We start from the raw sequence: 144,179 nt of genomic DNA, 5'->3' as shown, positions 1-144,179 counted from the left end.
AGTGTGCAACAATAAATATAGATTCACAACCAGTGTTACTTTTGTGCTCAAATAAGATTTTTTGGTTTTGACATTTTGAAAATTAAAAACTGGGTAGATGTGAAAATAGCAAAAGATAAATTAAAATGTAAAGGAAAGGACAAAATCAAAATACAACTAAAATTTTAATTAAATAAATAACCATAATTTGTTTATAATTTTGGAGTACATGTCAATATAGTTCAATACATATAATCCTGTATTCTGAGATCATATTTGGTTTAGTGTCAGCGTAGAGTTACCATAAAATTAGTGCCTTGTTGATTGTTAAATTAACTGAGATTCGATATGGCCTAATACTCTTGGTAAATTCTTCTCTGATCACTCGTTCTGAAACTGTAACAGGAAAACATGGATTTATTGTGGCCAAAATAACAGAAAACATTGATATTGTTTTATAACTGTAATTGAAGTTACCGTTTTATACTGAGGCCTTTACTACTTTCTTTACCTTGCTTGTTTTTATCAGTACTGGAAGACAGGGTAGCCTGGTAACAAAAAATACTGCAACAAGGAGAGTTAAAACCCCTTCTCCCTCATTAATATGTGCATTTCATGTCTTATTTAATCTACTTTAAGTACTCATTTACCAGATATTTTTTGTCTGTACTTGGTTAATAACTAGCAAGCAGCACTGAAATATGTGCTTAAAATACATACATTGACTTTTCTTTGCAAACAACAAATATGATTATTAGAATCTTTCTTGGCAATAGAGATATTTCCCTAATTAAATACCCACAATAAATTTCATTGATGTCAAACAAACACCTAAGGCCTAATTTTTTTTTCTACTTGGAGATCTGAAAGTCTGTTAAAGGCTTTTAGATAAAACAGTCTTTAGGTAGAATTCTGTTAATTTTGTACAGTTTTTGTCACTTCCTTTTGTATTTAAATTTATTTGTATTTAAATAACAGCAGCTGTCAAGATTTATGGCTTAAGATATTGGCACAAATATAATAGAAAGGTACTGAAAAGTCTATTGCAATTGAATGAGGTTGGGTAAAAATTGTACTTGCCTCTTAAAGATTTTAGTTCCACTGGTGAGCTTACTTGTTATTTATAAAGGAAACAGAAACAATTTCTCTTCACAAACTTTGTTCTCACATTTGTAATGGCAGCTGCAGATACTGTCCCAGCTGAGACAGAACAGGGTAATTCTTTTTGTTCACTCTGATTCTGTGATTCAGTGAAACTTAGAGAAGTTGGGAAAGAAGGGAAAAGAGAGCTATAGAACAAGAAAAGTAAATGTGATTCTAAAGAAAACAAAGTCTTAAAAAGAAAGTGATGACAGCAAGCAACTGAAAAAGCAATTATACTGTGATATGCCAGAAAACTTCAAAAAATAATATTTTTTATTTTGTTTCAATGTTTTCAAAGTGAGTTTGTTCTTTTTCTAGGTGATCATTAATAAACAGATCTCATAATGTTGCAATCTCTATTGAAAATAAGTATCTAAAATATAATTTTTCTAGTAATTTTCTATTAATAAGCAGTTTCTTAAATCTACATTTGCTCTTCATCCAGCTTTTAAGAAGTGATTTACTTTTATATGAAATTAATATTTTCTTAGTATTCACTGAATTGCCAAAAATATTTTGATGTTAAAAAATATTTTATTTTTATAGTTTGTGTTCTGTTGCACAAAATAATGCAAACTATGAAAAGTTTAAATTAATATATTTTACCAACTAATACAATTGAGCTATAAAAATAGCCATTTTAGTGGAAAGACCAAATAGTTTTGCCATGTAGCCTTATAAAGTACAGAGTATAATAGATATACATTTTGCACAGAATAAAAGTATTGCAATAGCTGAAAATAACTAGCAATAAAAAATTCAGTAACATAATATATTTATACCACAGCATTTAGGTAAGTGGTCAGGAGACATCTCACCTAACTTTAGAGGTCTACAAGACATCTGTGTATTTACTAGTGACTTACAAATTTTTTTATATCCGATGGAGATCAATAGGCAGTAGAGGATGGAATTTATGTGACTAACTATAGGTATCTACTTGAGAACTATACAAATCACAGACTGAGTGCCTATTTCTCTCCACTAATAATAAAAGAAGCCTACACAAATAGCTCAGTTGTAGGGATCTGTTTAATACAGATGTAAAGGTAAATTAAAAGAATCATTCCTGTTTACTATTTTCTTTACCCTATATGGCTCAGATGACTAGTTTTCCTCTACAATAAATTCAGATGGTGGATTATTTACAGGGATTATAATTGAAAGTACATATTCCATCTTTATGTGGCAATAGAAATCAAATTGTCCTATATGAACTTTTGCTACAGAGAAAATATATGTCATACAACACTTAATTACTAAGAAATATAAAATTCACAGCAGTTGCGGTCTCAATGTACAGTCATTCTCCACGTCAGTCTGAACCTCTTTTATGGGAAAATTCACACAAGAACATCTAAATTATATTACGACTTGACAGTAATGCCAAGTGCTTTTGGAAAGTTACTTGTCTCTACATTTGCAATAAAAGCTTGATTGTGTTAGGTAATATACAGGATTTTATACACAACATGCCATATCCAGATATGGTAATTTAACAAACATTGTTCATGAAAAAGTACACTCTTCAATGTATCAGAAAGTTTAGCAAGTTTAGAATTGGAATTTTAATGAAGATTATCTTCCAACTGCAATTATGGCAAACACAATAAATAGTAACACTTAAACACAGGCATAAATGCTGCCATTACTAGAAATGTAGTGTTGTCTTTTCTGATTAGCAGTGAGAAGGGTAAGGCAAATCAGGTGAAAGAGTAAAAGCAAAAAAGAAATCAGTAAATATGAAGAGCTGATATGAAACAGAATGGAAAAGGAATAGAATAAGTTAATTCAAACAATGTAGTGGTGGATGTGGGGAAGACTTCATTATATAAAAAAAACATTGCTAATCATTGAGAAAACTAACTGGATTAAGCAGTTCAACACTTAGCAGCAATGTATGACAACTAGTCATATGGAATTATCTATGGAATCATACAGTTTCCCTTAGAAAATTGTCCAGGGATAAGTTCCTATGCAGTGAGATGATATGCATGGCCAAAGGAAACGAAAAGCTTCTGCTCATATTTTTCAACTACAGATGCTCATCAATAACTTTTGGGGTTTATAAAGCAAAAAATACTAAAAGGCACAAGAAAAAAGTCAAATATTTACCACTGATGTGACAAAACTTAACAAAGAAGTCATCAAATCCCAGACGGATTTTTTTTTTTTTGTAAACTTGTATTAGTTCAACATTAATTAGAATTAAAAGCTGTTTTAAATTAAGATTTCCTTATAAAAAAAGGACAAATGTTTTTATCATCTAGATTTCTTTTTCATAGCAGCTCTAATAATGAGTGGGAAAGACATTTAAGCAAGCTGAAATATTAATAATTTAATGGTAATTTTTTATATTTTGTATCACAAAAGATAATAATTGAAACACTGTTCTTTAACGAGTACTTTACATCGTTTGTGTAGTTTCTGTTTAGCAATACTATTTGTCAGTGCGCAATGTTTATGTTTAGAACTTCAAACATATCTCATAAATTCTCATGTTCAACTATTGTGATTGATCTTGCCATTACCTTCAGTTTTAGAAATCCCAGTAATTTAAACTCAAGTATTTGCTGCTAGTTAGCCTAGTAAATTTAGTCTGCCTCTGAAAAGATCAAGCTATTACAATCTTATCTTTCTAAAAAGAGCTACTTATTTGCTGTGAAAAGATTAAGGAACCTGTTACACCATCTGTAACTGTATATAGAATCTACAGCAAAGAAGTCTAACAAATCTGGGGAAACGGGCTGGTTGCTCAAACAGCTGACTGAGTGAACCATTAAAATGGTTCATGGAAGCTCCAGGGTTTCAACTTCTCTTTTTGCTACATATTGTCTCAACGTGTTCTAGAAAAATGTAAAGCTCCTCTGTCTCAGGGCCCAAATTGGGAAAACGCGTCAATAAATGTTTTCTATGGCACTCTTCATCTCAGGAATTTTGCGTAACTTGGAAGTAATTAAAAAAATATGTGCCGCAAAACTGAATGTTAGATTAAATATTTTACAAGTTCAGAAGGTAGAACAGAGGAAAAGAGAACAAAATTTTCTAAGGTGGATTCTTTAATACGCTTTCTGAAAAGATGTATTCTTAATTTTTCCATATAATGTAGAGGACAAAATATTTTGGACCAGAGTATGGTTCTGTATCCAAGTGTCTAGCACGTTCGGCTTTGCGTTGAGAAGTCCCAGACAGTTCCAGACATGATGTTTGTATCTCATATTCAGCACTAATTGGAGAATAACTGGACAATACCAGTATATAAGTGTCAACTTACCGAGGCTGATACTAGGGTATACTGTCATTTTCTCTCCTCTTGATTGAGACTCTAAAAGGATTTTGCATGAAAAACATCTTGCTTCTGGATCAAAACCACAATCACAAGCAAGTTCAGCCCCGACCTCAGTGTCAGTAAGTTCAGTGCTGGACAGCCAGAGTATACATATCTCCAGCTACTCAAAGAACCTGAGAAGCAGCTTTGTGGAGATTTAAAGAACTGTGAATATGGGCTAAGGCACCTACATATCGCGGAATATTTTTAAATACCCTCCTCCTTTTTGCTATCAAGTTTCTCCTTCCTGCTCTCCCCAAGCAGACCGTTGTTTCTGACTGGTAATCTGTGAAAGAAAAGATCTGGGCCAGAACTCAGTGAGGAAGACTAATAGGAAAATGCACAGCAAAATCAACAGACCATCAGCCTGCTTAAATTAGTTATCTTCTTATTGTAATTTAGTCTTATGTGGAAAAAGTAACTGTAAAAGCATTACTTCTTTATATATCTAAATACTAATATAAAAATATCATTAAAAAAATCTTTTAGTGACTTTCTATTATGTGTCATAATTGAAATAATGGTTACTCTACAATACATCTACTGTGCTAGTACACATTAAGCAAATATTAGCAAAACCAGAGAAATTTCAATGGGATGGAACAGTGTTATAAGCTGATCATTGTTTTTTGCTGCAGTGTGTCTTTCAGGCCAATAACAGCATTGAATGTGCTTCAAATTCCCACTGGTCCTGAAAGATGTCACAAGAATTTTCCAACCTGGTGAAAATCTCACACCACTTCATCCCCCAGCACCATACCTCAGCAGCCTTGCCCTCAATTTTGGTGACCCATTGGTGCATGAGAAAAACTCCAAACGCCTTTTCAAAAAAATCCCATTGCTGACCTTAACAACATCTCTTCAGTACACCAGTTTCTGCTCATGCATTTCACCTATCACAGGCAACTTTTCCCTGATGGAGCTTCTTTCCCAGCATACAATCTTCTCCAATTTACTCTCATGAGAACTTTTCTCCGTACTGTAACCTCCCTATAGCCTGGGAATACATCAATGTTGCCAAAATGTTTTGGATGCACTGGCTGCTTCCATGTGTGGTATTAGCTCCATCTCACCCCTGCTGGTACTCCTTCTGTCTGTGCAGATTATCCTGTAATGATCATTTGTTCCTTTCCTCCTTCCCATTTTTCATCCACCTGATAACAATAAGTGTCCATTAGTAGTGCTGAAATTACATTTAGATAAAGGTGTCTTTTTTATTAAATAAGCTTCAGTTGGAGTAGAGAGCTAAGCATGTATCTAACTTCATCTTTTGAAATGGACTCATTAGGCTCATGAGATTATTTACATGTGCAAATTTTATTCATTGCTACTTAAGAATGGTTCATCAGGTTGCACTTGAAAAGCATCTGACATACCAATGTGAACTGCTCTAGTAAAATAATACATCCAGTTTGGGGCGGTTGTTGTAGTCTCTCCCTTCCACACTCATTTTCAGGCTAACAAATACTGCTGTACTACTCTTAAATGTTTTGCTTACAGAAATAGTTCAGAAGCTTAGCATTAGCAGCTTCTTATTCTTTGCTTCTCTTGTCTCCCTTGAGAAAAAGTGTGCAGAGAAGAGCATTTGGTAAAGAAGTCATTTCCAATATCTTTCCAGTGTGTTTTATACTAAGGAGAGTCAGGCTGGTGAAATAATACAATCATAGAATCATAGAAAAATTTAGGTTGAAAAAGTCCAACCATAAACCTAATACTGCCAAGTCCACCACTAAACCATATCCCTAGCAACACATCTACATGTCTCTTAAATACCTCCAGGGATGAGGATTCAACCACTTCCCTGGGAAGCCTGGCTACCCTTTCAGTGAAGAAGTTTTTCCTAATATCTAATCTAAACCTCCCCTGATGCAACTTCAGGCTGTTTCGTCTCATCCTATAACTTGCTACTTGGGAAAAGAGACCAACACCCACCTCACTACAACCTCCCTTCAGGTAGCTGTAGAGAGCAATAACGTCTCCCCTCAGCCTCCTTTTCTCCAGGCTAAACAACCCCAGCTTCTCGTAAGACTTGTTCTCTAGACCCTTCACCAGCTTCGTTGCCCTTCTTTGGACACGGTCCAGCACCTCAATGTCTTTCTTGTAGTGAGGGGCCCAAAACTGAACACAGGATTCGAGATGCAGCCTCACCAGTGACAAGTACAGGGGGACGATCACTTCCCTAGTCCTGCTGGCCACATGATTTCTGATACAAGACAGGATGCTGTTGGCCTTCTTGGCCACCTGGGCACACTGCTGGCTCATATTCAGCTGGCTGTCGACCAATACTCCCAGGTTCTTTTCCATCAGGCAGCTTTCCAGCCACTCTTCCTCAAGCCTGTAGCGTTGCATGGGGTTGTTGTGACCCAAGTGCAGGACCCGGCACTTAGCCTTACTGAATCTCATATGATTGGCCTCAGTCCAAAGACCATAGCTGCTCTTTTATCTCTGAAGACAAAGAGCAAATGGAAAAGATTTTTTTTTTTAATTTTCAGCCTTTGAAATGGCATATAGAAAGACCGCTGAAATTAGAAGACTGGAGATGTGATTCTCTGCCCTCTAACTTGAAGAAGTCAACAGAGGTCTGAAACCAGATTTAAGCTCCCCAAGTGCAGGCACATGGGTAATTGCATAACAGGCTGTTTAGAGAAGACTGAAGAAAAGACATTCAGAAAAAAAGAAAAAAAAAAAAAAGAGGCTGATTTGGCTTTTACCTTCTATGACAAAATTTAAAGAAAAGATTTTATTTAAGTAAAGAACAAAACTCAGATTTTATTAGCACTCATGAAAATGTCTCCAGAAAATTTCATGGTACAAATCCCCAAACATTCTTTTAGACAAAAATGTTAAGCTTCATTGTGGTGGTTTGACCTTGGCCAGCTGTCAGGTGCCCACCCAGCTGCTCTCTGGCTTTCCCTCCTCAGCAGGATGGGGGAGAGAATTAGATGAAAAAGCTCAGGGGTTGAGATGAAGACAAGGAGATGACTCATTAGTGACCATCACAGACAAAACAGACTCAACTTGGGCATGCTTAATTTAATTTATTGTCAATTAAAAATAGACTAGGATAGTCAGAAACAAAAACAAATCTAAAACCCCTTCCCGCCACCCCCCTTTTTCCTCAGGCTCAACTTCACTACTTCGTTCCTGACTCCTCTACCTTCTCCCCACACTGAGCAGTGCAGGAGGATGGGGAATGGGGGGTTGGGGTCAGTCCATAACAGCTCCTCTCTGCTGCTCCTTCCTCCTTACACTTTTCCCCTGTTCCAGCATGGGCTCTCCACTGGCTGCAGCTTCCTTCAGGGCACATTCACCTGCTCTGGTGTGGAGTTCTCCATTGGCTGCAGTGTGGATGTCTGCTCTGATGTGGTCCTCCATGGGCTACAGGGTGACAATCTGCTTCACTATGGTCTTCACCACAGGCTGCAGGGGAATCTCTGCTCTAGCACCTGGAACACCTCCTCTCCCTCCTTCTTCACTGACCTGGGTGTCTGCAAGGCTGTTTCTCTCACATTTTTTTCAATCCTCTCTCACACGGATGCTGTGCAGTGTTTTTTACCCTGTCTTGAACTTGTTTTCCCCAAGGTGCCACCACCTTGGCTCAGCTGTGCCCTGCGGTGGGTCTGTTGGTGCTGACTGCAATTGGCTGTGTCTGGCATGGGGCAGCCCCAGCCTCTCCTCATAGAGGCCACCCCTGCAGCCCCTTCACTGATAACACCTTGCCATGGACACCCAATACATTAATTAGTATAGAAAATAATTTTGTTTTAATTTGGTTTAGTTATAAAACAAAGCAAATAAATCTTGAGACTAGCTTTATCCTGCTGTATGCTGTGATCATGAAATCTAATCAATTTAATTAAAATAGACATTTTCTTACAAATTCTATTGATTTGGATGCACTCCCATTTCTCTATGAAATACTTTTCTTGTCAAAAAATATCAACCAGCCAATTATTATTAATGTTTTAAGCCAACCTCAGCAGGCTAACTAAGCTTCTTTAATAACAGAAAAGGTTTAGAAAACAATCTGCCATGGAAATTTTAAAATTCAAATCAACCCCTAAAATTTCATGTGAATTTTAATATTTAAATGCAATTGAGAAAGACACTTAGCAACTTTAGTCTCTCCCATAGCATATTCAGTGATTATATCCTACCTAACACATGAAATTACACGTGAAAGTAGATGAGAACATTTTCTCCACTGTTCAGAGAGAGCTGAGTGCTAAAAGATGTCCATTTTGATGATAGAGGAAGGCAAAAATGAGAAATGCTCTGGATTTGGGGTTCTGAAGGTAAAAATAACTGAGCTTTTTGTGCAACAGTATTTCCCACTGTGTCCCCTGTCTCAGTAAATGACATCCTTATGAGCAGACCTTGAAGAGGCAGATGGAGAATGGGGTCCTTGTGCCTCTGTGTAAGTGGACTCCTTTAAGGAGGAGGATAACCAGTTCTTTGCCTTTTAGAAAATAAAGATGAAATAACAGTAATGCCAATTATAATTAATAATGATCATTTTCAGAATACCTTACAGCTTCAAAGCACTATGAAACCATCAAGTAATTAATGTTTACTTAATGAAATTAACATAATTCAATATGCAAAGACACTGAAACAACAGAAGCGTTTTAGAACTCACAAGCCAAATCCCCAAACCCACCTGAGAAGATGCACAACTTTATAGTCAGGTTCTACACAAACCCTTGATGCGCCATGTATGTGCAGTGTCCAACGGCAGCAGAATAGATCAGCAGAATAAATCATTTGGAAAGCAATAAAGTCTCAAAGGAGATCCAGGCTTTTAAATGGCTCTCCAGAGGGTCAAAATCACATACCTTGATGTTCAAGCTACTCATGCTACTAATAGACAGGAAAGAATTGACCAGATAAAGGTTTTTTTTTTTTCTTGTAAACAGTGTAAGATTTTATTGCTAATTGATTCTTACAGCTTGTTCATGGTATGATTCTGCATTTTTATATACTTAGAAGTTCCATTGACTTAAATAAGAGCAGTGAGTGCACAAGGACTGGAGAATAAGGCCTTTGAAGTTCAGTATCATTATTTAGATTTCAGGCATGCCTGGAGACAGCACTCTAGATTAATAAAATGCTTTGCTTCAATTAGCTCTGTGTCTCCTGCATCCCTCCCCAATTCCCTCTGCCCTTGTTTAACATACTCCCTTATCCCTTCGCATTATCCAGACAGGTGCTCTCTGCTACTACAGACTGCTGGAAGTTTCACGGAGGAGATTCAGTGTGGGGAGGAGAAGGAGGGTGTGTGTTGGTTTCTTGGCTCTGATGCAGGAAAGGAGAATGTGTGAGTCTGTATATGAGTCTGATTTGTTCTCCCTGAGTATTGTTTCAGAGATCTTTTAAAAATATCTCTGAAAAAAAAAATCTTAAACGATCTCTTAAACAGATATGCTAACTTCTATGTATGGCAAACACATTTTCACAATCTAGCACAGAAAATGTCAATCAAAGGAGTATTACTTCTAGCTGATTAATTTTGGGGGAGAGGGAAGACAATATAAAAGAAAAAAATATGTATTCTTTTGCATATATGAAAGAAATCTTTATTGTAGCAGAACTCAGATTTCTGCCATGATTTTCTCTGTTTCTCCACTGTAATAAGCCTCCTCATTTCAGATTTCCTTGAAAGAGGCTTAGGAGCATAATGAAATGGCCACTGAAAACTGACGCATCCTGCAAAGTCGGAGCAGGAAATTATAAGTTTCACACTGAGTTCAATGGCAAAGTCATAAGGCCCTGCTCCTTCTCCCTTGGGGTATTTCCCTATTTTATTGTCAGTACTATAATGGGCAATCAGTTCCTGAAATGGTGCCCTGCTGTCTAGATGAAGCATTTATAGTTTTTTAAGCAGTCCATTTGAACACTGCAGAATAAAAAAGTCAGCCCTTGTAAGTTCAGATTTTAGGGCTCTGATCCTGCACGGAACTACATGCCGGCAAACCTCCTGCCCACTTGGAATTCAGTGCAGGATCAGGGTCTCAATTTCTACATGTTCTGCTGTAATTCAGACCTTTATTTATCATAGCTGGAAACAATATCACAAATAAAAACCAAAGCATCTGTCCCTTTTAAAAGTTAACTTTCCTAGATTTATGCACATATATTTATTTACATAGTAATCCTCTGAATGGAGATACTGCTTGTAATGAATTAGGGGATTACTACAAAAATGTATAAATCATCACAGATGTTTTCCATGCAGAAACACTTTCTTTGAAAAAAAATCTGTTCAAAACTCAAAGTAAAAAAGTCTTTTTGAGGGCCTACCATCACAAAGCAGATCCAAGAAAGACCTTACGGACCTGATCCAATATAAGATTTAGGCCTGAAATGAAACTAAGAGAATTTAGGGATCACTTAAGGTCAGTCTAAATTGGGATTTAGAAGTCCAAACTTGACTACAGCCCAGACCATTATCTAGGTCATCTCTTTTCAGCACTGCCTAATCCTTACAATACCTAAATCTATGAAATGCCTTCCTGTGTGGCTTAAAGTTTGCTACCACTGAAAGTGGCCATACTTGTTCACACTTGGCTACTGAAGATATATGCCCATTGCCCAGATAAATTCCAAGTTTAATCAGAGGATAGTAAGTCAGTGAGCTATCTACTCCAGAAAAATCTGAAAATATTGCTGTGTCTTTTTTCACATCTGCTTAATGTTCAGAACTCTTCTTCACAGAAGCTAGAGGCCCATTACCAGCCCTGAGACAGCATTGGCCATAACCTTAATGGCAGCTACAGAAAAGGGCATGTTTCACCCGCCTGCTGGGGTGGGACCTTTATGAAACAGGAGTCATGGTATTAGAAGAGATAGCAAGTTTATGAGTGACTCTCTTCTAGTTGCTGTGGCATTTAGTAGGAAAGAGGTAAATCTGATATTTTTGTCAGGTCTTTACTCCCAGGGCTATTGTCCTTGTAACCAAATGGTATAGGAAGTACATAACTTTTCTGAGATAGAGCAAGAATGCAATTTCTGTCCCACTGGAAGGACAGTTGGAGAACCCTTTCTGTGGTCACTTGAGTTTTCTGGATACAATGGCTTAATTACAAGAGCAAAGGCAAACATTTATCAGCAGCTCCCCTCACCAACTTGCTGCTTATGTCTCAGGAGGTCACAGAGCTTGGTGATTAAGGTCACTGCTGTATGGGGGAACAGGAGATATCAATTGCTCCAGGATTTGAAAATCTGCTTACTGGATGAATGGTTTAACTGCCAGCCTACAGTTCAAAAGACAGGGAGTGCAATTTATCACCATTTTTCAAACTCATTCCCTTTGGTGCCTATTCTCCCAAGGTGCGTAGACTCTCAAAATCAGCATCTTACTCTTTTAATCTGAATTTTTTCACATCAGAGCAAGAATTTATTGATCGGAACTAGCGACTTTCAGCTCAGTGACGTATATCTGAGTTTACCATACCATTTTCATTCTTGGGATCAATTAACCTTGTCTCATGTAAAATAAAAAAAGGATGATAGCTTGAGCAGGACTGAATTTTCCATGAAGAATTTTTTTTTTTTTTAGATACATTGAAATACTGAGGACATGGCTCCATAGACAGATGTGAAGATTCATATGGCAACCTATCCCAAATTTCAGCTGGCCAGCTACAGGCTGAGTCCAGTTCCAAGGCTGGGTGGTGGTGTTAACACAGCACTAAGCCCAAGTTAACCAAGCATCAGGAGGTTCCTGAAAAAATGAAAGCATTGGCAACTTTGCACTTTTGAAAGGCTTGAGTCTGTGTTGTAGTCACTCCCCCAGCTTCAATGAATAGTTCTATTCAGTAGCAGGTGATTATCCTTAAGAGCAGGACCTATATGCACTCTGATAGAGAGCTAGTAGAGACACCCTGCTGTGACTGTTTTTTTGGCAAGCCTCACCAGAGACTTTGGCAGCCTCTCTTCCTCTAAAGTGCTACTGTGCTTTTGCATGGTTGCATTCTTCATGCAAACAAATATCAATGCCAACCCTAAGAACATGAAGAACTGATAATAATTATTGTTTTCACTGCTGGATAGCAGAGAACAACTGCAACATCGAGAAATATCATGCTTTCTGAGCATTTTTTTAGAAAATGTATCTATTTCCTTTAGCTTAAGTAATAAAATCCAGTTATCTGGCAACATATTTGAATTGTGTTTTCATTATATGCATGTACATTTTGCAATGGATTACAATTTTTAATTAAGGCCCCATGTGGTTATCAGAATAGAGTAATTAGTAACTTCCAATAACAATTTTATGTTAATGTTTTGAAATAATGTATTAGACAGTTTTAGAATAAAATAAATTAAAATGTGGAATGTCTCAAAGATCGCACCGTTTGAGCCCAAATAAAATGTTTCTTCTATTCAGTTTTTTTACTCTATTCCATGTTTGACAAAGTATTGTTCATAAATATATGTTCATATAATTTCAAAGCTGGAAAACGTTTACTTGCTTGGACTGAAAATATCTCTTTACAGTATTTCTAATGCTTGCTTAACCTGGCCTCCTCTGGACTACTTTGTGAAGTTTTAATTCTGGGAAGAAGGGCAAAACAAGGTCCACAAAAACTGTTATGAAGAAAAAAGATGAAAGGGAAAGAAATGCAAATGGAAAGAGACATAAAAGGGCAAGTGTTTTTAGAAATGGAATAGGAGCAATACATCATCTATTCACAATGTTAGCAGTGAAAATTATTTCCAACTTTTGTATCAATAGTCTGTCGTTTGCATGAAAGATAATAGTCTAAAAAATCACTTAGGGAAGGTGTCTGCCTAACTTCTACTAGTGTTAACAGCTGTTGGGGTGGGAATAAGCAGTTTTATTGCTTGTCCACTTGCCTACAGGCTGCAACTCTTTGCAACACATTCCCTTCATGAACCTTGTTGGCCAAAATCAAGGAACTGTAAGACCTGTTCACAAGAGGGAAAGTCCTCTGTCTCTAAAAAAGATAAAATGTTCTTGGCAAGATGACTCCAAAGGTTTCACTGAGACACTGAAAATTTGTGCTGGCCTTAAGGCTTTGCTCTGCCAAGCAAGCACAATTTATTCTGTCTTATGAGGAATGCCACAGTGAGTATGCAGGAAGCAGTGAAGTTTCTGCTAGGCAGGGTTAGAGTTCCCATCTCCTAGAGCTTTGGGTTGTGATTCAGGAACACTTTAGACTGCCAACAATATGTGTGTTAATGAGTGTTCTTACTTCCAAGATCTCAGCAGCAAATGACTCATCTCATGCATCAGAGTACCTCCTAACCTCTTGATACTGGCTAGATGCTAGACTGACTAGAGACCTATTGGAGAAAAATGTTATTACAGAGCTCTGAATTATGCCATATTCTAAATGCACCAAGGCTGACAAGGCCGTGTAGGTGGAAGATGTCACTACTGCTATATGCATCTTCATTACTGAAATCCCCACACTAGCTCTTTTTGACTCCAAGTCTTTTGTTTACAAATGAAAAATGAGATCTCTAATTTGATAATTAATTCTCACACCAGGTATTTTTGACTGTGTCTTTTGTTTACTCATAGTTGGCATGCAGGGGTTTTCTGGTCTAAGGGCCAAAACACAATATAAGTAAATAATGATATAAGACCTAACCACTATTTATGTTCATTTTTGGTAGCTGTCTCCTACATGTAACTAGCATATATATGTTTATTTTTTATTACATTTTAAAATTATTCGGGCCAGCAGCTAGAATGCAAAGGAGGGTACTGATAATTTCTATCAGCGGTTCTCTTGTCATGCCTTTGACTCCAGCATAAGGTCTGTGGTTTTTATTTCGACAATCTACTCATCAAACATTTATCCTTCTAGTTCTCTTACCCTGATGGAGGAATGCCATTGTATGTCCATGGGAAATTCTACTTCTTCAAAAGAAATAGAAGACAAAACTTTTCATTATCCCAATGATGGGATGTATGATCTTAAAACTTCCCATTTGTTAACACCTTCTCCCCCACAATCTCTCAAATACCTTTTCTCTCAGATGTTGTAAATGAATAATGTCACCAAACTAAACTCAGTGCTGCTGTCTTCAAATTAATTTAAATTTGAATGTTGATATTTCTATTTCAACATTGTAGAAGGCTTACATATGTGCCTTTAAGTTTACTGGTTATGAGTTAATCTGTTGTAAGGCATTACCTCCTTCATATCTAATCTCAGCAAGAATTCCTGTGTTTTTCATATCAGCAGGAGCTTTGCAGGAGACACTATCTAATACTGGCAAAAAAATTAGAAGTAAAGGGATAGAAATGAACCAGACCCGAAAAATTTTGTCTGACAAGTCTCCCAAGACTCCATGTCACCTGCTTCTCAGAAAAAGGAATCCTACAAAATGTGTATGTCTTAGAATAGAGGAATATTTTCAGCAGTTTGGAAGATTTCAACACAAACTAAAATTTCAAACTTAGAGTTCCTTGTATGGAGACACTATTATTTCTCTGTTTCTACTGTTTCTGCTGAGGTAATTTTACCTGATACATTCTAGGTTTGCAATTGCCTTTTGAGGGAGCTGCTTCATGAGGGAATGTTGTTCCCTGATAGACTGTTACAGCTAGTTCTTACTTCTTTTTTTCACTCCCATCTGATTTAGCTCCCAGGTTATTGCTCTCTTAAGATAATGATACTGCACTTGACACAAGTATGTTTCATTCTCCTTCTACACTACAGTCATCCATGTCATCCATTTTTTCTTGTATCATGATCTCCCATTGAACTGGTGATCCCTCCCAATGCTCTGTAGTTCATGACATTTATGCCAAGGTCATCAATGGAATATCAATAAATTCCCATCAATAATGTTGCTGGGTCTTAATATTTTTCCTTCTAACATAAAACCTTTCTTCTAAGGAATGAACCCTTGTTGGTTTTATTCACAGAAGTATTTTCAGATGTTATCAGACAATGATCCAAATTGCAGTAGAGATTATTTTGAGGAAAAAAACCCTCTTCAGACATGCAAACAGGTGGCAGCTTTAAATGACTGATAGTCAAATCAACTGCTGTTCTTTCTAAGTCAGATTCTCAGACTTAATACAGCCTAACTTTAGGAAAAAACTGAGAACATACTTAAATCAAACTTTTGCTTCAGAAGAGCTTGGACTGAATTCAAAGAGTGGGTGCCGAGCAGGAATTCTGCATTCACATACAACAGCTGCAAAACAATACAGTACAGTGCTACTCAATAGCAGGGGGGAACTGGGCACTGGCTTCCCTGCCCAGTTTACATTAAAATGCCATTAGGTAAAAAAACTTGTGATATCAGCAAGTGTATGAAGCAGAATGTAAAACTGGCTCTTCTCTACTCAGTGCAGTAACTTCTGAAATAGGAGAAATAGGTTTTATTCCAAATCTTCAGCTTCTGTAGCAATTGCTCTAACCACCAACCTACGGTGTGAAAGGCAGACTTCTAATGAGGTCCAGCCTCATCCAGACCTCATTGCGTCTCAGGGTTAGGTTCTCAAATTGGAAGGGAAAGGATATTTTAGACACCTATTTTTATCATTTCTGGTTGACTGAACTTGAAATCACCCTGCTCAGTACTCCAACATTTGTATATTCTGTTCTTAGGTGCTTAATTCAGCAAAATTCAGTTCCTGGGGTACAGAAAATAACCTACAGTAGCATACAAGCTTTCCTTTGGAGCTGGTCATTAGGCTACAACTACTGCTTTAGGTGTCTACATCTGAAGGTTTTGTACCAGTGACATTTGCAAATCTCTGATATCACTTAGGAAGTGACTTAAGATTTCCACTGGTAATATCCCCACTATAACTAAGCTATTGCCAGAGGCCATGCATATTAACACCGAACTTCTGACAGCATTAACTTGGTAAGTGTCTAGATCATTAGATTCAAAATTCATAAAATAGACATTACTGAGTGTACTACATAGCAAAGCCTGAAACACATTCTGGAATATCTACAAGAGCTTTGGCAGGACCCCAAATCAGCCAAATATTTGAGGCGGACCAGTCTAGATCTTTCCCCTAGAGTGACCTCTCTAAAGGAGACTGAAAACACAGAAAATCCAGGCTTTAACAATCTTTCAACTAGGAAAGCTAATTTTTTTAGACAGAAAAACCCAAAGTGACTAGGACAGATAAATAAATAAACAATTAATTAGTTTATAAACTATTTTCCCCACCCCAGTTTCTCCATGATCTTAAAAGTAGGTCCTTGTCTCTACACTTTATTTTAGTCAACCTGGCAGCTTCCCAACTGGAGCAAATGGCACAGTCCTCTGCAGCTAGCAGGGACCTTGCTTCTGTCTTCCCTGAAGCCTCTAACAAGGCTTTCAGTTTGCCCAAGACCTGCAGGATCCCAGTTCATTGCGGTACCTGTCACTACCTCCTACTCCACTTCTCTCACCCTTGGCAATCCCCAGAACTTCCTGTCTCTGTGCTTGCTCAGATGCTCTTCAGAAAAGGTCTAAACTCCCCTACAGAAGGAATCCACACGGCCTGCTCCTTCTGAAGGAATATAAACATAATTTTCAACAATGAATTAAAAGAAATTAAAGGAAAAAGAAAAGAAACTTTCTCTGAAGGATTTACAGTTGCGAACCTTACCCTAAGAAAGTGATCTTTGCAATAGTCAAGTAAACACCTAGGTCATCCCATTTGTTCATGGCGCTCTCATTTACCATCTCCTTGTTCAATGTGTTGGCAGTTTTGTATCCCAGGCCTATCAGCCCAACACACCCTTACACTGCAGAGCAAGGATAGCATCTAATTCTGCAACACTGCAGCAGCAGTCAAGGGGTGCAATATTAATTTGTAACACTGCTGCTCTCTTAAGAATGATGCCCAAAAACCTAGAGTGCCTGAAGAAAAACTGACATCATGGCTATGGAAATTGTTTGAGACACAGATTAAGCAAAGCTCAAATTTGAACCTATATTCAAACTGGTTTGGTTATCTTGGTTTTTTTTTTTTTGTTTGTTTCAAAATTAGTGCTGCCAACAACATTTACAGGATGGGTTTCATAAAGGGAGTTTGAAGCCGTTGATTTCATATGGGCATTACTAGATCTCATAGGAGCAATGAAAAAAAGAAAAGATTCCATGCAGAAATGTTTATCCATTGGTATTCACCTCTTAAAGCTTTCTGTACTCTGTGATAATGTGACCTTTGTATTTTCTATTGACCACCAGACTTGTATTCAATATAATACTGTATTTAAATATTAATGCATTAAAGCATATAACTGTACCATATGTTACCTTTTTGTTCCATTTCTACCTTAACTTATACTAGAGAGTTTAGATTTGAAAAAAATGGGAAATATGTCCTTGAAAACTTGTAACTAAATCTTTATAAATATTACAAAAACAATAATTTTGCATCAGTATGGTGAACAAGTAGCAAAGTGCCTGAAGAATATAAATTGAATGTTCTCTAGAAGAATCGGTAAAGGTTAAAATTCATCATTTTAACTGATAGGCTTTCTTTGGGAAATAACTGATGCGGTGAATACAAAATGCTATGATAATTTTGTGTTTCTCCTCACTGTTTTTTTTTTTTTCTTGAAAACCAATATCTCTTCAATAATAAAGCATACCTTTTTCCATTCATCCTAGAATTCCTACAATGCTTGTCTTCATACACAATTGATAGGTTTTTTTCACTTTAAATGGGTACTTTTTATCTGAATGGAGTGAACATTTCTATCCATTTCAGGAGGGGCTGCAATCCTATAGGAAATACACTGTGACTTAGATCTTTTTAGGAAAAGATTTAACCTAGACATGGTATGAAGACTGGTTGCTAAATACTACAGTTACTACAACAGTTTCCATAGTGATTTTCAGACTGTAGCAGGCTGGAGGCTAAACTAGAAAAATAAGCATAAGTACAATTTATGCTAGAAATAACAGCAACATTTAGAAGTACCTGTTTGTCCCAGGTACTGCACCAATGTAGGTAACAGATATCTTTTCTTTGCAAAGTTTTACTGTCTACTAAGTGAAGTAGAAAGGTACTGACATCTTTCTATAGTTAGGAAATTGAATTACAGAGAAATTGAACGACATTTTTTCCACAGTCATACAGGAAGACTGTCACAGAAATGAACCCAGATCTGTTGAGTTTCAGTCCAGGTTATAAACCGGACTTCAGTTTTCCATCAAGTAACTTTACTCCCTTTAACTATTATTCAGACTGTGGATTAACGTGCTGTGCTGATGGTCTGAAGCAGCTGTCTTGCATGTAAATCAGATACCAATTTGTGGAGATTAGCTAATTCCAAGTAATATTATTTCTTCCTACCATGTCAATACCTCTGCCCACAGAAGACTCTCAGTACAATGCGCTTTGTTAATTTGGGGTGCGAAACAAGTTTTTAATTGCTTTGCTGATTTAAAGCTTACTAGTATGATCAGACTGTGGTAAAACAGGGCCATACAGGGTCCAGATTTGTACTTAGCATTGCTGGCAATCTGACTATCACTAGTTCAAACATTTCCAAACTTTCTCCTTGAGATAATCATTGCCCACTTTGAGTGTCAGGCATCCTGTGATCCCCAGAAATAAGCTCTGTGGCAGACAGGCCCAGTAGCTTGGCACAGAGCACCATTTCAGTAGGCTAAGAAAGGAGCTGCGGGTACATGTTCCCAAGCCCCATGTGCAGAAACTGCACTGTAGTGCTGCAGGTTAGGGACGGATTTTGTTTTCTTAATTCACCTTCAGACAGACATATCTCCCACGCTTAAATCTCTCTAAAAGTTCACCACAAAAGGCACAATGACTCCAAGTGTGTGTTTGTGTGAAGTTCACCCCTAAGCTTTACACAAGCTAAGAATTATTCCTGCTCCCTTTATATCCTTCTCTTTTTTTTCCTTTTCTTTCTGCAAGCTATTCAGATAAGGATTTTCATTGTCACTGTTCCCACTTTACTCTGAATAAGTGGAGTGTATGAAAAAGCAAAACTCACAAAAGAAGGACTTGCAAACACTGATGCCACCATTGGACTTGAAATTAAAGCTATCACACAAGGACACTGTTAACATTTATCCTCCTCTCTGCAGGCTGACAAATTAAAATATTACTTGAAGTCTCAGATCAGTTTCTGCTACAGCGTTTCATTTTGATTGATGTCCTCTATTAATATCAGTGATGCTAGTTAGCTTTAAGACACCCCAAAGGGTAGTCAACTAGTTAAAACTCCAAATGAACCTCATGCCAGCTGTTTAGCCCCTTGAAAGTTTTGCTGAGCATTGACAGGAAACCTTATCAATCATTACAATTAAGTGCTTTCAGACTGTCCCTTCTAAGGGAAGTCAGTTGAAGTACCATCTGCTATTTTGGTTTTAAAACTCACTGATCTCCTTCTCTTAGGCAGCCGTTTCACTTTTGAAATTATGTTTCTTTTGCAGGAGAGTGATGGGCTGATGAAGAAAACTTTTTGTTTTAATAATCAGCAGTTTCTACGACATGACATAATTTTTGCAATGCTCAGGGCCTTTTACAAATCAAAAGGAATCCAACTAAAACAGTAATTAATGTCAAATGACTAGTCACATATGGCCCTATTTAATTAAAAAGTTCTAATCTTTGATTAAAACTCACACGTTCTTGTGACTGCAAACTGTTGTCTGAAAAGAGAAAGTAATTGGGTACATAATCTATTGTGTCTTCTAACTGACACCTGCTAATTGTCTCAGCAGCAAATAGCAACAATTTAATTTAGAAAGTTAAAAAGTGTATCTTAAATATTCAACAGTTTTTTTTCTGTATTATGTATTCCTTTACTACACTGGGAAGATCTCTTCACGAATTTATCCCTCTAAGGGTTTTCTGCTCTCTAAGAAAATTATTCCATTGTTTTTCAACATGTGCTTTCCTGTAGTAAACACAAAATATATGATTTACTGGTCCATTCTTTTAATGTTAAATGCCACTATTCATCTCTATTTTTTTTTTTCTAAATATTGACTAATTTGCACAGCAGCAATTGCAAACACGTTTCTATATCCATAGCTTACAGGAAGAAAACCAGGAGGAATGAGCCACAGAAATTACCTCCACAGGAATTCTGACTAACTCAGAATTTCAGCTGGGGAAAAGCTGGTAGCTATAACCACCTTCAGCACTCCCTCCTCTTCCTCATCCTCTTGGGATCTTAGTTTCAGCACTAGCGGTACAAAAAAGACTGTTAAGGTAAGAGTGCCTCAAGGGAAAGAATATCCTTTACCAGCTTCCACCTTTTTTTTTTTTTTACTCATCAGTGCAGAGTTTAACTCCGTGATTTAGCAAAAATTATAGTCACTATTATGTCTGTGTTTATTGCTGAGGTGCTCTTGCTTCCTAGGCTTATGGCTAATTTACCAGCTAGATTTTTTTTCTCTCTTCTATGGCATGATCATTTGTTGTTTGCAGCTTTTCTGAACGAGAATTGTGACACTCCAAATATATTGGTACTCCCAGCTAAAATTCCCAAGAAGTATTTTGTCTGCTTTATGTCTTATTTTACCAATATTTTAAAAAGTCCTTTGGAACGTTGAATGAGGCATTCTCAGGGAAGAATACCATCACTGTCTTTTGACAGCACGTGTTTCAAAGCCACGCATAATCCCCCAAACCAACTGGTAGGTGAAGTGTGTCTGCAAATGTCTTTTGTTTATGATGGCTTCAGATACAGCTGAGATCTTACACCTCCAGTCAAAACTACCTACTTGGGCAGAGTCTTTTTCAACTTTCTTGCAACCCCAAACACATCCAGACCCACCCCAATATCTGGAATTGGTATGCTGACACTATAAAGGGACCATCGCATCCCAGTGATGGTTGTGAAGGTGTCCATGTGGGATGGCCCAGGGGCATCTTCTAACCGAGCTTTACAGAGAATTCTAAGTCCACTGAACTGTACCTATCCTTTTTCATCTATAAATGTACAAAGAAAGGAAAGAACTGCTTTCACTGTTTTACAGACAGAGAAACTGTAGAACAGCAAACAGAACCTGTCCAAGATCAAAGGGCCAATCAGTGGTAGAGTGAGAAAAATAAACCTGTGTCACCTGATTTCCATATTGCTGCTCTACAGTCAAAATATAAAAATAGCTATCAATACATGTGAATGTGTAGAGACAGCTAAAGATATAGATGATCTAGATAGCTTTGTGACTTTTACTACAGCAAGTTGGCTGCAGCATGCAAGCAGAACAGTAAATAAACACAGCAGAAACCTTGAATACTTTTTTTTTCTTCACATAATCATTGACTTTCAAATGTCCAAATATGGGCTTCTTGGCCAAATCATATCTTTTCTTCATCTACAGTATCTTCCATTATTCCTCTTTTTTTTCTCCCTTCTTCATGCCTTCATTATCTCTCACCTGCTGTGACCTCTTACCCACTGTAACCTTCTTCCCTCTAATCTCTCTCCTCCAGTCCATTCCAAACACTGCGGCCAAGGTTATCTTTCTTGTTCACCACTCTGATCATGTCAAGTCATGTCTCAGTCCCTCAGGTGGTTTTCTGTCTCATTACACTACAAGGTCAAATATCTCCTCTGCAATTTCAAGGCTTTGCAAGAGTCTGCCTTAGCCTACAACTGGACTGAGTCCTTACTCTTTCCTGGCTCAGAGACAGTCCTGCCTACTGTGTGTATCCATATTTCATGCATGACTTCCTATTTCTATTCCCAAAACTGTTTTCAGTGCCTAAAATATCCTCTCTGCTCTATCGTGCTAACCAACCTCACTTTTCTCTTTCAGGTATCTTTATGCATTCTGTGTAAATTTGGTTATGAGTGCTTTGGGGCAAGAGTCTTGTTTTTGAAAATACGAGGCATTTGTGAAGTTGCAGGTATAACAATGACATTGAAGAAATAATACTTATGAAATTTACTCTGTTATCTTGCACCACACTGTAAATAAACATACAGAGTAGCATTTAAATATATTCAGACTAAATAAACAACAGAAATGTCTCCAGTTCTCTTTTCCTCCAGTTTTATACTCAAGCAAAGGAAAAGGAATAGTGGTTATTACGTGTGAGTCAGATATACTTGACAATTTTGATTCCCTCACCAGATTGCCTTTCCTTTGAAGGCTGACCACAACCAGCTGATGCACATTTAAACTACAGCTTGGACTTTATCATGGACTAAAGCATACTTTTGTTTCTTATTAAGACAAGACCCCTGACAGCATGCTATGAGCTCTGTGACTTTGTCAAAAGAGGCTTGAGCCATAGTTAATTCTGAAATAAATATGCTGCCTTTCAACCAAACAACTCCTACTGCAAAAAGGCAGGTACACTTAAATCTGTAAAACAAAAAAGAATAAAGTGGATCATGGAAAGAAATCACAGGCAAGGCTTATATCAATTTAAAATGTTGGGAAAAAGTTTATGTCAGCAGTTTGATCTCTTCTCTCAAAAAAAATAAAAAGCCACAGACAGAACAGAACCTTTTATTCCAAGGAGTTCCCTCAGGCAAGGGGGATTTCAGCTTGTTTATCATACAAATCTTTCCCATAATTCAGCTATTAGGCAACGAGATTGCATAATCTATTGTCAGTTAAATTAATGTCTGTAAATCTTTACCGCTGATGATATTATAATATCAGAAGCATCTAAGGACAACTGCTTTCAGTTTTATTGACAGAAGCAGTGGGAAATGGAAGCAAAAACTTGCAGCAGCAAATCAGTAACTCTTTCTAAAGCAAATGTCATGTATGTGATCCATTTCTTTTAGCTTAGCTATGAAAAGCACTAACAGAACAAGTAATACAAAAAAAAGCCTGGCCACACAAGGTTTGCATCTTGATATGTAATTAACTTGATTAATTAGCAGCATGCTTCTTAAACTGTAACACGTAGATGAGTTAAGTGAGAAAAAAAAATCCACTAAAAATTTCTGTATCTGATGCTACTGTGGGAAAACAATCCCCCTCCCCAATTTATCAAAGTAATTGAAACAGCAAAAGAGATAAAAAAGTGTCATCATAAAGTGATATAGAAATTAATCTGCTTGAGAGCTCAACATGTTACGCTGATCACTAGCTGCCTAAATTCAAACATGCATTCACATTATTTGTGACATATACTCCACATATCTGGAGATGTAGACTATAATGCATGCCAACTCTTCATCTGTCTGCTCTAACATTGTTGATAGAAGTTTGCTTATTATTCTTTCTTTGAAATACAGCAACAATGCTAGAAACATTGACCTCTAGAACTAAAACACATCTTTTTACCTGTTAAATCCAATCACACCTGTTAATGTCAGGTGTGATTGCACTGGTCCTAGTAAAAATGTACCAGAGACTCTACTCTCCACTTTGTGGTGCAACTGAGTCAGTGTTGATAATAAGTAAGTCTAAATATTTTGATTGAAAGTATCTTATCTGAAAAAAAAAAATATCTAAATCCACTGGAACAGACTACTTCTTCTTTTTCAGCATATCTCTGAACTAAATTAGAGCAATATTTCAGTGTGGCAGCCTAGTATATTTCCATACTTAATTTCAAATAATTTACATTACCTTTTACTGGGAGAATTTTACTCTGGCTGGTATAGTAGAAATCTTATAAATTATTGATTGCAAATGAAATCATTGTTGTGCTCACCTATATTAAGATAAAAAAAACTATTTTCAGTATCACAGTGTGTACTTTTGCTGCCATGGTAATTAATGGCAAGATTCTATCTGATTTCAGAAGGATGAAGAATATTCCCCATGTTTAAATCTGGCTATCTGTCTCCTAGACTTTCCTTTCTAATGAATTGAACACATTTATTCAATGCAAATTACTCAAAGTTGTTTATTTGACTGCAAATAAACAACGTATAATTGGAAGAGAATTCTCATTTATGCTTTTGCAAAGAGCGTTGTATGGACAGAAGCAATGATGTAAAGAGATTCTGATATTTTCACTTAAAAAAAGAAAGAAAGAAAGAAAGAAAGAAAGAAAGAAAGAAAGAAAGAAAGAAAGAAAGAAAGAAAGAAAGAAAGAAAGAAAGAAAGAAAAAAGGTGTATGCCTTTGTTTAGGATCTGGCAAAAGTAGTCACTGGTTTTTAGCTCATGGGTCTCAGTTTCCTTGTTGTTTCCTTGGAACACAGCATCTTTCCAATTAACATTCCAATTTTGTCCCTGTGTGATTTTCAGTGCTGTGGTATTTAGAAAGGATGGCAAAACCTCAATACTTGTTTATTCTGCAGGTCAATATTCCAAATAATTGTCCTTATACATTAGAAATTTTAGCTGCATTACTGTTAGACTTGACATCTTCTATTTACCCCACAGAAGGAAAAAAGCACATGTTTTTATCACCTTTTTCTTCCTAATTAATTGCATACATATGCTTAATACCAGACAAGACCTGTTAAACCCAATGAGAATTTGTTCTTCTATTCAGTAGGGTAAGAGTTAGGTCTTCGTTATACTATAGCCAACTATGAAGTAATTTAATAATTTTAAATTCATGCCAGTCATACAGAACAGAAAGTCCCCCAAAGTATTAGTATTTGTGTAACTCTATTTATTAATCATCTCTGTTCCCTTTATGTGATCAGATGTGAACATCATTAACTATTGTCATTTTTCTTTTTGTTCTGCTGACTGGAAAGAGAACATGTGTATTAGAATCTGCCAGAGAGCATCCACAGCTTCAGCTCTAAATGAACATACTGAAAAAGAATACTTTCACCAAACAGAATAAAGAGATTAAATGTTAATCTGCAAATAAACTTTGTTTCTTAGTAGAAGCTATATACTTCGTGCAGGTGGACTTTTAGTGATATATTGCTTAGGTCTGCCAGCTGTAACTTGGTATTATTTCTTATTTTAAACTCTTTGAGATAGGCAGCATAGACAATTTGGTCTCTTTGAGGTCTTTCAAAAATCTCCTGTGAATCTACTCCGTATTTTTTGCTCTTTTTTTTAATGCACTTACTATATGATAAGTGGCTTTTCAGAGGTTTGAGCCCAATTCCCAGGGTACGGTAGCCAGTTGTGTCAGACAGTTGCTGTTTACTACAAGACAATAAACAATGGCCCTTGTTTGTGAACTCTTTCCCATAAAGTTTGTAAATGGAAGAGCTTGCTATATGAAACACTTAATAGTCAAAAGCTAAAATTTAGAATTCTCCTCACTCATTGGTTAAAAAAGAAACAAAAAAACTGAAAGAAGTTGTGATTCAGAGTTCATTAATTAACTAAATGTGCTTCTCTATAACTCCAGTTGCTTGGGGACTTCTTTGATTTTTGCATCACACGGGCCAAATGATAACAAGATAATCATGTAGGTGAAGGCTTAAATCTGGCTGTGCTTTGATGAGCCTTTAGTAAGAAAACTCAACAAGTAGTTACTTGGTAAAGTTCTGCAAGAGAGCAGAATCAGGATTACAGCTATAATACCATAAAAGCAATTTATGTCTGCTGAAGAAGTGAATACTATACGAACATGACTACAGCCTTTAAAGATCAGAGGCAATGATCAGGAATGCCACTTTCTCTTAGAGAAGAAAATAGCAAAGCAATTTAAAATGCACTTCTTCAGCAGTTTTCTATATGATTATGTCTTGTAATAAGAGCTCAATAATGTCTAAATTCAGACATTTTGGTGACCTAATATATTTCATACAACTTAGGTCCCTGACACCACCTGTTAGCAATGATTTTACCTTTCTTTTGGTCATATGTGGTCTTCTTTTCTCCAATAAACAGGTTTTTGATAGACATGCATCACTGTAGCACAAGAATATCTAATATTAATGTATCAAGCAGTACAAATCAATCTATTTTAATTTTGTTCTGCTATCCTTGCTTCAAAGAGAAAAGTGTGAGCTGTTTTGTCTTAATAATTTAAAGTTACCTACGTATAAATTTATATATTTCCACTAAAGCAAGCTAAGTAAAGAGAAAAGCCTTGTACCTAAAGCAGAAACTTGCTGAGGTGTAAAATGGTCATTGCTTCTTGTGGGATTTCATTCCACTCTACTGGGTCTGTCCACCAAAGGTGTCAGGTCCTTCTCCAGATAAATTATATTTATGGCAGACTGCTCTACTGGGACAAAAAAAGCAAAATTGTCAACCAGCCTTCATGAAGGATTCGATCTCTTTGATACCCTGAATCATTAAGCACACTCAGATAAGGGTGAGATATTGAACTTGACTGATACACCCTGAGACAGGCTTCATGCTCTCACATGTCAGGTGGCAGCCAGTGTTACGGAGGAGCTGCACTGCAGCACCCTGTCAGATGGAGTTTCCCATGCAATGAGGGTGTATGGCCTCGTCACTGCAGAAATAAGGATATAACTGATGCCGGGTCATCATTCACCATAACAAAATGGCATCTTCTAGTGCCCCAGAGGTGTTTACATGCTCTTAATCTGCCATGTAAATTAAGTAGTTAATTAGGAAGTAAATTTTACTTCTTCAATAAAACTTTAAATAGCAATCTTCCAAAAAGCATTTAATTTAGGTTTAATAGGAGTTACTACACGTTAAACAGGAACTAATTATTAAGAGATACAGAAGTAAAAAAAGGATAAAAAACAATTACATAGTCCCTACATCTGAATAAATATATTACAAATAACTGTCCTGTTTTAGTAACATGACTGACTCATTAGATCCAAATTAAACACCTGTAGTGTAAAACAAATCCTAATTTAAAATATTACTCATCTTAATATGGTACACTCCCCTTTACACACTACAGTGGACACATTTAGTGGAACAGGTGAATGGCAGAAGTTAGCCATTCAAATACTTAATGATGGTGCACATTAAATAAAAACTGTCTGCAACATATATTTTGTAGTGATTTATTTGCAATTCAGATGTTATCTCTAAATGTATGTAAAGCCATTAAGTCTGCTAACAGTTTAAGATATTATAATAAACCAGAAAATTGTAGCAATTTTTTAATGTTAATTTATTGACACTATAAATTCCTCAGGGCAGCAGCCATGAATACACCTTCCTGTATAAAACTAAAAACTATTTTGGTGTCTAACAGATAAAACCTAACAGTAGAAATACAAACTAGGATTTGTATTTGCATGATTTTTTTTCCCTGATTTTCTTTCTTTCTCTTTCTATTTTGATATAGGTATTCCAACAATATGTGGGGTTTTTTTAAAGAGTAATAAGTGATTTTATGTACTCATCAATAAGATGCCTTAAAGGACCTAATTTGCAGGACATGGAAACTTTGCAATTTTACAAAATCAAGCCTCTTTAAATCGTCTTTCATAAAGACAGATAAATTCACTATCAGTTTTTGTGGTCTCAAGGATACAGTATTTCATGTTTTAATTTTAGGATCTATTTGTATTTTTGCAGCATGTTATAGGAATTTTTAAACATTAATTTTGCACCTTGGTTTTTCCATTTGGTTCTGGGTTTTTTATAGCACTGGATTCTGACTAATCTCTTATGACAAGACTGTAAGACAACAGTTTGCCTGCAGAAAAGGGGATGCATAGCAGCACCATCCCAGGAGCAAATGGAGAAGGGAATTATGACTTTTAGAAACATAATTTTCTCTCTTGCTTGCCCCTGGCTCTAAGGGGGGCACAAACTCCTACTGCTCTGTGCTGGCAGCCAACTGTCAGGTCAGCTCATCTCAGATGGCCAATGTGCTGAGGGGATGAAGCCAAAGCCCTGCATGTCCCTGAGCGCCGGCTGCCAATGCCGCATCAGGACAAGGACCAGTGGCCCCACACAGGCTGCTGTCATCACTCTCAAGCTTCTGCTGTGACCTGCAGTCCCACTACCCCATGCCAGGAAGCAAGGCCTCAAGTCTCCCTTATTTTCCTGCACACTGGGGATAAGAGCATTTGACAACCCTGTTTGATGATTATGCCACTGAAGCAAGTATTGAGGCCTCAATTTTGTAGGCAAACAAGGCGAAGCAATCATCTGCTATCCCGTTATCCAGCTGTAGCTATACTGGACACACCAGGCAAAGAGCCTCATCTTGTAAGTCCTGTGAACACCTGAAAATTCTTTGGAACTCAGGCCCTCCCCGGATCCTCACTCACCATCAGAAAATGAAAGGGAGCTTCATACAAATAAATGGGTTGTGTTGCATCTACAGACGTGTCAAACTTTGAAAACCTCATGCTCTAGACAGCCTTGCCTTGCTGCTAATTGGTATGTTTTTCTTTAAAAAGTGAAGATTCTAACCTTTTGCTTGACAGATATGTGGGTAAAATGCCACATAACATTTTGAAAGCTTATCTATAGTCTGCTGTTTACGAGTCTTGTTTATGTTGGAGCTCACACAAGAGTATACAAATGAAAAAAGGTTAGCAGGAACAAAACGGAATGGTTGGTTTCAAATAGATGTGTAAACTAGTGAAGAAAGGTTTTCACCTACAGAAAGTCTAAAGATGTTGCTGCCTTTTAAAAGCAAGCACACAAATGTGACACTTGACTCAACAGATTTTTTTATTATCATTATTTATTCCTAGTTGTGTCCCTGGGCTTTTGGGGTGGAGAGTAAAGACAGTTTCATTACCTGTTTTTTTCTTTTGTGGTTTTTTTTTTCTTTCTTTCTAATCTTATGAAATTGCAGCTAGGAGAGAGTAAATGGGATTCCATTTCACTGTGAGATTTAGCAATAGAATTGTTTACAGTGTTGCAATCAGTCATGTTTAAAGTAAAGCTACTAACTGCATAACTGAATAAGGGAATACTTTGGAAACAAAAGGGTTGCATAACAGGCAAATTTAGGTTGTAGAATCTTTAGTATGCAACATATAAGAAATTTCATAAACCCTAGGGAGAGTTTGCAATTTTGTTGGTGGGTGCAAAATGCTAAGTTAGAAAAACTAAAATGACAAAAATATGGAAATAACTGACAATCAGAAAGCTGGCTTAATTCCTTTTCTTTATATTTTTGGTTTTGTTTCCAGTAAGAACTTTACCTCCTGCAAATTTATACACACAGATTAGTTTGCACTTACAGTTCAGGCTTATTCTCTTCAGGAAACTAACCACTGCACTTGGAAACCAGAAGTTCAAAGACCATGATACCTTCATCCCACTTGAGGAGTAACTGTAAGAATACTGGCAGAGGTGAATTTATGTGACTCAGGAATATGTAGTGTTTTACAGCTAAATTATTTTGGTCTTCCTCAGTCCTCTGCTTCCTGCACCTACTTGGAGGTGGCAGCACCAGCTCTGAATTTCCACAAAGACATTGGTCTTGCCTTCACAAGCAAATTGGTGACGTGTCTGACTGATGTTACGGCCTTCAACCTCTAAGTAGTGCTTTGAGAGGAGAAAGTGATGCCTTGAACTCTACCACAATTCTTTGGCTACTGCCAGTAAACATTAGTTCTGAAGCAATTGTAATACTGAAATATTAGAAGAGAGTGAACAATAAAAACCTACCATTCCATAAGAAGCAATACCCTGATGCTTAAAATTTAGGAAAATGTTTTGAATAAGTGACTCAAACCTCCTGCAGCTCGAAGGTGTGAAATGTGGGAAGCCTGCGATGTTCCAGTTAAAAAACTTATTCACTCTGCTGTGTTAGCCAGAGATTCAACTTGACTCAACAACAATATCAGCCTGCTCTCGATAATATTGTAACTTAGAAGGTGCAGTTATTTTCTTCTTAAAGGAGGTCTAGGACACACTATATTGAGATTTCAGTGAATTCTAAATTATTATTGTTCATTATTATTATTATTATTATTATTATTATTATTATTATTATTATTATTATTATTATTATTATAACATCTTAATATTATTAGGGACATTCCTGAATAAGAAACATGAGAAATATCCAGCAGCTTTCTCACACTCTGTTGGGTCAGTAATCTTGTTTGTTTAGTCTTTTTGTTTGGTTGGTTTTTTAATGAAGAGAAAGAAAAAGATTTGTTCCATACCTAACCTCACTAAGCACAACCTTAAAGTCTACTTGTTAGAGCATCTTTCTTACAGTTCCATGCAGCACATGCTTTTGCCCTTAGACTGCTCTCATGAAATACATTTGTCAAGACTTTCATCAGGGCCCAGACTGCATTCCCATTTTCTTTGACTTTCCTGACCTTTCATATCATCAGATATGGTCTTCTTGAAATGTTACTTTAATTTCAGCTTCTCCAACTTTGTCCTCTATTGGTACTTTACCAGTACTTCCATCTGCACAAGGTATGTCACTTAGCCAGATCTTTGAACTGGATCTGCTTCTACCTTTTCCTTGAAGCAAGCACTACCAGCATTCCCAGAAAAGTTTTAAACCCCAAAGATCAGATTTAGTACAAAACAAAGCTTCATAAAACATCCAAAGTGAGACAGAATAGTAAAGGTGTAGATGATTATCCTGTGATTTGCACTGTCATGACACAGCAGGTCCGCTCATCCATGTATGGTCTCAGTCCAGCAGCTCCACAGGTTTGTAGAGAATTACTCACTGTGCCCTCACCAAGCCAAAGACAATATTTTCTTTTCTTCCCCTCTGATACTTGAATGTTCCCTGCTTTTCTCAGCTCTTTCTGGAGTTTCTGCTCACTCTTGTCTTTTTTTCTCCTCCTTTTTTATCCTGCACTTCCATAAGTTTCTTCACTTGTGCAATCTCTGGGAAGGCACAATCTCCCCCCTTTCCAGAGTGCAGCCTCACCCAGAGGGAAATAAGAAGACAGATGTCCTGTCCTGCCATATAATCTTTAAAGGATGTAGGAGACATTAACTTACAATAACTGCAGACAAACTAACCACCATCTACTAAACCAAATATTTAATGAATTTTAATGACATTTGTAAATTTCTAAACAAATATTTAAACCATTATAATAATAAAGGTTGCATGTGTTCTAATCTCTAACAAACTTGTCACAAATAATTCACAAAACAGATTTTCATCAGTAAAGTACTTCATTATTCAGTGAAACAAAACATATTGCTGAAGTCTATAGGTTTTAATACAATTTACCATGAAAACAAAAGTTGCCAGGTTTAAGAAAAATCCATAAAATATTTACTTCAGAAAAGTTTCTAAATGCTTCAGAGCATATCCTGTATTTGAAAATGCAAATATTTTCTATTCTGTGTTACAAAATCTAATGCCTGTATTTACACAGTATATTCCTAACTCACTGGTAATATCAGTGCATGTTATTATGACAACATGCCAAGTGATATCATATGATGATATTACTGTGCCATATCATACCCCCAGGATTAGCATCATGTTATAATAAAATGGCTAAAACGTTCTAATTTTTAATGTTCTAGTTTTATTTAAAGAAGGCTATGTAAGTAAACAAACAGCCCACTTGACCATTACCTGAGTGTCTCTCTGTATCTCTGCCATTCTGCCCAGCAACTTGTGACCTACTGGCCAATTTCAATCAAATTTGCCAGTGGGACAGACATTTCAAAGGTGATCATAATTTAAATTTCATTCCAGTTGGTGGGTATGTATGGGAGATAAATTGATACTCTAACTGAGAGAAGGAAAAGTAGCCATTGTAGCTTTCCAGGCAGCTGCTGCCTGGCTCAGCAGCACGTCCCTCTCAGCCAGCCACTCGCATCTGCAGGGTAACTGTCACTGAAGACACAGGAGGAAGCTGGTAGTAGTGGCAGTGGGAAAATTAAAAGACACACTTGTAGGAAACTGGTTTTCATTAGTTTGATTGCTCTTAAATAAATTGCTTTCTTTTTTTAAATCATTAAGATAACTTCTACTTAGTCTGTTTGAAACACACTGTGTTTGATCTCAAAGTGTGTCCTGTTTTCACTGTAATAAATAAGAAAATGTTTCTATATTCTGTGCTAAACAGTCATTAGATAACATGCCTGAAAAGAGGCATGAGAATCCAAGTCATAAGCCACTTACTTGTAGCCTAACAAGTCACCCTTTCTGTAAGCCTAATGAATCTTTTGTGTTTGTTTATTTCCAAAATGACACAGGTACAACTGTAAATGTAATATTTCCCAGCTAGGTAGACGACGTAGGTATCAACTGTTTCAGTGACAATCTCAGGCTTATGTCCTACTTGCTAATTCCCTTTCCCTGGACTCTTTTTAAATAGCCCTATGCTTCACTTCAGCACCCTCTTCCTGTTTCTCTCTCTTCTTTGCTCCCACCCCTCCATTAGTCCAGTAACATCATTTGCAGTCATTTACTTTCTCTTGCCTTTACCTACCTGTCATTTCTTGTTCCCTTTCTGAGCAACTGTCCTCTCTTCTACATGTCTTGCTGGTGTGGACTCACATTTAAATTGACATAAAACTGCTTACATATAAAGCAACAGAAATAATTTTATCTATTGTTCTGTTGCTACTTTGAAACAACACTAATAAACAGAAGAAATGTCCTTTTAATCTATGTAAGTTATACTACTTCGCTATTATGGGATGAATCAAATCAGTGGAAAGGTTTCTATTGATTTCATTGAGTTTCTGGACAGTACTTCACTTACATTTCTCTAGATAACATATAATTTCTATTTTTAATTGTCATTTTAACTAATCTTCCTAGTACTAAAAGTAAAGCTTGCCACACCATAATTCCTCAATCACCCTTTTAGTCCTTTTAAAAAAGAAACAGATTTTGTACCTTTTAATCCTCACACATAGTAACTGATCTTAATGACTGCATATCTTTAACAGTTCATTTACTTCATTTTCAGATTCTGTAAGAACGCTTGATGACTACCATTTAGTTAGATGCTTTTTGCTCTTTAAGAATCTCTCTGTTGACACCTCAGTACACACCCATATCTTGTCTTTTTTACTAAAAAAAAAGTTGACCTGAGGAAATGTCTTCATTTGCTATGAGTACTAGAGTACAGAAATTTAATTTCTCTGCAATACTTTTTCTGTTATAGCTGGCCAACTAACAGGCCCGCCAGTTCTGTCATGGCTTCCTCATATTGATAAAGCATATGTTTGGTTTTTAGCAGGTAATTAATTCTCTTATATATGGATTCTTTGTTCCTCAAATTCCCTCCTTGGCCTTTCTAATTTTACTTCTTTCTATTGTTTTCAAGATGATTGGATTTGGGCTTTCCCAATGATACATTTTAGGCTCAGTTAACTTAAATATTGAACCTTGACATTTAACTATATTGATCTTTTCCTTGCCTTCCTATTTTCTTTTATTTGTTTAGGGATATTTGTTCTGAGACTTTTGTGCTATGCTTAAGTACCCTCCACTCTGAGACTAAAGATTTTCATTTCAACACTTCTGATTGAGGATATTTCTTATTTATTTCCTTTTTTTTTGAAAGTAGAAAGCTTTACCTGTCTTTGCTGAAGACAGAATAATAAACTACTAGATTTTGTTATGAAAATTTCCCCAAAAAAGTGTGACTATTGTTGTACTATGTTCATGATTAATCAGCATTTTTTAAAAAGTTGGTTTTGAGATATGTCCTGTTACTATCTGTTGTTTTAGTTGATGTCAGACTACAGCTTCCAATGAACAAACATTTCAACTATCAAAAAGTAGTTTTCCAAAGCATAATTTAACCCCTCCATATTATGGGTTACTGTTAGGGCTGTTATACTGGACATTGCTCCTTTGTTGAGCTTGTCCTATACAGTGTATTTAATGTGTTTTCTTGTTCTGTCAGATATTGTAAGCCATCTATATGTGTATTCCTATTATTAAGGATTTGAATTTTGACTATGCATTAGCCTCTCCACAGTACAGCTTTCTCACCAAGCTGTTAATAAGCATTTTAATTTTGTTTTTATTTTGTTTTACTTTTTTCCCAATAAATATACAGTATATATTCAATAAACAGTGACATGACACAGCATATAGGTATTATTGGCACTCATTGGCGTTACCTTCATACATTTTATTTCTGACTTTTCTATGTGAAAAATACAGCAATTTCCTGATGAATGTATAGAAAATTATGATGGCAGTCTAAGCTATCAAATATGCAGTGTGTGCTACAAATTTGACAGAAAAAGCATTTTAGATATATGGTAAAATCATCGAAGAAATAAAATATTCATTACTTGCACAGGTGGATTAAAATCAATAAATGCCATTTTGTTGTTATAAACTGTCTGATGTAACAAACATCAGCCTGGCAGAGGCATATATTCATATGCAGGCATAATTTTTTATCTGGCTTTTTCCAGTTAGGCACCTAAGTCTCTATTGGGTTTAAGAACCACAATTTTTAAAGATGTCAAGATGATATGATTTCCAATAAATCATTAGAAATTGCTAATAATCAGCCATACCTGAAAACGGGTATTAAAAAGTAGCTCTGTTGAAGTTAACACTAAAAACCATAGTAACTTGTAGGGCAGGGGATAAGCGTTCCATTTATGATAATCACCTGGTAGTCAGTCATAGGTTTGAGGATCTAGTGCTAGTGATTCAGACTTTATTTTTCCTCTAAGTATTCCAGGCATGTCGTTGTTATCAATGGGATGTTATAAGCTGCAAGATGTTTGATAAAAAAAAGGCAGATTTTACAAGCAAAGACTCCAGGTACTTGCATAGAGGGTTATATAGTTTTCCCCTTAATTCAGAGTCCCGAGTACCTGTTTTACAAACTGCAGAGTGCCCTCAAGTGTATTGACTTCATTGTGGAGTCAGAGTATTTATTGTGTAATGCTGAGTCATATAAAAAAAGAAAGGCATTCACGAGGCTGGAGAAAAAAAGTGGTGGCGACACTAGCCTCCTCCAAAAAAAAAGTCAAATTCATCTTGGGTTTTGTGGCTTTTTTTAACATAAGTGAACCATAAGAAACGTTGTCATAAATATAACAGTTTATGCCACTGTAATAGTGAAATTATTGTTTTATTCTGCTGGTGCTCTCCTGCTCCCTCAGAAAGGAAACTAGAGTTAGCTAGCGTATGTGTACACACTTAGGCACACATACACAGTATATACCCCAAATGCAGCAGTATCTCTAGCACGCTAGAGGGAGCCATTACATAATTGCAATGACCCTTATTTTTCCCCAATTAGCAGAACTTGCATAGAAAATCTCTGGACATCCTGCAGGTTTGACGTAGGCTACGGCACAAGGAAAGGAAAGCACAGGACTCAAGTTACAGCGAAACGAGGTCTCCTGATAGCTCAGGGGCTTAGTCTGGTGTTTGTTCCATTTTTAAAATTGTGATGCTTTTATAGGGGACTTCTCCAAATAAGTGACTTAGCCGAATATGCCAAGTTTCATCAGCCAATCTGAAGCCCTCATTCAGAAAGCAAAGCCCATTTTGTAAACATATCCTTTATTTTGTCTGTCTGTCACTCTCACACAGAAAGTTGGCACATCTGAGAGTAGTGATTTTACGCTGCCACTAAGGTATGTATAGTTTATTTAAATACTGCATTTTAACACAGCATTACTTTTAGAATGGTTACTAGCAGACTCGTTCTGCATGGCAAACTATCCGTTGCAAAGCTACAAAGAGGTCTTCAGGACGGGAAGGTGGGTCTAGAAAGAACACTTATTTGAATTTATAAATTTGTAAGACTTTCTCCAAGTCAAATGATTTTTATGGATATAATAACTCATAAAGGACTGAAGGTTATCCTATTGAGCAAGGCGAAAGAGAAGCTTCCTTAACTGAATCTTTTAAGAGCCGCTCCTAGAATAATTGTCAGAAGCGTCTTATAATTGCTCCACAGTTGATTTTCCTTTTTTTTTTTTTTCTTTTTTCCTTTTCCCCCTAAATGATTCATGCTACTTACACGCTCGTCACTCACAGCTCACAAATGGCAGCTTCATTTCGGTACGCACGGGTCGAGACCGGCGCTCCGGCAATCCGAGCACTCACCTTTCCAGCCTCAGTCCTCCCCCCGCCCCCGGCGCCCGCCGCCCCCGGCCGAGAACCTCCCGCCGCGGCGGGGGCGGAGGCGGGCGCCGCGCCGCGCCGGGCGGGGCGGGGAGGGGAGGCGAGGGCGCTGCCGCGGCCCCGAGCCCCGCACCGCGGGGCCGCCGCCGCGCCCGGCCCCCGCTCCCCCGCGCCGCGGCCCCGCGGGCAGGGGGGATGCTCCCGCCCTCACGATCTGCCCCTCGGCGAGGGCGAGACCCGCTCGGGGCGGCTCCCGCAAGGCCGGGGCGGCGGTGGCGGGGGAGGTCCCCATCCACCCACCCACCCCCCCCCCGCCATGCCGCCCCGGGGCGGCGACGGGGTGCGCCGGGCCCCCGGCGGACTCGGGGACCGCGCCGCGGAGTCAGGTCCTCGCCCTCGCAGTGCTTTGGTGGAGCGCGGGGGTGTCGCGTCCCCCGTCCTTTCCCACCCGTCATCACGGAAGACTTGTTAATATGTCCTAAAAATAAATAAATAAGAGGGAGGGGGAGATATACGTAAATAAATAACGCGAAGCCGGGAGCAGCCGGGGGGCCGGGGGCGCGGCGCTGCGGTGCGCGGCAACGAGTCACGGCACCTCGCTCGCCCGCCCGACCCCTTCGCACCTTGCGCGTCTCCCACCGAGCCGATCTAATCAATGACACCCAGCGCCCGCCGCGGCTCCGCCCCCCCCCGCCCGCCCGCCTCTTTCCATTGGCGGGTGGGCGTCGGGGCCGGTCGCCGCCGCCGCCGCCGATTGGCTGGCGGGGAATCCGTATCAATGTTTAAGCCGCGGCGTGAGGTGAATAGAGGCAGTCGGCGAGCGGCGCTGGGCGAGCGCGGCGCGGCGCGGCGGCCCCGTGAGTGCTGCAGTGAGGGAGGCGAGGCGGAGAGAAGGGGGGGGAGAGAGTGAGAGAGAGGCAGAGAGCGGCTCCAACTGTTGAATTTTCGCTGAATTCTCCACTTACCTGCGGGCGGCTGGTGAAATGGATCTGGTTTATCGGGAATCGGCGTTGCTTTCGCGTGCTGCCTGGCTAAGACTGGCGACCGTCTGTTTGAAAGGGGCCACCCATCAATGAGGCAGAGAAGAATATTTGTTTTTTCTTCTTTTTCTTTTGAAAGCCTCTCTACCACAGGTTGCAGAATTAACTGTGTACTTTGGGTCCGGACTCAAATAAAGGAGAAAAAAACAGTGCAGAACTGAGACTCGGAACTAGATCTGTGAGCTATGTATTGGGAACCTATGTTTTTGTTGTTTGTTTTTTTTCTTTTAATATGAAAGATCTCTGATTTGTTTCACACATAACACTGAGGAAAGGTGGTTAAAAACACTCAGCAAAGCAAGAGACAGACGCGCCTCTGTGCCAGTGAGTGGATAACAGCCTTGTTTTCCTGATCCTCAGTCTCCCGGAGAAAGAGGTATAGTAAAAGTGTAGCTGGATCCGACACTCCCCCCCCCCCCATTCTCTCTCTTTTTTTTTTTTTCCTCCCCCCACCCCCCTCCAAAATATAAATCTGATTTTTTTTTTTTTCCTGTTTATAGAGTGAGTCAGAGTAGCGTTAGGAAGAAGCTGCAACTAATGTCTGTGAAGGGAGGAACATGAGGCGATAGTGAATGTGATTTGTTCCGCTGGATCTGACTCATCCAGCAGATTGAAACACCTGCATTTCTGGATGTGCCATTCATTTATTTCTGGTTGTTAAAAGAACCTGAAATAAAATTTAGTTACCCTTCCCCAATATTTACCTATACACTGTATCGCTGGGAAAGGTATATCACAGAGGGGGGGAACGCATCTGGCATTGCCGCTGCTCTTTTCCCCTGTACCAAGATGCCCAGAGAGACTGTTACAGCTTGAAAGGACTGCAAAAAATGCATCACACCAATCGCAGAACTGCATAGGTTTTAATATAAGCGAATTAGTAGATTAAAAGATCTCCCACTGTATTCATCGTCAGGATTGTTTTTCCTCTTTTTCTCTCCTCCCCTAAATGAAGAGGACTAGGCGGCAGTGTCATTGGAAGGAGATGCTGAATAGAAAGAAAAGAGAGGCACTTGACAGCGCAGCCCTGTGAATACAGAGACTGTTTCCCTTTTAGCGAGACTAAGAGAGAGAGAGAGAGTGTGTGTGTGTGTGGTGGCTTTTCTTTCTTTCTCTCTACGCAACCCCCCCCCTTCCTTGCTCTCTCTCTTTTTTTTAATCTATGCGTTCAGCCATGGGTTGCCTGTTGATTTCCTCTCGGCTGGAGAGAAAAGCAAACTGGAATTAAACTGCATCGAGAAAAGTGCAGCTCCTCAGACACGCATACGCACACACGCATAGATACACGGAGAGAAAGGATGTGGTGGTGGCGGCGGCTACTGGCCTGTCTTAAAGAAACCCAAGTATGCATCTGATTGAGCACAGCCTGTGATTTCTCTCAAAATATATATTTACTGCTAATGATGACGGTCAGCTGGTGGGTTTCTTAAATTTTTTCCCCACGAAAGGACGAGTGGGAGGCTGGTAGTAGAGGGAGAGAAAGGAAACTACAAATCCTGACACTAGTTTTTGGTGGGGGTTTTTTGTCTGTTTTGTTTTCCCCTCTTGCCCTGCAGTTCTCATTCCCTCTCCTTCTGATTCGGGCAGGAAAGAGTGAGGGTGTACGAGACAGAGAGGGGGGAAATACCGATGGCAGCGAGATGCAGCTCTCCGCTGCAAGCAATGCAAGATTAGATCTCTAAATGCAGCAAAACACTCCCTGAAAACCAACAACCCCGCGGTGCAATCAGACATTTCACTGCCTCTCACTGCACACGAAGAGGGCTTCAACAACAAGCTGAGACTTTTTTTCCCCTTCTGTCTCTCTCCCACCCCTCCACTCCACTCCATCAATCGCATTACAAGCGATGAGTAGCAAATAACCTTTTCTACCCCTGCCTACAGACCTGTGGCCACCCCCTTTTCCTATGTATATATAAATACACATATTTAAAAAAAATCTTTTTGATCGTTTTTAGAAAAACAACCACTGCCGCGATTTTTTATTATTGTTATTATTTTTATTATCCTTCGTACATCTGCGGGGATTCAAGGATCGGGAACGCTTCGCCTGCCCGGAGGAGAAGATCTTTTGCAAATTTTCTGATTTTTGAAATCCTCCCACTGCCGAAGTTGGACAGCCGAAGTAACTGCGAGGGGACTGCAAGCACGGCAAGCACTTGCTGAAACGCTGCCGAAGCTGCTCCCCCTGCTTCCAGCCCCCTGATTGCTCCCTCCCTCTGAGCTACATGGTCCATTTGCTGCCTCTCATCCTGTGTCTCTGCAGATGTTTTAGAGCAACAGGTTCAGAAACTTGAAACATAGGGGTGGGGAGAGAGAAGGAAAAAAAAAAAAGAGAAAAAAAGAGAGAGAGCCGACGGAGGAGGAGAAGGAACAAACCCAGCACAGGAGGCAGAGAAGACGGGGACAAACCCTGCTCGCCGCTGCAGCTGCTGCCACCCCCACCCCTGCTCGGGGATGTACCTTTCCATTTGTTGCTTCTTCCTCTGCTGGGCTCCTGCCCTGTCGCTGAAGAACCTGAATTACTCAGTGCCGGAGGAGCAGGGAGCAGGCACAGTCATCGGCAACATTGGCCGCGATGCACGGCTGGCGACGGGCGCGGCAGGAGGCGGGATGCTGCCTGCGGAGCGAGGCGCTCCCGGCGGTGGCCGCGGCCCCAAGTCCACATTTCGGGTGCTGGAGAACTCGGCCCCACACCTCCTGGACGTGGACGGGGAGAGCGGGCTGCTCTACACCAAGCAGCGCATCGACCGTGAGGCGCTGTGCCGGCGCAGCGCCAAGTGCCAGCTGTCCCTCGAGGTGTTTGCCAACGACCAGGAGATCTGCATGATCAAGGTGGAGATCCAGGACTTGAACGACAACGCACCGGCGTTCCCCTCTGACCAAGTGGACATGGACATCTCAGAAAATGCTGCGCCGGGCACACGCTTTCCCCTCACCAGCGCCCATGACCCGGATGCTGGGGACAATGGGCTGCGCACCTACCTGCTCACCCGTGACGACTACGGCCTCTTCTCCCTTGATGTGAAGTCCCGCGGTGATGGCACAAAGTTTCCAGAGCTGGTCATCCAGAAGCCATTAGACCGTGAGGAGCAGAGTCACCATACCCTGGTGCTGACGGCACTGGACGGCGGTGACCCACCCCGCTCAGGCACGGTGCAGATCAACGTGCGCCTCATTGACTCCAATGACAACAGCCCCGTCTTTGAGGCAGCCTCCTATGTGGTAGAGCTGCCGGAGAATGCACCACTGGGCACTGCCGTCATCGACCTTAATGCCACCGATGCCGACGAGGGTACCAATGGAGAGGTGCTCTACTCCTTCAGTGGCTACGCACCCGAGCGCGTCCGCGACCTGTTTAGCATTGACCCGCAGAGTGGCCTCATCCGTGTCAAGGGCAACCTGGACTATGAGGAAAGTGGCCTCATTGAGATCGATGTCCAGGCTCGGGACCTGGGGCCCAATCCCATCCCTGCTCACTGCAAGGTCACCGTCCGCCTCGTTGACCGCAACGACAATGCGCCTACCATTGGCTTTGTCTCTGTTCGCCAGGGAGCACTGAGTGAGGCTGCCCCACCGGGCACTGTCATTGCCCTGGTGCGAGTCACCGACCGTGACTCGGGCAAGAACGGGCAGCTCCAGTGCCGGGTGCTGGGCGGTGGGGGCGGGCCTGGAGCCATCCCTTTCACCCTGGAGGAGAACTATGACAATTTCTACACTGTGGTCACTGACCGGCCCCTGGACCGTGAGGCACAGGATGAGTACAATGTGACCATAGTGGCACGTGATGAAGGCAACCCCCCACTCAACTCCACCAAGTCATTTTCTGTCCGGATCCTCGATGAGAATGACAATCCACCCCGCTTCAGCAAGAACCTCTATGTGTTACAGGTGCCTGAGAACAACATCCCTGGAGAGTACCTGGGCTCCGTCTTGGCCCAGGACCCCGACCTGGGCCAAAATGGGACAGTCTCTTACTCCATTCTGCCTGGGCATGTGGGCGACGTCTCCATCTACACCTATGTCTCCGTCAACCCCACCAATGGTGCTATCTATGCCCTGAGGAGCTTCAACTACGAGCAGACAAAGCACTTTGAGTTTCGTGTGCTGGCCAAAGACTCGGGTTCACCCCACCGCGAAAGCAACGCCACGGTGCGCGTCACTGTGCTCGATGTCAACGACAATGCACCCCTCATTGTCCTCCCTGCCCTCATCAACGACACCGCCGAGCTGCAGGTGCCACGCAATGCTGGGGTAGGCTACCCTGTGGGCACCGTCCGTGCCCTGGACAGTGACTTTGGGGAGAGCGGGCGCCTCACATATGAGATTGTGGAAGGCAATGAGGAGCACCTCTTTGAGATGGACCCCACTAGTGGTGAGATACGCACCTTGCACCCCTACTGGGAGGAGCTCAGCCCTGTGGCTGAACTGGTGGTAAAAGTCAGTGACCATGGCAAGCCCAGCCTCTCTGCAGTGGCCAAGCTCATTGTCAGGGCCTTGGCGGGGCCCCTGCCCGAGGCTGGCGAGCCACAGATGAATGGTGAGCAGCATCGGCGACCACACTGGGACTTGTCGCTGCCCCTGATCGTGACGCTGAGCACTGTCTCCATCATCTTGCTGGCTGCCATGATCACTATTGCCGTGAAGTGCAAGCGAGAGAACAAGGAGATCCGCACCTATAATTGTCGCATTGCCGAGTATAGCCACCCTCAGCTGGGAGGAGGGGGAGGAAGTGGCGGGGGAGGAGGAGGCAGTGGCAGTGGAGGGAGCAAGGGCAAGAAGAAGAAGATCAGCAAGAATGACATTATGCTGGTGCCCAGTGAGGGTGAGGACAGCCGGGGCCCCCTCAATGTCATGAACGTGGTGAGCAGCCCATCCCTGGCCACCTCACCCATGTACTTTGACTACCAGACCCGCCTGCCCCTCAGCTCTCCCAGGTCTGAGGTGATGTACCTGAAGCCCGCCTCCAACAACCTGACTGTACCCCAGGGACATGTGGGCTGCCACACCAGCTTCACAGGGCAAGGGACTAACGCCAGCGAGGCTCCCCCGAGCCGGATGTCCATAATTCAGGTAGGAGACTTTTAGAATACCCTGGACCTCACTTTAGACGCTGGTTTAACTTCACCTTTTGTCTGCAGTGAAATCTGCTGTAAGGCACCACTGAAGGGACCAACACAAGTCACTAAAGAGAGGTGGACTTCATGAAAGTGGAACCAGACCACACCTGGTGGGTCTGGTGCTGCTGTCACACTGGTGTTTCCTGTGTGATTCTAAAGTAAATGCCCACTGAAACAGACAGAGTTACGGCAGTGCAAAAGAGGTGCATGTGAGAGTGCAGACAGGCATTTAGTACGTTTGGGGCACGCTGGGGTATTTTCCCAGAAGATCATCAGACAGAGGTGGGTGCTTCCACAGGTTTCACTTTGCTTTGGTGGAGAAGCAAAGTGGGGTGGAGAAGGGGGTGGGCATTTCTGAAGCAGTCATGTCATCTGCAGTAAGTAACAGGACGTGGGAGAAACTCTACACACTGAGGACATCTATTGCAACAGTGTATTATAGCCCTCCAATCCTGTATGTAAATATGAGCTATCTTTCCAAGATGTGTGTTTTTAATTTTTTTAATTTCCTTCTTTAGAATATATATACATAAATATTTATTTTTTTTGACGCAGAACAGTATCATTGGGGCCCCATTGCCTCCTCCTCTCCCCATAAACAACTAAACCTTCAATGCTGAAAATTTTGCTTAGTCAAATAGAAAGAAAATGTATGTGGTGATTCCCTCCTACCCCCAAATGTTAACAAAACTCACATCCTCTCATAAAACAGCAAAGCAACTAGTCAGATTTCCAGTAGCCTGAGTCAATATTGATGATTGCTTTATAGTGAAAGACTTACATGCTCTTTCTTCCACCAAAGCTCATTTAGAAATTACAGCTGGGCTGCATTCTGCTGCCAGTTATAACCATGCTGTCCTTTACCGGCTTTTGTGAATGTGAGAAATGGCAGAATTTGGACCATTGGATATAGGGTGCTAATCAAAGAAGACTTCCTTTTTAGCAGGTAGTTTAAAGTCTAAACTCAGAAGATGTATTCCAGAGCAGTGAACTCGCAGAATGAAGCTGAGGGCAGAATTTGGCTCCAGTTGATTTAATTTAAAGTATTACTTCATGATTAATGCAGCTTAATGTTCAAATACTACAGGTATGTTCCAAAGTGATTTTTAACGTTTGAATTGAAAGCAGGCTCTGGATAATGACTATTAAATATATTTTAAATGTCATATCTGTTTTATCCTGTGGTTCTCCTAATATGCTGTTCTGAGTCATAGGGGAATGAGCTGAGTGTATCAGAAGTGACACAGACTCATTTTGTGTATGCAGCTAGTGGGAAAGAAGTTGCACTGTAGACACTTGATGTACCAAAAGAAAATTCATAATACCTTTGAGTGATCATACCCTGTGGTCTGTGAACACCGAATGTTTTAGTTGCCAGCTGCATCTAGTGTTTTAAACTAAATAGAAGTGGCCATCGGTAACTGGCAGGTTAAGTAACCAAAATTCCAGTAACTGACGGCCTGTAAATTGAATATTTATAACTGGGGAAAAAAAAAAAAGAAAAAAAAAGAATAAAAAGTTGTCTGTACAAGGTCACTGTGAACTAATCCTCAACCCACTATTGAGTTGTGTCACAGAAACAATTTCATTTTATGCCTATCATGAATTTGTGTTGCCATCAATTAGGTGAGTGGAGCAATACTTAAAATCTGAAATTGATTTTAACAAAAAGTGACACTTCAGGAAAGAATTTAGGTTAGGGCACAACTGGAGATAATTTGATTTATAATTCATGCTTTAAGAAACAAATAACTTTCAATGACACTTGTTTAAGTAATGTCAACTTTTTTACTGTAAAATGGAGTTGTCAGAATGCTAAAAAAAAAGAACACATTTTTTTTCTTACTGACAAGTGTAATAGTTACTAAAAGACAGAAGATTATACTTTCCTACAAACCATGTAATGTCTATATAAAGCAATTAATTAATGTATTGATGCTACTGAGTAGTAAAGATTCAATTGTAGTGTAAAATCCCTATGGAAAATATGATTCCTTTTTTTACAGTGTTCACTGTATAATATCAATCATGATTTTTTTTTTCCTGAGATCTATATAAAGCTAAAAGAGGAATTTCCTCCCTTAAAAAGGTGTGTTGTGGTTTCTATAACAGTTTTTATTATGACAACTGTGGGAAATGTTAACCATAACTCCTCATAGCACATACTGGTATATCTAATATTGTTTTTACTGTCCCTGAACATCTACACAGAGTGTTTTAGATGTTTAGATGGTCCAGACAGTAGATTAGGAAACATTAATTTTTCCCTAGTGAACAACCTGTTCAAACATACTTATTGATAGTATATTTTATAGGTGTATTGACAAAACAAATACACAATATGAAACAGAGTAGTTGATTTCTATTTAGGAAAGGTACAGACTTAAAGTAGCTAGATGAGAAAATCTGATCCTCTTCACTATAATTTTGCACTACTAAAATACATTTTGTATTCTCCATCTCCACATCCCTGAAGTAAATTTTATATAAAATTTGCATTTAGAATGTAGATACTACTTTGTGTCTGGTCCTGTACTTCTGCCTCATGTAAAATTCAAACTGCAAACTTAGGAAGAAATAGTAAAGGATCAGCGCTCTCTCTGGATCTACTATACCCTTAATCACTCCGGGAAACCTGTGTCTGGAAAAGTAAATTGCACAGTTAGGAATCAAAGGTATAGCCAGTGGAAAAAAGATACAGAATCCAAACAGCTACTTTATAATCTCCTTTCATTAGTCAATTCAGAAAAGCAGTTTTCTTCATTACCTCAGTAAGGGAAAGGTAAATGATTGTGTAAGTGTTCTCTAGTGAATATTCACTTTAGTTTTTCCAGATATATTACTGAGCCACGATAATCTCACACTATATAATTCATACAATGGAACTGCTTTTCCTCACTCTCATTTTCTTAGCAAGTGTTTAATGACATAATTCTCTAGCAGGAGCCTGTTATTAAAACTTTATGTATCTATGTACATATTTATATATCCATGGATATATATACACATACTAAATATTATATTTTTACTTAGTACATCCAATTGAGTCTATAAATATTTAAAATCAAATAAATAATTTCTTTCTTGGAAAGATCCAAATTTTCTCTTATTAGGAGTGCATAACACTTTTTTTGCTTCACAGTAAGAGCTAGTAAAGTCAATACGCTTTACGATTCCCTTATTTCTCCTGAAGAGTATTTTATTCTACAGATAGCCCAATTTATATCAATGAACACCTGTGGAGTAAAGCGTTACTTAGTGAATACGGGTGTCAGATTGACCCAAAATGACCAGCAGTTGAAGAAAATATTGCCTGATATGTGTAAGAGCAGTGTAATCTTACCTCTCTTTAAATGACTTCTGTTATACATTAGTCACACAGTTTAACAAATTGTGTGTTTACTCACTACTTTGTAACATCCACCTATGTGCCATGGTTGCATATGTTACTTACGTGAATCAATGAACTTCTTCAGTACCATAAAAATGAAATAATTTAAACATGTATACATATACATATGTATAAAATTTTGGAGGGATAGCCAAGGATGCAGTATACCTCCAGCTTTTATTGGCACAAGAGACTTGCAAGAGCTTAGGGCCTCTGAAAATAGACCATTTGTGATTTGATGTGCACATGAGGTTGATGTGGATGAAGAGCAGTGTTTAGTAATGTACTGGAAAGTCAGAACAGCTAAACTTTAGCATGTTTCATTGCTTTTAACTTCAGCAATCATATTCTAAACATACTTTAGAAACACTGCTTTCAAACACAAGTCAGTTAAAAATGTATAAATATAGTCCAGTGCTATACAATTCTCATTGCCAGATTCAAAATTCCATGTGACCTTTGAATCACTTAAGGTTCAAACTATTCATTTTTATTGGGGAGAAAAAAGAGGAAAGCAGGAGAAAATGGAAACTCTATGTGGGTGAAAGAAGATTTCTGTCTACTCTAGACCTTAAAGACTACTGGGCAAATTCTGTTCATCTCATTTTGGTGAGTAAATCAAGCTGACCTACTCACGTGACTAAGATAAACAGGATTTTGCTTTATTTTGAAGAGCAGACAGAAAAAGAAATATCATGTAGAAACATACACATATATCTCTCCTACCAAAAAGTTCTGAGTTAATCAGTTCGCCTTTCCCTGGGTCAACAAGTTGCAATTTCTTCTTGCAGGTTTCCAATAGATAAAAGAATGGATGGATAAAGGGAAACAAATAGTTTCTTTAAACAAATAGGTGCTACAAATAGGTTCCTCAAAGTGACATAACAGTAGTGTAGAAAATTATCTACACATGCAAGGAGTGTTGATAATCCTAGAGATATTATTACACTTCTGGTGCAATTTGGAGAGGTTTGTAAATATATCAGGAATGAGATGGGAGTGAATAAAGAAAACCGTGCTCACAGCTTTTGCTAAACAGCAGCTAATAAAGAATGACTATGTTGCAAGTAGCTCTCAAGCTGGGAATCACTGTTGCTGCTGTACTAGGCAGTCCTGTAGCATTTTAAGATAAAGTACTATCATTCTTAATACTTCAGGCACCTGATGTTCGTGATGTGTCAATGCATTACTGTCAAGTCCCAGTGCAGCTTCTTCGCCAGGTGTCTAGTAGTACCTAAGAAGACAGAGTCTTCAGGGGGAAATAAAAAACATAAGCTATATTAGTGCTGCTCTGTCTTTAGATATGCTATTCTATGCTTTACTTTGAGAAACTTCAGCACAGAAATTTCAAGATTGCGAAAAGAAGTCTGCAGCTGCTGCAGTATAAGGAGAAGCAGCTTTCCTCATAGAAGTTGCATTTGTTCTCAGTGGTTTAAATTCCTATCTGAAAACTGAGGTATTAATTTTTTATTTCTGTATCTTCCGCTGCAAATGAGGAATATTATTCTCTCTCACTAGAGCTAGTAGAAGTTAACATTTTGCACCAAGAGGATACTGGGGCTGTTCTACACATTTGCAAGTTTGCAGGTTTGTACTCTATAATTCCCAAAATTTTGCAGCTGCATGTTCTAGGGCTGTATCTAAGGACACTAAATAGTCATCAGATGAAATGTCAGAACTACCTGGCTAAGATGCATTATGGTAGTTTTTACAGTGTTTTACAAGGTTAGACGCCTTGCAAAATAACTCCTGTGAATGTTTGCATTGTGTAATACAGTCTGCAGTTAGTATGATTTTTTGTTACGTCATTCTGTAGCTTTAGTTTTACTTATTCAATGAAGTCAATACTGAAGTTGGCTGTGTAAGAATTTCAGGACAGGATCTTTTCTATATTTTTGTGAAGCATTATTTCATTTTTGTCAAGATACACTGCATAGTACTGTGACACAAAGTACTTATATTTTCGGACCAGATCTGGCAACATACTGCTCACTATGGCATCCGCCCTGGCTGCTGAAATAGGCAGAGAAAGCAGAATTGGGCTCCTATTTTGTGTTACATCTGCTCTGGTCTTGATCGTAAGCTCCTTGCTGGTATTGTTTATAGCAATATTATTTCAAAAGGATCGTTCCTGATGTATAGGTCCATATGAGATCTAAAGAACTTTCCAAAATGAAATGCTATAATATAGAACAATGAACATAATAGAGAAAAACACAGTTTAAGAGTCTGAAGTAGAATATTGTTATTATAACAAAAAAATGATATTGACAGAACATAAGTTCTCATTAACCAATAAATTAAGAATAATAATGTTTCTGGAGAACTTGCTGTTTTATAAAGTATAAAAGTTGAAGAAAGTTAGTGCAGTTAAAATAAAAAACATGAAGCAAGTCATGCAGGATATACTGGATCACAGCTCTCAGTGGCTCTTAAAGTTGTCTGAGCTTTCCTCATCTTGGTGCTCACTGTCACTGCCTCGTCCTAAACGGGAAAATCCACACAAATTTGTGATTACCAGTGCAATTTTGATGACTGATCCTTTGAAGAGTTATCTTTTAACAATAGATGTGGTTTCTGTTATCCTTGCCCACACTGATGAAAAGGCCTGTTCTTACTCATATTTCAGTCAATAGCATAATTTTGACTTCATCAATGATTTCAGTGGTTCAAGAGTAAATTGTGACTAAAAGAGCCTTACAGAGTGCAGCTAAGAATAGTATGATTGGGCCTTTTATTTTCAGATTTCAGCTTTTTGTGATGTTTTCTTACAGCTTCTTTACAAATGTTTAAGGAGACTGGAATTTAGAAGATTTTGTAACTATGATGTGAACTGTAACATAATCAGGTGTGCAACTGAAAGAAGAAATCAAGGACTCCTTTGAATATATTGCTGAATACATACTTTCACATTTTCATGTTTTTGAAAGTGTGCAAAATACAGCATTATTCTTAAAGTTCAGCAAATATTGTTACATGGAAAATTATCATTAGGTACATGTAAAATATTTACAAATATCACTTGGTATTAAGAAAGTATAGATACAAGCTGGCTTCACTGAGGCAAAAATGTCATTAAAAAAATAATTTCTTCATGACCCACAACGTTTGACCAGTTGGGATTTTGTTTTCAAATGAAAAAAAAAATTTTTTTTCTTTCCTCTGCAGCATTTTTTCTTCGTTTTCACTACCTTCCTCCCCAGGAAACATTAACATGCTGGGTAATGCTTACACATATGTTTGTAAAGATCCTGTTTAATTTCTCTTTCTTTCATTGTTTCTACGAAAGTTAAAATGCCTTTTCAAATTAGTTTTAGGTTTCACTATGCAAGATACTCATTCTACATATAAAAAGTGTATGTGTATGGGTGGTTGTTTTCTTTCTGAAGAAAACATATAGGATGCATGGCAGAGGTCTTGAGATACCTCTTCAAGACTGAGGAGTGCTGGCACGTAGAAAGAAAAGACATTTTGACACTAGTATTAGTATTTTCCAACAGGTAAGAATTTTCTGTGAAAAGAACTTAAACAATGATTTGTTGACTGGAGCAGAAACAGAGCTCTGTTTTTATCTTTAAAAGTATAGAAGCAATCCTTTCATGTCAAAAGGTCAAAGTAGAGCAGTTGGGACGAATTTTTGCAGCAGATAGCCTGAGAGCTTTATACTTTCAATTGTATCTCTACTTCAGCTGTAAGAAAAGAAATGGTGAAATTAATGCTAAAGGGTTCAAAAATATAGGAAACAAGTGAAACTCTCAGGGGACTGCAGGCTCTTACCTAAATAGAAAAAAAAAAAAAAAGGAAAAAGAAAGAGAGTGGCAAAATTATTTTGGGGAAAAGTTCCTTGAGTTTAAGTGTTTCATTTGTTATGTTTTTAAGGGGACAACAGGGAGATTAACTAGTTGTTGCTGCTGTTGCTGATATGATGAGATGAAATGGGGTAGTGTACAGCCTGCCATAAATCTTAGCCAGGGTGTGTTCTAAGCCCTAGTAATATATTTGTCGTGGTCTTTTTAGTGCAACCTTTGTTTTTTAGCCTGCTGTAGACCTTTTTTTTTTTTTTTAACAGAAGAAGATTTTAGATTAATTACTGTAAATCCTATGAGAAAGAAAAAACAGATAAATTATTAAGCATTTTAGATAAAATACTCAGTATTAAGTACTACATTCAAAACAAGAAAATTCATATGAATGTCCCTGTTAATTAGGATATTGGGCAGTGCTTTAAATAACTTCCTTGAGCAGTCATATATTTTCTAGCTAAATCCCAAAGGCTACTGATACAATTCCTACTTATTAAGGTCACACAAGAAGCATCTCTTTTTTCTACTGAATGGCTTCCACTAGTTAGTGTTGTTACCTATACAGAAAAGATAGCATACGATCAATTCATCTCTCACTTGCTTGAGATGAGAAGATAGCTCCTTTTTTGGTGATGTGTCCTCAAAATTGAGGAGTCCCTCTACATATAAAGATATTACTGCACAGTTTCAGCCACTTATTAGTGTTACTTGTACAGGACAGCATAAAGATCTATTTGCATCTCACTTTCGTGCAGTGAGAGTATATCTCATCTTTCAGCCCTCAAGACAATCAGTCCCATGCTGATCTATTTTCAATTTAGTATGCTATAAGCGATCTAGGCAAGTAAAATCTTTCAAGGGAACAGTATTTTATTTTAGCCATGGACCTTTCTACCGACTTTGTGATGTATGTATCAGATCAGAGTTCCTCTGGTTCATAAAATACTTTTACCTGTAATTGAAAAGTTTCTAATCGTATCCTGTTACCTGCTGGGTGGTTGCGTGCTGCAGTCTCCATGGCATGCCAAAGGAGGACTCTAAAGGGGAAAGGAAAAGCCTTGTTACAAGATACAAATGCACAGTTTCAGCTGTGTGGGTGGGACCTCTGATCGATGCATTGTAAGTTCTTGCAGTGACAGACATGTGAAATTAGTTTTAGGCAGTGTTTCAGACCATCTATTGATATATGTGTGACACGCTTGTATTTGCCTGTACTAGTTCTAGTGACACTATGATTACTGGTATTTGCAGTCCTTGCCCTGGAACACTTCCAGGCAGTTTTATTGTATTGAAATGGCTCTTACAGTTCATTGAGCATCCAGCATAACACTGCTGAATATGATCGGCGCGTTTGCATATATTTATTCAAAAAAAAATCAGGCAGTTAAACTGCATAATTATGGGAAAACGAATCATAACAATAAAAGACCATTTAAGTTAACAAGCTTTGTGATCAAAGGATAAATACAGGTTGGATAAATGAGACTCTAGATGTAACTAATCTACATAAATAGGCTTTGGTCTGATTAGAGGAAAGGAATATATTAAAATAACCTAAAGGTATTAAAAAAGCATTTTCCTTCAGTACTTTTATAATGTCTAGTTTTATTTCATCATATTCTTAACATTTCTACTCAATAAAAATAGCTGTGTTCAGTGATAAACTACTTTTATATGTTTTCATTTCTTGATTAACAATGTTTACAGTGCAAAGAAAGTCTGACACAAGTAAACAAAAGTAACATAAGTTTTCATTCTGGTTTGAATGCGTCGTGTGTCAAAAACCTTAAACATTTTTTAATGTCTTAATTTTAAAATTTTTAATGTTGCAATGTTTTTTGATTGATTTTTAATTAAAGAAAAACATTAAAGGGAACATTTAAAGGACAATTTCTTGTTTACTGTCTTTATCAGCAGAAAGCAGCCTTTGTAGTGTTTGAAAGCTGGTGCATTAAAAATCAATTTCAAGTCTTCAAAGCTATAAACTCTTGCTTGCTTTGTAGATATATACTGTTTTTAAAATCATTGGAAGCACACTTGACAATTGAATTAAAAACAAAAGGTAAATAATGGCTTCATCAAAATTTGAAGGATTTTAATGTTTTTTTAATAATAACTAAAGGATTTTTTATAGAGAGCAGACATGTGAATCACAATTTGTAGCTTTTAAATGCATAATTTGTTCCTTAAGACAGTTATATGTATTCTTTTATTAATAGAATTTTGTTTCAAACTTCTGTTGGTGTTATTCTGCTGGTTTTAATGAATACCATGATTCAAACAGAACATGTCAGTCAGTTTCTTTACTTACTATATTTCTGTCTCGTTCTTTGCTGATTGCTAAGCAACCACTTATGGTTAAGATTGTTTAGCTACAATTTAGTTTAAAAAAAAGTGAGCTGAAGTGGGCTAAACAAATTTTCATTAATTCTTAATGAAAATATTTAAATTCTTTAAAATTTTAAAGGTGACAAGAAAAATATTGTTTTAATAACACACCTCAGATTCAGCACTTAGGCTTTGTTCCTACTGGTATTGAGGAAAAGACTGCTTTTCCATAAATCTAGAAAGAGCAGGATCGTGTCCTTAGTGCATAAGTAATTTCGAGGCCTATGGAAACTAACATATATGTATAATTGCATTAGTATTATGTCTTTCAAGGCACGATCCTTAAAACACTTATTCAGTGAATATTTTAATTTAGGCCAATAACACTACTGAATTAAATAGATCACCTACAGGAACGGAGTTGCTGATGTGTGTAAGCATGTGCAGAATTCAGCCCAGAATATGTGAGTCTGTGTTAGCTGAACTGCTCCCTGTTGCTTCTCTCCTTTGCTTTAAAAACACTGCAAAGCTGCAGAAGTTGTTCATTTCACTTAGCCTCCAACTGCATTCTCTAGTACTCTATTGAGATAGTCCTGATGTCTGAATATTTGATATTTTTGTTTTTTCGCGTAGACTTGCATAATTTGATATGCAGATTTGAAGATCATAAAAACAATCCTGCTTTGATGATCATGAGCAAGATTATCCAGCCACAGCTGTAAAGTACCAAAAGTACCAAATGTGTTCTTTTCTAATCTCTTCATCTTTTCAGTGGATCAAATGACAATAAGAATATACTGGAATTTAGAGTGCTTGGAAAATAATGAATTTAAAAGCCTTTTAAAAATGGCAGCCATGAAAACTTAAAAACTAGATTTCTAGACTATACGTCAGATAATATAACTGTATGTATGAATGCTTATGTAGAGGTACATAGACAAGAGAGCAGCATGGATTCAGAAGAACTATCTAGCTGTATAAAAGACATTATTAATGACCAATGTGCATCTAATTTTTTTTTACATTATGTATGATCTGTACATAGCTGTGTAACAGTGTTTTGGAAGATGCTGTTAATCTGCACCTTTTGCTGCAGCCTAGAAAACACCAAGTTTAGAGACAAATGCTATTGTCATTTTTCTCCTGAGACAAGAGTATAGGTAAGGAAGGACCTCATTTTCCACCTCATTGTGGAAGTTAGATATCTTGCTTAAAATTGTTTATCCTGCTATCAGACTTCAGGATTGAGAGTAATGTTGAAAAGGAGGTATAAGTCATATGACATGTGAGAATAATCAGCATTCAATTGCTTCCATCAACTGTGTTAGGTATTAAAAAGCACATGATAATTTGCATCTCATAGCTCTGAGGCAAGGAACGGATCAGTCAGCTTTGTAGCCATCGGGTGAAAAAGAGGGGGAAAAAAATGTTTTATGTTATTTCTTTCAATGCATAGTATTCATTTTATCTAAATCTGTAAATGTATTTTGTCTGTTTAAACCACCTGTAGCTTCTTTTCAGGGCTAACAGAGTATAGTACTGCAAGGGGCAGAAGTAACTGGATGAATTTATTTTATTATTTATTCATTGACCACCACATATATGACCTTTCCCAACAGTATGTCTTATTATCGTGATAATGTGATGGTAATGAAATAATAATTCCTTCAAGCATGAAATAACTCATTTTAAGTACTTTCCTGTGCTCATTATTTTCAAACAGGCTTCCAGAATCTTGAAGAAAACTTTAATTTCAGTTCATTTAAAATATATGTAGACCACACACACTCTTCTCTTCATCCCTTGATACTGGCAAAGGAACCTTTGGAACAAGCAGCTAGATTTCCAGATTTTGACCTACTTGTTAGTCTACTTTACTTGCATGAAAGTAAAGAAAGATAAAGCTGTTTCTATTAAGCAAATGTAAGCTTCAGGAATTTTGGTTAGTATTGGCAAAGATCTTTAGATAAAGATAAATTGCTTGCAGTCATACTGGTCTTGCTGATAACAGTAAAAGAAGAAAGAGGCATACATGTTGAATAGCCGTGGGAGGAGAAGAGTTTATTTAAAGGAAAGGTTTTGTTCTGATTTAAATTTTGAGCCATAGGTTTTCTATAGTATTTTATAATAAAGACAATTACATAGTAGAATGCATGCCCCGTTCCCCATCTCAAAACCCGATTTCTTACTACCTGTGGCTATTTCTATTAAAAAAGAAACATAATTACTGTGAGTCTCAGCAGTCTAGGAGTAAATTTTTGCAATTACAATACCTCCCTTGGGCAGATGTGTGAAAATGGCAGATTAATTCCTACCAGTATCCGTCTATTTCTTGCACATTCTTAAGGTTGCTCGTAGCTTGGATTATCATTATATTGGTGCTGTTTGGTATGCTGTGATTAAGATTAAAGCAGCAATCCTATTATAAATCTTTAGGAATAGGGCTCTATGCCATTACCTTGGAAAGCCTCTGCGCTGAAGTTTGATACACAAGGTCCTAGGAGTAAGACCCTAATTCTATGTTCATGGAAAATGAATGAGTTTTCTCTTGATCTTAGCATATTTTAGAAGGACATTTTGTACTTTATTACTTTATGCCTGAGAAGATTTAAACAAAAACAATCAACAAACCCAAGTTTGCTCATTCTTAGGAATTTACAGTGAAGTTAATAAAGTTGGATGTGAACTGTAGGCCATATAGTGGTCCTGTAGTATTGTATGGCTTTTGTTTTATTCCCAATGGCAGAACGATGTGTTTATTTAGAAAGAAGCAACAGTAAGTTAAGGTGGCCTTGAAATTATGTAAATTAATAACTTTCCATGGAAATACTCTAATTTATCTCCTAATGAGCTTTTCTACCCAAAAACAAGTTTTGAGGGCATATGTGTAGAAGAATTGCATGCAAGGCTCCACTCCTGGAGATTACTCTCTGCAGCTAAGCACCTAACTCCATGTTGAGTTCCAGTGAAGTTGGAAGTTGGTATGGCTTCATGTGGGCTCATGGTCCACCTGTAGGGAGCAGCATTAGTCTGTGTTACACATTATCCGTTTTGAATAGTCAGGAAGAGCAGTGTGAACGATCTTAACAAGTTATTTTTTTCCCCTTTGCATAGTTTTTGTTTGGAATTTCTTGTGCTGTACCTGTTGTATTTTCATTTCTTTTCCCATTTTGAAAAAGACTTGCCCGACACACACTTCTGAATGTTGGCTTGGGGACTTTTGTAATGTGGACATTATTTAGAGTAGGTTGCATTAACTATTTTCTTTGAAAGTTAATGACAAAAAAAAAAATTAATATATATATGCATCCTTCAGTTGCCATTGCATGCATTCTCTTTGAAAAAGGTGATCACATGCTGGGTGAGCATCCTGCTAATTAGATACAGAGGCAAACGCATAATTTAATCACTGTATTCTAACTAGCCCCTCAGTCAAATATTAGCATTCATGTTCAGTCTCTCTACCCCTGGTGAAACTTGCAGCAGTGTCCTAGATGTTGACAAACTAACACTGGTTAGTTCTCTTTGCAGAGAACATTTCTTAGGTAGATCTTCCTTATCTTAACAGCAAAACCTGATTTCAGACTCTCAATACAGCAAGCTGTAATGAGAGGGGTAATCCAGAACTCTTTTTTTCCTAGGCTGTTAAGAATTTACAGGTCAAAGTCAGCCCCTAAATACCTATGAGTTTATAGATTACCTGTGGAGATCCCTAGGTAAGTGGGTGTTGTGTTCAAGATGAGGTGATCCTATCGAGAAAGATAACTTTTTTTCACTTGTTCTGAATCAAATTAATATAAAGTCCTTTATGAAGACATTGCAGTAGTTTAACACTGAAGTGACAGAGCTATGGACAGTTATGCAAAGCCCTATAACCAAAAGGCCTTATTTTTTCTGTCCAAGCCTACTTGACTACTGCTACTATGTTCATGGTGTATTCGATCAAACTTTCCATTTTATGAGGTACCTCATCACAGGCACATGACTGTTATGGCTTTAAAATATATTTAGGGACAGAACCTCTTGCTAAATTTGTGCAAGCCTAAATTATTTATCTTATGTCACAAATAATAAATCAACTCATCACCATTTTACAGTTGAAAATCTCCTTGCACAGGCATGTGAGGCTGTAAAGTTTTATGATCTACTATTTTGTCATAAATTCAGACATTATTTTGGCACCATATTTAGTGGTGTGTCTTTTTCTAGTGCTTGGAGGAAATAATTATGCCAAGGTATTTTTGTGAAAGTAGGGCTTTGTATCCTGTCACAAAATGTTTATAGAATACCTTGTTGGGGATTTTTAACAAAATGTTGAAATAAATAGTTGCCTGACTGAAATAAGAAATTAGACAAAAGGTAATAATGTAAGTTAATTTAAGGAATTTAAGTGAATCATTGCTTTTCTGGGGAAGGATTTTAGGAAGAGGAAGGGGATAAGGTTGCAGCTTTAAAAGAACGGAGTTGATCTAGATTTACCTCTGTTCTTCTGATTGTCACCTAGGAAGAAAACTTCAGAGTTCCTCTTTATGTGTGTTTTCTGTGCAGGCAGTGTGGCTTCAGAATGAAGTCCTGCTTTATCTTCATTGCTATTTTTTTTCACTCTGTAATGAAGAAACATAGAACTGGAGTCTTGTGCCACATACAGTGTTTGCTGCCTAGCTAGTCACCTTTCCCTGTCACTGCCATTACAAATCTGTTTAAATGCTGTCCACAGAGAAGACCATATGCTGGGATAAAGGAATATTACATTTTGAGAATACATTACATATGGGAAGTTTCTTCTCATTTTCTATCACTATTGTAATCTTCTTCCTGCTCCTTTGCAGCTTTCTTCAGCATACAACGTACGTATCTGTGGGAATGTAGCACGCTATGTAAAGACTTACTTATCCCATAATTGAAGTAAGCAGACTGATCCAAGGGCTATTGAAACCAATTTGAAAACATCCATTGATTTCAGCGGACCTCAGGTCATGGCTTGTGGGAGTTTTATTGTTGCCTTTAGTGAGAGTATGGGTTGGACAGAAGAAGGTGAACATAGTGGATAGATGTTAACACAAACTTAACAGATTTAAAATATCCAGTGTCTCCGTTTCCCCTTAGTAAATATTATGACTACAAAACAGTTTGTCAGTGTTAAAAGGCCATAATTTGTTCCCCTTCTCCACCATATAGTATTGCAGTCTTTATAAGCTTTTATCTGTTCTGAAAACATTTGTGATATGTTGCTCTCAGAAACAGAAAAGCAGCAGTGGTAAGAATAGGACAAATTCTACACTTACTGGCTTCACTGGGAATTCCTGCTGAGTAAGAGCTTTCAGATATGTCTCAAAATTTAAAATAAAATGCCAGGAGCTCAAAATTGCACTGTAGTATCTGTGTGCATGAAAGACAGAAAGAAAAGATAAGGTTGTTTCCACACAGAAAAAAGGGTTCTAAACACAAGGAGAGAAAAATATTTTTGAAATTATAACAAATATTATGATCATCTCCTTAAATTTCAAGGCATTATTTTTTTAAGTTTCCATCTAATTTTAATGTCTTAATTTCCAGACTTCATATTTAGCATGTAGATTGGAATGAAAAATAATAAAAAAAACCCCACTAATGGTAACAAAGATACACTCCCAAATGTATTGTTATTTTGAGTTCATGGTATGATATTCTTAGAATAAGCTAGATATTGTGATAAGTGCAGATTTCATTCTAGTTAGCTGATTGTAGTTGAGTCTGTTATGCAGTAAACATAATATCTGTTAGGAATACTAAGGTAGACTCAACATGGTGGAAGCCATAGATAAAAGGTGCATTAAAGCGTTTCAAATTCAATCATTAGGTTTCATTGCACCCATCTGCTACCAGAAAATATAATTGGCAACTTGATTCATTGACCTTTAACTGTCATTTTGGACCATGGTTTTCAAATCCATGTTTTCAAGTTAGACCTAGAGAGTTAATTTGATAAGAGAATGCCCAGTACATTTTAATGCAATTTCTTCTTTCTTTTTTTTTAAGCAAAAGGTTTTTTTAATATAATCAGGTTTAATGGTCTGTTGTATATTCTGCTAATCCAGTCAAAGTAGTTATTTAATATTGAATGTGGTTAAAAGCAACTAATGTTCAACTTCATTAAGGCTTCTATTAAATAGAAGACTTGCTGAACTTCTACTGTTTTTTTATGCACGAACTACTACCTCTTATTAATTATTTCCAGGGGTTTCTGTTACACTAGAATTATACTTACAAGCCTCGGTTCCACCAAGATTATACAGCACAGTACAAGGGCTAAATAAGCATTGAAATTGTAGAGTGCTTCATATTTTGTTCCTAAGAAGTGTTTTATCTCTTTCCTTTTATTTTCTGGAGCGATATTATCTTGTGCATGTGGGGTGAAGTGCATGCATCTCTTAGCAGTTCTGTATGTGTGGCATACAACTAGACTGTCTTATAAAGTAACAGTGTTACTTAGAGCAAGCGGGAAACATAATGTGATAAATGAGGATGATTTAATGTTTTCTCAGCAATGGTAAACAATTATACTATCCTGTCATCTGAAGTTTATGTAATGGAAAAACGTGATTACATGTGTTTCTTTACACAACAGGATACAATTCCTGAAATACTTATGTAACATAGAGACAGATGTATGTAACCTAACCTTATAATCCCATTTCACAGCTTTCCCAAATACTGGGGAGCTCGACAAATAGGAAGCCGATTATATTGGCAGTATAACTCCATTAATAGGATTCGGATTTGCCTTATTGACAAGCCAGTACTGTTAATATGATCCAGTTTATTAAATTGACAGGAAAACTGGAGCGATAGAATGTATCTGCAGCCTAATTGACAGGGAAGCTCTTTCAAAAGGTTCTTAATGTGTTTTTTATTGACAGAGTAGCTTCAGTAAGTACATATCATTGGTGAAGAGTGTAAATATATTGGATGCAACTGTACTAGCAGATTCAGGTGTAGTAGTTATTGTTCTGTTTTCCCATGCTTCCATCTTTACTTTGATATAAGTCGTATCAAGCTCTCTCATAAGATCTTCACGAATGACTCTTAAAGCACCAGTCTAACTACACTGCTCACAGGCGTCTGACAAGCTGTGAATTATTTTAAATGTGTTCATCATTTTTAAATGAATAGAGGCAATACAGAGCAATGCAATAATGTGTCATGAATTTCATTATGTTTATTTATTGACATTGTGATAGCAGAAACAGAGCTATTGTACTTTCAGCTCAAGCTCTTTATGTGGTGTGATGTTTGGCATCTCTTCCTACATTTTGATCTTGCACCTTCTCCAAGAAGTAGTTTATCATAAGAGCTCATATTACAATTATATTTTCCTAGTCCCATTTGACAACTTTCCACATTCTTTCCCCAGACCATGTTAATTTCATCAGATGCTTACATTTCATGTTTCTCCAGTGCAAAATAAAATGAGGATCAGAAACCTGAAACCATTGTGAAACAAACAGCAATTCGAGTTTGGTTCAGAAAAACTCCCTGATTCCCTTTCCAGTAGAAGGAAGTTTTGGGTTCAGCTTCCACACTTCTTCCTAGTCCTGTCTTTCTTAGAGATAGAAGTCCGCATTTAAATATATACCCTGCATCTGTTCTGTCAGAGGAGTTGAAGGCTTTTGTTAAACTGGCTTCTCCACTGAAGAAGAGGCAAATTTGTTCCTGAAAGGCTTAAATCTTTCATTTCTTATTAAAAAAATATGATCAGGGTCTGGTCTCACCCCATCTTTTGGGTGTCTTTTAAGTCTACTTTTTTACCAGGGTCACTTAAAAATATGTCTCTCTATAGTGACCTTTTTAGCTTCTTCAGCCTTCAGGCTTGGTGCAATCAATGAGGTGAGAGGAAGCTTGCTTGGGCCTTGTGACTTCTAATCCTTGCACTGTATTAAATCCCTACAGTCCAGGCTTCTGTCTTTTGTGCCTTGTACATTGCAGAGTAAACCCTTGTAAAAATTTAAGACATAATTATTTTCTGTAAGCCAGTAGTACAAACACAACTGAAATATCTACAATACCTTAATATGAATGCTTAAGCAATAAATCAGTATTTTTTTTTTCAACAAATATGGTACTTGCTAAGAGAAAATAGTACATGGACCAGGCATTTATATGGGGAGAATCTTCATTCCTTTATTTACAGAAAGGGATGGTAGTCTCTGTCCCCAGAGTTTCAGTTTTCAGAAGTCATGGTGCATTTGCCTAAATAGCTCAGGACTTTTCTCTCATAGTTTTGCTTTTCTCATTCAAGAGAAAGAGAAAAAATGAGCCACCAACATTCTTCAGTAAAGAGTACAGCAGCCTAGTGAATGATATTGCCTTCTGGATCTGACTGTTTTTGTTGCCCTGTGGTTTTAGTGTGCTTTTGAAAAATGTTGCATATGTCAGAAATTCACATAAACACACTGTAGGTGTTGTAACACCAAAATACACATTTTGCAGCAAGTGTGAAACTTCCCAAATATGTACATGTCATATAAATTATGTCTCAAAAATATTTTCAAAAGAATGAGAGTGACGAGCACGTATTAGGACAAGATTTGTTAAAGCAGCCTATTTAATTTTGTCCTTCAAAAAGGTAGAATAACTTATTAGAAGTTTATGCCCAGTTTGTTGGGTTTTTTTGTTTGTTTTTTTTTTTTTTTTTGCTGTTGGGCTATTACATTTTCTTAATGAAGGAAGTCTGGTGAAATCAAAAACTACTACTTCAGGCTAATATATACACGCACTGGCAGTCTTACACTAAGGAGTCTTTGTAAAAAATTGTACTATGTTGAACACAAACTGTTCCTAACAAAATGAAGACAATTGTCTGCTCTTTCAAAACTAGAGTTGGCAGAATACAATTCTTTTGTCTTGAAAAGTGATTGCCGTTATATAAGATCTTTGTTTCGTGGGGGAAGAGTGAATATTCAGAATTAAGCTTTTCAAGAAGAGACACAGAAGATGCTTGAGTTAGATATTAAGTGACAGTCTGATAATAGAAGAGATGTTTCATTTCATTTTTGCATTTAATGTTTAATTAAAAAGAAGTTAGAGTCAGCAAAGACATTTTGCTTTATTATAGTTCCAGGTACGAACACCTACATAAAATGGAGTTGCATTGAATCATTTCTGAAAATGTGATACTTGTTCTTGTAATTCTGAGAAAAAATTATGAATATTCTAGTAGCCTAATATTCATAAATCTGATTAATGTTTAAGTCTTTTTTTTTTTTTTTTTTACATTTCAGAATACATCTTTCCCTAATATGACAGTTATTTCTGGGCATAATTTGTCAAGAATACTTAAATATTGCATTTTCCTCTCTCTTCCTCCCTCTTTCTCTCTCTTACTTTCCCCGTCTTTTTCTTTGTAGTCATGTTTTTAAGATTTTTTTTTTTTAAAGAGAGAGACCTGTTGAATTGAACACTTTTTCTTTCATTTTTCTGTAATTTTATTCAAACAGTATGGAATACAGCAAAGATAGCTAGACATCTGCAGAATTGTGGTGTAAAAAAGATTTCCATTAAAAAGAAAAAAAAGGACAATAGCTAGGAACCTATAATTTTTAATAGACAGCCTGCTTTTTATAGGAATTCTTGAAAGCAGAAGCCTTGTGAAGTCCTCTACAGTTGTCTTAGTGAGCAGTAGTAGAATCCCTGAAATCTAATTGATTAATATGGGGCTGTAATTTTAATCCTAACTTTTTTTGAAAAAAATATATATGTGTGCAGAGCCACAGTGGAACTCCTTTTATTTATAAAAATAAAAAAAAAATTCGACAGAAGTAAATGCATATACCTTGTGAATATGAACTTATTAAAAAAAAAAAAAGGAAAAGAGATTAATGTAGCCCATTGCTAAGAATATTCCCCATAATTCATTGTGTAATGCTTTGCCCAGGCTGCTTTAAACTGTTTCCAGTGATGAAGCTTTCACTTTTTTTTTTTTTTCTTATGAGATTATTTAAGGTTAATGGATCTTATGAGGAATTTGTTTCTGATACTCTGTTCTTGGCCATAATTTTTCATTTTCCTTTCTCTAAATGAAACTTTTGGAAACCATAGCCATTCTAGAATTAATTGGTAGAACCGTAGCAGTTGACTTTCAAACTTCTGAATGGTTTTATTTTGAATTTAGAAAATTCGGTATTCCAAATTCACCATATAAGAGTAATAGTTAGCAACAATTGTAGTTTATCTAAGGCCCTGTGTGGCCCTAACACCTGTAATAGAATGAATGGTTTCACAGACAGTTGATGATAGCACTTGAAGGATGTTCTGTATGTTGTTCATGCAAACACTGGCCAGTAAATGATTCAAGTCACATTATTAGACTGTAGCAATTATGTTGTCACATCCAAAACCCCATACCAGTAAAAGGGTATTTTGCACAGGTTTAATTTTCCTGTTCTTTTACTTTCCTCCTCCTCAACTCCCTGATGAAAAAGGTAACATAATAAAACTGTAAGATATTTTCTGAAAGGTAGTAACCCTCTTTTTTAAATTTTGGCAGCTTTTGAAAGGTTTATATGAGTTCTGATCTCTTTCAAAATGGCATTTTTTATGAGCTTCATCCTCTGAGAAAGCTGTATTAAACATATGTACAGAAATACTCAGGAATTTTTCTGCAACATCACAGTAATGACAGTGTTCCTAAAATTTCAAATTTACTCTAGGGTCACATATTAGGACAGATAGATGGAAGAAAGTATTTTTAAGAGGCCATTGTAGCAACTGTGAAAAAGTGTATCTGTTGAATGGTTTAACAGCATACTGTCATTGGAAATGAACTGCTTCCACTAATCTGTGAAAATGAGACATAAAAACCAGGACCTCTTCTCTAGGGGAGCTATGGACAGTTAGGTTGACATCACAGGCTTTTTAATTCTCTGGTATCTAAACAGGGCAGTGGGCAGTTCTGCTTGTGCTTTAGTTTTAGAGACCATTTGTCCCAGTATGTTTTCTTCTTACTGAAGAACTTGTAACTTAGTAGTTTGTGACCTAATTGATACTCCAGCCCTCAACCTTGAATCACAGAGACAGAAAACATCTTTACTATTTCACTCCAGTGACTTTCAGAGATGGATTGTTTCTGGGGATTTTCTTGGGGGAGGCTGAGGGTGGAGCTTGTTTTATTTTGTTCTTCAGAAGGTTAACGGTGTTGGCATCTGAGTAATTTTTGGTTATTTATCAGGAGATTGTAATTCCATGTAATTCACTTCTGATACGATACATTTTTCTTAGCTTTAGCTATTACACTGAACATCTTGCTGGTCATCTAGATTCCCCTATAGTTACTGGAGAAGGTAATCTCCAGGAGCAGTATGTACCTAAAGCTAGATGCCCAAAATGGGACGAATTATCTTGTATGTCTCTAATGCTTATAGAGGGATCTTAGCTGATTAGCTTAGAGTAGGTAACTAGCTTTTAGATGCTTATCTGCAGGTAAACTGAAACCTACCTTAAAACTGCAGGCAGAGAGACACAGTGGTTCTGATTTCCTGGAAAGGGCTGTATACCCAGAGAAGAACAAAGAGTTTATTTGCTGTTTTTAATTTTTTTTAATTTTAAAGTAGCATTCATTTCTTAGAGTTACAGCTATGCAATGTAAAGAAGTATGATTAATGCATGAGCTGAAATGTGTAATATCACTTCTATAGATGTTAAAGTGTAAAAATTTTAAGTATATGACCTCTCACTTCAACTGGGATTAAAAAAAAAAAAGTGTTTAAGGGAGTTAGACTTTCATCTCTCTGTACTCCATTGTGAAGTGGATGCTCACCATTCTAAGATTCCTCTAAACTGTTTAGCCTTAAAATTAAATGTTTGGTTATTACTCCAATTTTTGTACAAATATTATCATACATGAAGCAATTCTCTCTTTGCTGCCTGTATCTTGGGGTGCTGTTACAGGTCAACACAAGCGTCACACTGTCACAGTTCATAGGAGAAGGTCTAATGATTTTAGAGCAGAAGTAAAAGAACTCTGAGCTCTGTGGCTGTATATCGTTATCAAGTATGTACATTTTTTCTTTTGCAGCAGAGGACTCACTGTAACATGGCACCTAACTGTTTGTATTGCAGCAAAATACAATATGAAGGAAATTGGTCAAATTATTATTGAGTTAAAGGTCATTAATGATTACCATAAATACAGAATTTCTCAGAAGCAGCTTCCATTTTTAGGACGGCAGCTAAGTGGTGGTCGTAACTTCTATTTTAAAATTTATATTTTGGCTAGTCCAGGGTGTGCAAAATGCTTTTTTTGCTATGAAAAAGCAGAAACAAAAAGTATGACCAGTTCTTCCTGTGGTGCAGCTTAGAGATAAGTTCTTAGCACCACCTTTAAGGAGGTGCTATAATTAATTCCAGGGCAAAAGTGCGACTTCTAATGGCAGAGAATTGATGAAAAGGCAGTTAATAGTGGGCATTTTGTCTGACAAAGACATGAAAAATGAAAATGTTGATTCTAGTAGCAGCTGTGTTTAGGAGGAGGCAGAGTTCTTACGTATGTAAAAGCATAAGGTCAGTTTTCCTGGGCATCTGTAGTTGAGATATTAGACCTAGAAAATAGACTTCAGTTCTGCAATTGTAAAAGTTTATTTGGATTGAGAAATATCAGGCTTTGTGAGTGTCATAATGATTATATGTGTATATATAGGGTGGATTTTCTGCACACAACAGAGATACTAGCTTAAAATTTGAGACAAGAAAAGCAGAATTAAGGCTGCTTCCAAAATATGATGTACTACATTTAAGAGATTACATGTAAGAATGCTGAAATTTCTATCTTTGTGCCTCCATTTCTTCCTTTTTTTTGTTTTCAATGTTTGTTTTTACAACTTGAAACATGTTAAAAGTTAAGACAAGCTTTTATGCTAATTGCATATATTAAAACCAGGATCTGGTCTGCTTTTAAGCACAAAGCACTAAACTGCCCCCTAATTGAAGTGGCCAAATTTTAAAAAGTTTGGATACCTGTAGCTGAAATCATCAGCTTCTGAAACGCTGACTTTGAAAAGCAGTGACACAACACCGAATTTTCCTTCTGTAATATAGCATATTGTTTGCATTTCTTAGGCAGTATTTAAGAACTTTCATAAGCCCACCTTTTAATAATGCTGCTGAAGAACAAGCCCCTACTTGGACATAAACACCCAGATTTCCAAATGACATGCAATTTTGGTATGATAAAAAATCATTTAGAATTATAAGTAATTTATGTGCTTTATGCTGTATTTTGAAAACAGACAAATAAAACCTGATTCTGTCATACAGTTTATCATAAAAGAAAATTCACTGATAAAATATCAGATTATTTTTGTAATGACATATACAATGCTATGTACTCCACAGCTTAAATTAGAAACAGCTTCAAAATGTGAACTCAATGTGTGTTATAATCCTAATTTTTGAACCAAAGGATTTAGCTAGAAACAAGAAGAAAGTACAGTGTTAATTGACTTCATACATGCCGAACAGAAGATAATTCTTTATCTTCCATCCCTTCCCTAAATCACACAAGATATCCATGGTATATAAGCACATCTATTTCACAAGTACCTTGAGAGTGGCAGGTGGCTACCTATTTTCTGTTGCAAACAGCAGAGGCTGTTAAATTTCCAGTGTAATTTCATGAGTCTTTTCCGAGCTCCAATATTCCAACCATACAAGCAGTAGCAAATATTTCTAATAACTTCCTACCTACAAAACCAAAACAAAGCTAAAAAAATGGAGCGAGGAGTGGCAGGGAAAAACAAATATCTAGGAGACCAGTCACTTGTGTAAACACTTGTTGTGCGACATTAAACCTTACCTTGAGCCTTCTGCTCCATTAATTGAGCGCTGCCTGTGTTACTGATACTGATATGCTAGGTGCTGTTGCAAAACTCATAGCTGCTGCAAAGCATAGTGGTGTGATATGAAGTGATGCAGAAAACAGTAGAAGCTCTGTCGCTAGGTCAGCTGCAAGAAGTGACGTGTGTGAATGTACAGTATATGGAGTTTTGTGAAAGATGCAGTCTCTCTTTCTCCCAAAGAATTTCAGCTGATGATACAAGGGGAATTCAGTTCCCTTTGGCAGGACTCCATGTTGGTCTGGATGCTGTAAATACTTCTGCTTCTACAGTTACTTAGCTCATGCTGCTAAAAATATACTCATGACAGACTTAATGAAAGTATCTTCTTTTAAAAACAACTTGTCTACAACAATCATTTAATGTTCTTGTTTGCATGTGTGGTTCTCATTATTCTGACATAGCTATTAATACTGATGAAAATTAAAGCGAGAAAATCCAAATATTTTCATACTTGCACTTTTTCAGTAGCTTTTAAACAAACCCCACAGCTAATCAGCCACAAATTTTCTTGATTTTTTTTTGCTTTTTTTTCCAGTCCAAGAGTAATATAGCAATATATGAAATTGTATTACAGCAGTAAGGGCCTCAGAATCTCAGTAGATGATGTAATTATGATTAAAAATTAGTATTATTGAATAATTCACTTTTGTAATATGCAAAAGTAATTTTTTTCTCTCATTTTCAATAACCATCAGTCTTAATATCTAACTAATGAAAAAACATAAACAGTGTCATCTGTCAGGTTACTAACAGAGAATGCCACTTATTGGAGCCTCATTGTTTACTTTAGCAGGTAATTTGTGGACCGGAATCATTTAATTGTTCTGAGCACATAATTACATGCCAGCGTTTTCCAATTTAATTAAAATGTACAAATCTGAAGATTAAGGGAATTTTTGAATTATTAATCATTTCTCCTCTAGGAAATCTTGTTGCTCTGCAGGAGATTTGTCCAGTGTACAACTATACGTATTTTTTTCCTTCTCTTTCACAGACAGACAATTTTCCCGCAGAGCCCAATTACATGGGCAGCAGGCAGCAGTTTGTTCAAAGGTAAGGCCTATTAAATAACTTTCTCGGCTTCCCCATTTGCATTCTTGTCAAAATTGCTTTGCCAGAGAGTACAATTCAACTTAGAACAAGTAAATACAACTCTCTCTCTCTTTTTTTTTTTTTTTTTTTTTTTTTTTTAATATGTATTTCAGTAGCTCCACGTTCAAGGATCCAGAAAGAGCCAGCTTGAGGGACAGCGGGCATGGGGACAGTGATCAGGCTGACAGTGACCAAGACACTAACAAAGGCTCCTGCTGTGACATGTCTGTTAGGGAGGCACTCAAGATGAAAACTACTTCAACTAAAAGCCAGCCACTTGAACAAGGTGAGTGAAGCCTCCAATGCTTACAAAAGCGTAAAGTTTAAGCCGTCATTATAAAGCTATTAGTATTGCAGTTGCAGTTTATCAGGGTGGAATAGCCCACTGATAATACTATCAGAGAAAACAGTAAATCTTGTAGCTAGCCCAGAGCAAAGAACGTTCAGTATCTTTCGGAATGAACATGAAATGAAACCACAAGTATCCAAATTAGATTAAAAAAAAATTAGTCCTTTTCTAAAATGATTAGAATATACTTTATCTCCACTGGCATTGCCTGTGATATATTATATACAGTCCTTCTGCCAAAGAGTGATTTGGAAATTCAAACTAGACGTGACTGCAACAGATAAAAGAATGCCAGTCATTTACATTCCTCACGTGGTTTGGAGACGAGGAAAAAAGAGACTTGGGATATCAGACAAGAGTAAAAATGGATCAGAAGATGTTTTCATTTCATGGATGTATTTTCCTATGTGTAATGTTGATTTCACAATTAATAGTTGTGTGAGAAGTGTCAAATAATAACATAATCTGATTTTCAGTATAATTTCATTCACATCCTGTGGAGGTACCAAAGATGAGTGTCTGTGAAACAGATAAAATGACTTATATCAGGACAATGACAGTGCTCTCTGCAAGCATTCGTTCTGAGAAACAAGCATATTTATTTCCTCAGATTCTGTGTCCAATTACTTTTTTTCCAGATATGTTTTATCTAATTACGAGGTCTTTTATTTCAAAAGAGACACTTTATTTTTTTAAAAAGCATCAGCCAGACTGAGTACTCCAGCATTGTGTGTGTTTCTGTTTTGCTTCTAGGCTGTAAGCAATAAGAAAGTGCACCACTGAATTATTTTTAAATGTTTTGTATGTTTGCTATTATTTTAGCTTGTTGTAGGGAAGGTGATTTGGTGTTAAAGACAGTTAAAAGATTATTAAATAAGTCAGCCTTAATAAAAAGCTACATTTATAATTAAGCAGAAATATATTATAAGCTTTTTATTAAATGTTGATTAATTGGACCTAGGTTTTTTGCCTCAGAGCCTAGTCTGATCTGTAGCACAGTCATCAGGAAATACATGTTCAACTTCATTTTTCTGATTATGTTGATATTGCAATATAATTTTTGCTGTGTAGAATATTTAGAACGCTGCAGTATAATTTATTCTGTATATATTTGAAGCTTGACCTCATATATGACCTTATTTTCCAAGTAATAAATGCCAGAAAGATTACTTTTTCCTGACCTTTTGCCACAGCAACTCTCTGCTTATAATTGGACATTGATCTGTATAAAGATGCAGTACTTGACTATTTTTTTTAAGAAGCTGTTTGAATGTGTGTCTATTTTTCTCAGTTTTCTGTAAGAAGAAGACAAAAATCTCTAGATTCCTATCTACCATGTATAGCCATGAAAGAGTTCTAAAATTTTAAAAGTTTCATTAGGAAAATTATTTACTACTTAAATTAAAAATGTGTGTTTTTCTAGAAAAGGGGTGTATAGCCAGAGTTCATAATATTGCATTTTGTCCAGCAGCATCAAGCCCAATGCTGGTCAAAATATAAAAACTCTAGTAAGCAGATTAAGCCAACCATTCCTGTTGCTTATTTTCATTGTAATGCAAAGAGTTATGCAGAGGTTTGCACTTTTCATTATATGTAGATGAGGGGACCTAGTCATTAAGAAACAACTTATTCCAGTGGCTCATATGAATTCCTCACATTCTTCTTAAACATATATTGAACTGTGAATGTTAAGTACTGTCAGCCACTGAACTGCAGCAGCAGGTGTTTATGTGAATTTTCTTACTGCGAAAAAAAAATAATGAGGATAGAGAGATAAACTACTTTTTTTTTCTTTTCTTTTCTTTTTCTTTTGTTTTTTTTTCTTTTTCTTTTCTTTTTCTTTTATTTTTTTTCCCCAAATATAATTACAAATGGTAATGATATCCATTTGTTTACGTGTGTGATCTCTTCCGTCTCAAGTGTGCTGTAATAAAATCATTGGCATATTATGAAAACTGAACCTGCAGTGAGCACCTTATGGGGTTACAGATCATTGCAGTGACAAATGTGGTGCAATGTGCTGTTCCCAATGAAATCAATGATTGCTTGTCATTGAGCTTAGTACAATTAGGGCTCTTAGCCCAAAGTAACTTTTCTCTTTTGAAAGAAAATAAACAAAATTACTTTCTTTAGTCACAAGCCAAGTTGAAGGAGGGTGAGAAATATGATATATGTGATTAGGATAGAAAAAAGATTTCATTTTCTTTAGAGAAATTTTTTTTCTGGGAAAAGGAGATGGACAGCTTGCTAGGAACTGTTGTCTACAGCAGCACCTGAAGCAGTATCAGAAGTTGTAGTTCTGTCATCATTCTGGGTTGTGCACGGGGAAGGGAATTCACTATTTTGTAGCAAAGTTTCAGGCTTGATTATTGTTGTTTAAAGATATTTAAAATAGTTTAACTTCTGCTTTTAGAACAGTGCTAATTATTAGATTTTCTGGCATTTTTTAAAAATGATCAGGATTAACTGTGAATTCAGGATCTTGACTTGAGATTCCTAATTTAAAAATGAGTTAAGTTTGAGCCTGACATCCTCTGTATGTAATTCCAAACACTATTGTCATGGGTCCAATTCTACCCATGGTGGTAATAAGAATGCTAGTGGTACCAGTAGTTTAACTACAGTTTTGAGCAACTCTAGCCTAGACAGCTTTAAAATTAAATGGTCATATTGAGACAAAAATTGTGTCAGTAGCACTACACCAGTTATGCTTCTATCAGGAATAGAGAAGTAGGAAATTTTATGAAAAAATAATTTTTGTAGACAAGACATCTTCTGATTTCAGCATGGGATGGGAGGCTATCAAGCTTACTTTATGATTTGCATTAAAATAGTGAAAACAGTGGATGGTAAAGCTTCAGTATGTTTACTATTAAAATATTTGATTTCAAGGAAAATATCTCCAGATAGCAAGTTTTGTCTGGTGGTGATTGTAAACATTCACACAAGTGGAAAAGATAATGCACATTAGATATCATTATGAAATGCTTATGAAAGCTCATCACTTGGCCTTATTGGAAAGAAAGGGGAAAAAAACCCCACTCAATAAAAGTTATCAAGACAGTAAGTGTTGTGTTAAAATAATCATGTCCCATTTTAGTTATCTCAACCATTTATCCTCTTTCTGTGAATTCCAAGCCACTTTCTGCATAAAAATATCTAGCTGTCTTTTAAGCTTTCCAGTGCTATCTGAATCAGCTGTCTTACTAAGCAGCTTGTTCCATATGCCTGCTACTCTTTCAATAGAATGGTTTTAGATAGATTTGTTTTGTTTACCTCTCTTTTTTCACTTCTGTGGCTGACACTTTAAACCCCATCACCAGTTTGGACAGTTTGAGATCACCCTACTTAGAAGTCTTACAAGAATTAATAGTTTTGAATACATCTGTCAAGTTACCTGTTTGTTCCACCTGAAGTAGCATATTTTATTCACATTTTGTATTTAAATAACAGAATAATCTTTTTGTTTGGTATTGTTTGAGTATAACAGCAATAATCTCTATTTCTTGAAAAGATATCCAAAGCTGAAAATTATATCGTAAGCCATAAATGATATCTACAAGGAAGCAGTACAACAGCAAGATGTGCATTTTATACTTTTCTTGCTAAATCATGGATGTGTTTACATTATAATCTGTAAAACAATATAGAATTATGGGCTTTTTTGTAGTTACTCATAAATCATCGTCTTTGTTAGATTTTCCCAGTAGTTTTTCCTTCCTTTTTATTTTGTTTTTTGCTGTCTGTGTTTTCTTGCTTTAACAAAAATCTACATTTTCATGTCATTGTCAAAAATGTCCAAGGGATCAGCAAATTTGGTAGCTTTGTTGTTCAATTTTTGCTTTATTAATGTGCATTGCATCTTTCAACACATTTGCTTGCTGTTCACACCTGCATTCCACAGAGGGGGCATTTCTGCATGTGCTGTTGCCTCGTTAACAGTAGCACTGATCCTGAGAATAAACAATAAACTGAGGCACCTCCGTGGAGGAAAGGTAAAAGAAAACTCTTCAGCGATGGTGTCAGAGATTGGAATATATCTTCAGGAAAAAAAAAAGAGATATTATATATAACTTAAAAATATAATACTTCTTTCTCCATCATCACAACAAAAATACATATGCATCGCTACTGATGCAGTCCTGCATTCAACAGTCTTAGGAATAAAAACCATATCAGCGTTATAGAATCTCTATGAATACTGTTAACACTTGAGTTTGTCCACTGAACACATTCACAGAATGAGTCTGTAGTAACTTGGACATGTATATTCTCGATTTCTAAACAAGAATGATCCCTGAAATCAAGTATCCTGTGTTATCCATCTCTAGCAGAGCAGAAATTATCAGACTTTTTTACCAAGATTTTTTTCTGAATTACCCACTACTTTTCTTGCCATAATCTTGCTTGAGTCTGTAGGATAATTAAAATCCATTCTGTTTAACTGAGTGGGAATCAGTCTAGACTGATAAGTGCAGAAAGTTCATCAAGCAAATTTCTGCTGTCTGACATCATCACCAATGCTTTCCATGCCATTGGGGATGATGGGTTCTTTTATGAGTACATCAGCTTAATGAGATAATGGAAAAAGAAGATTGTGGAGAAATATTTCTTTTCAAAGTTCTCAGAGCTGGTGATGGCCTCTGCTGAGAAACTGATGGAGACTGGGAGTCTCCCCAGAGCTGACCCAACCTGTGAAATATTTTGTTCAACATTGCTTCCTCCTGTAGGTTTTTTCCCCTGGACAGAACCTCTCCTGTCACATTCTCTCTGTGCCCAGAATGTGAATAGCTGTCAGACTACACTACTTGTTCTGACGCACCCTAAGAGTCTGTATGTCCAGGACTATCGTCCCTTCCAACTTGCTTACCCCTAACACGGTCAGGTAAGATTCTAACTTGCTGTTGTATGTCAGGACTTGCACGCAATACCCATTCTTCACTTTCATCTGACTAATTATTATCCAGGCAAGCTACAAGAGCAACTTAATTATACTGAGAGTCACTTCCCTTTTCTTAGTATGACTTAGTAGTAGTATCTGTTTCTAGAACTGTAAATTCTGGAAACAGCTAGGTGAAACCCCCACAAAATGAGATTTGTTTCCCCCTTTCATTTGTTCTTTTCCAGGTATTTTTCTCTCTCCTTTTTTTTGGCTTCTGTGCTTTATGTGAGCACATGTGTTATCCTAGATGAAGATTAGCATAGGACAAAAACTAATTTATCTATTCTGTTAACTTATCTGCTTCTGATTGACCAAATTTGTTATCAGTGGCCTGAAGATATTTGATTTTGGCCTCATTCTAATAGTGGGATTTTTAATTTAATACTGAAAATTTATGTAGAATTACAGACTTTTATGAAGAATAAGACCATATTTATATTTGTTCAATGTCCACTCCAGTGTGCTTAACAAATTCATCATGACATTTAAGCCACTGCCAGCACTTTCTTCCTACTTTTCTGCTGTAAGTACATTGTTCAATGAAACAATACTTCTGAATTTAAGAGAATTAGCAATATTATTATTGGTCTCATCCTTCTTATGAAGTCCTTGGTGAATGGGAATATTGAAACTTCAATTGGTATTAAACTTTTAAATTAATATATTTCACTTTTAGTCAGAGGAATACTCATAAAAGTTCAAATTTTCTAACTGCCTTGATCTCAAACAGTCATTTAAAGATGATCTAGGTAACACCTTTGCAAGACTTCATTACCTAGGCTGAGCTAGGCTGTGCAAATGTTCTGTAATGCCCTTTTTTGAGAGATCAGAATAATATTCTCCCTTTAGAACCTAAGTTAATGAACTAGAGAGAGGAATACAGGTCAGTTGCCTTTGCTATAAAGATGACTGTCATAACCTTTCTCATGTTAATATCCAGTCATCTATGACATATCTGTTACTGTGTTATGTATTGAGCAAATTATGTGATGGAATTGGGCAAAATAAAGACAAAACTCTTCTATCTACCAACTTTTGTTTAGTCAGAGTATTAAGGATATTTTTTCCCCTCTTGCAGTTATGTTGAGTACCTTTCTGGTTTTAAGTTCTGGTTTTAGACTGCCTATTAGTCTACCAGTCAATTTAGGTTCACTTTTTACATTTTAGTTATTTCAATATTGAGTCTAGATTTGTGAGTGACACTGCGTGACGTCAGGTTGAACGATAATCAGGTGTGCTTCAAAGCAGAGTCCAATTTGTTTGGTGCTTCCTCATTAGAGATGGGAGTGTTCCCAGGCATAGCTTCCCTCTGTAGTGTGCTTTCCTCATAAGTATATGAGCAGATTTGGATTTCAAGCAAGGCTATCCAGGTGAGGAAGGAGAAGTTTGAGGAAGCAGATGTTTGTCCTAAAAGAAGTTAGAAAAGGAAGTGAAGTGGCATTCTAATGAAGAAGGGATGGATTAGCTTAATGCCTCAACTACTTACTTATCTGCCTTCATTGATACAAAATAGAAAAGCAGTGCAAATATTCTGGCAGCTGAAGTGACAGTGAATACACTTTTCATCAGAGTATCTTAGCCTATTATTGCCACCTGTTATTGCCTATTATTCTGCTTTTCAACTGGAGTTGAATTCTGCCAAACCAGGTTTTTAATCAGGTGCATGTTTCAGCATCTGGCAGATTATCATCATCATTTATTTGGTAGCAGTGAAGTTTTATGAATAGCGTATCCCACATTTAATTAATGTATTTAGCCACAAATTAGGGGGGATTTTTCTATAACTGACTTTCAAAACATGCAAAAAGAACTTTCTGCATCTGTACATATACAAAATGTCACTGTGGCACAAAGAAGGGATTATAGCCATTTGGCACAGCTTCGCCTGTGTACCACTTGGAGTGTTATGCTACATTTTTCAGGTAATTTCATTTCTCCCCCCCCCCCCATCATTTCTACTTATTTTATAATTACAAATTAATTCAGTGGTTGAAAATTATCTATATATTTGCCCTGTATTCTGTTTGCATTGGAAGCTTCACCACTGAATCAATTTAGGTATATCATTACTAACACCTTGAGAGGTGGAGACTGTACCAATAACAGTATTAATAAATTTTAGAAGAGTTTTCTTTGATACGCTTATTTGCAAACTGATGTATAACATGCACTTCAAGATCACAAGTCTGTTACCATAAGTCTTGTGTCTGAGACGTAAGTGTAAATTCTAACATTTTGGTGCTGTAGCTGTTGGTGCTCATTTCTTCGTGCTTTACTTTAGAGGCAACAAAGCAGGATATCCCTCCCCTGTCACTAGTGTAAATCTCATTAACTCCTTTCTGTACTCTCTGTTTTGACACCGCCTTTCCTGGGGCTGAGCACAGTCATTGTACTGCAGTTTGTTCTTGGAAGGCTTAGAATCCATAAGTTATCTTTTTGCTTTATTCCCACTAGAAGAGCAAGAGAAGGATTTGCAGTTCTCAGTAAGATGAGGCCCTTCTATGTCAAAATCATTATCTTCAGCTAACATTTCTTCTTTTCCGATTCTTTTTATAAATTGAAAGAAAAGTGGGGGCATAGAAAGATCAACAACTTTTGAAACAAGGAAATCAGGAAATAGATAGTTTTCATTGTTTTAGGCTTTATGCATTTCCCTGGGTGGTAAATGGATGTTCTCTGCCTGTGCTTACTTTTGTTAATGAAAATTTTAGGACACACATTCATATATTGGAGGGATACTTAATATCATGGAAACTATTATAACGGGACTTGAGAGTCTATTCCTGCCTCTTAGTCTGTGTCTTAAAACGTCCTTGTATGGTATACTTACAGTTTTTTTTAATTAAGTTTGCACAGAATTATAGTTTAAAAACCATATATATACAACAAGAGTATGTATGTTTATTCAGTTATATAAAGGAGACAATTAAAATAAATACAACATCTTCTCTTTTTCTCATTTTAAATCATCATTGTATGATTGTATCTCCTCTTATTGAGTCAGCAGAAAATACAACTATGATAAACAGCAATAGCAGTCAAGTTTTGACACAATCCTATTGCATATTCCAGCCACATTCTTGTTACCAAAAAGAAAGAATATTCTTCAGATGAAGTTACTGTAAAGCTAATGCATATTAGCTGGAAACCTGAACTTGGACTGTTTTTATCAATAGTTTTATGTCCAGCTGGGGAAGACATAACAGAAGTGTCTTAAATAAGAGATGGGAGTTAATTATTCCATTCAGTAATGCTTCAGTTGGAATAATACTAATTGTATTTTGTTCTTCTGGAACAAAGAGTATCTCCTAATTTCTGTGTACAGTAATCCAGTCTGTCCTTTTTGTGGCGCTTTTTCTGTGTACACACTACTTTTCTCCTATGCCCTGGTTTCCAGAGGGAGAAAAGTGGTATAATTTAATTTGGGCCAGAGTTGCAGCACACTCTAATTAGTGACACAGCCGCTGTACTCAGTTTGTAAGGATGCTTTTAAGGAAGATTTGGACAAATTCAAAATCAACAAAGAGGTAGAATAACAGCAGAAAATAGAGGCTTATGAAACATGGCCTGTGGGTGAAGTTTGAAAGAAGTGTTTGTTTAGAATTTGTGTTTCTTTAAATGAACAAAGACTGGGGGGAAACATCATAAAAGTCTTTCTGTATATAAAAAGTTGTTATAAATAGGATAGTGATTGCTTTTTCTTTCCTCTGCTTTTTATTTAATTTGCTGGGAGAGCTATTTAGGTTACATATGAGGGAGCACTTTGCTATAAAGATAGCTAGGCATTGAAGCAGGCTACCCACGTAAGTTAAAGAATCCCCCTTCTTGGTGGTTTTTAAAACAGGTTAAACACACGTTTGTCAGCAATAACCTAGATTTATTTTAACGTACCCAGGGCCAGAGGATCCAATCTAGCCCTGCTTTTTATGATGCTATAATTAAATGTGAGGATGCGATACACTGTCTAGTCCTGTGTTAAATATACTGAAAGGGAACATTTGCACTGACCTGTTCTGCAGCCTTTTGTCTGAGAACATCTTTTAGGGAAAGAGTTCACCATGTTAGAGAATTGCAGGGAATGTGGATTATGTAGTGCTTCACAAGAATCCCTGATATAATATAATACCACTCAGCATTTAACATGGACTTTTCTCAGAGACAGAGCTGCAGCATGATGCACTAATTACTGCTCAGTGAAACTTGTCTACTCTCTGTACATCAGTGATATACGCATGCCATGTATTAGCCTCTGTGCACCTACTGCCCATCCTGATTTCCAGAATGGCAGAACAGCTGGTTTCCGTTCCCTGCTGCTGCTTTCTCTTATTCCAGCTGCCACACTCAAATAACCTCCCTTCCCCAAGTGGGCTTCATATGGTTTGAAAGGGACTTAATGTACCTCAGTGCATAGGGAACTTTTGATGCATATTTCATCATGTTTCAGTTCGTTCTACAGGGAACACTGCATGTATAACAGATGTTCCCTGACTACTATCCTTTCCTGAAGGTGACATGCCCTTTTTTGTGTTTCATCTCTAATGTATATGGAGCTGGTCATGCCTGCGTGGTACTAAAAAATACTGCTCCGTGGCTGCCCCTGTGCTGCATGCCGAGCTATATTTAATTCCATCTGCTCCCCTCTGCAGCATGAGATGGAGAGAAGCATATGCCCAGTATAACCAAGTCATAATGTGGCACAGAAAAAAACCCTTTATTTAAGACAAGTAAATATATTTTTTAAATTTAGGACCATATTATTCCAGCTTTTTATACATAAACTGTCTCATATAAATCAGTGGGGATATTAATGTGACTACATGTCAAAAATCCTTCATCTTTTATTATTTCTTTTAATATTATTAATACTGTACATGTATATGTAGTATGTGTGTATTTATGTACACATGTATATGTGTAAATACAGAAATAAGACATCATTAACTGATGTCCCTGAAAATTTGATTTTATAATCTATATGAATTTGTACCTTAACAGTATGGAAAATTGAAAGATTTAAAATATTTTATGCTTGGTTTAAAACTGCAAATAAGAGAACACTTCATAAATTTGTTTACATAAAACACTATTTTCATCATGAATTTTTTTTTGGCAAGTATAATAGCACTGAAGCAAAAGCTTACAATCTAAAATAAAGTATACAGTTGAAAAACAGTATTTTAAAAAAAGAAGTTTTTAATATATAGTTAATAATGCATAGTACTGTACATATACATATGTACGTATATATACATATATATAACGTTATATATATAACAATATAATTGCAGTGTCTGCAATATTATAGGGATATGCACCTTGGATTTTTAGAGGGTAGTCTATCAACTTAAATATTTCTCAGAGTTTTGAATTAAATTCTTCATCCAGAATTTTACTATCATCTGACTCAATTTTTACTTGAACAAATGAATGCAGTTCGTACATGAAAAGTGCAATTTAAGTTGCACACTGAACATATCTCTAGGCAGTTACACAGCCTAAACAACCTTCTAAGCTCTGAGTCAAATGTACAGACTAAGAACAACAGAAACACAAGTGGAATTGTGTCTGTTCTGATGCCGTGAAAAGACTTGCAGCACATCTCTAATCTGTGTGGCCTAAGGAAGTGTGTATTGGAACTGTGTGCACAGCTGAATATGAATAGTCCTGTACTTCATGTGGGTGATTAGTTTTAGCATGTGGTATTTCTTTTCCACTTTACCAGTTTGATTTGAAGATTCTTTTTTTTTTTTTTTCCTGTGGTATATAAAATTCATACTGCAACTTTATAATAATTTCAGAAAGTACCAGCTTCACACCTCTTTTATAGGAATATTTTACTTACAGTAGAAATTTTATACATGTAATGTGGGAAATCATATTATGTGGCCCCACCAATGTGTCATTTTTGCATGGCTGCTCCTAAAAAGAATGAATATTTTTCTCCATGATAAAACTGTAAAATAGTCTATTAAATCAATTTCTATCAAATTCTCAGCCTGATTTCTTTTATATACTTGACATTTACCCATAGGCAAATAATTTCAAAAAAGGCAAATTAAAACAGTTTGACTAAAATATTTGTAAGAAAGATATGTATCTACCTTATAAAACATAGGAAGTTGAATGTGACCCTGAGTTATGTCAGGTAGCACTTTCTTTTCTCTCTTTTCTCAATTTGAATTATTATGACCCAACAATACCTGGATGGTACCCAGGGAGGAATACCTGGGTGCATAGAAAGGCAGGCATTTTTGAGGGAAGTGCATGGAGCAGAGAGAAAGGAAACTACATTGAACACTACAGCCACTGCTGTGAGGAAAGTTTAAAACCCAGCTTAATTTGCCAGCGTGCTGTGGCTGCTTTTTGCTTCTCAAGAGTACTGCAGAGTAACCAGAGCACACTACTGAATTGGACCATAAAAATTAAAATAAAAAAGATGATGTAAAGTTGATACTGCATATCCTTAAATCACTGGAGATACCATATAATAGCATAAAATATTTTTTCTTTGGCATTCAGGCATATAATAAACAAATAAGGACATTCTCAGAATGTATATTTGGATGGAATTACACCGTAAAGTTCACGTAGTAATGTATGGTAAAATATGTTACAGCTAGCAACTGTCCCCAAAGCAAGCACTATTATATTAACTCAGGACACTTATGTTTAGCATTTATTACAAATTTCAAACAATAAAAAAACAATAATAAAAATGTAAGTTTTGGACAGAAGTGTCAAAAACTTTGATGCCTGCAGTAAAAATCATCTCAGTTATCATTGCATGGTTATTTCCAGATAAAAACAGAATTTAAATACTTTGAACTTCTGAAATAAAATCTTATCTCAAAATTTTCTGTCTTCCTGATATTTATTGTGAAAATAAAATCCCATGAGATGTTTAAGCCTTGTTATAGATATATAGTTATAAAAGTTGTGAATTTTGCCTGTGGATAGCTTTTCTTTATACGGAACTATTGATAATATCCATATGACATTCAGATGTCTGTTTATTCATTCTTCATTATTAATGTATAATTTTATTCCTTTATTTTTAATTTTATGTGTTTTATTTTGTATACAGTCACATTTTTTCTTAGTATATAGAGAGTAGCAGAAATATTTATGCTGCTAGAATTTTGACACAAGAAGAGTCTCTCGAAGACAGGTTAGATGATCAGTGACAATTGGGAACCCAGCTTCCTCTTGTTTTTAAGAAAACTTACCCCATCACTAATTCAGTATTATTTTACAGTGATCTCAGGAGATGTGTAACCTCTTTAAGACAAAATAAGCTACTATTTAAAGCCTAAAAATTTATTTGCTATGTAAAACGTAAAGATTTCTTTAAATTCTTTAAAGATATGGATTCATATGTCAGTAGAATTACAGATCATTGTAAATTTATTACATTTCTGCAGCTTTTCACAGGTATACATGACAGCAGTAGCTGGCTCATCATTTATTAAAAAGACAAGTCTTATATTTAAACTTTTTACATGCACATTTGAAAGATAAGTACTATACAGGTGCTTTCCTTATTGTAAGCTTGATTATTTTTCTGATATACAGAAGTATGGAAAAACAGAGAGAGAAAGAGTTACAGGAAGAAGAAAGAGAAAAAAAATAGCTTAGAAGTTTAAGATGTGGGAACATAACATGTAACAGAGAAAAAAAGCAAGTAATCAAAACACTCAGATTTCTTAAGAAACAAGAAACTGCCCACTATTAGAGGTAGAGTGCTTTTGTTGAATTTAATTCTCTGCCAAAAGTGAATAAAAGTTGTATTTTTCCTAGAGAGTAGCTGCAATTAAGTAATCCTAAACTGGAATGCATTCCATATCAGACAGGTGTTTGTGGTTTTGCAGTGGAGGTTCATCAGAGTCAACAGAGTAGCACCACCTTGCCCATTTTGAACCAACTCAGTGTGATATTTATTTATTGTTATAAATAAACAAAACATAACTTTTTATTTTTAATCCAATGTCAAGTAACATCATTCTTTTGCATAAGCTTTTGTAGCTGAACAAAAATAAAATACAAAATATAGATGATGATATTTTTACTTAGGGATTTAGTTCAGTTTACTGGCAAGATTTGGAAACAGAGTACTCTGGAAAATATATAGCAAAAGTAAAAAAATTCTTAAGTTCAAGACAGCTAAAAATACGCTTCGCAATCTTAACAAAATCCAGGAAATATAAGTTTAGAGCATCTTGATTTAGAGTGAATTTTACCTTTCCAAAATAGATTCAAAACTAAGGCCCAGATTTTCTCTTAGATGTTTAGTCCTCTATAAGTACAAGGAAACTGGAAAACCTAGACCTCAAGATTTTGTTAGTTAAGAAAAGAAAAAGAAACTTAATGTCCCAAACCTCTACATTTTCCACCCTGTTGAAGGGAAGAACAGTCACAAGTTCTCAGGAACCTTGTCCCTGCCATTTCACCTACCATCTTACCTACCTCTGAGCTAGTTGCTCTGATTCTTTACAGTTAATTAGTTGACAAGCACTTTAGAATTAATGAGGAGAGCAATAGGTACTTCTGGAGCATGATTCATTTGACCTGTTTTAAGTTAATCACGCCCTTAAATGCTTATTCCTCTCTACTGTCAGTAAAAGATGACTAACTCAGATGTAGTTCAATAATTGTAGACATCTAAAGTTATGAAAGATGAATTGCAGTTCAGTGTCTTTGCAGGAACCAGCTTTTTGCACATTGGCCATTGTTTATACCAACTTTTTGGCTTTTGTGTCTATTCATGTTATAAGTGTTAATGGTTCCAGCCCAAGTTTATTCTGGAGTCGTCATCATTAATTTATTCAGCAAATCTTTCCGATTTCATCAGAGTCATGATGTGGAGGTGGTGAATCTCTCTTCCATGTGAGAAATACGATTTCAGTTTGCACAGACATTGTTCCCTCTTCCATGTATTTGCAGTTGGGAACTGTTACTTCACTCACAAAATTGGGTGCCTGTGTAAGGTTCATAGTTTTTGATGCTTTGCTTAAATATTCATCTATTTGGCTTTCCTTTTGAATTCTTATGGCTAAATTGCTGGCGCCAGAAGCAATAAAGAATAGCGTATTGGAGGTTTAAAATTAGAATCTGAGATCAACCTGTACTTTGGCTTCTAAAAAGCCCTATGTGCTGAAACGCTTTACTGAAATAACTCATAGGAAAGGAAAGGAATGGTCTTAGATTACATGGACCTCTACTTAAAATCAAAATAAATTAACATATTTATCTGACCACTATAACTATTATAATTTAAGTTAATTAAATACCAAGGGATGAATACAAACATATTAATTTAAGGATTAACCTCAATGTAAGATATCTGTACCTTATATAGTGTTAATCTTCAGTAAATTTTTATCATTTGGTGAATTGAAATAATTCATGATCTTATTAAACCTAGCTTCTTATTACATATAAGATAGTTCTTGTATGTTCATTAAATAGCAATGGATTCTGGAATAGCTGTTAATCCCTGGCAAATACATTTAAGAATCAACTGGCATTTCATAAACATACAGTAACAATCCTATTAAATCTAAGTAAATATTTATTTAAGATACTTGGGGTCTATCCTGTTATATCACACCCACTATAGTATGTGCCATGATTGGTGGTAAGGTGAGGTTTACCTGCAGGAGTACACCTGCCACTCTCATCTCAACTCCATCACCAGAGCCAGCTGCTAGCGACGTTGCACATGCTGGCACAAAGAGGTCTCCTTCTAACCTTTCTACACTGTGTCCCTGAAAGAGATAAACTAAACTAAATATATATTCATATATCTACGTGAATGTCAGAGTTTTCTGCCAAATAGCTGTGTGAACTGGGGTTGTAATTTTTTTCACACTTCTAGATGACATAGGTTTGCCAGCAATACTTCATAATATAGATCTGGTCTCACAAGTTGCTATTCAGCATCAGTGTTATTAATAGTGAGCATAGTCTGCTTTCTTACAAGGCTCACACAGATAAAGATTGAATGGCATTTTTGGCAAATTGAACGGGATTGTCAAGAAAGTGTTACATACCTTCTCACATTCAGGGTAACCCTAATAACTGTTTAACTCTGTAAGTGCCCCTCAGAACTATCTCAGAGAGTAAATCTTATGTGTTGTACATCAGTCAAATACCTTTGACTGTCTTTTGCTTTTGTGTTTGCTCTTTCAACTTTGTTAACTGATAAACAAGTAGTGGAGTAAACATCTCATCTGGATTTTTTTTTCCCCTTCAATGTAGTCAGTTTACTTTGGGAAATTTGACTACTTCCTTCTGATGGTTTAGTTTCCTTTTTTCTTATCCACAACATAACCTTTTCTTTTAAAAAAAAAAAAAATTAATTACTTTTACAGAGGAAGAGAAGATGGAGAATAAATTTATAACAAACAAACAAACAAAATCCACCCATTTTATAATTGAAAACCTCAAGATTTTTGTGAAACCCTTAAGTAGACAGTTTTTAATGACTATAAATTTCTGTTTCAGAAATGATGGGAAATGTAATTCAGATTAAGATCTATTATACTAATTTATGCTTTGCTATTCATAGTTAAATTTACAGTTCAGAAAATATTCCAAGTTTATCTAGTTTACAGAATGGGAAGGCAAAAGTGTGCATTACTGACAGTAGTATCAAATTTTCTTTAATTTACAGCTTTACACAGCTTTTCATATCTCTCTATGTTGTCTTGTACTATTATACATCAATAGAGTCAGTAACAACCAATTTAGTCCTTTAACATTGTTTCTGATTTGGGCTTTAGACCCCTCAGCTTTTTGAAAGTTAACTAAGTTTTTTATTTCCTTTCATAGAAAATCATCAGAAAACTTCATTCTAATAAATGTAAGAAATATTATGATTATTCTATTGCTGAAAACAATAGAACAGATCAGATTTTGAAAAGGAAGGAAGTTCAGCTTAAAACAATAATTTAGTAATAATAGTGATCATATTAAAAACTGTTGAAAGGGTAGACAAATTTTCTATTGGATATTTGAAATTTTTAACTGTATACCTTCTGAGACTTTTGATAATCCTGGTCCCATCTGTCTTTTTCTATACCACTATTCTAGCGTAGACTGTAAAATGCTACTCCTGTAAAATGTATCTTGTCTGGAGCAGTCATGCAGTTAGCTACATATGCATTTGATTTTATGAAATTAAATTCATAATAAGGAATTATTTTAATTTTTCTGGTGCAGATATTTTAATATCTGTTATTAAACTGAACTAAGCTAGTGCTTAAAAATAGCTTCCTGACATTCAGAATAATGGATATGAAAGCAACAGCAATAAAAATTCCTGGGAAGGTGCAGAGCAAGCACTGATTCAGCGACTACCACACTGATTTAAACATTTTCTTTAGTATGTAAGATATTAATCCGTAGGAGTTTAAAAACATATGAAAGCAAACCTGTCTAGTAAGGGTTGAGACGTGGAAGTAACTGTTAGGTAACAAACTACAACTTATTATGCAGTCTAGGGCAACTGTACTATATGTATGCCCTTCACTTATGCCAGCTGAAGGTAATTCAATCATCCACCTAGATGTAACATCTGAGTCACCTTATGGAATTTCCTGTCACTCTCCAGTGATTGCACAAAGACTTTAGGACAATTACACCCCTGTGCAATTAAGGATCTAAAGAAAAGAAGGCAAGAAAATAAAAAAGACATTTTGCCATCAAACCTGGGTGGATTTTTGTTCCATGAATTTGTCTAATTGTGTTATGGACACTTTGCATCCATAATGTCCTGCGCAATGATCTCCACAACTTACTTAGGTGTGTGTACAAACTTACTGCTGTTGATTGAAACCTGCCACCTGATAATTTCATTGGCAGTGCCTAGTTCTTGCTTTATGAGAAAGAGTAAATAATTGTTTCCTATTAGTCTTCTGAGTGACAATTATGATTCAAAAATACTTTTGTATTTTCCCTTTGTTGTGTTTTCTCCAAGCTAAAAAAATCTTAGTCTATTTAATCTCTTCTCTTACAAAAGCCTTTTCATAACTTTGATCATCCTTGCTGCCCTTTTTTATCTTTTCAGTTCAATTATATTCTTTTGAACATGGCACGAGCAGAAGTGCATACAGAAGTCTAGACAGAGCAGCTGTGGATTTAAACAGAGTAATGTTTTGTGTTTTATTCTCTATTCCTTTTCCAAGATTTCTTCTTATTCTAACTGATCTCTTGATGTGCTATGAGCTGACATCTTCATTTAACTGTCCAGAATAATACGAAGATCTGTTTTAGAGTCCATAGTTTGTATATTGAGGGTTGTTACTGTTTTTCATCATGTACATTACCTGCATTTGTTGACACTGAATCTCATGTGCCATTTTATTGTAGTCATTCAATAGCATGACATCTATTTGCAGCTCTTCACAATCACTCTCAGATTTCACTACTTACATTTGTTTGGTACCAAACCTAATTTAAGTGATAGTGTTACAACACTCTAATTTCATATTTGGGTTCCATATGGTCTGCTGATTTGTTAGGAGTCATTTTACCCATTTTCTCTAAAATTTAGTCTATTAATCTTTCAGTTACAGGCAGTTTTTATGACTCATTTCTATCTCCAAAATAACTGCATTGTGGGAATCTCCCTAGGCTCCTTCTTTTTAAAGCTTCTTTCCTTTTTTCCTTTTTTTTTTTTTTTTTTTTTTTTTTTGTGGGGTGGGTCTTGTGACCTTATCTCGTTTCGTTGTTGTATTATATGCTGATTTTCTGTCACTGATCCACTGATTCTCTGGCAGGCTTTCATTTTTTCTGATATTTTGTAAAAATTCTCCTCATTACTTGCTATGTCATGAAGAAATTATCTTCAAAACCTTTTCCAACCTTCTCTACAATATTGCAATATTCTATTTGTTTGACTTTGTGCATTTTTCTCTTCCTAATTTACACACAATTCCCACTTTTTTAGGAGTATCTTTTTACTTCTAATGGCCTCCTTTACTCTGATCTTTCACCATGCTGGCTATTTTTCTGTCCTTTAAAAGTGTTTTGGATAAGTGGTATACGCTTACTCTGAACTCCTAATATAGTATCTTTAAGCAGTCTGTCATGCTATCTGCAAGCATTTAGTCTTTTAGTTGTCATTTTCAATTTCCTTTTAAAAAGCTTTGTCATGTTCAGGTAGTTCCCATTTTTTAAGTTGAATGTTACTGTAGTCATTTTTTTTACCTTTGTCTTTTCTACAGAGACATTGAATTTGAGTGCTTTATGGTCAGCATTACAGTATAACATGTAGAAAATTATATTTTCAACGTGGCCTGTTGAATGCTAAAAAGTAAATCAAATAAGCAATGTTTATCCTCTTATGAACTCTTCGACTAGTTGTTTTAAGTGCAGTGTGCTTCATCATTCCTATATAATTTGTATCTTGGCATTATAATTACACTGGGTTCTGCTGGGTATTTTCTTTCTACTGCCTCTGTGAGGTATCTGTTATATCACATTCCTCACTTAGAACCAGCTGCTGCAGTTCTTATTTTTTAGACTTAAAAAATGTATTGAATCAAGTAAATATTTGGTTTTGGTCTGGTTACCAATTTTTATGTGCCTTGTTCAACTGGGATTTTATTTACTGAAGTTTTTCTTTGCTATTCCCTCTCCAAATATGGTTAACTTTTACTCGGGCCTTTTTTTTTTTTCCCCTTTTTTTTTCCTTTTTGAGTGTACAGTTTGTGACTTCACTCTAGCTGACATGTTATCTGAGATTACATGCTTTTCTACGCCTGTCACTTGTTAATTTGAAAACACTCTCTTATAACCAATTCAAATGTCACCAGCCTTTTTTCTGTTCTGGCTTGCATGACGCCTACCCTTCTTGGATGTGTTCTATTCATTACAAACATTTCCTTGGTTACTAATTAAAATATACCCTCTTCTTATCTAAGTCAGTGTTCAACCCAAAAAGTATACGAGCTTTAGCGTCTAAAATCAGAAAGTAGAAACAGAATCTCTGCAGAAATGTAGAAATGTTACAGAAATATGATGTAATTTTCAATTCTTTCTTAGGCCATAACAGAAAGACAGAAAAAAAAAAAAAAGATGACACATTTATTCCAAATCAATTATAGAGAGATCCATAGCTGTCTCATTTTCGTCTTGAATGTTGTCTTTCACTTGTGACTCAATTGACTCAAGTCTACCTCTTCATAATGAATTTTTATGAAAGAGACACTTTATAGTTATACCTGTAACTAACGTTCAAGTAAAAATGCAATGTTTTGCTTCCTTTTTCTGGAAAAAAAACCCACATTATACTGGTAGTCTCCAATGACTGCCACCAATATTGTATTTTGATCTCCTTCTGATTTTTATTCTCACACTTCCTGGGAGTTGTTGGAAACAGGAAGAACATTTTTAAGTACATGTAGTGGCAATGACCATTTTTGCTTGGTATATTAGTAATAATGCATATCAAAGACAATATTTTAATTATATTTTTATTGTTCCTTTGTTATGCAATTTGCCAAATGCCTATTTTAGGCTCGTTCCTTACCCTGTTGTCATTTTGACATTTCTGGCCCTTGGAAAAATACTTGTAGAAATCTTTCACAAGTTATTGTTGCAGAATTTAACTCAGGAAAGCAAACATCCATTATTATTACTATATTTTTCTCATTCTAGCACAAGTCTTAATGTTTTTGTCTTTTTCTATGTTGGAGAAGCTGTGAAAATTTGTCCAAATTAACATTACAGGTCGATTAGCCAAATCACTTTAAATCTCTGCATAGATATCTTTATCTGGGCTTAAAATACAGTTACTTTGGCTAAGCTTAAATCAATTCCATAGTGAATGAGAGTAAAGTGAATCAGAAGCATTTTAGTTCTGAATAGGAATAAGAAGAAAAATAAGGAAAAGAATAAGAGTATTACAATAAGAATATAAGAATATCCACATAGTGATTTAATGCAATTGAACAAATCTTTAAATTTGCATGTTTAATTGATAAGGATTATTTTTCCGGAGTGTTTCAGTGTAGCCTCAGACAGAAGTACATGTGATCTTACGTGCTCTGCTGTTCACTGGTGTGTTGTGGAGGTCTTTCATCAAAGCAATACTTTGGGCTGCTTGTCCACCTGATGTCCATTCCTGCATTATGGACTGCACTGGGATCTGTTTGGGTTGCTGTGGCTCCTAACTAGGCTGCCATAGCTTCATGGGGTTTGCTGGAGCTTCATGGCTGGGTCTGGTAAAGTGAGAGTCACAAGACATGAAAGAAGCATATTGGTAATCCTTCTTTATTCACCGTTGGTCAGATCCTGTCAGGTAACACCCTCATAGCCTTACTTTGTGCAAATAAACCATAGGGACTCTGACTGCAAGGGTCCTCTGAACCTGAAACCAAGCTGCATGATCTGACGACAGACATACTTGTAGTCTCTTTTACCCTGCAGCATAGAAAAGTCACCTGCTTTTGTAATTACCAAGGCTCTTTTTCACAGAATTTTTGTGAAGGTCCAAGCTAAAATCCAGGAAGAGCATTACGCTAAGCAGAAGGATCACACAGCTGTGATTCCTGATATGCTGACTTCTGAATCATGTCTGAAACAGCCTGGCAGAATGATAGCTGGCCCAGGTCAAAGGTGTGCCCAGTATCATTCTAGCTGCATAGACATTATAGGTAGAGTAGTTACACAGCACAGACAGTTTCCTGCTGTGGCACTTTTACGTTTACTAACCCAGATCCAGCCAAAGAATCCATAGAGAAGGAATCAACATTTTGAGCTCCACAGAGTGTCATTCACGTCTTTGTAGACAAGGATATGAGTCTCTCAGTTCATCTGACAAGTTCTAAATTTTTTTCTCATTCAATTACAATATGTATTTATTTTAAATTCCTTCATCTGAAACCTTAGGAAAAGCAAACTTCTTTCAATTTCTGATTTAAAAAGAGGTTACAACAAAACCTGAAACTGGTGGAATATTTGACACAGTCATGTCCCATTAATAGCTTTCTTGCTGATTCAAACAAGCAATGCCATCAGTCCTGTATTCAGGATTTCCTTACTGAAAAGAACAAAACAGGTCTGAATGTAAAGCTATGGTACAGTGCACTGTTAGGTTGAACAGCTCAAAGGTAGACAAGGATACCTGCAACTCTGTTCAGCTGAGCTTGAATTCCATCCTGATGCATGCTGAGAATTAGCATTATATGCTTTATTCTGTGGCGACTGCCAGCCGTGTAACTCTTCAAGCATGTCCTGCCATTTGTTCTATCCAGCAGAAATGGTTTTCATTCCAAAGTAGCTTTTCCAACTATTTTGTAGGAATAGTGTGCAAGGAGAGTGAGTTTGGGCAAATAATAAATAAAAATTGACAATGGTGTTATATTGAGGGAAACAAAATTACTCCCGTTTCCTTGTAAAATGCGTGAGGATGTAAAAAATGTTTCGGTCATATTTCTAGTGAAAAGACAAAGAAAGATACAGCACATTCATTTTTTTAAGTACAGTATGCTCAAGTCCATAGGATTCAAATCTTACCTACCCCTTAATCCCATTTCCAGGTGCCTCTTATCACAGCCTGTGAGAACCAATGACCTCAATCATTTAGATTTTGACGCGACCGAACTGTGAAACCTGCTTGTGCTCAGCTGCTTACTGGGGCAAAATCCAGGATGAGTCCCCACACCTCTGTTGAATTAATTTTTATGTCATTGCACCCTGATTTCCATTAGAAGAATGGGAATTAGGTATGCGGGTGGGGAGCCAGAGGCAATATGTACATCTGAGTAGATCCACACCATGCAAGTTTGATGTAGCCATGGAGGTGTTAATGACAGGCTCAGCTTTCCAACCCTTAGCTTACAGATGTGCAGTTTTTATTTACTGCTGTTTAGCTTCTGTTTTTGTTTAGTTTCATTATTATTCTTAGCTTTGATTACTTCCTTAGTGTAGGAGAATCTGACTGGAGCCCCTGTTTATTTCTTGTAATGTGTCCTTTCCATCAAATGACAGCCATCAACTGAGAACATTTCTTGTCTTGAGAGCTTCACACTCGTGAGAGTGGCCTAGAGGGACACAGCTGTCTCATTGTGCAGTGAACAGAGAATTATTCTCAGATGCATCCTGCTCAGGAAAGCCTTAAATATTATGGCCAGGTTCTTGAACTGGCATTGAAAGTAAATTGAGAACCAGTAGAAAATATGAATTGTTGATATGATAGGTTGTAGTAGCTTGTCCTTTTAAACAACTAATTTTCTTGTTCTGTGCATATTATGCTTGTGTCCCCAACTGATTTCTAAATGATGCTAACTACAACAGTATGAGCAGGAAGAGATTATCACTCTGATGGTTGCTATTAAATCTAACTTAAAAAAAAAAAAGACAATATTTATTGAGATAAAAAAAAGGAATACCTGTTCCTTTCTCTGTATGTCTAATGAGATCTTGAGACTTTGTACTATTTGAGTAAGCGTATGGTATATAATTTAAGGAAACAGAAGACGTTCCTAACGTATAGATATTCAGAATGTTCTTTTTTCTTCCATCATCGCATCCTTCTTTAGCTGGCTGACCTTGAATCAACTATTTTTTACACTTCAGGTTTTGTGACGCCTTTGTGATGATATTACTGAAGAAGCAGATGCAAGGCTAAGGTCCATCAGTTTGTGGCTTATAGCAGCTATACTTATGCTGTCTTTGTAATGCATGCAGCAAGCATGTAACTTGTGGTCCCAGATTGCATGAGGAGACTCATGTCTGTACTGTGAAGAATTCACATCCTGAAAATCTCTTCTGTGACGAGCTTGCTTTGGCAGTGGAAGCAGCTGTTGCCTAGGAAGGACAATTTCTAGGAAAGCATTAATGTGTTTAAAACAAGAAGGAAACTTTTAACATTAAAGGGAGAGATAAAAATGTGAGTGACTGTCCATGATAAGTGTTAACTCCTGATGAGCATGTGGTCCATCACAGTCTCTCCGATGTTAGAAAGTTCCTTTCACAATTTTAACTGGTCTAAATCAGTTAAACAGTCCTGGTATGTTCCCCTTTCTCCAGCTGGGGATTTGAAAGGAGAGAGGGCTCATGTGGTCCTGCAGCAAGTCAGTTCAGGAAGAATTGAATAGAAAACTATTTGATATTTTTTTCTGTTCTTTTAGCCACTTGAACCTACTCACTATAACGTTAAAACAGGGTATAAACACATTCAGAGTGGATGCCAGGCAGTATTAACCTGGCTTAACTTTACATATTGTGGAACCACAGCCTAAAGAAAGGAGAAGCTTGCTTCTGTCAGAACTAGGTCTTTTCTAATGATGTTTGCTAGTCCAAAAGGTCAGGAATCCACACTGCAAAGCTGCTTAAAGCAAAACAAAAAGATGGAAACTGCAATGTTTTTTTTACACCTCTGGGTAAAAATCTTATTTTTGACCAAATGAAGAAGTGGACAGTTACTTTAGCTTGTTGTAGTTTATACAGTTTTCTGGAATTAGGCACATCGTGACACAGAATTTTGTATGTGCATTTTCACAGATGCTGCAACAGAAAAAAAAAATAAAAGGTTTTAACCTTTTAACAAAACCACATCCTTTGGATAAGAGTTCATGCTAGATATAGGCAAGATGTTGCAAGATACTCTCAAACTATTTACAATATCTCTTCCTGCAATTTTGTCCTATTTTATTTTATTTTTTTAATGTAAGCTACTTGTTTTGCATGCAGTATGAATGAATGCCCCTGCTGAGTATGCAAAAAATGTAGATCTTAAAGTTTAAGCAGTAGATTAGATTTTCAAATTACCAAATGAGAATTACAGCAAGATAGAAACTATCATTGTGTAAAGTATGAGACATCAACCTCTTAAACTAAACGCATTCATATTACATTGTATTTTAAAGGAGACATCTTAATTATAAATCTTATTTACAAATAAGAACTTAAGTGTTCCACTATTATTCATTTCTATTGTTTTATGTTTGTATTACAGGCTTCATCAGATTACAAGTCCCATTTTGCTAATAACTGCCCCAGTAAATGTGTACTTTCATCATTCTGGGCTGAGCAAACAGTGCAGATTTCTGTTCAGTTTTTACTTCTGTTTAGTTTTTACTTCTGTTTAGAGTAATGACTTTATGCTCTCCCATCTTAAATTGGACAATTATAAGAAGGAGATGAAAGAATAATGTCTTTTTCTTGCAAACTGTGAATGGCTACTGTGAAATAATTCATTTCCAAACAGAAAGTTCAGACTTGTACTACAAATATAAAAATGTAAAAGAATTTTAAAGATTCCAACATCTATAACAGTCAGATTTTGCAAATGAAATGTAAGTGCAGATACAATGCACCTAGTTAAATGTGTTAAAAATCCCAAGGTGCTAATAGCAAACTTTAAAATTATTTGTATTTAATTAGTCTAGATAAAGAAGGTAGACATTCCACTTCTAGAGCATGAGGTTCCCTAATGTCTCTAGTATTAGAGAAGATATTTTTATGAAAGAATTATACATGGAAATCTACGCTGGGAGGGATTTCTAGTTCCAATAGGGGTACAAGACTGAAATTTTCCCCTTAGTAGAACACAAGAAAAAAATCAGGCATGAGGACTGCCAGTACTTGCATGTGTTTAAATTCTTCCCACATCTCCAGTTGATTGACATCTTCAATAAGCTGTTAATGACCCACTCCATTTGCTTTAAATGAGCCTTAAATTTTTAGATCTTGTGTAGTTTTGTAGGAAGTTGGAATTAAGTAGATTTAATTGCCTTTTTTCAGTTTTTGTTTTTGTAATTCATCATTCAAAGGAACCGTATGCTTTGCCATTGTAATAAAGTTTCTCAGTAATCTTTTATTTGATTTGAGTTCTATATGCAAAACTGTGTACTAGTTATAATGAATCGGCATTCTTAACCAATCTAGGCTGTCTGTGTTAGGTACCAGTTACTCATAAACTAAGAGCTTTTCTGATGCTGGCTTTCACTGTTTTAAAGTAGTAATTTAGCAGCTGTCTTGGATAGGGCTGTGAGCATGTCAGAAATCAAAGGTGACTCTGGTTCTGTTCATGAGATGGGTTGGTACTGCATTTTTATTAGCATATTTTCTTTCCCTGTACTTTGATAGTTTTAGTCCCTGGGGCACAGAGCTGAGAAATATAGATTGTAACTATCATGCCAGATAAGGAAAACAACGTAAGTGATGATGCAAAATGTGTCGTCTCTGACAGTGAACAAGCAGAGACTGGCTTGTGTAAAACAAATTTTTACAGTCTGACTGTCATGGGCTATTCTCACCACAGTGATACCTGCTGAGGAGATGTGTTATGTTTAGTTGCATTGTAATAGCATTTCTTTCAAGAAATGAATTACATATCTGTAGAGAAGTGGTGGTACAGGCAACCATGGTTGTTAGTATGCAGTTGACATTTTATATTCAGGCATGAACATCTATACTGGTGCCAGACACTAGCTAATCTGTGATTGTGATAGAAGAAAAATATTGGTAAGAGGGCTGAGAAGTGGGGAGCTGGACATCAAAGCGCCTATCAATGTAAGACTTTATTGCTGGAAAACAAATAGTATGCAATCTTTCCCCAGTAAGAATGAATAAAAACTTAGAAGACATGATAAGTAGTGAGCTAGTCTACTTCCATTCATGTTGGACATTCATATGGGCAGTACTTCACAGTATGAAATCTGAACTCAGTCTTCTGATGCAATCCCTGAATCCATATGCAGTCAACTTTCCACAAATATTTATGCTAGATCATATTTGCACAAGGTGGAGTATCTACATCTGCAGATTTTACATATGGGATATGGAGAATGGCAGTCCATATGATCTTGAGCAGAGAACAGATCCCCTGTGCCTTTCTGCATAACCTCTGCAGTCTGTAACTCCCTTCAGAAGGAGGAGAGCCATGGATTGCACTTATCTGGTAGACCACACTTTAGCCACTGCACTTTGGAGAGAAGGGAGTATGCCATTAGCTGAGTTAAAATGAAATACAATATCTGGTATAAAGTAGTCACAGTGCTCTCTGTGACCTCATCCCTGCAAGGCAGCAGCTAATCAGTGTTATCTGGTGGGGTCTTTCTATTATGTCTATTATCTCTTACAATTCCTATCTGCTCAACAAATGACATATGATCTTTCATACGCCTTTGTGCCTCCAAAAAGCATAAAGTCTGATGGGGGGGCAGGAGGAGAAGGAGACTAACCTTTTCAGCTCAATTACAGAGAGAACAATTTGTTTTTGTAATTAGAGCTCAGCAATGATCTCTGTTTATTTCACTGATACTCAGCTTGGTGTAGAGAGAACTCAATTTTGACAACTGCTTAGCTCACGGCACAGTTTTAAAGTATTAAAGGATAATGGAAGACTTATTAGATTAGCTTTTGCCATGATCTTTTAGTGTCCTAGATAATTATTATTTGTGATACAGCTGAATGGTTTAGGCTTGTATTATTACCATGCATGCATTTCTGTGTAATACTTTATGTACTGTTGATGGACACTAAAATATGCATTAGGAAGTATACATTTAGTCAGATTGCACAGATATTAGTGGTATTTTCAAGTGGCTTAAATTGTTCTTTTTGTGAATTTTATTTCATTTCCATCATAACAGTTCTTAGTTCCTGACTTTTTAAAACAAATCAATTCAGTCATCATCACCATTATATTATTACTCTTAATCATTCTTAGTAACACTCATGTGACTTCTGCCACACTCCTTTGATCCAATCATTACATTACATTTCTCCACCAGCATTTTACTTTTAACATTCCCTCCGTTCCATGTGTTTTGGTGTTCTTGCATATTTTTTCTTATGCTATCACTGTCTCTATCTTTCTTATTTAGTATTTTAGATCATTTCTGCTAGTCACATACTGTTTTGCACCTTGCTATTTGATTTTTCCTCTTATTGCCTCTTAATTGTGGTATGTTGCTTCTATTGTTGATCCTATCATTAGCTTTTTGCCTTTTGATCACCTTTTTTCCTATTTTGTGTAAGGCATGTCTTTTTAATCTTTTCACCACTTTTCCCTCGTTTTCTCTTTCTTACTCTTTTTTTCTCACTAACATCATTCTATTAGTTTGACTCTCTCTGATCAGAAACATTGTTTCTAATCTTATTTTTTTATTTCTAGGAAAAATTTTGTATACTGTTTTGTCCTTGTTTACAGCTATGTAATTTTCTTTTTTTAGAAGTCTAAGTTTGCAACTTCTTGGCAGTCCTCTATAGATTAGGACAATACATTTGAAGGTGATCATATGACCATCCTAGATGCAGCCTAAATCACTGGAATACATGAGCAAGAAAAAAAAAAATTACATGGACTTTTCACATTTGAATAATTGCACTTTCTCTTAAGGTGCATTGGGAAAGCGAGTCTATGTCAGTGACTAAGTGGGTACATCTAACAAAACATGAGTACTAGTCCATGAGTGAAATACAGTTGTATTTTCATCTCAGTTTCCAAATGAACATTGGTGGCTCATGTTATGAAAGTGCAAAGATTGCTTAGGGCAAAGAGAGCTCTGTCAAGGTTAACGGCCCCAAATCCTTCCTGCCCTAAACATCTTTTAATGTGGTTTTTTTTTTTCAGATTATTTTTTAAATTTGCTCTTTGAAACAACAGTCCAACAGGAAAAAAGTATAATAGTAACTGCACTCTGTGATCCACCTCACTGTTTATCTTTTATATATTAATCTTTATGCTGCACTTATTCCAGTGTGCTACGATCCAGCAGGATGGTTTGTTGCTAGTTTTGTTCATGTTAGTTATTTCATGCTTATGATTAATATTCTTGTTTGTTCTGGCAAAATGTCGTAACTTAAAAGCATCCAGACCTTTAAGCCATATTTTCAATTTGGAAATGAAAGGTATGTATCTCTTCCTGAAGAAATCAGGCTTGTCAAATGGGCATAGCACAAAAGAGGCGATCGCTATCATCACTGTGTAGTAAGAAAAAAAAAAAAAGATTGTAAATATATATGCACGCCTTGCACATATGCTGCCAAGTTATCATGAAAAGAGCAGATAGTTCTCTGAAAGTCCCACATTGCTTTTATGATGTATTAGATATTCCTATTCATTCTGTTGGTACTTATCACAGCAGTATCTGAGTACCTCCCAGTGGTATATTAAGCTCTTAACTTAAGATCTCTCATTTTCTCTCTAGAAGGAGAAAACAGCTGAGTGTCTTAACTTTGAATTAATGCATTTTTGGTAGCCTATGTCCCAAAGGACTCCAATTCTAGTTAAAATTTGTAATTCTGGTTGAACTATGAAATGTCATCTTGAAATATATGACATTTCATCTGAGAAGTGAAGACCTGAGCAAGGGCAGATCACTTTCTGCTTGACTGAGACAGTTTTGTAGACAACCAGAAAAAAGGGAACATACTATTTATAGGTTGTCTTTTGTGACAACTTCATACTAACAAAGAACACAAAAGTTAAGATAAGTGATTTATAGAATCATAGAGTGTTTTGGGTTAGAAGGGACTTTTAAAGATCATCTAGTCCAAACCCCTACCATGGGCATGGACTCACCACCTTAATCATAAAAAACGTCTCCCTTATTTGTAATCTAAACCTAGCCTATGTAAGTTTAAAACCATTGCCCCTTGTTCTGTCACTACAGGCCCTAGTAAAAAGTCTCTTTCCATCTTCCTTATAAGACACCTACATATATTGATAGACTGCAATAAGGTCTTCTTGGAGCCTTTTCTTCTCCAGGCTGAACAACACCAACTGTCTCAGCCTTTCTACACAGGAGAGGTGTCCCTGCCCTCTGACCATTTTTGTGGACCTCCTCTAGACCCTCTCTAACAGATCCCTGTCTTTCTTGTGCTGGGGACCCCAGACCTGGACACAGTACTCCATGTGGGGTCTCACTGGAGTGGAGTAGAGGGGCAGAATCACCTCCCTCAACCTGCTGGCCACACTTCTTTTGACGCAGCCCAGCATATGATTGGCTTTCTGGGCTACAAGCGTACATTACCAGCTCATGACCAACTTTTCATCCACCAGTATCCCCAAGTCCTTCTCTGCCATGTTGCTCTTAATACATTCATCTCCCAGTCTATTTGTATTGGGGATTGCCCAACCCAGGTGCAGGACCTTGCACTTGACTGTATTGAATTTCATGAGGTTAACAAGTCGTCTTCTTTATTTTTGGTAGCCAAACGAGAGAGAGAGCTTACTCCAAATGTATTTTATTCTCTATGTTAAGAATTTAAACTGAATTTCCCTCTGAAAGTTCCTCTCTTTTTCTATTGAGTAGGTAGGGAGCGTAAAAAAGGCTAACTTCTTAATTTACATATCTAAGCAATGTAGCCTTCCCAAAACACAGATTATTTTATTCTTTATAATGGTACAATTTCAGCCCCAGGAGACTACAGTATAGTTATGAGAGCTTCACAATACTTCTGTGAGTCTTTTAGGACAATTAACTCTGCTGAACTAGTAAATATTCCTTCATGTGCTGGTCTTGTCCATGTATCTCCCTGGTGAAGGTAGCATAATTTTCCTGAGATAAAGAAAGGTAAAGCTGTCTGCTACATGCAAGCTGTTGGCTTTCCAGTCCATATCATGTGAATTATGTCACCTAACATATATGATATATCATCTAATCATGATATATAGTTAGGACTTGAAATTACACTGATAATTATGCTGTTGACCACAAGTGCAGGTCTTAGTTGTGGAGGATAGGTTCTATTATTGCTCATTTCTGAGAAAAAGTTATAACATATTCTCCCTAGATCAAACAAGCTAGACAGATCTGATGGTTGGCAGTATTAAATAATGCAGAGATACAGGAATATAAGAATAATGAATGTCTTATCTTTCTCTTTAGATCAACCACTAGTGTACTGTCAAGTCTATGCTGTGACCCAAGTCCAGACTGATTTTCAAGAAAATTAAACTTGCTTAGATTTTTTTGTTAATTAACATCTTCCTGAGCTTGCTCAGGATTTAGATGATTGGATAGTGAATGTCAGTTTGTTATAGTTGTGAATCTCAGCATTTATTAGAATACTGTTTTTGCAAAGAAAGGAAAGATGACTTATTTGACTGTCTGTTCTAGTCAGGATCAGTATCCACCACCTTTCAGTTGTCATTGTTTGTCTTCCTAAACTGCAAAGGGCATAATTCAGAGTTTTTGGATCACCATTTTCTTAGGGTATGATCCTCTTTTTTGGTGAATAGCTATATTGAATTTTAGGACTTTTGGTAGACACATAGCTTGCGCTTATTGCTTAAGTATATCGAACAGTCTAGGAAGCCTTCTGAGTATGAACTATGTTTTTAACAAAAGTTCTTGATGTGGTCAGTCTGAAGCATTTGTAGGTTAGTGTCCTCTCTTGACGCAGAAGGCCAAAGGTCAGGGCAGAACATCTGTAATGAAATGGCTCGTGCAAGAAGGCAAGGGTAATGCTGGACTCTGACCGTATTTATGTCAAAATGTCCCAAACCCAGGATTTTTCCACTCCGTTATAAGCAAGGTATCAGTGAACTCCTTTTTCAATTCTTTAATAAAAGCTCCGTAAATAGGCATTATTATTTTAAATTAAGTTATCATACCTGAAGAGTTTGTTCTGTGTATAAATATATATTTTATAACATTAACATCATAGATACAGAGTTGCACAGAATTGTATGTTTACAAGACTACAGATTCAAGCAGCAAATATCAGGTCAAACTTATTTCCTGAGAACTTTGACAACAATGTCAGAAAACTCTTAAGGTAATGAAATCTGGAGATAAGAATACAAATCAGATCTCATGAGGAGGAAGACAATTATCACAATATGTAGAACAGCACAAATATTGAAAATAGAAAAGAATTGAAATGAAATATCAGAAAATAAAGGGTAAAAAAAGAGAGTTGAAGATAATTCAGGAGGAGTTTTGCCATGTGAAGTATCAGTCTGCTGGTACACATCATGTGGGCATCCAAGAAAACAAGATGGAAATCTTTCTTTTAGAGACCTCTAGTGAACTGCAAGCTCAATACAGAGCAGACTGGCTCTAGCAAAGAAGCCAAAAAATATTAGTGTGTCTAATTCAGTCTTGTCAACTTTGTAAATAACATATTTTAAAGCCAGGAAAATTTCCCTCTGCAAAGATTACAAAGGACATTACTTTCTTCTGATAGATATCATGTCTGGTAGAACCCTGAAGTGATGTTGTATATATATAGTAATCATATATTTACTGCTGCACATGAAACATTACTTAACAGCAATTACAAAATCTCTCTTGTTGGTGAATAGTAGGAAAAAAATCTTGAATTTCATGTATAGAAAGGATATTTTCGTCTAACAAGAAATAACTGTTCTCTGCTCTTGTACTTTAAATCTAAGAAGAATTGGTTTTGCACAAAATTAGTTCCCCAGAATTATCCTAATACACATGCAAAGAGTATGTAAAATTTAACAACTGAACATCCACTGTCAGTAGCAGTATTGTGTATTGCTCCTCCTGATGTTATGAAGTCATGTCCTTGTGATGTCTTGAAGTCATGATTCTGGTGATATTAGTCATTTTAAGAACATATAATTTACTATAGTAATCTATTTAGTAGAATTCTTATCAGTAAATGCTGAAACCGAAGAAAGTTGTATGACGCTTGGAAGAGGTTATGTGAGGCTAACTGAGGATCTAATCTGCAGTGCAACAATACAGTATTGCATTACTGTTTTGTTCATACAGACTATGATGGTATGCAGAAAAACTCTACCATAAACCATAGCACATTTATATCAAGCTCATATAAAAGAGCTTTTTGTATTTGTATTGAAGATGCTGTTATATTTCTTTGTTTTTTTTTCTTTTATCTTTTTTTTTTTTACTCTCCCCCCCCCAAGCTAATAAACTTCACTCTAAATTGCAGTCTGGCTGGATCAGTTCCAAGAATCCAAATTTTCTAGGCACACATGAGTACACAGTAACTAGCAGCACACTACATGGCAGGTAGTTCTAAGCAGACTTCCAAGGTAATTTCAGGACATACCAGATGCAGGGGGTCTTTTCGTTTCTTCTCACATTCTTTAGCATTTCCTGCCTGCTTCCAAACTGCCTCTTCTGCTTTGCTAGGAGCAGGTGAGGACAGTGTGGAACAAAAAGAGTTTTCTGCAACTTCAGTAATCTAAAAGTGAAACTATAAAGGTAGTCCTTTCAACCATATGCTGAAGAACTCCTTCATGGAAATATTATTTTTTTGCAAAGTAAAATTTTGCATTACAAAAGAATTTTTCTGTTAGGTATGCACATATTTATGGCTAACTTGACTGGGCACATTACAAAAGCTATCCATATAACCTTTCATTATTAAAGCAGCTTCTAGCATTAGATACTGTTTAAAAAAATCAAATGCTTTTTCTTACCTTATCACAAAGGGGGATTTGAAATTGGAGAAGGTTTTTTTGTTTTGTTTTAATTTGAAAATTATTTTTAACCTTCTGCCTGGGAGGGAAACCAGACATCTTTCAGAAGAACAAAGGAAAATGAAGTAATCTCATAATCTGTAACATGTAATTTTGCCCAAAGAAAAGATATCAATCTTTCAGGTTTTTTTTTAAATTCATGTTTAGTTAAGAAGAATTCTTTTATTCATCTGTGTCAAACCTACTTTACTACTGCAAAGGCATAATTTCTCTTTTACTTTAAGCCCTGCAGGTTAGAAGCTGCAGTTCTGTGACCCTCTTAAAGAACAAATGTTTCATAGATAAACTAGGAATTTACATGTCTTCTGTGCTTTTAACTATTCATCACCTCTTGTGAGACAAATGAAAGCAGATATTTTTTCTCCAGCAGGAGCCATTGGATTACATGGCGTCTCGTTAAAAAAGGATAGTATCTCGTCCAACTATAATATGATAAATATGTGAGTGAAACTCCATATAAATGTAAAAATTTCATTCATCAGGCAGGCTGGAAAAAATATTAAAATCAACATTTTTTACAGAAGTCTGCCAGAAAATATGGAAAATGTACAATAGTTGCCTCAAATACCAATATAAAAATAAACCAGTGACTATGAAAAAACCCCGAGATTATTCAGTCCTCAGAATGCAAATGTGAGGACTTATACATTACTAAACCCATGGGGAAAACGTTCACCCTTATCAGGGTTGTTTGGATTCATCTTTTATAAACCAATTCAACATTCATGAAATAATTCCAGTTAAGGTATTTATGCAAACCTGAAGATAGAATCCTCTAATTACAATAGGTTGTACATTCAATTACACTTACTGTGCTTTGCTTGTTTACATGTATCACATAAAATGAAATCTGTTCTATTTTTGCATATTTGTCTCTTGTAATTTTTAACTTCCTCTTTTCTGGTGTGAACTAAAGTGAAGATTTACTAGATTTTTAGTACTATTTTCTCAGTTAACACCAACTTCTTTAGACTTCTTTTTCAAGATGAATTAGGATACTTTATTTATCTTAATCAGTGAACTCTTTGGAAATTCAAGGGAAAACAGCATCTTGAACCTGTTTCTGCATGGAGGAGCTCTTATATTTTAGTGGACCTTTTGAACATCTGTCAGTATAACATTTTTCCACCTCTTTTAGTTTAAATGTCAAGTGCTAATTACTGAAATGAAGTACTGCAAAATGAGGAGTATTTATCATGTAGCCATGATGATTACTTTTGAGATGTGTAGTGAGTTTATGTCAAATATAGAAAAGTAAAATGAACCTATTGTGGAGAAAGGAAAACATATACATAGACGTATACTGAAAGACTGTCAACCTTTATACAGAATGTCTTTAAAAGGTCTGGAAGTCTTTCTGGAGTGAGTGTGGTGAGAGACTATCTATCTCAATCAAATACCTTCTGCTTCAACTGGACAAACTGTGAATTTCACTGTCTTCCTTTAAATGCACTACCTATCACAATAAGGGCCTTATGAACATGTGCATTTCCCAGACTTATTTTCAGGTGCTTCCATATGTTGTGAGAGCATACTTCAAAATCAGGAAAGGAATGTATACAAATTAAATGAGAAGCAAAAGGAAAAAAAAAGAAAAAAAAAGAAACATCTGCAGGGCATCAGTGTGAAAAAAATGTTTAAGCTGCCTGTTATTAACTGCTCAACCTGTTTTATGCTGGATTTCCGCATAATTATGTTACAGAGGAAGGGGGAAAGAACAGATGTTGAATAAAGATTGAAAATAAGAAAATGAGACTGTTAAAAAAAAAAAAAGTAGTTGTGGTTGCTCTCAGCTAGACATTTTTTGGCAAGACTTTTAGACAGCAATCTCTTTCTCAAATTCATTGCCCATTTCTGCAAGATTAATGTAAAACAAAATGTTTCTTTTTAAGTCTGATCAGTTGAACAATTATACAGCTCCAATAATCCCCAAGTCAGTCTTTCAGAAAGCAGCTGAATGTTTCCTCAAGCAGTTTCATAAATTAGATTAAATGAATATGATATCAGGGCAGAAACCCTATAAGCTCCTTCCATGGGAAGTTGTTGATAGCTTATGTAATTAGATGGTTTTTTCATTCTTTGCAAATATCCAAATAATCCATACAAGATACATTTTTCACAATCTTTATAGAATAAATGTCACTAAACTATACTTGTGTGTTTTTCTGTCCCCTTTTCTCACACTTGTGTCATGCTTTAAAGCAAACTGAACTATCATTTTTTTAAGAATGTCTCAAATTTTTCTCCACTTAGTTGATATTTTCTGGCACTGAGTTTGAATGCATTATGAGGTTGCTGTCAGGATAGAGCTGTCTAAAAAAGGGGACTGAAACTACATCCAGAGTTACTACACTAAGTCATTTGCATACACTAGTGTACACTCCTTTTTACCCTGAGTAGATTATTTACCCCAATGGGAGTTATTCCTGAACACACTGCAGTGGCCCTTAACTAAAAGAATCATGGTCTTTAATGCAACTGCTACCACACTTTTTCAGAGATGGCTATTTACAGGGTTAAGATAAAATCAGAGACCATTTTGCAAGAGGGATTCAGATGTGAAATGAATCCTTTCCCCAAAGTTTTAATTTTCTTCTTGTTAACTAAAAATATTTTATTTTTCAAGCATTCCCGACTTTGCTTTCCTTTGCTATCCTCACCCTACATACCATCACAAGTAGACTTCAATCTGTTGAACTGCTGCTTTCAGGTGAGCAAATACTTCATCTGCTGGCTGTCTTCTCTTGTGATCCAAAATTTACATGTGAGATTATAAAGCTCTGTAGGGTTTGTTTTTGGAAAAGTTGCAGCTTGAAAAGTCGCAGCTTAAAAAGTCACAGCTCAGAACTCGATTGACTGTGCTATTTCTTGAAGAGCTTACAAGTAATTTGACAAAGAAGCCACATATTTGTATGCATTTCGTATTCAAAGGATTTGGACAGAAATTTCTTCTGAAAACAACATTCAAAATTATATCACTATCTTATTCTATTTGCTTTGGTCCTGATAGAGCTTCTAAAAGAAAGTATACTATTTGAAAGAGGTATAGATGTGAAAAAAAATGACCATGTGAACTTGTATTACTTTGGGTGTGTGGTATGTGCATGCACGTTTCTAGATACATTCTTACAGATCCTTAGTGTAATTGCAAGTGAATAGCAGTAGCTCAATGTTATAGTATGTTTAATACTGCAACTGTGCCATTACCACCAATCTCTATAGAAAAGCATGGTTCACAGGTACCAGCGGGTTGATGAATCTGTCTGTGGAATCAGAACAAATCTTTCTTATGATTCATTTTTTGCCACAGATAAGCCATAAAATGAAGACAGCAGATTGATGGAGGTTTAGTTTTTCTGCTCTTGTTTTAAACAGTAGATGTAAAACAGGTTCTTCTATTTTATAGCCTGAAGCTGAACTGTCAACATAAAAGATGTACGGACTTAATACCCGAGAGCTGGGCAGAAGAATTTCTTTCCACTTTTTTTAGAGCAGATTAAACACTGCACAATATAGCTCATTACTACCTACTGTAAATTTATTGAAAAGGCAGTTTTTGCTAAAGCATGAAATACTTCGTCTTGTTATTACTTGCTTTACTGTAAGACACAGATTTTAGCTGAGAATGAAAAAGTTTTTCATTTATAATGTGCCTGTCCATATTGTTAGAAATTCTATACCTGACCAAAAATATAAAGCTTGCAACATTATGTCTGCTTTTTGCCTGTGTGAGTGCATGTGACTGACTCCATGTCTCAGTTGGTGTCATGCAACTGCAGTCAGTATACAATTATGAGTTTATTAAATCAGTACTTTATGAGGAAAACAGAACTGATTACAATATGCAAATTAAAATAACTAAAGGTGATAACCATTCAGGTTTTGTTCAGCTTTGGAGATTAATTCTGTGGCTTATTTTTAGTTCTGGATATTTTTACTCAATGAAAAAGTAAAATTGTGGACACTTCAGAAAATTGTATATCAACGATCAAGAGAGCATTGTATTACACGTTTTGAAGGAGGAACAGAGGAAAAGAAACATGAACAGACAAACAGAAAAACAAGATGAGAAACAAAAGAATGAAGAATAAAAAAGAAAATAAAAATAATTATTAAATAATTTTTTCCTTTTCACATATTTGGCAATAATTTATATTTCATGAAAGCAAACATACTTTTCAGAAGGTATTTCTTCTGTTTGTCTCTACAGATATGCGTATATATTTCTAAAAGGAGATCCTCTAGACATGCATAGGATAACAATTACCACTGTTTTCATTTCAGTGCACCTTCCTTTGAGTAAAATCCTGGAGGTGTGGAACAACTTAAGTTAGGCCTTAGCTAGAGTCCAGTTTTGGACATCTTTTAAAATTTATCACATTTTTTTTTCCCACAAAACAAAATTAATTCTTATTTTTAGATACGGAAGTGGTTACAGTTATGTAATTTTGCTATATATTTATGACAGAACCAATACTGGTAAAACAATCTTCAGGTAGAAATGTGCTGAAATGCATTCTGGTTTAAAGCTTACTGGAGAAAAAAACTTCTTTTGTGTTACATAACATTTTTTTCCAGTTTTGCTTAATACCAATTTAAAGGGAAAAAAGCAAACAAACAAAGCCACACCTAATACAGCTGAGCTAAACCACAACCATAGAAATAAGCTAAAAGTTAAGCTTAAAGGGATTTGTGACTTAGTGAGGAAAAGAAACTGTTTTAGAAGGTGGACTGGGAGATTTTTTTATAATCACTGATGTTATTTTTATTTTATTTTGTTTTTAATAGGATTTTGCCTTTCAGCAAAGCAGGTATATACCAGAAATTCCCTCTTACTGCATGTTTGCCAACATGTATTTTGTGCATACTTGTAAATTTTTGTTTGTGCTTCGAATTCTTCAGAATGACCTATTGATAAATGTTCCATTTTAAAAGATTTTTTTCTACTCATGTAGAAAATGGCATGCTTAAACTAGCTAGTTTTAAAGTTTGTTGACCTGAAAGTTTCTATTCATAAAATTCCCTTCCTTGTGTGAACTGATCTTGGATGCTACTTAAAACTGTATCCAAACAAGTGATATTTATTGTGGGCTGAAGGTTTATAATATAGTGCATGTTGGAAAATGATAAGTCTAAACTTGCAATTCTGATTTAGAGAAACAGTTCTCAGCAGATGTATTTCCTCAGCTTTTGGCTTTTTCACCCCCTAATCTTTATATTTTGATCTGATAGAAATATGTTAGCCTCTTATGGTTAATTTTGTCTTGTAGTTTCCTGAAACTTCTCCTTGTTCTTTGCTCCAAATGTGAGAGTACTGAAGATCATCTGCTTGATTTTTTAAAGTAGCACTAGGAGATCTGTTTCGTTATGGAAGGGGTAGGAATATAAGCACATTAACTTCAATTAGTTCTTTCTTGACTGCTATAGGATGACATGGTTTTCATTAATCATGTGTGAGTGTGTTGTTGTGTGATTTAATACAGCTGGGCACAACAAGCTAGAGCATGTCTTCCATGAAATTTCAAAACAGCTTTCTTGAAGACTGCTGTGAAAAAAATAGCATGTTTTGGTAGCAAGACTGATTAATCAAAATGGGACTTTCCTAACACAGAAACACAAAGAACCCAATTAGATGTCAGTTCTGCAGCTCTGTTCATAATCACTGCCAAAATTCTGTGCAAAGTGTCTTGTTATAGAAGACTGTATTTAGAGTAGACAACCAAGTATTTTCAAGTAGTTCTGCCTAAAGATGGTAACCTACATCTATATTTAGACATTTGGAGTGCAATTTTGGTCCACATTCATACACCTAATTAGCAATGCGATTCAGATCAACTGTAACTATCTACATTAGCATGCGTGTGGTGTTGACTCTTAAGTAGATCTCCACATATTATAATGGGAAGTTAGCACACAAGTGTCAGAATCTGGGGCTATGTTCCGCTTACATTCCTCAGTTACATGTAAATGTATGTCCACGTACCTGTCTATGTGAACAGCACAAAGCAGTACTGCATGACAAGTGGAAGTGGTTGAGTTACTTCAGCGTCAGAATCAACCTGGATACATTAGTGAATCTTTTTAATCAGGCTAATCTGCTTCTCAATGAGAAGTCATTTAAATATATTTTACATTGATTTGGCCAGAAAGTTATACTTGAAAAACCTAACCAATAAGTAGTTTATGGTAGCATTCATTATCTCATAGATGCCTTCCAGATATTCAAGAAAAAAAAAATCCTATGTAGGGAGACCAGTCTTTCAACACAAGTTATGGAAAAAAGAATTTGATTTTTAGATACATTTTCAGGTTTTTTTATAAATAACTCCATGAAATTGCAATCTGTGTCTGTCTGTTTCCCTGATTACCTGTAACTTCTGAACCAGTATCTATCCAAGAACACAGGCCTCAAAAATAAGTTTCCACAATTTTTGTGGATATAGACAGCTGTAATAGACTATATAAGTGCCCAATATAAATGAAAAACTGATGTCATGGATTATTAGACACTGAAGACTCTTGACTGAAGAAAGTCATTAACAATGCCTCAGTTACCGAGAAATCTTCGAGCAGACTGTGCCGCCTGAGACGTTACCCAATAATAATACAAAAATTTACAGAAAATAAGCTTTAATTAGTTCCATTGCTAATGGAACTATGTGTTATTGTTAGCAAGTTATCTTTGTAGACAGTGCAAGAGAAAGAGGTCTAGTGAAAGGAATCAAGCACATGTAGACTAACAGCCCTGTGGAGAAGCTCAAGGAGGACAAAACTGTCATGACCAGGAATATTAGTGGAACAAAGATGATGAAAAGCCAGTGAATGTGCAAAACTGTTCAGAGTTTTGAAAAAGTTTAAATTTCCTTCAGTGGAAGATGGAAAGTCAGAAGATGAAATTGTCAGTGAAATGACACTCCAAAAATCAGGGACAAGCAATCTGACTTCTGAGGCTCTTGAGATTCTGGCAAGACATTTGATTTGCAAATACTGAAAGAACATACATGCATTTGATGCAGTGGGGAGTTATCTTTTTCTTTCCCTTCTAATATTCTTTAAGCAGACAATTTCTATTTAGAAGAATAAATTAGAGACAACTAATAGCTCCTCAGCTTCTCCTGATCTACTCCCATGTCCACTTCACTGAGCAATGGATTCTGCATGCCTCTGAGAGGTCTCCGTAAGAGAAAGGGAAAATGCAACCACCACCAGCATGTTTTGAGAATGCTACAAACTTTGCTCTGTGCATGAGAGATAAGCAGGTGGTTCTTGGTATAATTATTAATTACTCACAATTATCACCAGCTGTATTCATGGGACAGGACACACTTCTATGATAGAATCAGATTACAATATATTTCCTTTCTAATGCCTTATAGCATCTTGTTAAATTATCCTCCATTTTTTGATTCTTTACCTGCTTTTACTCAAGTAGCTCTAAAGCTGCTTGTTAAGAGAAAGTATTTTAACAGATGTCCTTGCACTCTGGGATGAATGCATTATGGATATAGAATTGCCTTCACACTCCTTACAATCACCTCTTTTCACCTCTTCATGCAGTGAACACCTCCAGCTTGTTGTCACTGCACTTGATTGCAACATAGGAGGTTTACAGGGTCAAAGTTAGGCTTGTATCTTTTGTTCTGTCATGCAAGTCTTGCAAGCTTTACTCTCATACTTTCAATTTTAACATGGCTTTTTTGTACTTTTATAATTACTTTTATAATTGTTAATAAAGTAATTAAGTACTTTTCATACATTTGTGTGACAAATATATGAAAAGGTATGTATTGTAGACAGAGCTTTGTCTCTGTAATTGTCATGGTTTAACCCTAGTGAGCAACTAAGCACCACAGAGCTGCTCGCTCACTGCCCCCCCCCCGCAGTGGGATAGGGGAGAGAATCAGAAGACTAAAGTAAGAAAACTCGTGGATTGAGATAAAGACAGTTGAATAAATAAAGCAAAAGCTGCACACGCAAGCAAAGCAAAACAAGGAATTCATTCACTACTTCCCATTGGCAGGCAGGTGTTCAGCCATCTCCAGGAAAGCAGGGCTCCATCATGCATAATGGTTACTTGGGAAAACAAACACCATCACTCTGAACATCTACCCCCTTCCTTCTTTTTCCCCCAGCTTTATATGCTGATGCTGAGCATGATGTCATATGGTGTGGAATATGCCTTTGGTCATTTGGGGTCAGCTGTCCCAGCTGTGTCCCCTCCCAACTTCTTGTGTACCCCCAGCCTACTCGCTGGTGGGGTGGTATGAGAAGCAGAAAAGGCCTTGACCCTGGTATAAGCACAGCTCAGCAGTAACTAAAACATCCCTGTATTATCAACACCATTTCCAGCACAAATCCAAAATATAGCCCCATACTAGCTACTATGAAGGAAATTAACTCTATCCCAGCCAAAACCAGCACAATAGTATAGATTCAACAATATCCTTGTGAACACTTATCTCTATGTATGTATATGAAGGTGATCTCTGACAAAGTGTCAGTAAGATAAAATAAATTGCCTTTGTCTTGTAACTTTGCCAGACTCACCCACCCCCAATCCACTAGTTTCTTTTGCCAGGATCTGTTCTACAACCCCAAACCTATATGTACATCAAAGAGACACAATTAAAAAATAAAAATAAATTGTCAGATAATTACCTTGCAAAATTTTGGGCAAGGATGAATTTTCACAGCTGAAATTAACATCTGCACTAATAGCAACTTTTTTGTCACTATTATACATGCTAGTTCAGGAAGATGATGCATTCATGTTTGATTTTAATCATGTGTGATCCCACTGAAAATGAGAGAAATTGTATATTCTTTCTGAAAGCCTATAAAAAGTGAAAAATTAAAATATACACTATAAACAGCTGAACAACAAATTTGATAGAACTTACCCTATTGAGCACCCAGCACACCTAAAGACATTGAAAGAGGACACAGAATAAATAAGATGTTTTAAAATAATTTTGTCTTTTTCCTGTCCCACACACCTGGTATTTCGCTTGATTTTGGTAGGTAGAGAGAGGCTTTAGACAGGCAAAAGAAATCTTACATTCGGGTGTGTTTTTAGCACCCAGGGCTATTACTACATTTTAGGAGAATCACATGGCACGAGTTAAGGGTTTTATCTATATTACAGATCCATTCTCAGAAGGCTTTACATTCCCCATTGCAGCCTTTGATAATTCAATTAGTCTCTCAAAAAGTTGGGAGTAGCTGATAAATTCACTTTAATGTTAAATGAAGTACCCCAGCAGGTTTCTCTTAATATGATTGCTTCTCAGGGAGCTTAGCTCTAGAGGTGATACCTCCCAAATGCAACTTTCTGCAAGGAATATGTGGGTCTTTGGAGCAGGTTAAAAGAACTGACTGTACCAACATAGCTTCTCACCATTAATAAAGTTACTTCAGATCATGACAGCAATCTCATTCGCTTGGATGGCTGTCCATCTAGTTTAATTTATTTTAATTGGCAACCTTATGTCCCCCCATGGAACAGATTCCATGAATATGATGAATGATCCCAGGAACAGAGAATGTCATTAAACAAGCTGAATTTAACCCTTCTCTTTAAACATTGTCTTATGGGATTCCCAAATCCTATTGGCAGACACTGATTGCTGATTAATAAGTGGGAGGGGATTAGTTAGATCTGCATTGACTGTGTCTTTGGAGAATGCTAACAACAACGCCAGTTCTGTTTGTCTACCTCTAGGAAATGAACAAAGAATATGTTAGACACAAAAGATGAACAACAAGATTTAGCATCGTAAATAGATGCATGTCCCTGCAGAAATCAGACAGCAAAGCAGAGAGAAAAATCCTAACAAGAAAATGCTGCTTACTACTTACAAACAGTCGGCCTTAATAGGCAGATTGTCATTGACCTTCTGTACAGGCTTACAGTTTTGCTAGAAGGAAGACTTGAATTTTAGATGTATTCATCCATGTCATCAAAGATGCATGTTGTCATCATAGCTAGAGCAGGCTAACTGTGACACTGAAAGCTCATAGAAAATAATGTATTTTCCTCTCCAAAGGTAGAAAATAAAAAGTGACAGAAATATACATATCTGTCTCTGTGTGAAATGCTTTATTCTGTATTTTTACTCCACTTTGATTCCCTGTTCCAAATTAAATAGGCAATTATATTCAAAGATAACATTTGCTGATTGTTTTATAAAACAGATTCTCACAGTAAGCAAAATAAATATATTACTTTAGACATTTTTTCAAAGAAAGATTGCAAACAAATTAATTTTTACTGAATTAATCCTAGGAAACTTTAGGGAAGACGTTTTACATAAACATTTAGATTTAACATATGTTTTCTTCTCTTTTGTTTTTTGACTTGAAAATCAGACATACATAATAACTTCTTTTTATTCAGAGTGGTTAACCTGTTAAAGAATTGTCCTTTATTTTTCCATGCTAGTTTTATATTTTTATATGATTTTTTATTATGATTATTTTCTTTTTAATAGCTCTTAGCTTTTTTCAGTAGAAAAAAAAAACATGCTTTAAAACTGAAAATATCTACCCCAATATATGTTGTGAATATTAGCCTTACTACTCTGTCCAGTATGGGTCTGAAATACTTCTTGAAGTTATGCAGGTGCAATGAACTGTGGACGAAAATGTTAAAGGCAGTTTGTAACATCAAGCTGCAATTGAATTTCTTTGTATATCATGTCGACCAATAGGTTGTAGTGGTTAAATGTAGCTGTGGTAATATATCACAGGATATATCTACAGGATTACCGTCATTGGTTTTCCACTTGATTATGGCTAGAGAAAAATTAACTGCTAAATAAGTATGTCAGCTTTTCAGAGGACTGTGACTGATGTTTTATGAACAAAGTTGTTCACAGTTGTTTATCATCCCAGTCTGACCCTCTGAGAAATACCGATTCAACATTGTTGAATTAAAAAACACATGCCAAAAATAAACTGAGAGTTTATTTAAAGAAGGAATATTTGGGTTGATGTTGAAAGCCACAGACTTAATGAATGGAAGAGCTTGGTCCTACTCAACCTTTAAAATAAGAATTTTGAGATCAGAATTGTTTCTGAGAATGGAGTCAGTGACTGGAAGGAATTCCAGGTATGCTGCTCTACATCAATAAATTTTATTTTCTCCTCGGAAAGGAGAAAAGTGACATACTGTGATTTACTTTTGGGCATCTCAGATATAACTTAAAATCTGACTCCAAAATCCAAGGCTAGCAATTCTGTACTCTCAGGACAGGCAGGTAGGTATGAAAAATCTGGTACATAAATATGGGCTATGATTCATGAAGCTCCCTTCTTTTTATTTTCCTAGTTAAGCAAAAGCTAAACATGTGCTTTGGTTATATTTGCAGAATATCTGTAGGTTTGAACTGTGGATGAAAGGCAAAATTGGAATTTAGCGTCTTTGCAAGGTATCCAGTACTCTGCTGTGTTTAGGATTCAGCTGGATCTGTGAGCCAACAAAGCCTGGGCTGCAAAAGCAAGGTATAGCTGGACAGAAGAGTTGGCCAGAAGGACGTTGGCTCTCTGCCTCTGACTCTAAATTCCAGCAGGAGCTAGGATGATGTTCTGGTCATATCGAAGGTGCCAACTTGCTCTGTAGACAAAATATAGTTGATCAGCTGATATGGATTTCTCTTGCTAAATTTCTGGAAATAATGAAATAAATAAAATAAAATAAAATATAAAATAAAATAAAATATAAAATAAAATAAAATAAATAAAATAAAAAGGCCACTTCATACTATATCAGACATCTTGCTTGCATAAAGGTCCAACACCTATACATCAGCAAAGCCACTCCATGCTATGGTTCTGACAAGAACTTTGTTGGAACCAGAGCTGCACCTGCAAGAAGGGAGTGGATCAGCTACAATCTGCCTCAATGAAGAGCAGTAAATCCCAGTGTGTTCCTTCAGGCATTCAAAATGCAGCACTTTTTGACACAAATTTTAATTGTGTAAAAAAAAGTAATAGTTTGGTATAGGCAGGGTAGCACAGTATTAGGGGAGAAGAAAAGTTGCTTTACTTTTGCAAGAAAATAGCTCAGTGGAAAAATACCAAAAATCTTGATCTGACTAGATATGCATGAATATTATGTGGAAATCCTAAAAGTTATATGTGCATGTAATCGCTAAGTTAGTAGCTTGCAAGGGGCCAATTTTCCTACCAATGGGAGGACAACATGCATTAGGAGCACATCTTGGAAAAGGGGACTCATGATGCTGAGTTACACACCTAAATTCCATCTACATTAAATTAGGGAATATTGGGCCCTTAGACTCAAAACAGACAAGTTTCTGAGTGCTGAAAAGCTTAAGATAGCTAATAGAAAAGTATCTCTAACACAGAGGTAGATAACTTCAGGACATCAACTCCATGCATATTCAGTGAAGACAGGTAGGCCTATCTGGGAAGTGTTTTAGATCTGGAGCCTATCACTGACATTCTGAATGGCTCTTTGAAGCCATCCTTCTCCATTGCCTCTAGAGACAGCATAAGAATTCTAGTCTAATTTTAATTGTCAGAAATTAGATTATATGGCTGTCTCTGTTTCTTGAATGCAATTATTTTCTCTCTTATAGCTGCTGTTAGGCATCTGATGAAACTAATATTCAGCATCTGAGTCTACTTCCTGTGTGTTTTTTTTCAGTCCCTTGATTGACAAGAACTCTCCCCTAAATAGCAGATTAGATGGAAGCGCTCTCTGGTTTGCTTCCCTGTTGCATGATAATAAAGCTTAAGCAGGAGGGGTGAAAATACTATGGCCTGTCTTCCTGCTCACTAGGATTTAGTGCACATGGTAGGAGGAAACCAGGCTCTTCAGAAGATCTCAGCTGTAGGAATACCTTTTTCCCGAATCCTAAATAGACTTAGGCAGGTACAGTTGCCTTAGGAAGGGTTATGCTTTATAGTCTTGCTCAAAGAAATAAATCTTAGTAAAAGAAGCACCTTGAGCATATTTCATTTTTGCTATCATGAATGATGTCAGATGTCAAATCACTATCATTTTTTTATCAGACTTTACAGGAAGAACTCATTTCTGTGTGTTTTCCCAATTTTTTTTACTTTGCTGGGGGGTTTTGAGATGAACATTGACACAAAGGTTAAAATAACTTCAAAAGGCCTTCAATTTAGTATTAGTTCTATGCAGCTACTTCCGTCTTTCAGAGTATTACCATTCTGCATCGTCTGCCTAACCAAAGAACAAGATTTGCCATGCTCTTTGATCTTTTAAAAATATATTGAAATCTGAAATCAAGTGTTTTGCCTGAGTCATGACTTTGCTGGTAACAGTGAGCTGAATAACATGTAGAGTCCCCCCAATATCCCCTAAAAAAAAGAAATGACATATCTTCAGAATTGATCCAGCTATGTCTGGCAAATGATTAAAAGCTCTGAAGTCTGATGTGGATAAAAGAAGGAGGATCAACAATGAAGAAAGGAAAAAAAAAAAAAACAATGGAGAATAAATGGAAAAAGGAATTCCAGCTAAAACAATACCATTTGATTAAGAGACTGTACAAAGTGCCAAATGTCATGCTAAGAAAAGAGTGTAATCTCTATTTAAAGTTATTCAGAAGTAAGAGCTAAAATATTTTGCTGATAGCCATAGTGCAGAGTTCTTTGCATACATTGCCAATAATGCAAAATGGGGTTTTTTTTCTACAAAAATCACATATATCCTTTCATTTATTTCTTTTACATTAACCATCTAGGATAGAGGTTTTTTACATAGTAATACTAGGGACAATTAAGTCTGTTTAACACAGAGACAGATGCCAGATGTATGCATATAACAGTTACAGAGGAAGCATATGCATAGTATCAACTCTACAAATAGTTAGGCTCCCTAGGCACTCAACAGTTTTGAAGCTAAGGGAGGGAATGTTTTTATGTTATAACATTTTCCCTTGGTGGTAGCAAATTAGCTGCCTTGTATCCATCTTCAGCTGGAACTGCAGAGAGTCACTTGAGAGCTTACAAATAACTTTAGAGCTCTGCTAAACTGTTTCTTAGATACCTGAGAAGTGGGATACATACTATATGTGTGCTGTAACAGGTGGACTTAAAAAAAAAAAAAGTTTGATTTTTTTTTTTAAAGACAGTTTTTTCTTACCTTAATTCCTTACAGAATTTGTTCACACACAATTTTTGTCTCCTTGGGAATTAAAGCAATCCTTTTTCTTAAAGAAAAACAAAGCAAAGCTACGTTTTTATTAGGAAACCCAGAGGCTGTTTTTGAAAAACCATGCAGTAGATACTGGGGCTCAGTTTTCTCTGTTTCCCATTATCTGTGACACTAAGAATTCAAGCCAGTAATAACTATACAGGTCTCTTGCCTTTTCTTTCCAATAGAACAAAAAGGCTGAGAGGAGGAGTACCCATTAAAATCAAGTCATGGTGGAAAAAGTACATGAAACTCTGAATCAAGTAAATATTATAGTGATAAGTTCCAGTAAATGAAAATGTCTCTTTAAATACCCTGAAAAAGCTGATCATGACCCATGCCTAGAATAGGTTTTACTGCATTGTATAGCATGTCTGCCCCATCTCTAGGGGTGTAGTATCATCACCTCTACAGAGTAAAGATTTTCTTAAAGGAAGTTAATAGATTGACACTGACTGACATATTTTGAATCCTTCAGCAACTTTAAAGGTAGCAGCTGCATCTTTTACTTGCTTTGCCTCACTGTCGGATTTTCTTTGTAGGGTGTACAGGTAAGTAAGCTGAGGGCACAGCTAAGAGAAATTACCCTGATTGCATCTTACTTGCCAGTGATGTTTGTAACTAGCCTTTAAGACTATCTCCAGGACAAAAATACACTTTTTATAAGAACATGGCTCAGATGAAGGGTTGCTAGAGACCAGGAAAATAGCTTCTAACAGTTAGCAGCCTTAAAAAGTGAAGATATTAGTGAAAACAATGAACACATAATGACAACATCTTTGGAAATAGTTCCCAAATTACCAATTTTTCTTAAAGGTATGTTTTGTCACATCACAGTACTCCAACATCAATAAAAAAGTTGAAGCTACAACAAACACAAAGAGGACAAGTAAAAAGGTGACTCTCAGTTGAGCAGCTCAGCTGCTGCAAATAGAAGTAACTAGCAGGAGACATTTTCTGTACTAGTGTTGTTAATATCTATAACCTCCTCTATCCTTCAAATATAAGCAAGTGATCTGGAACTTAAGGTTCTTGATAAAGGATCTGGGAAAAGGAAGATGTGAAAATCCTGAAGTTATCTTCAGTAAGTGTCTTTCAGAAATTAATTTACAGTGGAGAAACTGAAAATATGGTATCTGTTTACACGTACAATTCTTTTTGCCATACTAGTTATATTTACAGAGTCAGATTTGAAAAAGGCATCCTTAATTATTCTTTCTGATTGATCTAATTGAAGCACTATCCAGGCAGAAAGCTAAGTAGGATAGCATTATGAAACTCAAATTCCTAAGAGAATGTGGGTGCTTCATAAATTGGCATAAAGGTAATCCCATTCTGCAAATCTCTTTTGAAGGTTGTAATAAAACAGAACACCAGCAACCTGCTAAACAATAGTCTAGGGCACCATCTAATCAAACAATAATGAATATGTTACTTAGCATAGCATAGGGGAGACTCTGTGTGAAACTCTTAAATAATTTCTTTTTTTCTAAGAAGATATTTCTATATCTCTATGTCCAAGTGAGAGTTCCTTAAGATACCTGGACAACTTGAGGGTTTTTCTGAGAGCAGCATCATGAAAAGTGTTCTTCTTCCTGTTCTGTCAGATGCATTGTACCTCCCATGAAGTCCAAAGTATATACCCATATACGACAACCTTTTGAAACAGAGAATGACACCCAGTGGGCTTTTCCTTCTATCAGTATAAAACAGACATGGTCTCATTATGTCTGGTAAAGGAGATTTTGAATGTAAATCCAAGCATGCTGGGAGGAATGTGGAGGAAACTACTCTCTTTCACCAAAGTGGCCAGATTTTGAATGGTTCAGCATCCATATAGCCTGTAGTGATTTTTTGTAAGGCTTTGTAAAGGAAAACTGAGAGCATTTGAAAAACTTTACTGCATTGCTTCTGTTTTGGACAAAATTATGCTCCTACACAGAACCTGACAAACTTCCATTCAAGAGAGTCTACCTGTAGTCAGGATGTAAAGAGAGCCATCAAAAGAACATCATAGAAACAGATTTCTTCAGAAGCCTGTCATGTCTCTCTCTCCTCAGTGGCACCCTCATCAATCAATGTCTGTAAACACGTTGCCATATCCAAATTTCAGACAAGCTTACAAAGCAAAAAGCTTGGTGCCTTCTAATTAAGGATTTGTATACTGAGATAATTGGCAGCCGGCGAGGAAGGCTCAGTGGTGTAATATATAGCTAATTGTTGGTGGCTTGATAGTGTGACAGATTGGGATAGCTTCTTTAAATTATGGAGGTTTTATATTGGTATTTTTGGGAAATGTCAACAGCATGATTGTATTTTCATTAACGTTGTCTTTCCTTCCCATTCATTGCTTTTGTTAGTCATAATCACTTGTTACCTCTTGTCTCTAACTGTACAATCTATTAATATTTGTATAGGATGCCTCACAATGGACCTGGTTAATGACTAGATTCCTAAACATTGCCACAGTACAATATACAGTGTTAGTATTTACTAAATATTACAAATTAGACATGGAAATTATTGATATTATAATTATGACTAGCTCGCAGTAAAGTTAGTAAAAAACAATGTGAATATCATGCAAATTCTGCAAATGATTACATAAATTCACTTAGGTTTCAGATTTAAGTCATTGCATTTTTAGGTGCCAGTACTGAAGCAATCCCACTGTAAAATCTGTGGAACTGCCTTGATCAAGAATAGGAAAATGTGTTATATTAAAATGTTCTTTCTAACAAATCCACAAGCCTGTTCTCTTCTGTTAATTACTGCCGTTTTGTTTCTCTTCTTTTGCAGGAAACAGCTCTACTACAAAGATTTACTTTTTAAAACTATGAATTTGTCAGATTACTAAAGTTTCCCTGTAGCATCTCAGCTAAATGCAGGGCTGGCATGTTCCCTCCCTGCAGCCCTGGGCTAGGAAGAGTTTTTTATGGTGGGATGGGGAAGAGGCTAAAATATCTTTTCATGACTGTCATATGGACTTTTTACTGCAAATTAGAGTAGGTGCCAGTCTGACTTACAGGCATACGTTGGAAACCAAAACCAAGTGTCCATTCTCAGCCTCTCCTCTTTCTCCTCTGACAGGAAGAAATGAGACACCTTTTTTACTAGTCAGACATTTTCAGTTCACTGCCAACTGTAAATTTCCATGTTTGTACCTTTGAGAAGCACAGTGAAAAATTTCAAGGGCCATGAGCTGTGCCTGGGCCACAGACAGAAATTGCTTTTCTGCTGTGGAAGTTTTGACATTGTTGTGAATTTTGGAAGCAGAGCCTATCCCTGTCTGTGACTCACAGGTCTGATTTGCCTCCAGAACAGCAAGGCAGAGGCCAAAGACCCATTGTTGGGATCTGTGGACCAGCCCGCTGTGAGGATGGAAAATTTTCAGGTAACAGAAATGTTTTCTTGCTCTTACTCTGTGTTTAATTAAAAATATGAGATTGCCATTAAATTGTAAGCATGAATTTAAAGCATACTTCCATAAGAAAAATGTTAAATGTTCTGTAGTGTTCCATGTAATCCTGAAATATTCCTCCAATATTTATGATTTGGGACAAATGTGAACTAGAATTAAATCCATAGACCCACCATCTTTTTATTGATTTTGAAGTGTTTTATGCCATGTCAATATAAAAAATATATTCTCTTTATCCTGTGTCCAGAAAACATTCAAACAAACAAAAAAACACAAACAAAAACCCAACAACCAACAATGAGGAAACTGTGTAAGGATTATAGATCTTAGAAGCATGTAGTTATAATATCAGGAAAAGACCACGAGATCCAAGAGATTTTAAAAAGTGGCAGTCCTTTCTCATTTTGCTGCCAGCCATTTTGCTAATCTAAGCTACATAGTTGCTTTGCCTAAGTGAAAGGAGCCTTTAAACAGGCAAGCTAATATAAATACTCAGACTGGAGACAGCTCTGTTTAATAACAGCAAGCATGTGTATAGAAGTATTTGTTTACCTCTGCTCATTTATGTCAAAATCAATTGTAATTAAACAGGAATCCAACCACAGAAGTAGTACTTTAGCTGATCATTCTCATCAGAAGTGTCATATAGGCCCAGTGTTTAGGACATGTCAAAGCAGCCTGTGATTTTTCTCTTTTAATAAATATCTACTTATATTCTTTTCAGTTCTTTAGTAAAGGCAACTGCCTGTCTCAAATAAAAAAATAAGACAGCATTTCATATCAATTCTGGGAGGTTTTCTGGTCATATTACAGGAATTACTGAAGTTCTGAAAGGCAGAGTTGTTTATATTCTCTATTAGACATTAGATGCCATTTATTTTCCGTCTGTTTACACATATGTACAGAAAATACAGATTTTTCATATTTTATTTTATTAGTCTAAAGAAAGTACTGGTGGTTTTTTTTTTACATAGTGTGTTTGTGGTTAGACCAGAGAAATGTAAGCTACAAAGGATTTTACACCTTGTTTCATTGAGTGAATTCTAAATGGAAATATTTTCAATAATGAACACAAATTCATAACATCAAGGGTGAAATGAACCAATTTCCAAGGGAAGTCAGTGTGAACTCCATGCATGCATTCAAAGGCAGATCTTTTTCTTTGTAATGTGAAACAAGGGTCAGAAAACATGTGCATTACTGTTCACTCTGTAATGCAATGAAGAATAGAGCATTTCAAGAGTGAAGGTAGATCGTATCAGCAGTATGAAACTGCATTCTTCAAAAGAAGAAGACATACATTTTTGGAATGGGTCCTCCAGTCTATTTTTCATTTCGAGCTGTTGGTTGATAGCCATTCCAGTCAACTGAGTCAGCCAGTGAGACATCCCTGAAAATTAATTATTATTTTTTAGCTTCCATATTTACAGAAAAGAAGAAAAAAAAAGTTCAATTAGAAGGAGGTGTTTATGCGATAGTAAAAACTAGGTGTCATCTGTTGAAACAGAAAAAAAAAGTAAATAAGTAAAATATCTGAAAGATAGGCTAGCATTTCCTAGGACAATAAAAAATAACAAAAGCTACTGACATTTTAAAATATTCAGTGTTATTCATGGACTTATCTAGCCATATTCTTAGTTAGCCTTCATTGATGAACATATGGTAATACAAAGCTACATTTTTTTATATTTTGTAAATAAAAAGTTCTTAGAAAAGAATGCACTTGAATGACCATTTACCAGGTCAAATCTTATAAATTAAAATGATCTGAACTCTGTCTGCCTTGTTTAACGTCAAATACAATTCGATAACATCATTTACGGGTTTTGTATGATTGTCTAGGTGTAGGGGCATGTCCAGGCTTGTGTACAGAGGAAATCAGATTTTAAATATATATGTATATACATATATTTACATACATATATATACATATATATAAAAGCATATATGTATATGTGCATATACATATATTTAAAGTCCGATTTCTCCTATACACAAGCCTGGACATTTACTATTAAATTATGTGTAGTACTTTGATACAGAGTATAGTGTTCTTCATCTTATAAACATAGTACATGAAATATTTCTTGAAAATGTTTGTATGCTGATGTTTTATGTACATGGATTGTTTACTTTTCATTTGCTTTTCTGCTTTGTGTATATATGTGTAATTTAAATAATTAGGGTCCAATTAAACTAGAAAAAATAATGTATTTATTAACTCAGTTTGGCTACATTGAGTCACTGTTTTAAAAAAAAATTCTTGAGTTTATTCTTTGTTATCATTATGCAAATTTCATATAATTAGTGAGTCAAACTAAGATATCTCAGTTTTAGCCACTGAAAGGAGACAGCTATCTAAAGCATTAATCAATTACCTTTATAGTGCAATATATTTAGGGTGAAACCAGTACCCATATTTAATTTTGTTCACAATATTTGTGAGAAAAGCATAGGAAATTAAAGATATCATAATAAAAGTATCTTTTGCTTTAAGGTTGCCACAGAAAGTAGGTGTTAAATATAGCTCCTCTAGTGATATAGGATATCTTATGTTGCACCAAAATACATACCTTGCATTGCATTTTATGTGTTGCCAACATAACTTTCATCCTACACCATCTTAAAACTCTATCCAGTATACATTTCCTATCTAGGTGACTGTTATTTCCAGATACCTTGTTTCCTTCTCTTTCTATGGCTGATAATTTAGCAGTTCTATTTCAGTGTATGTTCTCCCCTAAGTGCATAAAGCACTTCTGACTGTTTACCCTTAAAGCTCCAGAGGGTTAGGAAAACCTCTAGGCTGCTTCTGTTTATTGTACACACTTGCACTGTTAGGGGTTTATTTTCAACAGGAGGGAGACAAGTATAGAAATAAAGATCGATGGTGCTTATCACTCTACCAGCACATCTTGCTGTACAGCACAGCGTATGACCTATTTTACATACATATATTTATATATTTACCTTTAAATTGATTCTGTTTTCTCATATATACTAATTTGGCCCTTGGTGGTGATAGTTCACTTCATTTTTATAGTTTCTGCTGCTAGTACAAAAGTGCCTGTTCGATTTTCTTCACTGTCTGCTAGCTGTACAGTCAAAATTACAGACTAATGGTGAGACAAGCAGCTTATAATGTATGATAATCAATACTCAAAATCCGTTTCCTATGATGTGACATAAAAGAGTGAAGTGAAACGACACAGATTTTCAGGACTAGAGCACCAAAGCTCATGCAATGCAGGTGGTTTTCACTTCAAGGTCATTCAGTAGTTGTTTCTTCTTCTTTTTTGGCTTCATATTTAATTCAGTCACTGCTAGGATGCCCAGGGAGCAGAAATGGAAAGTTAGTCAATACTATGAGTATGAATGCAAGTATAAAAACTGCTTTAGCAAATGCAGGAAATGAGAAGGGGAAGGAAGACATGGTATGCAATATATATAATATATATTTGCTGTATGATATATCTCTCTCTTACTTAGAGATAGCCAGCAAACTTTGTATTTTTATTGACAGTAATGAATAATGTAAACAGTGTGTGAAAGTTATCCTCATATCCAGTATATGTGTAGGAACATGCATAAAAGCTAAGAATTTAAAATCGTAGAACATAACTTGGTTATAACAAAATTAACCTAATCAATCTTGAAAATCTCAAAGCATAGTTTTTGACACAGTACTGAATACCTAGTGTAGTTAACTTATTTCCAGTGGCTAACTCTGATCTTTACCTTTCATCTAAAGTTTGTTTATTTCAATTTCATTTAGGGGAATAATTTTATTATTTTTTTTAAACAAATAAAGTTCAGTCAAGTTTTAGAATAAGAGACAATGTCGAAATAGAATGTCCCAGTTGTATATGTCATATGCATATATATATGTTGCCAATGTAGGTAGCAGAGAATTGTATATAAATATATGAACATTTATTTAATGTATTTTAAGATAATGTGACAAAGAACTACTACCTGAAAGTCAGGAAGAGTTTCCCTTCTACAGATGGCCTTTTTGTGGTTTAATGAAATAGGCTATAATCTATTGAAATCTTCCCAGTTGTGTTCACTGATGGCCTCCCAGTACACTATGAGCTCTCGACACTTTAAATATGGTTAGGAGGTTTTACAGGAAGTGCTATTTTTTTTTTTTTCTGTGAGAAAAAAAAAAGAGCAAAGAGGAGTCCTGCTTTGATGCAATAATTGAAAAGAGAGAGAGCAGCAGAGCTGGTCCATTGATTGTGCAGTTCTGAGCATTTTATGGTAGCTAACATGCAGCATGTTTTAATTTTCATCTTTTGCTAAAAAGGGACCAAAATTATTTGCAAAAATTCATACAAAGGATAGTTAAGTTTACAAAATAAAACAGTTGTTAGTTGGAAACCTGATTAATTGCTTAGGGAAACTTTTAAAAGTGCCAGAAAACTTTTACTCAGCATTGTCATGAATTCCACGTAAGAGAAAAATAATTTTAGATCCGGTTAGAGAAAACCTTAAACAAAACACCTATTATTTCTCCTTACTATATAGGTCCATTTTAAAGCTAGAGGCTGAGCTTGCCATGAATCTAGTCTGTAGGATTAAGAGGAAGAGAAAAAGAACAAAATTAATTAATAGCAAGCATTTGCAAAATCTGAAGTTCTAGAACTAACATTGAAAGGGCTGGGCTTGGGGCATTTTTTTGTTTGTTTATTTCTGTTGGATTTCTGTAATAAAACGTAATCAAACCTGGCTAGTATTAACCATTGCCCATTCTATGCTAAAGCTTGGAACCTTCCTCTCCAATGCTCTTGCCCCATGTGACTTTTAACATATATTTATTTAGGTTTTTTTTGTGGAGTTTTGTGTTTTCCTTGTTTTTTTTGAGAGAGACACAGTAGCAGTTTCACTTGGTTGTTTTAAGCAGCATCTGCTTGATGCTGTAGAAACTCTGGAAAAGTAGATTCAGAGAACTTTAGTGGAGGTGAACTAATGAGTGGAATGAGGTGTATAGCAATGTCCTTTATTTGTACGGCTCCCTTTTCATTAAGCAGTTGTCACCACATATGTTGTCTCTATGGTTATGCATGCCAATGCCATTTCATTCAAGTGAAGTAAAATCAAACATCACAAACTTAAATCTCTTCCTTAAGCTCTTCTCAGTTCTATCACTGTGTTACAGTCCCAGGGTTGGGATTGTCTTTTACTGTTGCTATTCATTATTATAATGTTAATTTTGATTGTACACTAAAGCCAGTGTGCAGCTTACTTTTCCTTGGAGGTCATAGAATCACAGAATGGTTTGGGTTGGAAGGGACCTTGAAAGATCATCTAGTCCCACCCCCCCGCCGTGGGCAGGAATATCTTTCACTAGATCAGGTTACTCAAAGCCCCATCCAACCTGACTTTGAAATCTTCCAGTGATGGGGCATCCACAACTTCTTTGGGAAACCTGTTTCAGTGTCTCACCACCCTCATATTAAAGAGTTTCTTCCTCATGTACAATCTAAATCTACCCTCTTCGAGTTTATGTGGTCCAGGATACTATTGGCTTTCTGGGATGCAAGTGAACATTGCCGGATCATGTCCAATTTTTCATCCACCAGTATCCCTAAGTCCTTCTCTACAGGACTGCTCTCAGTCCCTTCATCCCCCAGTCTGTATTGATACTGGTGATTTACTCGACCCATGTTCAGGACCTTGTACTTGGCCTTGTTGAACTTCATGAGGTTCACATGGGCCCACTCCTCCAGCCTGTCCCGTCCCCTCTGGATGGCATCCCTTTCCTCTAGCCAATCAACTGCACCACTCAGCTTGGTGTGATCTGCAAACTTGCTGAGGGTGCACTCAATCCCACTGTCTATGTCATTGATGCAGATATTGAATAGTGTTGGTCCCAGTATGGACTCCTAAGGGACACTACTCATTACTGGTTTCCACTTGGACACTGAGTCATTGTCTGCAACTCTTTACATGCGGCCATCCAGTCAATTCCTTATCCATCTAATAGTCCATCCATCAAACCCATATGTCTCCAATTTAGCTGCAGGAATATTGGGGAGGACATATCAAAGGCCTTACAAAAGGCTACATAGATGACATCCATAGCTCTTCCCTTGTCCACTGATGAAGTCATTCCATCATAGAAGGCCACCAGATCAGTCAGACAAAATTTGCCCTTGGTGAAGCCACATTGGCTGTCTCTAATCACCTCCCTGTCTTCCATATATTTTGATATATCTTCCAGGAAGATCTGTTCCATGATCTTACCAGGCACAGAGGTGAGTCTGACTCACCTCTATGAATTTTAAATTTAAAGCCTTTCTGTTACATTCTTTTCCTCAAAAATCACTGTGTTCTCCTCTCCATGTACCTCACTCTCTCTTGCTTTCGATATTTTTTTAGGGCTTACACCAGTCTTAGATTTTAAACTCTTCAAGGAAGGGAGCACGTGTACAGAATGACACTTTTTCACAGAACCGTATCATTAACACTTATCAGTTCTGAGTAAATTATCTCACACGGATTTAACTGATCTTTGTGACATAACACAATTTTATTTAAATTTAAGTCACATTTATTCATGTCTTTTTAGAAATGTGAACAGTCAAAGCTGTTTACATTATTGGATTCTCATAGGTCATGTTTGGTGTTTCTTTTGCGTCAGGTTTCTGCAGTGTAACTGTCCATGAATCTGGTGGTGATATTATAAGATTACTAGGAATTTATTTTCTAATTTGGAAAGATTATGATCACTTAAATTTTGCCTATCTTTGGGTCAACAATTTTGTTCTGCTCTTCTGAAGACCTGTTGTGAATATCTCTGTGTCTGTGTTTCATCTTTACATTTAATGGTATACTCATAGTTTTTTGTCTAACTGGAATTCCAGGCATTTTGTAAATACTAAATTCCTCAAATAAAATGAATATTTGAACCCATCTGCCCATTTTGTGGAAGAAAATGCTTAATAGCTAAAGACCAGCACAGAGATGATAAAATGGTTTATTCTATCAGTATTGACTAGAGAGTACTGAGAAGAAAAAGAAAGCAACTTGATTCAGAGATGTGGTTTTCTAAAAAACAGATTTAGGGGGTATTTCTGGAATTTTCCTTATCCCTGACATTGGGTTGGAGTCATGTGCACAATTATAAAATGGTAAATTGTGGCCCAAACATATTCTATTAGTGTAAAATGACAGACAAGCTAAGGTTTTTAAAGCAGAAAGTTTTCTTTATGTCTTTGAATTGTAGAACAGGAAGTATCAAAATGTATGTTCTAAAAATGTAGCGAATAAAAAAATCCTATTTAACTATATTCTTTGAAAGAAATAAGAATATAGAAATCCTATCTGAAAACATTATCAGTTCAAATAATGTGTCACGGTTTGTCATTCTTCCAAATTGTATGTATTGAGCAAATCCATTTTCGCTTACTTGCACCAAAACAAAAAAGGGGAAAACTGATTACATGATCCATACTTATGTCTAATAAAATTCCAATATGCACTTTTTGACAAGCTTATATTTAATGCATACTGATGGAAAATTCTAGTTCTCTGTTCTCAGCAGGAAAAGTAGGCTTTTTACGAAAACCTTTTTATTTTGTGACTGTCACATAACACAACAATTATAAACGAAATGGAGGTGACAAAAATGAAAAGCCAGCTTGCTGATTTTTATGAAGTGTTTATATTTCCAGAAAGGCAGTCATTGCTCAGTTATTTGATTTGAAAAAATAATCCTGATAATGCCTTTTGAGTTCCTTAAGTACTGTTCACTCTTTTCTGGGATGAGTTTTACAGAACAAAGCCTAACAGATTTCTACAACAGATTAGTTTACAGATGAAGCTCAGTTCCACTGAGAATGGTTCTCTAATGACCCCTTTATACTTCCATTGGGCTGTGTGAATGCTTTAATACACAAAGAACAGAGTTAAATAAATCTATTTTCTCAACTAACAGGTTTATGCAATCGTTCTGAAATATTTTAATTATAGCTTCTTCTTTTTCTCCGTAATTAAGAAACCAGATATCAAGTAAGCCAATCAACATGTTGATCATAGCCTACCCATTAGTTTAAAGAAATCCACTTATAATTAGATTTTTTTCTTTTTCTCCTTTGTTTTACAGAGCAAGAAGAATGTGTTAACTGCACAGATGAATGCAGAGTGCTTGGTCATTCTGACAGGTGTTGGATGCCACAGTTCCCTGCAGCCACTCAGTCTGAGAATGCAGATTATCGCACAAATCTCTTTGTACCCACAGTTGAAGCTAATGTTGAGACTGAGACATACGAAACTGTGAATCCCACTGGGAAAAAGACTTTTTGTACATTTGGGAAAGACAAGAGAGAGCACACTATTCTCATTGCCAATGTTAAACCTTACTTAAAAGCCAAACGTGCCCTGAGTCCTCTGCTTCAGGAGGTTCCCTCAGCATCGAGCAGCCCAACCAAGACATGCATTGAGCCTTGCACCTCAACAAAAGGACCACTGGATGGTTGTGAAGTGAAATCAGGAGCCTTGGCTGAACCAAGCAGCCAGTACTTGTCAACTGACAGTCAGTATCTATCGCCTAGTAAACAGTCAAAAGACACTCCCTTCATTGCATCAGATCAGATGGCTAGGGCCTTTGCAGATGTGCATTCCCGAGTGAGCCGAGACTCGAGTGAGATGGACTCTGTTCTGGAGCAGTTAGATCGTTCAGCCCGGGATCTAGGCAGGGAGTCGGTGGATGCCGAGGAAGTTGTGAGAGAAATAGACAAGCTCTTGCAGGACTGTCGGGGAAGCGACCCTGTGGCCGTCAGGAAGTGAGGGGGAAAATAAGGACAGGCTGGCAGTTCCATTCCTCTTCTGCTGATTAAAAGTAAATAAATAAGTAAATCCCCTGGTTGTAACAGATTTACAGGAATGAAGGAAGACCAATGCTGCTTTAAGGCTTTTAGTGAACATCTGAAGTGCCCACAAGTATGTTCTTTTCACTGCTCTTTCTTTTTGACAGATAACACTGGTTTCATTTTGACCAAACTTTCATTAGGACAGAGTCAAGTACACTAAGAACAAAACAAAAGAAGGAAAGATGGTGGCATTTTGACAATCTGATAGGAAGGTGTGAGAAAGGTGGAATGGAAATACATCTGGTACTTTAAGACTGTCCTCAAAAGCTGATGATGACTTTACTGTTTACGTATAAACCCCAAGAAAAACAGGGTTGAATAATTCTGATCTGTGGTGGATTTCCAGCAGTCACCACAGGCTTCTACTGAAAGTCCTAAAAAGAGTTCTTGTAGTAGTCCAAGCGACACCAAACATTAACATTCATTTGTGGTAAACATGTATGTACAAAGTTATCTGCCACAAATATATACAAAAAAAAAAAAGAACAAGAAAACAAAAAAAAAACATTCCAGATCATTATTCAACAAAACATATCCTGATCATTAGTAAAACACTTCATATCATATTAAGGTTAAATGTAAAATGATATAAACCATCTTGTCCTGCACACACATAAGCTAATTCACTTGATAAAAAAGAAAAAAAAGATTTTAATATCTATTTAGCGTTTTAGTGTCCAACAAAACTATAAATAGGTAGTGATAAGTTTTAAAAACACTGAAGTAAAATAAAGTTTGAAAAAAAATAGTTACCTTTAAGGGTAATACACAAAATAAATTAACATTATTAACACTTTTTTATTCATTTGTGGACACTAAAATAGCTCAGGAAAGTGAAAATGTCTTAGACATCCACAAAAATCACATGATCATTTAAATGTGCAAATGTTAGAAGATTCAGTGTGTTTACATCAAATGACATATTTTTATTGATTTATTGCAGATTCAGTGCATATGAGCCAAATTGTTGAGTGTATAAGAGCTATATTGTGTATTTTATTAAATTAATATATAGTTGTGTTGCAAAAATATTTGGGCTTATATTGTAAATGGCAAGTGTTGCCTCGGTAGCTGTCGAACTCTATGAGTTTTGTTTTTTCCTGCTTCCTTTTCCCCATGGATCATGGGAAGCAGCGCCTCAGAGCAAAGTCTCTTGTTTAATGTATGGTCTACGAAGTACTGCAGTACATAATCTGTTCAAAATGTGTTTGAGTGAGCTGATGGAGCTAACTGAACGGCCTACAAATACATCCATCAGTCATGGTTATGTGCAAGTCCTTGTAGAAGCTTCTATTGCAAACCCATGTTTAATAACAAAAACTACACTCGAACCAACATCTGGAACCTCCTTGGTTTTTTTTCCAAACACATGCAGCCAGCCTGTTTAATGTAGGATATTTGATTGACTTCTTAATAGATGCCACCATTTTCAAAGTTTTGCTATTAAGTTCATAGAGCTGAAAAACACTTCAGTGCCAATGTGGCACAGGCAGTATTTTATCTGATTCTTTAGAATGTGCAATTGCTTACTGCAGTTCTAGACATATACTCCTTATTTTGGGGTGTGTTTTTAGTTTAGTTTTCATTTGTTCTGAAAAATATTTGCAGAATAACTTGGGATATAGTTTCTACTTTTTATTATTTTTTCTAAAGGTGTTTTTATTGCATTTAAAAAATTCAAAATTGCCTTCAGATTAAAGTTAAAAACCAACCCACATTCAAAATGAACTTGCACAGAACAAGAATAAGCAGAAGAATAAAATGTTTAGCTCAGGATTTGTCCCTTATATATTTCAGATACTCTGTTGGAAATACCACTATAGTGCATTGTTTAAAAATGGTGTATTGGGTTTACCAAATGTGACCTGTACTATACTAACATATATAAAAGAGGTTGGCAATCTCAAATCCCACAAAACTATCAGTTCAGAAAAGAAAGTTGACCCAACAGCCTGTTTTGATGTTGGGATTGCTGTTAAATGGTGATTTTAGTTAGCCAGTTCTACAACGAATTGTCTTTGGGAGACAACCATTCTGACAATTTGCTTTCAGCTCCTCCTCTTAAAAAAGTCTACAATTACATGTAAAAAAAGGATCTTGTACATGTTTTATCAAGCTACTCTCCATGTTTTGGACAATTTATGTATCTAAAATGTGGTGTTGTCTGTGTTATATAATTTTTTTTTTTTTTTTTTTTTTGGCCAGGAGACCCAAGATTGGTTTTGCTTGATAGCTTGATAGCTTGAAATTCCATAGTGGAGAGGATTTCTTATTGTTTGATCAGTCTCTTATACGTATTTCCGTGGTGCCCATCACTTCAGTATCTGTGCACCAAGTCTTTAGCTCTGCCAGTGAGATCCATTATTCAGCAAAATCTAAGCCAGTACGTAAATGCAGTCAAGTGGGAGATTTGTGTATTTTATAAATGATTTTAACACTGAGTAACCAATTGTACAATTCATTGTATGTTTCTGAAGACATAAACCCACAACATTCTGAGAAAGGGCTGTGCCAATGTAAGAGGAATTTACCTTAAGGCTCTCTGTCACTAGTGATTTACTAGCTTTAGCTGTTTAACACATTATCTGTATTTAGCAGTAATTATTTATTTACCACTCTGAGGTAATTCAGAATTCATGACTCACAGCTTTATAGAAGAGTTTAGGAAATCTTGCTTTTATTTAATTTGGCTGACAACTGCCTTGTGTTGTAGATCTCTGGCATACTGCTTCCAGTAAGGATATCCCAGGTTAAAAAATCTGTTTCACAATTTAGAATGGATACATAATGAACCAATAAACCAGCAGAGCTTATACAAAGTGAGTTTTGCTGGTTCAGTCAAAATTAACATGATTGTGTGTGAAGGAAGTACTACACACAGAAGAATTTTAAGAGTACTTTTTCTCCATGGTTTCTCTACTATCACCACTGGAGAAAGAGGCAGCAATGAAAGATAAAGTTTATGAGTTATTTCTCTCATTCCTTACATACATGTTTTATAAGACTGAAGGAAAATACCTGCCACATGATTATAAAGAGAATGGCGGAGTTAAGGGAGACTAGTTAAGTAACTCATAAAATTGTACTGTACACTGTGAATAGCAAATAAGGCATTCTAGATCTTTTTTTATTAATGGAAACCAGCAATTGGGAGTTCCTTAAGCAATTGGCCAATCAAATCAGGACTCAAAATCAGACCTTTTTTTTCTGTTTTTTTTCTTGGCATATTTGTCAGGAAAAAGATTCTCCTGAACTGTGATTTGCCACTTGAGAATATAGGTTTCCCAGTCCAAGTTTCCCCTAGAAGTCAAACATTGCTCATAGGGGAGCAAGATACATCATTCAAAGTTTCAAGCTGCTTGCTGTCCAATGGAAGGGAAATTGCTGAGGTCAAGAACCAGTCTGAAGCCTAGCATAACATACGCCTACTCATTATTGTTTAATTACTTTCTTTTGACATCAGGCAGTGATTATTATTGCATTAATTCAAATGGGAGTTTTAGCTATCAAGATTTGTTGATTTGAAGTGTAATTGAATGAAACCTGATTAAGGTTTTGACTTCTCTGGCCCAGTTGTGATACAGGTTGGCATTCACGTTTATCAGGCCCTGTCTCCCCATACGGCTCAAAGTTGCACCAATGACTGGTGAATGACACAAAAACCAAACAAAAGCAGCATACATTGTATGGATTATCTCAACCGCTATTGTTTAATGGCTGTGTTTAATGTGACCTATCTGGAAAATGAGGACTACGAATAAAAAGCAATTACTAATAGTGGTGTTGCCTACTTTTGCATTCATTAACACAGAAGAAATGTGTTAAACACTGCATACCACAGGGAGCCTGATGGTAATTACTTTGGAAAAGCAACTTGTGGCAATGCGGCTGTTACAGATAGTTATCAGTTTGCCAAAAAAATGACAGTTCCTGCTTCATTTGTTAGAAATGTGTAACCGTTTTCTCTCAACAGGAAGGTGGTGAAGAGTTTTCATCAAGCTGGGTAGGTTTATCTTTTAAGCAGCTGATGTGCTGAATCCCTACAGGCTGTTATTTGCTCATAGAAACATGGAGCTGAATAAAGGATAGTTTGGTTTAGTACACTGGTGTGAGTTCACCAAAAGCATTATAAATGAGGGTATAAGTTCTCAAAGAACTGCTTAAGTATACAAGGGGAGAAAAAAATCCGAAGAATGTAAAGAGTTGTTTGGTTTTTGTTTGTTTTTTTTTTTTTTAAATGTGTCTTTCTTAAGAGCCTAAGTAATAGAGGTAAATAATTTATTCATGTTGCTGTAAACAACGTGACAAAATGATGGGAAAAATATGACTAAGTTCTATGTCTGGTTGTTTGAGTTTGTTATTATAATTTAACACTTTCATTAACCTCTTTTTTTTGTTTGTTTTTGTTCTTTTTGAGCATCATGATCAGTCCCTCAGAGTATGTGGCCCTTTCTGTCTGCTCCTGTGTGACTGTAGCAATGACTACCAAATAGCGTAAAGCCTCCACACTGGATTTTTTGGGTTTTCTTGGGGGGTTTGTTTGGGGTTCTTTTGTTTGTTTGGGTTTTTTTACCAATAATTAAGTAAATAGGCATTGCTTTTGACAGCTAAATAGAATTTTAGTTTGTTCAGAATACTACAGGTATTATGAAGATACGTGCTAGTCCTGCAGGCAGAATTACCTTTTACCCATTGCATGTTTTCTGCAAGTCTCTTGCCAGAAACAAAACCAGCCTGCATCTAATTATCTGGCTATCCTAAGCACAGAAAACCCCCATTGTTTTTTTCCCTTTTTCCTGCTACATATATTTGTCTTTCTACAGGCTAAATTCCAAAATCTAGTGAGCCACTGTCTGTGCTGAGTCCTGCCAGAATGTACCTTATGCTGCTGAAGGCCTCATTGGACGTGGGATGTTGCTGTCTTGCTGTCTTCAACTGTGTGTAATTCAGAGCTTGGTTGGATCCACAGTATATGTAGAACAAGTTATAAACCATCCTGGCTTTTCTTTACCCAGAATACAGAGTCATTGATTTCTCATTTAGAAAGTGGCCAGTCTGTCAAACAGAGATTCTTAGATCTCCTTTAAGCCAACCATGTATAACTGCTTCAGGGTGTTCACTCATGGGATAAATACCCTATCCTTATCCTTTATTGAGTCTAAGACATGAAAGCAGCTGAAAGCTTATTTCTTCAGTTAGTAGCGTTTCCCTAAAAATGAAAGCTCTCCAGTAGAAAGAAGGGACGGCTCTCTGCTGTATGTATAGCTTGATTTGTGAAAGGTCACCTTAGTATCAGTAGTGCATGCAGAAATGGAACAAGAAATTAATGAGCCATCTAATAATTTTCTGAGATGTATATTCCATAATGCATATGTTATGATTCAGGGAAGAGAGTACAGTATCTTGGTTTATTTATTGCTGATGGTTCCCGATAATGCCTGCCTCACAAAAACATTTAGTTCAAGTTTTGGGGAAACATTTTTCCCTGATTGGGAGACCAATTTCTTTTTAATAATTTTTTTTTTTTTTTCTTAAATACATGCTGGTGAAATTGTGGGCCCTTTGTTAGTTTTAAAAATGAAAATAGTGTTCTGATGTGGTTCCTTCATTTTGGTTCTTTGGGCTAGAGATAATACCTTTTATTTGGGCAAGACTCCAAAATGTCCACAAACATTCTGTGATTTATCTTGGTAAGAAGCAAGAGTATAGACATGGCTTGAAACATAGATTATTGGACAACAAGTTTACATTTTGACCCACTGAGAAATGGAATAATTAAAATTCTATTTCTGAAAATCTATTGTATTTAGTGCTTCGAACACTAACTCTATGGAAATCTTATTAAAGTGCACCTGGTGAACTGCTGCCAGAGAACTAGGGGATCAGTCCATCAGTTATCCTCAACTTTTTCCAAGCCAAAACCAACACTGAAGTTGCATCTGGAAATCAGTTGATTGCTAGTGCAGTACAGAAAACATATTTGTAATATGTTTGCAAGAAGAAATACTCCTTAACAAATTTGCAATTACATTTTGCAATAGCTGCAAATTTTCCATCATTTTAGGGGCAATCACATACGGAACTCTTTTCAGTGGTTTGATTTGAAAGTGATAAAAAATGGATTACTGTGCTGACATCAACATTAAAATAGAAACACCATATCTGTCTGACCATCAGAAAATGACATTTATCTATTTCTGTTATTACTGTCTTTAGGAAATGTTCCATGTATCTTATTTTTTTAACCCTTTTACAACAAGCATCTTTTATGATGCTATATGCTATAATGATTTCTGCAAGTGCCCCTTTTATTAGTCACCACTCCGTCCTTTTCATATGTCCATTTAAAATACTTTACATTGCAAATTTATCTCATGTAGAGAATATAGAGCAGATTCCTCATCTGTCTTCAAAGATGTTTCACACTTCATACCACACAATTAAAAAAATATTAATCATAATATTTGTAGGTAAGACCTCCATTTATTTCTTAAAATTCTGTGTTTTAAAAAATGATCATATTAAAGTTGCTAAAATATACTAAAACAATATTTCTATTTTCCAATTAAACCACTTCTCTTTTTATGAACAAATTTTTCATTTACTACTGTGAGTTCAGTGGGAGACCCTGTTAAGGGGACTATCATACTTAGTAAACTAGTCAGCTCTAAATCAAAATGTTTCTTTGATAACTAAACATATAGCTATTTCATCTTTAGTGGAAATTATTTTTTAGATTTTTTTACTGAAATTATGAGAAAAAAAATCATCTGATGTATATTCTGGATAACTGACTAATGCATTTAATATCTTCTAACTATAATATGGTTCATAACAATGTATTTCATTATGAGTACATGTTTAGGGACTGTCTTAGACCAGATGAGAATTTGTATTTACTCTGAATACCTTTTGAGCTTCTATGCTTAAAGCCACATTAGCTATAGGAATGATTTTCTGTTCCCTTGTGTCTCATTCCAAATTGAGAATATGGATTTGTATAACACCAAGCGAATATAGTAAATACAGCAGAAAAGAATATATGTGAAACTATTTTAATAAGATTATGGTACCGTTGTGCTATAAGAGATTTAGAATAGAGATTAGCAACTGTTAATAAGTCTTTATCAGTGACCACAAGATAAGCTTCTTAAAAACATTGAGGCTTTGTCTCAATGTAGTGGAATGCTCAGAATAAGAGCATTTTCCAGATTCTGACCTTCTTTCATGCCACCTTCTTCTCAAAGAGATTCCAGAGGCTGGTAATTATGCTTCCATAATAACTTTTGCATTTCCATGCATCAGTGTAAATAAGTGAACCAAGCTCCCTGGTATACACCAACTCTCTGCCACTCAGTGCTCCAATGCTACCTTAACAGAGTCTGTAGTTGACTCATTTAGGGATGTAATGTGGATAGAAAGTGGATTTGTTTAGTTGATTTAATCTTTTTGTACATGTCAAAGTAAGAGACAGTAATCCTTTAAAAGGAAAAGAATAATTACCTTTTGAAAAAGTAAGTCTTTGAAAAGTAATATCCAGACCCGTGCCCCCCACCCTCTCCCCCGCCCCCAAGAAAAGAACAGAAAAAATGGCAAATATAACCTTGTTCATGGACACTTTTTCCTGCACAACTCAGTTGAGTAACGCTGTTAATGACTACAAATACACCACCATTCTTTTCTAAATACACCTGTTCCAGTGGACTAAAATAGGAGAGAGGAATGGAAGATCTAGAAACCCAGGTAAAGCCTGTAGAATGCTAGCAAGTACATTCAGTGCTTTAACTTCCAAAGAAATCACCTTTTTAAAAATTCATTCTCCAGCACTTATTAATAATCTTCTCTGGACTGCTAAGACTTAAAACCACTGCAACTGCAAAAGTTATTGTGGTTGGAGGCAGAAATCAAGATAAGGGAAGAAAGACAATATGATGCTCTGGGCAGACTCTCAGTTCCTATTACTTCTTAAGCCTTTAGCAGAGGTGAAACATTAGGGAACCACCATATTACTGCAACTGTAGGAGAAGTAGGAACAATTGGAGGACATCTGAATCAAGCACTCTTGTTCAAAAGGTTTCATGGAGATTTGCCAAGCTTACTGTGGGATCAAGAACATAAACCTGAGACAAGTCTGCTGATAACCAGTAATTCCTCTAGTCTAAGGTGCTGTTCACATCACCTCCTGCCTGGAAGAAATTCAAGCTTTTACAGGCAATGAATGACAACACTCAACTGTGGGGAGCCACCAGGTGCTGCTGCCAAATCTTGAATCCCATAGTTTCTTGTAAGTGGATGCCAGCTCTCCTCATTCACTTTATTTCCTTCATCCTGAGTGTTTGTAAGGCATACTAGAAAATGCTAGTCCACATTTCCAAGCCTTGAAGGGTGGTCTGGAGGAAGACCAATCCTTGTTCAATGCATGTGTTGGTTAGCACAGAATGCATTTTTGCAGCCAGATAAAATTCAGTTAGAATTGAATTTGAAGAACCACTTGTTTGCTCCATTCGGGGATTTCTTTAATTATAATTATTTTTGTTTCATTTTATAAATAAACCAGAAAATCTTCAACATTGATGAAGCTAAAAGCATGCTCATTTTTAACAGCAGCGTAAATATTAATCACAATCACCAGTCAAGACTGAGGATTTTATTTGGCATAACATGCACAACTACGCAACAATTATGTAAAAATGGAAGTTATTATGAGCTGTAATTAATATACTGTGTTACCAGTCGAGTCATAGCACTTTGCTCAGCATCCTTAGCTTTAAAGACTGCATCAGAGTGGTAGTAAAAAGTATACTAGATTCAGTAAAGCACATCAGCAGCCCTAGGATTTCTCTTCTAGTGGTGACTAGCATTACGATCTACAATATGTGTTGCAGACTTGTTGGATTTTATTTGTGCTGGAATCTTGCTATTTAAAAAGAAAAAAGAAAAAAAAACAGTATAATTGCTGATTTACCACCACTGCTTAATCTAATTCAGTTCTTAATGGTCCATTTGCATAACAGAATTTGCATTTTATTTCACAGAAAATGTTATGACTCCACCTGCCTTAGTTCAGATAACATATCAGAAAGGGGAAACAATGGTACAAGCAAAGGAGTGACAAATCACTTACCTCTACTAAAACAACTTAAATATTGAAGGGGAAGGGAGTACAGGTGTGCCATCTTTGCAGGTGAACAAAAAGGCCACCAACCCCCCCACCTCCCTCAGTTCCATCCCTCATTTTCCATTTTATTGGGTTTCCACAGCTCAGAAGAAGTAATTTTCAAATGTGCTGCTATCACATACCACTATCCTCGTAAAATTTTATTCATTGTGAAGACTGTGACAGAGAATATGCAAAGATATATGCAGGCATATAGTGCCTTATCAAATTGTAACATCACTAAACATAACTATCTTCCTATTGACTTGGACATAATCCAGACACTAGAGATCACGGACAAATTACAAGATATTATACCCTGCCCACAGTGAGGTGATCAAAATAATAACAAATTAAGGATATTTTTTGATGGACGGTTTATGTGTGTTTCATTATATTTTTGCACTTCCTTCAAGGCTCAAATCCTGCGGGTGACAGCTGTCATTTTAAAGGTGACTCATTACATTCATTTACAGAGTACCCTAACAGATGGAAAGGTCTTTGTTTCCCAGGGAACACTGACAGGTTATGATTTGCAGAGCTTTTAATCATTTTAACAAAACTTATACACATCTGTCAATTACTCTATTCAGTGATGTTAATAATACAACAATCTGAGAATGACAAAGAACACTTTCCTTTTCTTGAAACCACAACTTATCCATCGAGACTGGAAGAGTGGAACAAAAATATTTTTGAAGAGATGATGTTTTCTTCCAGAGAAATGAATATAAGTGCCAGTATTTATAATAACAGTAAAATTTTATTTTCATGGTACCTGTCCACAGAACTTTTTTCCTCTCCTCACAAGCTACAGTGAAGCTATAAATCATTAAAACATACAACAGATAAAACATGACAAGCTGGAATCACATGAATACTTAAAACTAATGTCACTGTGCAGAACTGATAATTTTGGTCAGATACAGAATAAGGGCCTTCACCGTGGTGCATTTTTGGTCCTGATAGCAAGCACTTCAAGCTCCCAAAGCTTCAGAATTGAGACAGCAGATGTATGTCTACCAGTAGATGTGCTAGCTCTGCCTCATGCCTAAAACACAGTTCGTTCATTCATTATAGACCTGAGGCCACAGCCCCCTTACGTAAACCAGATATTTATTTGCAATGATATTACAGGACATCCACATAGCAGTTACATAGACTTACAGAGCAATGACACTGTGTTTCTTTTTGAGATCTATAATGTTCAATATCAGCAGAAACCTGAGCATCTATATGAAAACTTTTTAGTAAATAACTAGAAAACTTATCAGTAACAGTATTTTCACAGCATCTTATACTTTTCTTTCTTTTAGAATTAGAGGGTTTTTTTATTCTGTTACCTACCACAAAAACTAAAATAGCCATAATCCTTTGAAATGTAACCACAACTTAACTGCACCTTAGTAAGAGAACCTTTTCAGTTTTCAAAGAAGCTGCATTTTTAAGATCTCTCAATGAAAGATTTTTGTGTCATCAGGCAGTTCTTATTAATATTTAATAACATTACAATAGAATTTGAAGACCCCAGAGAAGGAGTCACAGCTTCTTTTTAAGCACTACTTACAAGAAATGAAATAATTTGTATTGCATAGATAATATAGAAGCAAAGCAAAGCAAACAAAACAATCCGATGTTCTGGACAGAAAAAAATCTTATTATCTCCAGATCAATCACAGCTGGAGCAATAAGACTGAGAATTTATAGGTTGCAGTCTGCACAGGCAATATGTGGTGGAGACAGGAATATAACTTGGATTTCCCTAGAAGTCTAGTCCAGACCTTAAACTACTACAACCACCTTTTTATCTTCTTCTGGAAGTCCAGATAGGTTATGGATCAGAAAGGCAGTTGCTAGAATTTAACCATGTTCTGCAACATTTTAACCCCAGCCTTAATGTCTTCTGTGTATATTATATATAATTTCTCTGCCATTCTTCCAGTGACAAAATAGTTAGGAAGGGTGTTTCCCAACATTTTCTTAGGGGCCTTAGACTTCTAAGGTTCTTGACATCTCTGTATATATTCTCTTGGAAAGAGTATGGACTACATTCAAATGTTATTCTGTAAAGCAAAATAAGTGGCAGCTGGCACCATACAGTTTTGTTATAATGAAAACATGAGGTGGTTGCCATTACACAGTCCTGCACTAATGAGAACAGTAGGAGTCTAGCATTACAATGGTCTAATGAAAACAGGAAATGGCTGGCATTAGACTGGTATAATGAAAACAGGAGGTGGCTGGCATTACACTTATACAATAAATAAATTAAGATTTCTGGCCCTACCAATCTCACCTCTATTATATACGATTGCAGTGTTCAAGAGAGAAGCTTATGCAAAGTCAGGGCAGTGACAGCAAAGAGCATTCTTTGTTGCAACACTTCAGAACCAGAGAGGTGTCATTTTCTTGCAATTTTTTATTTATTTTTGGTGGTCATGCATCAGTGAAATAGGGATATAGTTTTAAAAATTGATACATAATCTATACAGATTCTTCCTTTTATTTAAAAAATAATCAGAAGCAGTATATTTTCTAGGACTTATCCTGCTAGAATATGAAGGGCTAAAAGTAGCTTATTGAAAGCGAAATTCAATACGACAGGACTTTTTAATTAGCCTCCCACTTACCCCTCCCCAATTTGGGCTAAGTATCCAGTAGCTAAAAATACTTTGGGGTGTTTCATGTAATGTAGAGAATGAGACCAAGAGGAAAAATAAACACTGAGGAAAAAAGAAAAAAAGAAAAAAGATAAGCACAAAATCAATCATTCAGCTAATGGGCTTTCTTCTAAGAATGGAAAGGTCAGGTGTTTTTGTTCCATGTTTTTCAAGCTAACCTCTCTAGTTGAGCCTTTTTAATTATTACTGCACAAGAGGGTCTTCTGTGTAGCTCTTAGACAATAAATACACAACCATTTTCCCTTTTATTGTGACTTTTAGAGCCATCAGAAACTGATTGATTCTCACTCTCCTTAATCTGGCTGAATTCACCATCAAGTTCATATAGTTCAAGGCCAGTACATTAAGACACTGCATCAATCCACTCGTATGGTACCTTTCAGCCCCGCAATCTCCCATTTCTCATCTTCAAAGTTAACCACATCATTTCTGGACATTTTCCATCGAAACCAGGAGATGAAATGAAGTAAGAAAATGCTTGGAGTATGATTTTCAAAGCAGCAATTAGCGTGCCGGAATGTTCCAGCATAAAACGGTGTGTTTTCTGCAGCCTGGTATTCTGCCGATAGCTTCAGTTTCCACGCTCAGACTGAAGTGAAAATATTCCAGTCAGGTAGCTCTGAGTGAAACAGCAGTGTGATGCAAATAAGGAACAGATAATCAAATCAAACTTTCTAATCAAGTTTTGCTATGCTGACTCTCTTATTTCTCTCTAGCCTGCAGTTTGCATGTTGTTTTACAACACTGCAGAATTAGCTTAAAGAGTAAATACTTGTGAATTTATAGAATCCTGTCATGTCTTGCATATACTGAAGAACAAATGAAGGAAAATAATCTTCCTGTGCTGCTTCTATTATTAGCTTAATTTCTTTGCTTCTTTGGTGTGGTACAGATTGAATCCTTTTGAAGGAGGGGAATAGGAGACGAAGAAGAAGCCAGAGGGGTAAAACAGGGTGAGTGCTGTTAACAAATTTTTACTTTCCTTTCCTTTGTTTTCATTTCCTCATCAAACAACTGAATAAAAAAGAAAAGAAATAGTCATACCTTACGGACCAGATTTTAAACTAAGACGTATGGCATTGGAAGCAGCATATGCCTTAGAAAATCTGCTGTTATGCATTGTGTGTGCAAGCCACAGACGTGGCTTAATCGAGATAGGAGGCGACACGTGCCATGCATCTGAGATTAGTGTCTGGCCCTGAGCCATTAATGCTGGCATCCCAAGAACCAGCTCAGTCCTCTGCCAAACTTGTGCTGGGATTTGGATTCACTGAATCCGACTCAGTCTTTAACCTCCCCAAGCAGTATCTCTTTGAATTGTGGAGCCTGCAAAACATCCAGGTGGTGGTCCAGCCATGACAGTGCCTGCATAAGCTGAAGAAGCAGCATGCTCTGTTTAAGAGTTTTACTACACAAAAAGCTTTTAGCCTTCTACCATGCAAGTCTGAATGTCAGAGCTCGCCCCTCTTCTTTTTCTTGTGTTCATTATGCTGCAGAGACAATAGTCATATCGCCCATTGCATAAGCCTTCCAATCTTTTTGAAATATTTGAGATCTTATGAACGTCATATGCTATAAATCTACTTGATGGGTCTCATCATCCCGTAAGAAATATTTTTTCATTAGCTTTGCAATAAAATGGCATTTTGCCCTATTTTCAAACTAACAAATTTTGTGAGGGTTGGCATCTTTATTACATTACCAAATATATCAGTCAATACCACCTGGTGTAATTGAGTCTTGTTATATGATTCAGATAGTTGCTTAAACTATGGATTTTTCAAAGTCATATTTTCTGACAGAAAGCATATTGTTTTAATAGAATTTTAGATAAATAGGTAGTGTATCACTGTAACTACTAGTCTTGATTTAAGATAATGAATTGACCTCTCCATGTATAATATTCAAGATTATTTATAATTGTGTTGCACTGAAAAAGTTGTATGAAAGCTGTCTGATTATGTTTGATTTCTATTTCATGTTGCATACCAAAACTAGCACCTGACACTTACAGTAGAACATGAATGAGTGTGACAGTGAAGTCCCTATAGGAGCCAAAGGTTTTAAGTTGTTTTAAATAATAATGGAGAATATGCTCCCTTCTGGATTTCTAAGCAAGTAAGGAAAATGGCATCATGAAAAAGGTGACTATCTTTTAACGGAATGGGGTAATTAAAATTTAAAAAGTCTAGCAACACGTACACACACACCCCAACACACACACATACACACAAAAGGAGAAGAATCACGGAAAAATAAAAGATTTAAAACTGAGCGACACAAATTCAGCTAAACTACATTCTGAGCCAAACCTTTTTCCTAGATGTATTCACTTATAACGAAGGAGTAATTCTATATTACTACACAGTTAGCTAATTAAAAGTTTTCCATTTTCATGTGCATCTGTAATTTCATTTTGGGCAGTCCATTAAATTACAAATATTGAAAAGGCATACAGACATTATTTATTGCTCTGTGATTGTTTTCTGCTTATATTTGCAGATTGAAGAAATACTTGTAAAATCTAGATAAGTATTTAGAATGCCTTATCTTAACCAAATATGAAGACTGGATTATAATGAGCACTTCCACATAACAGAACACTTTCTGTCTTTTTCCATGTTACTAATTCAATTTAATTTATAAATTATTCTCACACATTACATTCTTATAACTTTCCTGTCATTCCCAAGGCAGATAAAATACAGATTTACTTACTTTAAGGCAGTGAAATTTCTTTGATAGTAGACACTGAAAATTTGTAAACTATATATGACCACGAGAACTTCACAGCTTAGATATAGCCTGAATTTTCAGTGTACACAAAAACTATTTTACTACAGTATGTAGTTGTGCCAGATCCAATCAACTAAGTGGAGCTCACCCTAGTGAATTCTTGGAACATCTCCAAGGAAAACATAGCAAGATCTACTAAGTAAACTGGACTGTTTACCAGGTGATACTGTCCTTTTCTTCTAAGCCAACATTAAACTAATCAATATTAATCTAAATTATTTTACCTGATAAGTTCCCTGCCTTTTCAGAGCTTATGGCAGGAGCTCTACTCTCATTGTCCCCCTTCTTATCCTATGATAAATTTAAAATTTTGTACAAAGTTTATATGGATCATTTCCAAATGTTCTGTCACCTGTGATATTCCATGGCCCTGAACATCTATTATAAGGCTGCCAGAGGTAGCAGAAACTGAAACTCGTGCTCCAAGTGGGCTTGCCCAAAGCCGCATTTCTACTGCCATCCTGGTTTTGGGAAGAATGAAGAGCTTGTCTTGCACTGAGCTGCTTCTTTTTCGATTGAAGGTAAAAAATATGACATTGGTCACTAATGGCTCAATGGCAGTTCTTGCAGATAAACTATATTTAGTCGTGGGGATTTTTGGACCAGACTTCAGTTTGGATTGTTGCATTAGCCAAGGAAATATTTCATAGCCTCGGGGAAATGTTGAAGTGCTCCAGGAATGGTGTAATTGCACTTCTACCATTGTTTATAAAAAAAAAGTCAACTACCTGAATACAGAATTATATGATAATAGCAAAAATTACCAACTCTGTCCATGCAGATAGTTTCATTATAATTAATATTTATGCAGTTGCTGCATGAATGAAAATTATTTACAGGATATTACAAAGCAGGCACAGATTTTTCTAGAATTGCTGCAATGCACACACTGGCTTGTGTCAGATGTAATTGGTAGGTAAAAAGTTTCCTTGTATTTGGGCATGAAATACATTTCTAGGAACTCTGGTAATGGATAGAGAATAATAGTAGTTTATAACCATGTAAAATTTTGTCTCCCATTACCCATGCATTCTTATTATATGCAATCATGTAGTCAAACACTTGGGATCAGGTGATTTTAATCTCAGAAATAGTATTAGGGCTTCTCCATAAGTCAGCTTTTGGCTGTCAAGCACACTCTCTGTCACTAAAACAGATTTACTGGTACTATAAAGGCAAAAAACCACTTTTGGCCTTGAATACTTTGGCTCAGGTATGTCCAAAGCATGTATGTAAATCATGTATCTCAAAGAAGAAGTTGTCAGTATCTGTATTTTTTAATATATTTTGTAATAAAAGAGTAAAATAACAAGCTTTTCAAAAAAACAAACTAACAAATTCACAGTTCTGCACTTTAAATTACTCCAAGGCAATCTAAAGAGAAGTCTAGTTCATTGAATGTTTTCCTAATGGATGTGTACTAAACTGATGTGGAATAGTCCCTCTTCCTCTTGATTGCTCATAATTAAAAAGAAAAACCCCACCATGGCCTAAAAACATCTGAAATCTAGGACCCTCAGTTTGGCTATGGTGTGATAAAGATCACAGATATTTCATAGGACAGCACCTGCAGTTGGAACACATTTACAGGTGGATGCAGGCTACTTGGGATCAACAGGGGCAAGGGGAAGTGATACTCTGTCTTAAGGATCTCCTTTACGCAGAATTCAAGTATGAAACTACAGGCCTGCTTGTTGAAAGCATCTCAAGATCAGAGGGGAAAGGAACACTGGGAATGTGGGGATATCACCCACGAGGGTGTAGTGAATGAGACTTTCTCCCTCATCCCACTTAGCAAAGGTGTCCTACTCAGAGATTCTTGTCCTTATGGGGGATTTCAATGAGCTGGGCTTCTGCTGGGAGGGAAACACAGCATTAGGCAGGAAGTCCAGGAGGTTCTTAGGTTACTCTGGTAACAAATTCCTATTGCAAGTGCTGGCAGGGATGACCAGCGGTAGTGCTCTACTCATAAACAGGGAAGACCTGGTACCAGTCTCAGAGGGCAGCTTGGGTTGCACTGTCTCTGAGATGATTAACGACCTGGAAGTGAAATGGGAAGGAAAGCAGCAAATTTTGGATTCTGGACTTTACAACTGCATATTTCATCTTATTCAGGCTGTTGCTTGGGAACTCTTTGGGAAGCTGCCATGAAGGAGAAGGAAGTCAAAGAAAGCTAGCTGATTTTTGAAGAGAGCTTAAAGAAAGCTCAGGAATTAATCATAGAATCATAGAATCATAGAATGGTTTAGATTGGAAGGGACTTTTAAAGGTCATCTAGTCCAACCCCTTCTGCAATGAGCAGAGACATCTTCAACTAGATTAGGTTGCTCAGAGCCCCGTCCAACATGACCTTGAATGTTTCCAGGGATAGGGCATCTACCACCTCTCTGGGTAACCTGTTCCACTGTTTCACCACACTCATCGTAAAAAATTTCTTCCTTATATCTGGTTTGAATCTACCCTCCTTTAGTTTAAAACTATTACCCCTTGTCCTACCACTACAGGCCCTGCTAAAAAGTCTGTCCCCAATCTTCTGTGCAGGAACATTGGTAATTTGGGCAAATTACTTGCTTGGCTAAGTGTGCAACTCTCCAATAAACTTAAGTAAAACAAAGGGAGTCCACAAGAGCTGGAAAAAACAAAGTAGGCAACAAGACAAAAAGGCAACAAAGAAGAAGTATGGAAGAATTGCTTAGGCACCTAGGGACAAGATCAGGAAGCAGAAGTCCAGGTGGAGCTAAGATGGTGAAAGACATAAAGGTAAACAGGTAGGGATTGTATAGCTATGCCAGTTGCAAAGAAAATGTCTGGGAAAATGAAAGGAAGCTGATGGAGGGGGAAGACAACACAGTCATTGACAATACCAAAAATACTGAAGGACTCAACTGACCTCTGTGTGTACCAGAAAAATTTGGGCAGGAGAAGGGATTCTCATTTTTAGAACAAAAGTTTGTAGAAGTTAGGAGTACTCCATATCATGGGACCAATAAGTTTTATTAAGAGATGCTGAATGAGTTGATTGGTGTGTTTGTGAGGCTGCTGCCTATCATGTTGTCTGGAAGAAACAAAACAAAACATAACAAAGCAAAGCAAAATGAAACATTAATCTTTAAGAGAGGCAAAAAGGAGAATTAAAGAAACCATTGTCTGGTCAGTCTCTCCTCAGTCCCTGGGAAGATCAAGAAGCATGTGGTCTTGGAATCTGCTTCCAAGCAAGTGAAAGACAAGAGAAGTAATCAGGAATACTCAACATGGACTTTCCAACAGTAAAGTGTGCATAACAAATCTGTTATCTTTGTGCAGTTTAATGACTGGGTATATGACAAGAGAAAGTGGTGTATGGAATTTGCCTTGACTTTAGTGACGTTTTTTGCACTCTCCCACAGCTGAGGAAGTGTGTGCTGGGAAAACAGTTAGGTGGGTTAGTTATGTGGGTTGAAAATTAACTGGA

The 144,179-nt window shown here is 36.5% G+C and overlaps 1 protein-coding gene and 1 long non-coding RNA gene across 6 annotated transcripts; one reads left to right on the top strand and one right to left on the bottom strand.

Annotated features, from left to right (window-relative positions):
* Positions 1-37,067: 37,067 nt before the first annotated feature.
* Positions 37,068-129,869, top strand: PCDH17 (protocadherin 17). Of its 4 annotated transcripts, none has more exons than XM_087758880.1 (6): positions 37,068-37,647; positions 39,305-42,344; positions 66,779-66,837; positions 66,993-67,162; positions 117,117-117,191; positions 125,329-129,869. In XM_087758880.1, the coding sequence occupies exons 2-6, from the start codon at positions 39,729-39,731 to the stop codon at positions 126,009-126,011; spliced, it is 3,603 nt and encodes a 1,200-aa protein (XP_087615006.1). In that variant the 5' UTR covers positions 37,068-37,647; positions 39,305-39,728; the 3' UTR covers positions 126,012-129,869. The 4 variants fall into 4 exon arrangements, with proteins under 4 accessions (XP_087615006.1, XP_087615004.1, XP_087615008.1 ...); XM_087758878.1 differs by having other exon boundaries at positions 66,990-67,162; XM_087758882.1 differs by lacking the exon at positions 117,117-117,191 and having other exon boundaries at positions 66,990-67,162.
* On the bottom strand, positions 45,668-65,898 carry LOC148055874 (uncharacterized). 2 transcript variants are annotated; one of them, XR_015704837.1, is made up of 5 exons: positions 65,742-65,898; positions 63,387-63,436; positions 56,393-56,517; positions 50,573-50,622; positions 45,668-47,031 (listed from the first exon to the last, which is right to left on the bottom strand). It is a non-coding gene; the product is annotated as an uncharacterized LOC148055874 (long non-coding RNA). The 2 variants fall into 2 exon arrangements; XR_015704836.1 differs by lacking the exon at positions 63,387-63,436.
* Positions 129,870-144,179: the final 14,310 nt, after the last annotated feature.

This window comes from Nipponia nippon, unplaced genomic scaffold (genome assembly GCF_047370975.1).
Source record: "Nipponia nippon isolate SJK-2023a ecotype South Korea unplaced genomic scaffold, ASM4737097v1 scaffold_2, whole genome shotgun sequence".
NCBI lineage: Eukaryota > Metazoa > Chordata > Aves > Pelecaniformes > Threskiornithidae > Nipponia > Nipponia nippon.
The sequence above is the reverse complement of the archived record's forward strand: the minus strand, read 5'-3'. Positions and strand labels throughout refer to the sequence as shown.

What these genes read in the sequence shown, in the direction of transcription:
- PCDH17 (XM_087758878.1), top strand. Translation starts at nt 39,729, where the DNA reads ATGTACCTTTCCATTTGTTGCTTCTTCCTCTGCTGGGCTCCTGCCCTG. An exon ending in AGGCAGCAGTTTGTTCAAAG is followed by an intron (nt 66,838 to 66,989) that starts GTAAGGCCTATT and finishes TATGTATTTCAG; the next exon opens with TAGCTCCACGTTCAAGGATC. An exon ending in AAGCCAGCCACTTGAACAAG is followed by an intron (nt 67,163 to 117,116) that starts GTGAGTGAAGCC and finishes ATTTGCCTCCAG; the next exon opens with AACAGCAAGGCAGAGGCCAA.